Genomic DNA, 144,179 nt, shown 5'->3' with positions numbered 1-144,179 from the left:
AGATTTGTATTTCCAGTCGAGTGAATAAACTGCCCCGAGCATCTTTCAGCTGTCCCAGCTGGTGCTGCTTGTCAATAGGCACTAACGGCTCCTTTTTCAATTACAGATCAAAAGAGGACACTCTTTATTGTGAGTGAAATGTGCAGTAGCCTAATATTGACTTATTTTGAGTAAATGTGTGTGGATTGTGTCCATTTATTCTTTTACATTTCATATATATTAATCCTCATAGTGCTATGCGTCTCTTCGTCTCTACTACAATGATGGAACAAGGTGATGCTCCCGCTGTTGTTTTACATCGACACATATTCACTCACACAAACAACGACACACCCACGCCGACAGACCGGCTGAGTGGATCGTTGAGGGAAAGTGCACAGAGAGAGGAATGATATGATATGTGGCTGAGAGATGGCAGGTTACAGCAGGAGGGAGGGAGGGATGCACTGACAGTGGACTGCAATGAGAGAAGAAAGAATAGGAGAATTGTGAGGGAAGGAATAAAGGAATGGAGGAAAAAGACAAAGGATAATAGAGTAGATTGCAAGGATATTAAAGTGCATGTTAAGACACAAAGAGTAAGGGATGAGAAGGGCAGATGAGCTGTTGTGCTTGAAAGAAGAAGAACAGGGAAATGAGTCAACTGGCCTCCGCTCTATTTACATCCATCTTTCTAAGAACAAGACAAGTTCAGGGGAAGATAAGAGATAAACATATTCAAATAAAGAGCATGAGAAACTAAGAAGTGCAGAAAACAAGTCATTCAGTGTTTGCCTAAAGCACAGTAAGTGGAGAAATCTGAGGAAAATAAAGCATCGAAGTAAAGGAAAGCCATTAGTCAGAGGTGTGTGTACATTTGAGCGGTCTATAAAATGCACCGCAGCGATGGATGAGTGGAGCAAGGCGAAGGAAAGCAGGCTGAAATGCAGTGATTGAACAGCAAAGCCACAATTCTCTTTGATTATTCTGAGCTTTAGCCAGGAAAGATGTACGAGGTCGATTCAGCTGTCAGTCAGGGTTTATAAACATCTGGGAAATGAACTGTTTTGAAACGGTTTCTACGCGAGACAGATTCTAGTCGAGTAGAGTTTTTGATGTTTTTCAGAGCGGCTCCATGTAATGTTTGTGTTTATCACACATGCACCAGGACAGTTGGGCCCAAGAGTGATGCAATACTCAGTCCTGCCAAAGTTAAGCCAGGTTTAATCTTTCTTATCCGTGTGTGTATAAAGGTCTTCTTGCACCACATTGTTGATCAGTTCTTGACATTTTAATCACATGTTCCATATGTCCGACATCAACGCAGAAAGCGAAGCACACAGAACCACATAATGCCACAGCGATGGTGGATTATCTGCTATTCTACCATCGATGACACGTTCATTGCTAATTCTTTTATTATTGCTTTGTGTACGTTCCTGCGGCGAGTGACGCTGCAGTGAGCACACCTGAGAGCTGGGAATAGGACTGCTGAATGTGGTACTTGTTGGCAGAAACCCAGGTCACCACGATGTAATGTGTGTACATTTGAAGCATGAGTCACTGTGAGAGAAAAAGCCCCAAAGTGTGTGACTCAGGGGGCTGCTGAGGTGTTTGTTCATGCTGGTGTGGCTCCACGATGCTGCTTTCTGCTATTGGTCACGGATCGGATTGTAATTAATTTGGATTTGAGATCAGATGCTGTCAGTTCAATCTTGGCAGTAAAATTGATCAAAAGAATTTGATCTTTTTAAATGAAAGCTGAATCATAATTTGTGAACTGCTTCATCAATCAATAGCAAAACTAACATAGGAAGAGATCACACACACACACACACACAATCTGACACACAATGGAATACCATGATGGCTGCCCACAACCAGCCATGTTTTCCTCTTCAATACACCTCACTGCACATGACAGAGCAGAGCACACATGAGGCACATTAACCTCTCTCCATCTCACACACACACACGCACACACACACAAACACACGCACACACGCTATACAGTTCTCCTCAGGGAAACACCAGCTGTGGCATGCAGAGTATGGAATTACCATGGCAATGGGATCGCTAGGTGTGGCATTGCTGAGTCGACAGTAAGGGGAGTGGGATGTGTGTGTGTGTGTGTGTGTGTGTGTGCGTCTTATTTTATGTGTAGTAGTGTGGCATCTGGTGTTTATTGTGGATAATAGTTTTATTTAACCCTTGTGTTGCCTTCGGGTCAATATGACCCGATTCAATGTTTAACCCTCCTGTTACCTTTATATTTACTAACATATTTTACCCGTGAGGTCAATATGACCCCAGCTATTAAAATCTCCAGAAAATTATTAGAATTAATATTGTTTTCCAAGTTTAAGTGTGAGGTACTTTATGTTTGTTTGTTGACTCCCAAAAGAACACCGACATTAAACATTGAATCGGGTCAAATTGACCCGAAGGCGACAGGAGGGTTAAATATTGAATCGGGTCAAAATGAACCTAAGGCAACACAAGGGTTAATGAACATCTATCCATCCCCTCATTACTGCACCATCCATTTTACAAACGGACATCTGCAGTCAAGCCCTGTGGAGCCAAACTTTCCTCGTCTCTTCCTGCCTCTTGCACATTTCAATGCTGTAGTTGTAAGTAAGTAAATGGGAAGGTTTTCTCGTGTTTCTAAAAGCTGTTCTAAAAAATATTCACTTTCTGCAAAACGTGGATATGTTGAATGTTGATATCTTCACTTTCAGGCCGAGCAAATGATGTATCGAGCGACCGTTAAAGTTGGGTGTCATAACAACGCATATAAGACGCAAGAAAGTGCACAGACACGGGGTGGAAGGAGTGGTGGGGCGGTCAAACAAACACTCGTGTCCCTTAGTAAATGTTCACTATACATCAGAAAGTCCATTAATGATGTTGGTTTTACATTAAAGTTACATTAGAGAACCAAGATGTTTTTTCTTACCTTAAGCAAGTAGTTTTTAGTGTGTTTTCAAGCGTGAAATCAGGCTTGCATATTTCAGAAAGATCGACATTCAACTTCTCTGTGCTTTGCAGACACGTAAAAAAAATGCCAACTTTGACTTTTTCCATGTTTTCCAAGGTGGGTGACACATTGCTGCATACTCCGGGAAAATCTAAGATAATTAAGCAGAAAAACTGATCAAATTTGAAATTCAAGACTTTAAATCTTAGGTATGCATAACTAAATATAAGCAACATCCAATTAAAAACATCTTCAGAGACTGTTCATTCGGAATTAAACATAAAAAAACTCAACAGCTGTCTCCAAATTTGTATTAATTGTTGCTGAATCCGAATTGATTCTCAGCACACAATGACTCTTTTTTAAACCAGTGAGAAATAATAAGTCATCTACTGTCCTCGGGTGAACTTGTGCAAATAGAAATGTGCATGCGTTAAATTGTTTATGCAATTACACCAACACAACGTGTGCTGCTACACTGCTGTGTCATTAGCAGAAGTATTAAACTAATTCTAATTGAATCAGGTTTCGGCAAGCTATCTAATTTCATGCAGAGAAACTTCTAATTGAATCTGTCTAATCTCTAATGTGTGGTACTCTGAGTGACATCAGCGCCTCAATCAGTCTTAACAAGTTATCAGTACCGTCTCGGTTTTCACTTTTGTCTTAGAGCGTGTGTGTATTTGGGGGGAAAAGGCTTGTTTGTGCCTGTGTGGACGCTTTGGGGAAATGGATGTTTACTCCCCATCTCTCTGTGTGTGTGTGTGTGTGTGTGTGTGTGTGTGACAGAGAAAACATGGGTCAGGAGGCGAGGGAGAAACGTGCAGTTTGGAGTCCTACTTAACAGTCAAACATCATTAAAATGTTCTGTGTGTGCATCAGAATGTCATGTGTGTTCATATCTGTGTGTGTATGTGTTTCTCAGTCTGTTCACATTTGCAGGGATGTAAAAGTTGTTTTTTCTTCTCTTTTAACATTTCTGTGACATGTATTTTTTTCTGTTTTCTGTCTCATTGTCGCCGACAGCGCTGTCATGAAAACGTTTTTTCCTTCTTCATAAAATGAGGCAGAAAAGATGAAATTAAATTCACAGGAGTGACTATTGCGGATACAAGCATGATAATGATGTTGATAATACTCTAAATGAAACACGCAGCACAGACACATCGAGGGAGGACATTCAGCCTCCTTTTGTCGGCAAGATGACATACACACTGATACATAAAGTACTCTCAGTAATGGTCTTTTCATCAAAGTGCTTATAGATGTTGCTCAGCAGGTTGATTAGAGAGCGGGAGGGAAATGGAGAAAGGAAATGCTCCAGTAGGTCTTTGAGCCGTAAACAAAAAGCATCAAAAGAAGTGAATCAGAGAGGAGGAGGAATTAGAATATGAATGCAGAGTCAGACACAGAGAGGGAAGCGATGGGCTTGCATAAATGTATTCAAGGACATTTTTTACAACTCGTGTTTTATCGTCATAGTTGTTACAGTCATTCATACCAACTTTATTGACGATAGACACAATGGGAGGTCGTAGCTTCCTAACTGTGATCAATAAAGCATCACAAATGGTCCGATGTGTTTTGATGTAGCCTGCGTTGGACACGTCCACAGTTCAACTCTATGACTTGTAACCAGGGAAGAGAGATTTAAGGGTTGTTGCCGAGCTGAGCTAAGAGACTGAGATGAACCAGAAGCTGTGACACAGTGCTGGAGGATCCTAACCAACATCTCCCCACCACCCTCTTCTCAAACAAGTCTTCTTACTGTCCAGCCACCATCATTCAAATGAGAAAATGGAGTTGATCAAAATGTTGATATGGTCATCAAGGTCACTTTCAATTGTCAGTACAATTACGCTTTTAATGAGCAGACAAGACTAAATGGGGGACTTTCTTTTCCCTGGGGCGGTGTCTCTCAGGCTACTTGGAGGCATCTGCCCTGTCCTCTGATGAGTGGAGGTTGAACCTGCAGAGGACTATAGGTACTATAAATACCTCAGAGTCCTTGGCACATTTTGGAGTAAAGACTGTGTTCTATGTTGTATCGCCCTCAATATTTTCCAAAAAGAGATGCTATATTTTTTTAGTCAATAATGAGGCAGTAAAGGACAGTACCTATTTTGGAATCGGGTATCAACAATGATGTCGGAACATAGTGTAGGAATTAGTGTTATTCCATATTTTCCTTTTCTGAAATTATGCATTTGTCACTGTCCTTTCTATAAATGAAGTTAATAGGTGGAGGGAAGGGAGGAGATAACCTGGGAGAACATAGGAAAAGGAGAAAAAAAACAAAGCTCTGATGGCAAAAGTGTAAATGTTGAGCAGATTGAGAGGGACGTTTTGAGAAGGAGAGGAAACCCCGCGGTGAAGAGTTCTCTATAAAGTCAAAGTAGGATACTTTCTTTGGTCAATTGTTTATGTGTCTTTCCATGATGATATGAAACTAAAAAAAAGTTTTAACTCCAACAAAAATCCCAGGGTAATAGGTCAATATCATTGACAACTATTTAATAGGATTCAGACGTGTTACACTGCAGTTGCTCAGGTCAACTTCAGAATGTACCCATCATTAGCTCCGATTCAATGCCAATCCCACATTGCTAAGAAGAAGAAAAACAGGGTACATATGAAAGGTTTAATGTTCCCAGCGCACCCTCTAATGCTCGTATCATTTTACATGTGCGTTAATATTATACCCGTGTGAACCAGTGTGAATGTAACGGGGGAAATCAGGCTGGAGGGCACAGAGGGATTATAACAGAGTGTGTGTGTGTGTGTGTCTGTGATCCAAGGGTCTTTATGCAGTAATCCTGGTCTCTATCTCTCCAAAAGAGAGGGGATACATGAGTTGAAAGGGGCAAGAGGATCAGAAAGCAGATCAAGAAATTGCAGAGTTCTTCGAGAATTGGACCTCTAACCTTTGTGTGTGTGCGCTTATGACCAGCAACTGCCCCCACCTCTAACTCCAAATCCAGCCCCCCCACACACACACACACACACACACACACACACTATCGCTCGGGCGTTACCATAACAATGAGGTTAGAGGCTAGCCCGCGAGCTGAAAAGAGAAAGAAGAGGCATTCTGACGTGAGCTTAGATCTAAGTGCTGCAGTCTGTTGAAAAGGCATTCCTCTCCTTTGTTGGAGCTTCTTCTGTTGGAATGTGATCCTCTCTTTCACTTTGCATCCATGCTGGTAAATGAGACTCCGTTGTTCTTCTCCCCTGCAGGTTTTTATACATGTCAGCAATTGCATTTTATTTAATTTCTATGTGTAATATATGTATAAATATGTGCATACATTTAGAATGTCTCCCCATTATCATCTCTTTAATTTCTTTTATTTTTAAGTCTGAGTTTTTTTCTGACTGATCTTTAGTGATAGCAGTGTTAATGTTCACCCTGGGAGGGCGTGGCCAAGTCCTGCAACAAAATCGTCTCATTGGCTCACTGAGTGTCACGGCGCTATTAGAGTGGACCCAAAAGCACGACTCAGACAGGAGTAACAAAGAATACTGTCTTTGGTTGGAAACAGGCTGGGTCAAAACCGGGAGATCAGTCGAAGAAGCAAACAAGTCCAAAAAGGGGCAGGGCAGAGAATCAGAGGTCAGGGCAGGCAGGAAGGGTCAGAACAGGCAGGTCAGGAATATACTCTAATAACGCTGGAGAACTTGGCACGAAAACACAAGACAATCTGGCAGAGGACAAGTGGAAGTGAGGGAGCTAAATAGTGAGGGACTAATGAGGGGATGGGCTGCAGGTGAGAAGGGCATGAGGACCAGGTGAAGGGAATGAGGGACTAACGAGGTGATCAGAGGCAGGTGAGGAGTTGGATTGACGAGATGGTGTGACAGGATGAAAACAACTATTACAAAAAGGAAGGCGTGGAGCTAAACTGTTACAGTGAGGAAGAGAGGCTCAAGTGCATGTTGGTGCAAATTAGACAATGGATCACACTGTGTTACCCCCATAGCCTATTCCCTGACCCGCTCCCATCCATTCAATCTCTGCAGCACACGACCATCATAAAGAACGCACCAGAGCCGGTCTTTACATTCACAGCACTCTTTTCTCTGCTTAACTCAAATAAAGCTCCATCCATTTATAGTGCCACCCATGTAGAACACACACATGTGCAGCTACCCCTACATGGATGGATGGACACCCATACACATCCTGCATGTGCATGCACGCACACACACACACACACACACACACACATACACACCAACCAATCACTTTTCCTCTCTTAGGAAAGTCCTGCATCAGCTGCTAAACTGCCTCAACTCTCTCATCTGCTAGTCGGCTACCTGTCTCCCTGCGTACTGTACCTGCCTCTGTCGACATTAATGAGTGTGTGTCTGTCTGAATGTGCGATGGCTTGTCAACTAAAAACAGAAACTGTAGTAATAAAAGCACTGAGATGGCGTAGTTAGTGTAGTCGATAATAGTAGGAGTAGTATTTGCACCAATATTGGTTTAGTATTAAGAGATCTATAGCAGTTGAAGTCTTACAAGTCATATAAGTATTTGTTATTAGTATTAAAATTAAAATAAGCAGACATTGTAGCGGTAGTGTGAGTAGAATTACTGATGGTAGTATTGGTACTTGTAGTATTGAATATTATGAGTATTGGTAGAAATCATGAGCATTTATTATTAGTAGTGGTATGGTACACACTCAGTGGAGTTACTGCTCCAATCTGGTGGAAGACTCTTCTTCACACACTAAGGCAAACTAACTGTGATACAGTATGTTGCTATTGCAACCAAGGACTAAGCGAAGTGATGGTATCGGAGTTGCATTAAACCGAGCTATTGTAATTACAACAGTAATATCATACTGGTCTTTGTAGATGTCTCCCATTGGACCCTTTGTGTCATCCCCTTTTCCACACATGACTCCTGAATATCATTTTATTCTTTATTCTCACCTTTTCTGTACTCTCTCAGCTCTCCTTCATATCCGTGTGTCTGCTATTGCAGCACAAAAGGATGCATATTAATATTACATTTAGACGGATTTAAATCGATGGCTACTGCTGTGTGTATGTGTTTGTGCGTGTGTGCATTGGAGGCATACTTTCAATTTCCCTCATATGTTCGAATACAATGAAGTTGATGTTTCTTTTCTGTGTCCTTGTCAAATCACGCTTCCCGGTCCTAGATTGTCAATCCATTTTTCTCCCCTCTTTCAATGTGTCCCCACTTATGTCGGCCTATTGCATGAACCGTATCATAAATAGAGCCCCTCTGACATTTCAATTTTCCCCATAACCCTTCGTATACACACACACACACACAAACACATCATATATATATATATATACACACACACACACAATTATCCACACCAAGTTCATTTTTGAGCATCAGTTCAGTGGCTGGCCTCCCCTGGGTTTCCAGGGAGACGAGGAAAAGCAATAACGGCACACTTGACCCCCCCCCTGCACTTTTATCGGCCTCTTCACGCATACACACACGTACACTCACACCCTTCATATCTAATCTGGGAGAAAGTGAGCCCCCATGGCGGTATTCCTCGATCTTCCTCTGAGGGTGGGAGAAGAGAGGATGAAGAGAAGGGGAGAGGAGGAAGTTAATCATTTCATCCTGCAGTGACCTGGAGACCACACAATCGATTGTTTGGCTCTTGTCGTCCCCTCATGTCACACACACTCTCATGTGGGAAGTTGGAAACACTCGACACACACTCACCCACACAGATCATCAGAGTTTCAATGTATTTGCCTCTGTGTCACACACATTTGGCAAAATTCAAACTGAAACTTTATAATTTCGATGAGCGGAGAGAGGATGACAAACTGAGAGAGGAAGATCAATGTACGGCAGGAGGGAAAAGAGAGAGGAGAGAAAATAGTCAAACAACTTTGAGCCAGGGAGAGTGAGACAATCAAAATATTAGGAGGAATAACAGGGTAGCCGTGGCGACAAGGCTGTTTACGGTTTATTTTGGTCCCCAGTCTCATTTCTCCTCATATTGGCCGAGTTGAAATGATTTCCTTTCACTGTTTATTCCTGTGTGGGTTTCTGTTTGTTTCCTTGTGAGGTTGTTTGTGTGAGTTTTGTGTTTGCGTGTCCCCTGTTTGCCTCATCTAAGATCATCTTTGGGAACCCAATCTTTCCACAATCATCCGTTGTTATGGCGTTGTCACGTTACATCAGGGTCCCAGTGTGGGATTTCATGCTTTTCTTTCCAAACCCACTCAAATAATTCAATCACGTACAATCTTCAAACATTTTATTGCAATGCATGTATTCGTTTGTTATTGTGCATAGTTTGTTTGTGAATTCAACCAATGCTGGTCTCAATATCACCTAAGAAGCTCAAATGCTTGTTGTCATTATCTCTTACACACTTAGCTTGAAGATTAGTTGTATTTTATTAATTAAAGAAAAATTCGGTAAGACATTTATTTTCATGTTTTACAACAGAGATTTCACCTAAGTGCCTTTCTTTGTGAAAACAGAAATATGAAGCTTTAAAATGGGAAATCTAATCCGTTTTTTGGTTTCTAATAATGCCAGACATACACATACACACACACACATACACAGTGTGTATTTGGCATTATAATAAGCCATCAAAAGCTAGGTCTCCACTGTACATGAGAACAATAAGAGTATAATCATGACAATTTCAGCCTCTTTGTAATCAGGTCATGGTCGATTGGATTGGTGTGTGTGTGTGTGTGTGTGTGTGTGTGTGTGCTTGAGTGTGTGGTCGTACACAGTGTTGCTCTCCTGCCAGGTTGCCTTCTGTAACAAAAGTGTGTATTTGTGTGTTTTTTTGTGTCTAAAAGCCGTACACCCGTGTTGCAATATTATACCTGATTTATATTTATTTACAACTTTATGCATCGTAAATGATATATCCTGTTGGTATACATATATGTATTTGCTACAAGTCTCTCTTCCTAAGATCCTGATCTATATGGGATGTACCTGAATAAATAAGTTTATTGAGACTGATCGTGGTCATTTACACATGAATACACTACAATACTTGTGAAGAGTCCGTTCTGTAAAACTCATTCCCACTAATGTCGTGTTGTCCTGTGTTTGTTCCACGCAGTTCTCCAAGGAGAAGTACCTGCTGGAGTCTCCTCCTGAGAAACTTCGTAAGGAGTTGGAGGAGGAGCTGAAACTGAGTGCTGCTGACATCAGGAGCCATGGCTGGTACCATGGACACATACCCAGAGAGGTAAACACACACTGAAGCACACTGTGGAGACTTCGCACGCACAGCAGAGAACAATGGAATGAGCCTTGAGTCCTCAATGGATGCTGGAGAACAGATGGGTATACAGATACTCCATCCAAGGTCATAAAGCCTAAAGGTAATGCACGTCCTGTGCACAATAAGGCCCAGCACATGAATAGCCCACGCACACATGCAGGCAGGCATATCCCCTATGGCTATACAGGACTGTCTCAGAAAATTAGAATATTGTGATAAAGTTCTTTATTTTCTGTAATGCAATTAAAAAAACAAAAATGTCATGCATTCTGGATTCATTGCAAATCAACTGAAATATTGCAAGCCTTTTATTCTTTTAATATTGCTGATTATGGCTTACAGCTTAAGAAAACTCTAAAATCATATCTCATAAAATTTTAATATTTCCTCAGACCAAGTTAAAAAAAAGATTTATAACAGCTGAGTGTTTGTCAAGGCTCAGGAAACCCTTGCAGGTGTTTCGAGTTAATTAGACAATTCAAGTGATTTGTTTAATACCCTACTAGTATACTTTTTCATGATATTCTAATATTTAGAGATAGGATATTTGAGTTTTCTTAAGCTGTAAGCCATAATCAGCAATAAATCAGAATAAAAGGCTTGCAATATTTCAGTTGATTTGTAATGAATCCAGAATGCATGACATTTTTGTTTTTTTAATTGCATTACAGAAAATAAAGAACTTCATCACAATATTCTAATTTTCTGAGACAGTCCTGTATACATATTTATATATATATATATATGTATGTATGTATGACATGCATACATACAGGCTAAACTTATATTATACTAAATAACCATAACTTAAGCCTTTTCAAACCTTTAGTTGTCAAGAAATCATTAAGATTCAAGTTAAATGTCATGTCTCATTCTCTTAGTCCCTGTGGCAGTGTAATACATGATGAATGAAGATGTTATGATGCTGTGGTTTTGATTTCCACCATTTCACGATATATTTCAAAAAGACATAAGATAAAAGTACAAACACAATAGGATTTATGTGCGGGTTGATGTGCCTGTCAAAGAATAGTATTAGTGAGTGATTACTTGGCCACAGTCTCTGGCATTGAATGCAGAGTTTAAATGTGTTACACATAAAATGACACTGATTACAGAATCCCATCATCTGTCACAGCTCAGTAGAAATTGCTTCAGCGTTCAGAAGAAGGGGAAACTCTGCCAAACTGACAGCTGTGTGTGTCGCTGATGTACGCTGTAGAGTGTCACAGCTGGTGACCTGAGACACGGATACACACAACAGACCTGCACAAACATGCACACACACACACACACACACATGGCATGCACATGCGTACGGTACTCGTTCATAGCCGCCGCCTCTGTCTCTTGATCAACCTCTGCTTTCCGTCTCTCATACACACACACTCAAATCAGCCATCTATGAGTCTTTCCTCTTTTTAATTTACATAAAATATTCATTCATTCATGGTTTACCCCCGTGGAAACTTGGGGAAACCCTGAGCCCTCCGGTTACCAAAACAATACTTAGTGATCAAACTTCACACACGTGCTGTCCATCCAGTCCATCCTTCCTACTGGTTTTCTTCCTTCTGTTTGTTCTTCTTCCTTTTAAAGGGAAGACTTCCTGTATCTGCACAAGGCATTAAGTGTATATGGAGACCAATGTGGCATTCCATTCAAGCGTCTTTGAGTATTTTGAAAAGCGCTATAGAAATGTAATGTATTATTATTATTATTATTACTATTATTATTCCTTTTGTATTTTTTTTATATATATTTTTGTTCCAAATGAATTGATAGTGTAAAGCTTGAAGGCAGTGAGTTATCAGATAATCTTTTAAAAATTGACTAAAACCCTTCACAACATAATTATGTTGAGTTATGGTCAATATATAAGTCTCCTGTGCTCGGTTGGAGCTCGTGTTGTTTGTATATACTGCCTCCTGCTGGTGTCTGATGCACTGTTTACCTTGTGCTGTGCTGCATTGCATATGTGTTGCCTTGCTGTGTAAAGTGAATTTAACATGTCGCACCTTCAGCCTTCATCACTCGTCTCTATGCAGGTCGTTTTAAAGGCAGCACTACTCGGTTTGAAATATGTTTCTCTTTTTCTACATGACTACATGTCAATCAATTCTGATTAATAATTGAGATCTTTTCTAACGGACACTATATCTTTTTTTGGTGTCGACAAGATCTAGCTACAGCCCGAAGCTGCTGCGTTTACAATGAATGGGAGCGTGCATGTTTTGTCAATGCATTCAAAGTAACTTAGATTTTATATTTGACAATGGTGCCGAACTCTATTTAAAATGTATCCTCTGAAAGTCATCCCAGCCAACGTCCCTGGTATTTCATCCATCATTGCCAAATCAAACTGCATAGCGCAGATATTTTGGCAGGGAGGGAGATAGTTGTGTTTGTTCAGAGAAACGACAGTCCTAGGGCATTGTTATAAATAATCATGATTCTATTAATTCAATTATTTAACAATTGTGTCAGAAACAAAATATTCACACACATGCTCAGTGGGTCAGGTTGGCTTCCAGATCTTTAAGATTAGAGCCAGTGTTGTTTTACTAACTTTCAATCCTATACATGTTCTTTCTCTGTCTAGGTGTCAGAGAGCCTGGTTGTCCGTAATGGAGACTGCCTTGTGCGTGACTCTCTGACCAGCGTGGGCGACTTCGTACTGACCTGTCGATGGGACAATGAGGTGCTGCACTTCAAGATCAGCAAAGTCCTGGTCAAATCCAACGAGACCAAGGTGTGTATTTAAGATCTGTTTCAGAACTCAACTTTTCATAACAACTTGATGCCTTTTACGTTATGTACCTAAATGTAACGACTTCGTTAGCGTTATTATTTACACCTGTGTTTGGCCAGTCAAGATACATCCTTCATTTGAAGAGGCCTACTTTCTCTCCTGGCCCGTAACGATGGAAGTCGTTAGAGGCCAATGAGGTGCAGGTGTGCCTCGTTGACCCGCTGTTCCTCTCTTGCTTCTCTGTCTGCCTCCTAATCTCAATTCCCAGCCTGCTCCCTGATTTATGTTTCATTTTATCACGCACAAAGCAGGTGTTAGATGCTGCTGCAATGTGCAGACTGGTCTAAAGCATAGCGTTTAACAGGAACGGGAGAATTTTGTGCTCCATTCTTAAAGAACTCCTGAGTGTAGGCTACCTGTCCAGAGTGATTTTGGGAGAAGAGAAAATACCAAAATCAGAACAAAACTAGAATGGGCACTCGGTAGAGCGCATACCTTCGCATATCACAAGATTGGTCGTTGAATTATGAACATGTTGGCATTAGTTGCATGCCAATTGGATAAAAATTGACCGTGCTATGGTAAAAAGAAGATTTTGACCTTTTCATGACCTTGACCTTGACCTCTGACCCGATCGATCCCAAAGTCTAATCAAATGGTCCCCAGATAATAACCAATCATCCCACCAAATTTCATGCGATTCAAGAAGATGTTGAACTTTTTCATAACCTTGACATTGACCTTTGAGCCGATCAATTCTAAAATCTAATCAAATGGTCCCCGGATAATAACCAATAATCCCACCAAATTTCATGCGATTCGGTTTACAACTTTTTTTGTTACGCGAAAAACACGCATACAAATAAATAAATAAATAAATAAATACACTGCGATCAAAACATAACCTTCCGCATTTTCAATGCGAAGGTAACAAACCAAAAAAGATATTGTATTACATTCTGTTATCTCTTCCTCCTCAGGTGCAGTACGTGTTGGAGTCCGACAGCTTCGACTCGGTCCAGGAGCTTGTGCGGTTTTATATCGGCCAGCGCAAACCGGTCTCCCAGTCCAGCGGGGTCCACATCTACTGTCCGGTGAGCAGGACGCTCCCTCTGCGCTACCTGGAGGCCACCTTCGCTCTGGCCATCAGCAAGCAAAGCTCCGCCTACTCGCCATCCAGTCAGAGGGGAGCGCATATCAAGAGACGGAGCGTCACCATGACGGATGGGCTGACGACGGAGAAGATGATACCTCACAGGTGAGCCGGGGCAGCGCGGGTGGTGCTTTTTATTGGCAGCGCTGCAACAGCTAAACAGACCATTATTAAAACCCTGGCAGTTCTTTTTTTTGCAGTTTTTCATGATATATTTTATTCTTGCTTTATGTTACATATATGATCAGTGACTCCGACAGTCCCAGTCCAGTTAGGACACCAATGGCACCACCAGAACCAAAGCCGGAACCTGTGCCCATCTGCAGGTTGTCTGAGTGTATATGTGTGACACTAGTGTTGTGTTTGAGCACTAAACTAGTACACTTCCCTCTCACATTCCTTTACGTCCCCTCACTTCACAAATACTGTTAGCACCTCCCTCAGTGATGAGCATCAAGTCCTCCGAGTCCTCACAGCGAAGTAGCAAAATGACTTGTTCACTTGACCACTTCTGCCCTGGATTCACTCAAGTTTCAAACGGAACAAGACTTTTTGAAACCTGGATCTACAAAGAAGGAGCAGACAGATATGTGTGCACAGTGGAGGTAAACGTTCGCCTCATTGGGAGTATTAAAGAATGGAACAAAACCAATCCTAATGATGCACTGGGCTATAGAAGGCAAATGTATGTAAAACATATATATTTGTCTATGATTGCTGAAAATATTTGTCAGTGTTAATGCACTCAAAAAAGTAATTATGCACATTAACTGCAACTTTAACGGATTAGTAGAGTATTAAAATGCTTCTTTATAATGAAGCTACACTGTTACATTCTCTGCTCCTGCTTTAAGGTCCTAAAATGTTTAGATCCCTGAATAACCCATGCGTGTGTCATGGAGTAGAATATTTGTCTTCACGGTTGCACCAACTGAAATGTCTCTCACTTCTCTCACCCTAATTAGCCTTTTCATCTGTATTGACATCCTTCCTGTCATCTGAAACTAATAATTGTGACACCCTGAACTGCACTGCTTTGTGAGGTACCCTTCAGTGCCTTGACGGATGTTAAATCCATACCCAAAGGTTTTTTGTAATCCTAAAAATGCCGATGTGTGCAGCCCGTCGACAATCCACCACCATAAAGACGCAATGCGGAACTGTGCGATGAGCATGGACCAGATTCAGGAGTATCGCTGCCCTTTGTCACCTGTTGGGGAAACCCCACTTTCCCCTGCATATAGTGCGAGTAAGTACCAGAGACACACAGACACAAGGCGACCAAAATAAAAGCTCTCTCACTCACATTCACAAACAAAGTCTCCATGAGAGATAGTGAGACTCTTCTCTCTCTCTTCAGTCACCAGGCAGAGAGCCCACTCAAGCGGGCGGGCCCTGGCTGTCGTCCCCCCCTCCCCCCAGATGCGTCGTTCCAGCGACCCCCAGCTCAGCCCCTCAGCCGGTAACAACCCTCCAGAGCATCCCGCGCACGCCTCTCACTCGGCGCACTCCACGCCCGCCCATCATCCCGGCTACCAATCGCATTCCTCAGAAACGGCAGGGAGCTACTGTGACCTCGGACCTTGCCCCGCCGGGCCCGCCGGGCCCCCTAAACCCCCGACCAAGAGCTACGTGGAGCGTTTGCGAGTGGAAGAAGGGAGGGGCGACGGAGCGAGGGCGGAGGGAAATGGGATGTTCAGCGCCCCACAGGTGGAGACGGCGTCCTCGTTCAGACCCTCCAGGTACACGTCCACACAGCTCGATATGCACAGCCGTATAGTTATGATGTTGCGAACAACGGCACACAGCAGCTGAGTATATTCTATGGACTTTGCTTTACTAAGACGGAGGGAGTCACTACTGCGTGGACCGTTCTGGTTTTATTCGTCTTTGTTCTCTGATAGTCCAGCTGCTGAGGCTTCACGCACATATATATACTTGTCATGTCCATTGGAAGAAGAGAACGTACAGAAATATGGCCTTCCTATGTATCGGGAAGCTTTATGGCTGGACTTTGGGCTCAGTCAGATTGATGATGGGTAGAAAAGACTTTCACTGCTGAAGGGAGCTGAAAATAAATGGTGGAGCACACACAGTGAGAGCTCATCACGACAGCAGGGTTCATTTAAATCGGTGTGTTCAAGGGTTAACATAACCGCTGACATTTTGCCATTGAGGAGAAAATTAGTGGAGGATCAGTGATCAGAGACTGGAAAAAAATACTTGAGTAAGCAACTGCTAATCCTGTGGGAAATAGCCTGAGGGCAGAGTTTGTGCTGTGGTCAGAGACGCTGTGTTTCATTGGGCTTACGGTGCCATGGGAGGACACAGCAGACCAGGCTTGTCCCAGGGAAATGGTCAGGTACGCTGACGGCAACGGACCAGGCAGCAGCTCTAGCACACGGGTCCCCTGTGAAACGTTGGCGCATGAGGATTAGTGGCACGAGTGAGGAAATTGGTAGTAACGGCAATTTATGATTGAGGCACCAGTGTGTGTCTGTGGCACAGTGTCGCTAATGTTTGAACAAGTGTGGAGTGTCATTGAGTTAAATATAAACTGTGTATTTGGTGTGGCTTGCTGATGAGTCCAGAGGCCTCACATATCCATGTAACTTTGTTCTTATTGCGACACGATGAACTTAAATTCATAACTCTCCCGCCGCATAAGCCGGCCCGTTTACAAAAGCAGCATGTTGAGACATGTTGATCTTAACCACACTCTTCTCTTGCAGGTACGAGTCTCGCCTCATGCCGGCTGAGAATAAGCCTCTGGAGATGTCGGTGCTGAAGAGAGTCAAAGAGCTGCTGGCTGAGGTGGACGCAAGGACCGCGGCGAAACACATCACCATGGCGGACTGCACGGTACGCACAAACACACGTGGACATGGGTGCAGTTGACATGCAAGCACACAGGCGTACACATGCATACAACAGTGTGCATTCACAGGTATGCATACAGGCACACATGGATTTAAGAACACAAACATATGAACACACTATTGCTGCACAGCCACACACACACACATACAACTAATCGTTTATTTGTTGTACTCTTGGACAGGTGGCTAGAATATTAGGTGTAACCTCAGAGACGCAAAGGATGATGGGCGTGTCCTCAGGGTTGGAGTTACTGACACTACCACATGGACACCAGCTAAGACTTGACCTACTGGAGAGGTACACACACGCTTTGTTTTCTCCCTGTTCTTTTATACATCACTCACTAACTCCTTCATTAATTCATCTATTGATTCGCTGCACTCTTCTGTTCTTCCCCTCCATCTCCTCTCTTCTCGTTGCTCCTCGCTCTCATCTTTTAACACACGACTGTCTGCCACGATGCCAATTTCCAGAGGGGCTTTCAAAATGGGCTTTTGACTCGCCACCCTCCGCTTCCCCATCAGCAGCAGCAGCAGTAATGAACTTGTATTGATGCATTTTATTGAACAGCACGTTGTTCTTTTCTCAGGTTCTACACCATGTCTATCATGATGGCGGTGGACCTGCTCGGTTGCACGGGAAGCACAGAGGAGAGGGCGGCGCTGCTCCACAAGACCATCCAATTGGCAGCAGAGTTGAAAAGCAACCTGGGCAACATGTTTGGCTTTGCTGCAGTGATGAGAGCCCTTGAGCTGCCACAGGTGAGATACACAGATCCAAAACAGGTACAACTCACCAATAATTTGCTGAACAAATGTTTGCATTAAAACATGTTGTTTTGTCATACTTTTCCACAGATTTCCCGGCTGGAGCAGACGTGGGTGACTTTACGCCAGAGACACACAGAGGGAGCTATTCTATATGAGAAGAAGCTAAAACCTTTCATGAAGAATATGAACGATGGGAAAGGTGAGACCCGAGTTTAAATGGTTGGCATGTCTTTGCACGTTTTATTCGAAAATGTGCAAAAAGTGTATATTTATTTACAATTCTCAACTGACAACTCTCCTGTGATCACAGAGTCAAATGCCCTCTCCAGCACCTCTGTTCCCCACATCATCCCCGTCTTGTCCTTATTGGAGCGGGGCATGACGGCTGGGGAGGTGCTGGAGCCCTGGGAGAGTGCCGAAGTGGGAGTAGATGTGGTCATGTACCACCTAGAGGCGGCTCGTACCATCGCACATCACGGGGGGATCTACAGAGCCAACACGGAGACCAAACTGCAGGGTAACATTCTATATAATGTTATACCCAATACTTAAGTTTATGAACAAATAACCAAATACGTGCAAAACTAATAACATTTCCCGGAAACGTTAGCTGTGTTGTGTATAATGCTAACCAACAAATGTTCGCACGCTACTGCTTACATCCTAAACGATAAACAATGTAGACATTATAGCAACAGCATGTTAGCGTTGTCATTGTGACCATGGTGGCATGCTGATGCTAGTATTTAACGTTCAGCTTCAAAGAAGTGCCAGCACGGCTTCTTCTGTTTGGTTTACCCCCATTAATACTGTCAACCGTGTTAATTCGTTCACACTTTAACAAACCAATTTCTCTGGCATTGTGTTCCATCTAGTGTTGTAAACGCATTGCTGTTGATAATGATGAGTGTTCAGCGTTACTGATTTGATGTAAGGATTATGTGTGGTTACTATGTTAACTCTACCTCCCCAATGATTCTCAGTTTGAGGCTATTACTGCTTTATTGAACAGTGTGTCAATAGTTATCTGCTCACATCTGTTTCCTGTTATATCTCGCTATCGATCAGCTTGACCTCAGTCTGCTCCCCTCGTCAATATTTCTCTGAGCTGGAGTTAAGAAGCTTACTTCATACAGTTGTCAAAACAGGTTCAGCTTATGTTCCAATAACATTTCAACCTCATCTCGTGGTCTTCATCAACAAGTGGAACTGGCTCCAGATGTCATCCCTTGATCTTGAGTGGGCATAAAATAGTAGATGGTCACATACCAGGGGAACAAATGCTGATGAAGTTTCACTTGATATGGTAGAAAAACTAGTATGCCAACATATACATTTCGATTATTTTGTGCACTATTTAGTTCATCCATCCATCCATTCTCATCCGCTTAATCCGGGGTCGCTTAATTATGTTACCTAATTTATTTTTTCCTTCAATTGGGACTTGGTTCAATTATATTTTAAGGTGCATTTTGAATTGTTCTTATTTTCAGATGAAATGTTTTAGTTTCTTTTTGTTACAGTATTATTGAAATGCTTATAATATGTCACATTTGAGTGCTTTTAATACAAATGTCAGAATAGTTTTATCTATTATTAATGGAAGAACAGACATCAGACATAAAATGTATATATTTTTTCATAATCTTGTTGTATTTATGATCCAATATTGGTTTTTCATGAACTGTTTTTGTTCTCTGTTGATTTAAAAAAACAAATGCAATGTCATCGACAAAGAGTGACTCCCACTCCTCTCCTCTCCAGGATTCCAGGAGCGAGCAGAAATACACGAGATCTTCCAGACAGAGTTTCAGATGCGTCTCCTGTGGGGCAGCCGCGGCTCCGAGGGCAGCCAATCGGAGCGCTACGAGAAGTTCGACAAAGTTCTCACCGCTCTCTCACACAAGCTTGAGCCTCCTGTGCGCCACAGCGAGCTATAGCACCTGCCCCAACAACCGACATCTCCACAGACAGCCCCATCTGCACACACCACTCATTGTGGTACGCTCTTGTTTTGCATCGTAAAAGATGATGTGGAAGAGTCCACCGTGGACACTGGGGGGGGGGGGGGGGGGGGGATGAAGAGGCAGCTAACGGATCATAATCAGAGTGTAACAGAAAAGGGGGTCTCACTTATAACACGTGTTACGCTCAATGTGTACTTCTCTTTCGGTTCCTTCCTTTGGACTTCCTCAAGCAAAGTGGAAAAGAAGATGGGGGAGGAGGGTGACCCGCTCCTCTGCATGGTACAAACAGTAACATGTGTACGGTGGCCCTCGAGGGCCACACAGAGCTGCAGAGTTTGGCTTTGCTCCAATAAAACGGACTCTTGTTTCGAACAACTGCTGTCACACACTGTAACAGGAATGCTAACAATAACTTGCATAGCTCATATAGATTGTTTTGTCTCTGAGTGAGTGTGTGTCTGTGTGTATGTTTGTTTACATTCCTTCATTTTTGTATGTCATTCATGTTTCATGTATGTTTTTTTTTTGGTCTTATTTATTTGTTTTGATCAAAGGGATATCTAAACATCATGGATGTTGCTTCAACAAACTCCTGATAATCTGCTAGAGCTTATTCTGAAGGAACTATATGCATCAAGCCTTATTAAATATGTATCAAGCTGTCCCTTTGAGTCACATTAAAAATGTCAGAAATTAAACATTTGCAGAAGTAATGCAGCAACTTCAATATGAGGGCTTTGCAAGTTGTTAATGTGAAGAGGACAAAGCGACTTCCCTCTGTTGCACCTGTGTGACTAATACATTTTATATTGTGTTTCCAGTGCACATAATCTAGCTCAAAGCGGCACAAAGAGACAGAAGAAAAGTGGGATGTACACTCTTTACATTTTGTTTAAGCAACTTGGTATTAAAACATATGTTTCAGTTTAAGTCTCAGAAATAACTGATATGGCTGGTGCATGCAGCTACACATGTTATACAAAGTAAAATATTGCTCTAAACTACTAATTCAAATATCAAGGTGTCAAACTTGAGAAATATACAGATGATAATAACAGTGAAGATCTTTCAGGTCTGTAAAATAATCCAACCAGATGGATAAATCTGTGATTTTTTTTTCCAGTTTCAAAGCCAATACATAGACCACACCCCTGCTGACGGGAATGTCTTTTGATTGTATGTTTTGAGTTTGTCTTTCAGCAATGGAGCTAATCCTTTTATTGCTCTTGGGTTTTGTTATGGATGACCGCTCAGTGTTAAATCGTGCCTGTATTCACAGCATGTGGGCCTGAGAGGGCTGCAGCCGACTCTGAGCTGTTCGATCATTGCAACCCAGGGCTGAGACCCCTGAGGTACAGACACCCATTCACACACTTCACTTGTTGTCTCCCATATCACCTATTATTTAAAATGTATATCCTTTGTTCTCTCTGATGATATGAACCAAAGTCATATCAGATATCAATCGATCAGAATGAATTAAAAGAATACCCTTCTGCCTGATAGTTGCATATCAGAGATTCTTAACTGGGTGTTTGATTGTCCTGCTTTCGAGTCTGAGCCTGTGGATCATGAGGTGAGGAGCCATGTGCCAGTTCCCACTGGTCCAACAGGGGGCGATCTTTAATTATCAAAACACTGAATCATTAATTGTAATACAATAATAACAGGAGGAAATATATACAAAAAACACATGTATTGTGTGTTTTGAGACCAATGTTTGATACCAATATAATTAGATATGAAATCTGCAGGTTTAGGTTGGATATCTGATAACACGGATGATGAAAAGATGTTGATGTGATGTGTTTTTATTTGTCCTGATGAATGCTGTACAGGAATGCTCCGACCGTGTATGGATACTCCTGTTTTTTTCTAACAGGACTGCTTGAGTTGAACGTGAAAAGCAAAAGAAACAAGAAATGTTTCAGGACTGATCTCACGATTTGATTTGATTTTTTTCCGAACTGTACAAAGCAATTCACTGTTTTTCAAATAAAATGATTGCTTGTGTGAAGGAGTTTTGTTTTGTTCAGAAAAAAAGAATAGTTTTGGTATCAATTTGTATAATTATCTTATACGTATCTCATAATCATAAAATCCCATGAAAACCAACATTAAGTGAAGCCTTTAAAGTCTGGTATTCCTTATATCTCTGTGACGTAGACCTCAGTTATATATATATATATATATATCCTTGTTAAGGATTACAATATTTCCAATAAAGATACGTGGCAACAATTAGGTTAGAATGGATGCTATAAAAGGCTCTAGCTTTGCTTGCAATGCACAAAGGTAACCAATAGGGGACACCATTTCACTATCAAACCCAAGTTGACCCTTCTTGCACAGTTACACCGAGAGCCAACTGCTCTCTGCAGCTATGCACATCCTGGTTCTTGGTCCAGTTGAGGTGGCTGAGTCCTGCTCAGATAGACAACAACATACGTGTTAGTCCTCTATTGTCTTGGATCACGCCCCCTCCTGGGCCCTTCCACTCCCCTATTAGTGTTCTTGTTCTTATACATTGAAATATGCAATGTATCTCATGTTTCACTGAAAAAGCGCTGCGAAGCATCACACATTGTTTAGCAGACAGACCCTGGTGATGGCAGTGGGAGGGAGACAAAGACAGATGGACACTGTGTGTGTGTGTGTGTGTGTGTGTGTGTGTGTGTGTGTGTGTGTTTTTGTAAACGTGTGTGATTTTTGTAAACGTGTGTATGTGTGCCACAACACAGATGTTGCAGGAATACTGCTCCTGCTCTTGCTGCTTACTCCATCCATAAAGGAGGAGGCAGTAGTGCGGCCTAGCAGCTGCTCTACTGAGGGGTGGGGAGCGGGTGGGGGGTGGACCTGCTTATTTCAGGTGAAAGATTTCCTGGGAAAAACACAAAGTACAATTACTGCATACAGGACATTAACAAAGCTATAATGTAAAACAGAAAGTACTAAAAAATCGAACAGTAGGATGCCACATAATCTGCTACAATGGAAAATGATCATTCGCTCTGCTCTTTGTCTCCCCTTTCCATACAGTTCCATAGGCGTAACATGTTATGGATGTAATCTCTAAGAGGATTCTCTCTGCTTGGTATCATGGTACATGTTAATTTCAGCTCTTTATGTTCATTATTGTAACCAAGATCTCCCTGGCCCGCCAGCCAGCCAACCAACCAGCCAGCCAACCGTCATCAATTCACCCCTAATCTCTCCCCCCAGTCCTTTTATAGCTAATCCATTGTGTGGGTCATTGTCATCTGATCATGTGTGACCCTGGCTGCTCTATAGCTGGTGCCTGGCAGCGTACCATTGACTTTTGACGTTCATCTGTAGGAAGATATGGACCGTTTCTTAATATCAAGAAAATATCCCAAATCACATCCAACTTTGAATTCAAGACGCTGAGATGAAGATGGCCAAAGTGTGGTCCGATATGGAGACAGCCAACAAAAAACCTGTAAAAACAATGTTTGTCATGCCAGAGTTTGGCTCCTTCACATAATTTAATACTGGTCTGATTAAAAATAAGCGAATACAAATGGTTGGACCTCATGAATCAGGAAGTGAATCATGTTTTTAAGAGAAATTGTAATTGAATGTGCATATGAATCATTGGATGATAGGGCCACATCCTTCTAACAGGCATGTAACAGTTTAGCTCCACGCCTTCCTTTTTGTAATAGTTGTTTTCATCCTGTCACACCATCTCATCAATCCAACTCCCCTCACCTGCCTCTGATCACTCCCTCGTTAGTCCCTCATTCCCTTCACCTGGTCCTCATGCCCTTCTCACCTGCAGCCCATCCCCTCATTAGTCCCTCACTATTTAGCTCCCTCACTTCCACTTGTCCTCTGCCAGATTGTCTTGTGTTTTCGTGCCAAGTTCTCCAGTGTTATTAGAGTATATTCCTGACCTGCCTGCCCTGACCTCTGATTCTCTGCCCTGCCCCTTTTTGGACTTGTTTGCTTCTTCGACTGATCTCCCGGTTTTGACCCAGCCTGTTTCCAACCAAAGACAGTATTCTTTGTTACTCCTGTCTGAGTCGTGCTTTTGGGTCCACTCTAATAGCGCCGTGACACAGCAGACATGAGCATGTCTGCAACGGTTAAGTTAAGAGATGTTTCCCATCATATTTAGTTGAATTTAACATATTGAAATTCCTCTGGATTTAAAATCCTAATAAAACTAATCAAAGTAAACAAAAACTGCAAATATTTGCGTATACTATTTTATTCACTACATACTGTCAGAGTATAAAAGAAGCACTGCATACTATCCACAGCTGTATGTGCCCCTCATGGCAGCGCAGCCAATGTGATGTGACTCCCAGTGATGGTGTGATCATTCCTGAATAGCTCATGAAATGTACAGCCATAACACTTCCACTCACACCCCACCTTCTGCCTCTTTGTCCCCCTCCTGACTGTATGCCCCTCATCCCAGGACGAGAGGCTGCAGCCAATAGCACTCATCATGTCTTCATCATCTTACAAAACTTCCACTGCGGCCTCCAGCATCAGAGGACGCCCTTGTTTTCCTGGTCGCCTCCCCACCATCGCCTCATTCCTCCCTCACCCCTCCCAGGCCCCAGGTCGATCTGTCTATCTGCCCCTGCACTGACTCCTCATTAACACATGAATGAGGCAAGGGAAGGGCCTGCGAAGCCTTGGACGCCAACAGAAGGCAGCAGATTTGCAATTCAAACCTCTGACCGACCCCCTCCCACCCCCACCTTGTCCTCCCGGCCCTGTATACTGGGGACTGGAACTGTCACCAGTATGATTGAGGATGCATGTAAGGAGGGAGAGAGGGAGAGAGACAGATGTGCATTCACACACTCATGCCAGGCCTCTGCACACTTTCATATTGACATACACAATGCAAATACATGCAGACATGCACAAGGCATATGAGAGAGAGAGATACTAATGACTTTTCAATATAAGGATTTTCTAAATTAACAGTAAGTTCAAGGAAATACCAGTTAATAAATCAGTTACACAGAATCAGTTACAGAGATGCTTACTGTTCCCAGAGTGCAAACTAAACATAGAGAAGCAGTATTTAGTTACTGTGCCCCCCCCCCCCAAACGGGAACAAACATCCAGATAATATTAGAATTGTATTTGACCATCTTTAGATTCAGATTCAAACCTGATATGTTCTGCACTGCCTTTGACTGATCCTTAAATACTCATCATGAACCATATTGTTCTCCTATCCTGTATGCATATCTCTCTCCTTAACGTTTTAATGTCCTTTAAACAAGTTGTTATGCATAATGTAAAGCAAATTGAATATTCTTTGTGTGTGAAATCTGCCATACAAAAATACGTGCCTTCCTTAGGGATAAAGGAGTTTGATACATTTTTACAATTTTGAATTCTGGAGTTCAAAGAAGCAAAACTTAAGATGTGTTCAGAAAAAAACCAAGTTGCAGAAATGTTCAAGTTAAACAAAAAATTGTATAATGTAAAGTGTAGAGATGTAAATACTGTAAATAAAAAGAAAGAAACCATTGTATTATCTTTCATTCTGAATCATTACATATAAATCAAAAACCTCTGAAAGCATACTTTAGCAATACTGTCCTTAATTATGGGCACGCAAAAAAAGAAAGGTGGAAAATTAAATGAAATAATATTATTAACTAAAATAATATTGATTCTAAAATTATGATTGCGTTCAGATTTTTTCTTTTTCTTTTTTAAAACAGAAAATGTTCCATACCAGGGTACAAAATAAATAACTTAATACAACGTATCCTCAGAAAACAAAATCTTATGCAAAACGTCACGTCCGGTTTACCCACTCCACCACTTCCTGCATGTGCCGACAATATGGCAGCGCCCATAGCGATTCACCTGGAGTTTAGGTAGGCGACTATACAGCTCCTAATGATAATATAGAAAGCAGTGTTGTTGTTCCGTGAGCAGCGCTGTATCAACCTTTGTATTAACCTATTATTTACCTTTGTATTAGCTCGTGTGCGAATCGTCCGCCTCCGCGTAGCTACTGAAACAAGACCTGATCTCGATGTGACAGCTAAGTTAGCTCCCTGCTAGTTTTGAGTTTGTTGATGAAATATCCCCCATCGTGGAGTCGCGTTATTTCTTTACATTGACAGAAATAAAGAGACGTGTTGCAGATCAGCCAGATGTGCAGAAGTCTGAGTTTCAAAACATGCCAGGAGTTTCTGAACGCAACCAATGAGCTGCAAAACAAAAGGAAGACCAGCACCAGTCAACATGTAGATCTGAGCCTCAAGACTCTGGGTTTGATGTGTGCTTCACTGCTGTGATCATTGCCTTTCTTTAGACTTCTCAATAAAACAATACATATGACAGATCATCATCAGTATATGTGTGGAGATAAGTAACGTCCATTTTCATGCTATATGTCATTTAAAAATATAAATCAATATTGTAATTTATATTTATTCTTAAACTTTATTGTACAGGTCTCATAGCACCTTGTTATTACCGAGAACATAACTCAAAATAATAATTCATAGAAAGGTCTTTTAAAAAGCCTGTGAACCACAGGTCAGAGGACTATGTGGCAATATCTAATAACAAGCATAACATGTAATGAATGTGCGAATATAGTTTTCAATAATAAATTACTTTTTTCTTGGGTTTAAGTGCATCTGTCAGTTTTTTTTAGTTGTTAAGATTATAAGCCGTTTGTCAAGAAATACTAAAATGACAACAAACAAAAAAGATTTCATAACGTTGACTTTATTTTCCCTCATATGTTCTTCCCAGAAAGGCTTCTGGACAAATGTGTGACATGTGTGATTTGCAAAAACCCCAAACAAATCATGCACACTGTTTACAGAGCTTTGAATGAAAGTGTTAACTAACTTCAAACAATTGACTCAATATGGTTACAATCACGAGACAAATGTGTCTGTTCGAGTGAACTAAATACCTGACCAGTCAAAGTCGTCATCACAGTGATGCAAAACCCAATCAAAATACAACATTGTCATAAAACTGACATGCTCAATGATTTGCAAAGTTAACATGAGCTGCTGTTGCAGTGTGACGGTCAACATTCAGAGAAATAACACGAAGAAATATCACTTCCTCATAATGACCTGAGACTTGACTTGGACCTGCCCCAAAAGAGTTACTTTATACAAAAGCTTTCTCTTGCCAAACTGCCCCAGTCTCAGACTACTAGAAACCAGGGATCAATAAATGTAATCCTGCTACCTGTCTGATCACTTCAATTGATGTTCTCTAACTCAAAGGTGTTTTAGGCCTTTATTCAACGGCAACCACATTTTTATTTTATTTCCAGTACTCAGCCTTGCAGATCTCATGACATGTTTGTCCTGTCTTTTGTGGAAGTATTTAAACACCACATAAACAAACACTAATTGGCCTATTTTGCTTTGTTGTTGTGTAGTGGTGGAGCGGAGCTGCTTTTTAATGGTGTGAAGGAACATCATGTGACTCTTCCTAGCCAATCCGAACCTTGTGAGTATCACCTGTCTGTTCATGTCCGAGTTAGAGCCGCAATGTGAAACAGTGACATTTTCAATGTGCCTTTCTTTCAAATAGATGTGGGGTACGAGTGACTGTAGTGAGCCAATGTCAGGTAGCTGCATCTCAAGAAGAGAACTGTTACTAATGAGGGTTTTTGGTCAGAGTTGCCCCTTAAAGGTTATGTCCACACTGTCTTATTAGTAATGTTCTAACAGTTTAATTATTGCGATGTGGTCAACTAACCATCAATTCACCAGCTAATGAATCCATGTTTTTTGGTGCATTTGTATGTGATGAGGATGTTCAATTAACTACATTTTAATTGAGTTCTGAGGGTTCAGTGTGATGAACTACACATCAGGTTCATCAAGCTGAGTGACATGTGAAATGAATAGAAGCCGTGTTCGGTGGTCATTTAAAGATAGTTCCCGTACAAATGCAAACATAGTGTCTTGATGACACTTAATACGTTTAACATTTTGAAATGTAGCCTTAATTTAGCCAGGAAGAGAGGGAACCAATGAGAGAAATATGTGTTTTTGGTGCTGATGTTACCACAACAACAATATGACAAAAGTTGACTGTGTGTGTGTGTGTGTGTTCAGAATTTCAACTTCAAAGGAGCACAGACATTTTGACATAACCTTTCCTGGACGTATTGTCTCATTATGATCTTAAGTCTGAACTGGTTGTGTGTCTGGCAGGTTTGCTGATCCTGATAATGTCCCTCCAAAGTGTGTGTGTGTGTGTGTGTGTCTGTGTGTCTGTGTGTGTTAGTACAGAAGGGGTGAAGGCAGATATAATTGGTTCTGAATCCTCCGTATTTCTCTTTGACCCCAGCCGGTGATTGATGACCCTCAACTAAAAGACCCCTCCCCCACACACACATGCACATACTCTCTCTCTCTCTCTCACACACACACACACACACACACACACACACCAAAACCCTGTGGTCTCAGGATCACCCAGCTTTTGCCCCTCACATCAGCAGAAAGATGGATCGCTCCCCCCCCCCCCCCCCCTCAAATGACAGTCATAATCGCACAAAGACAGAGAAGCAAAAGGAGAAGAAAAGGGGGGAAACTGCATGCACAAAAGAAAAGCGACCACGGTTTTTGAATCGGCGTCAAAATGGCGCCCTTTCCCTCCCCTCCCTGCGTGTCGCCTCTCTCTCCACGCAGCGCAGCTATCCCAAGATGCTTCGGGAGCCTGTGACGCAGTTTCCCTCTCTTGTCTTTTTGTTCCCTCGTTTTCTCTGCCGCTCTACCTGAACCGCAAAGCACTTTCAAAAAAGCTTCACCTCTCAGTGGCTCCGTGCCATTGTTCTCGTTCTTGTTATTCTCTTGACTCTTTATTTCTTCACGTTGTCTTCCATTTTTAGAACAGCCCTTTTCCTTCTGGATGACGTGGCTTGGTTGCCCTGTGTGTAACCTTTTACCAGAAAGCCAATAAAAGGGCAGCGGCTGATGACTATTTCTGTTATAAAACAGCTGTCTGAATTATTATTGATCTGTGTATTGAGCTAAGACAACCTATTTATTTTCTATGTGCAACTTTGTACATATTTGCCTCTGTGTGTGTGTGTGTCGAGGGAGGAAAATACAAATAAAGGCTAAAGATGGAAAGAGGAGAGAAGGTTTTACGAGAGAATGAGAGCGAGAGAGGGTGTGCGAGAGAGAGAGAGCAAATGATAAAGTAAACGGGTGAGAGGAGCGAATAAGGGGTAATGGTGGAGAAAAATTACCAATGGTTAAAAGGCAGAGAGGGAGCAAAAAAAGTCGCCACAAAGAAGGAGTTATGACTGCTGTCGTGATTAGTTCTGTTTTCAATATCCACCGGCGGCTCCGCTGTGTGCGCCTGGCAGCGAGAAGGAGTCCTTTTCTATACGGAGGCCTGGAACCGTAGAAAACTATCACCATCATTATACTACTGAGCTGGCCGACAGCACAGCGATTAACCTGAGCACCAGTCACACACACACACACACACACACACCACATATCATCTTCACAGTGAGCTGCCCTCATCAGTGACCAGGCAGGTGCCGCTATAAATATATTGGTTACAAGCTAAATGCTGCAAGTAGACCTTTTGATATTTATGATGTAACTTTGTGAAATGCGTTTTTACGTCTTGTTAGTTTGTGTGTGTTGGATGTGTGTTTTATAGCTCCTCTCAGTATCATTTCACAACCTGAAACCCCAGATACGGTATTTAGCTGGATTTCAGGCACCAGAAAGCCTCAGTAATGTTAGATAGGCTCACAATAGATGCCTCGATGCTCTATAATAATTTATTGAAACCAAAAAATGGGCTATACCTGTGAACATCTTTTTTTTCTGCATGTATTTAATGTAAAGCTGCTGTGGTCTCTGCACAGCTGAACTCCTGAGTCCCTGTGTGACTCCGATCAGAGGACTGTCGTCCTCCTGCCCTCTGCTCCATCTGCTGCTGCGGCCGTGCTCGCTTTATTTTCCTCCCTTGTAATGTATTTGCTCTCTCTCTCTCTCTCTCTCTCTTTCTTTCTCTCTCTCGTTTATTTATCTCTCCTCGTATGTTTCCTAACCTCTCCTCTGTTCTTTCGTTCCTTTGAAACTGGTCAAGGAGGCCGATACTGTTAATTGTGATGGTGTGTCTGTGTGTGTGTGTATGTGTGTGTGTGTGTGTGTGTGTGTGTGTGTGTGTGTGTGTGATATGGCTACCAGAAAGTGCACTGCTGCTCTCAAGTGTTATGGCGAGGCGTCGTGCTCTTGTGCGTTATCAGACAGCTGTGATCACACACTCACACAGCACACTTAAGAACAGGAAATGATCACGGAAAAATATGAGATGTATGTGTTTTATTGCATTTGACATTGTGCGTGTTTGTGTCTATAATATTGCGCAGTTTCCTTACAAAGCATATGTATTGAAGGAAACACACCTTGCACTAATACACACACTCAGAAGCTCTCAGACCACCTTGAGTCTTGATGTGAACAACAGCCATAACTCTAATATATTCATTGTTAGTAGTTTTGTGGGGATTTATCCTAAAACCTCTCATTGTTGTCGCCTTTGTGGCGTTCTGTCAGTCGGTCTGGGTGAGGCTCAGCCTATTGTTGGGACGAGGTCAATCTGATTGTTCGAGAGGTCAGACTCATAGAAAAATCCAGCTCAGCGAGAAGCAGTGCATTTCATGTTCAAATCCAAGAAAGAAAAAATATTATTCTGATATTGGATTTTCTGATTATTGTGGATGTCCTGCGTTGAAAAAACCGTAACTACAAGTGTGACGCTACAGAGAAATATTATTGCATTTATATTATATATTTATTATATAAGTTGCTTTTCTTTTTATTTATTTTTTGAGGTTTTAACCTTTTGAAAATGTCGAGCTGTAGATGTTTTCTGATTTCTAATCTATTCAGCCGTTTCTCGATTTAAACACAAAAATCATTCATTTAATTTCGTTCCAGCCAAGGTGAACAATGTCGCTCTTGGCCATCGACATCAGTCAACCATCCCCCCATTTCCACTACCCCCCCCCCCCACACACACACACACACCCCCCATACACATACACTCATAAATATACATGCACACAGACGCACACACACACACACATACACACAGCCTCGTCCCGCCTGGTACTTCTGTCGCGTCACATCGACCAGGGGGCTGGAACCGTGCACCTTGACCCATGACCCCTGACCTCCGTTGTCTGCCTGTGTATGGGCTTTGTGTGTGTGTGTTTTTCAGGGGACGTGAAGCAGCTGCTGGTCTGGATCCAACGGAACCTGCTGAAGGAACGGCCCGAGCTCTTTGTCCAGGGAGACTCTGTGTGAGTGTGTGTGTGTGTGTGTATGTGTATGTGTAGGTGTGTGTGTGTGTGTCTGCACTCGACACACACTTGGATCTGTGTACAACAATATGACCTTAAAGGATATGATCATCCTGCCACTGGAGCAACAATATTTCCTGCCAAATGTGACTGTAATATTTGATCAGAATCGCTCTATAAGAACATGTGAGACGATGAAAGTGAAGCTGAAGCAGATCGAGGAGCTTCGTGAAGCGTCTTTTAAATGCTGAAAGAAAAACACTGTCTAGCCTTCAGGCTGTGGGTTTCAGTAAGATGATTACCTGTGTGTTTGTGTGTGTGTGTGTGTGTGTGTGTGTGTGTGTGTGTGTGTGTGTGTGAGCAAGCTTTTGTGCGTGTGTGTGTGTGTCCAGGGCTCATAGCAGCCTTATAGGACAGGCTGACTTTTACAGCTGCCTTTGTGCTGCACTATTTATAGCACCACCTAACCAATGAATGGAGAAAGAGCTGGCCTACCTATGAACCGAATATATTTGATGCGTGTGTGTATTTAATGTTGAAAGCACACACTGCTGTGGAGCAAACCGTCATCAAGATGTTTCTTTCATTATCTTCAAAAAAACGAATATATGGGTGCCGTGTGTGATTAATTCAGGATATTTATGTTTGTGTTTAGTTCTTGTGTTCCCGCTCCAAGCCGACCTGTCTCCGTGCGTCTCAGGTTCCTCTCACGTTGCCCTTCCTCGCCCACGTCATAGAGCTCCAAGGTGGATGGAGAGAAGCATATTTGAACTGCTTCAGGCATTTTCTCACTGCCCACAATTCCTCTGTGGCATTGAGAAATTAAATAAAATCAACTTATGTTCAGAAGACTGCACCCATAGGTGTTTGTTGTTACCCTCTCCCCGTGCCCCCAATATCCTCCTCTGAAGGGTGGGGATTGTTTTAGGCTTCATCCGTTTGTTATTTTTGGACCTCCATTAATTATCAGTGACAGTTTGTTCCCCCCACGATCTCTCTACTATTTCAGTCCGCCACTTATGTATGCTTTATTTTATGTTTTTAAGAGAGAGATCCTTATATTCAGCCTTTGTTAACTAGAAAGCTATTTTCAGAGTTTGTGATTGATAGTAGAATGCTTTATGCATATTTAAAGATCAAAGCAGTTTCATGAGAATAACCCCAACATGCTTGTTTATGATCTTATATGATCTGTAACCTGGACATAATGCATGCATGCAGTCACAGATACTGTTAGATGTTTTATCTTAAATATACTAGTGTTCAAAACGCCTGACTATTTTCTCTGGGCTACATTTTGCTATAAAAAAAATAATAAGACTAAAAAATGTACGAGTTACTGTAAGGTCTATTCAGAAATTATCTTTTACTATTTTGTATTACTTTGCTTATGACTGTTATTCACTGTTCTTCTGTGACGCAACGCACCACCCGGACAATGTTGACTTCAGTGTAATATTTAGTACAAATGTAATAATACTTATTTATTTTGTGCCGTGCCCAATAAATAGAGGGGTCTCTTTCTCTTTCGTTTAACATCATTTAAATCTTCATAGTAGTGCGTCTTTCATTCATCCAGTTATATTTCAAAAAGACTCTAATTTGTTTTTATTGGATGCAGGATGCAGATTTCTTTTTTTTTCTCTCTGATTCACATGGACATTGTGTTTTTAATTTTTTTAAATGTGCATCTGTGGAGGCATTCTACTCTACCGGTCTATATTTTGTCTGACTCAAAACGGTGTGTGTTTTCCCACAGGAGACCTGGGATACTGGTGCTTATCAATGATGCAGACTGGGAGCTAATGGTGAGTGTGTGTGTGTGTGTGTGTGTGTGTGTGTGTGTGTGTGTGTGTGTGTGTGTGTGTGTGTGTGTGTGTGTGTGTGTGTGTGTGTGTGTGTGTGTGTGTGTGTGTGTGTGTGTGTGTGTGTGTGTGTGTGTGTGTGTGTGTGTCAAATGTCTGGAGAGCATGTATTCATGCAGAGTATCACTAGATCCCTAACATTTCATTCAGGACTGTTTGTGGGCAGGTTAGCCTCCCTGATACCAAGATTGCTCATTTTCTCTGAGTCAATGTTTCATGTAACGTGAAAGCAGCTGCAGGACAGGTTTGTCCTTGGGGTCTCATATGTGAACACATATTTACATGCACACACAGAGCGAACGCTTCAATTTGAATCCATTGATTCAATTACAGGACGCAACACCGGATGTAAATGAAATGAAAAGTGTGTCATTGATTGGACCCCAGTGGGAGCACAGGAGTAATATGCACATTTGCATTAGTAAAGACAGACATTCCTCCTTTGACTTGGAGAGACGTTTGAATATTGAATGCTTTGTGTGTTCTGTGCACCTCAGGGGGAGCTGGACTACCACCTACAAGACCAGGACAACGTTGTGTTTATTTCTACTCTTCATGGAGGATAGCAAATAAATGAGGAGTACACAGTCCCATGTCCTTCTCTGTAACAGCCTTTTCTCCACATATTCTGCACTCTTCACTGCCCGCCCCCCCCCCCCCCCCACACACACACACACACACATACACACATCTCAACAACACACCACCCTATTGGTGGCTGTGGACGTGTCAGCCTGCACTGTGAGGTCTAACTGGGATCGATGTTTGGTCCACAGGAATAAGTGAAAATTCAGAGATGATTACGATGAAAAATGGGAATTTTGCTTTTTGAAATCAAACTGCACGGGGTTAAAGGTCAGCATATGAAGCTCTGGTTACTCGCCAACTAACAGGTGTATGTGTAAACACCTGCATGTTGGTGTTTAAACTTCATCTCCCTGCTTCTCCAATTCCATGATGACCATGACATCCAGAAAGACTGTATCTTAAGGTCTCCAATGACCTCCAGGAATATATGATAAAACGTTACACTTTGCTTAAACAATTATCATTTCTAAGCAGTATAGAAACATTTCACAACATTTTTATAAGGAAATTGGTATTTTTTTCATTTGTCAACTTTGATCATTTCTCCTATGATTTTTTGTATCTGTTTTACAATAAAAACATGTATTTATACACTAAAGGCACGTTGTGGATGCTTCACGTGTGGTTACAGCCAAATAGTTAATGAACAAAAAGGTTCTTCCAATGTTTACAAATACATTATTGTGTGTTATACAATGTTTATATAAAGCTTAGAAATGCTAATCACAGGGGTTAAAATAATGTAACCAACGAGTGTTGTTTTGGTTTTATTTGGAACGATGTGATTTAGGTTTTCTTAATATATGCTTTATTCTTCTAATTCTTTATATTTTTTCTCACAAAATAAAATAAAAAGATTAGAATATTTTTTTAAAGAAATTTAGTCCTGACTTCTGTAATTGTTTAAAAAAAATATATGTATTCTTTACTTCAAATAACTTAATATTTCCAGTAAGCACATATGTGAAATACACATTACTTATACAATACATACAATTAAGTCTTTTATTCATTTCATTGCAATACTTAATATTTGTTATAGTGAATTTCTACCGCTGTTGAGTGCTGTCTATGTTATGATTATTATTCTCTTGTATAGTTATTATTTTACAACTCCTCCAAATCACATCACGTGTTTTGCTCTGAATGAACTTCTCTGACTGAAAGATGCTCAGCCCCCTGTGCCGCCCGCAGAGGCCTGAAGCACAACGTGTTTCTGAATTAGGATTTTACATCACCCTTCGATTATTAGTGCTGGAGCTGATATCTGATCGATTGAGGCCGAGTTTGTGTGAGATGTGACCGTCCTGCAGCCCCTCAGCCGGACCATGCCAGAGAGAGAGAGAGTGTGTGTGTTTGCGTGCGTGCGTGTGTGTGTGTGTGTGTGTGTGTGTGTGTGTGTGTGTGTGTGTGTGTGTGTGTGTGCGTGTGTGTGTGTGTGTGTGTGGGCGGTGGGTGGGGTGTGAACGACAGGACCACTGCGGGAGGTCGAGGTCTAGCCCCCGGGCTGCCCTCCCCTGAACGCCCGGGGCGACCTAAAGCCTTTTCTCGGCTGTGGAGTCCGATTTGCGACGGGAACGCGGCCGATAAAGGGCGGCAGAAAGGAAATGCTAATGAGGCTGCGAGGGGGCGAGAGAGAGGAGAAAGTGTAGCACTGTGTCAGCTAGTGCAGGCTGGGAGACTAAGAGAGTGTGTGTGTGGGGGGGATGTGTCTAAAGATGTCTCTAAAGTTGTGTATGACTTGGTGCCTCTTATGTCACCGTGTTAAATTGTTGGAACAAATATTAACAACATCAAAGTTGGACTATTGGATTTTAAATCTTTCAAACATTTTATTTTATTGTATCTAATAATGCGTGTATAAATAATAACATGATACACTAGCTTGGCCATGTGAATCAGGTTTATTCCCACTCAGTTTACATTATTTAATGCAGGTTTGGACTATTACCGTTTACAGTGCACTTCCTGCTCTGGTCGCGCGCACAGTGGCGATGGGCCGCTGCTGGTGGTGAGGGTCGCCCTGGCCTCAGCACAGGTCATAAACATGCATCATAACGACTCTGAGAAGCTCGCGTTCCAACAGTGGGAATAAAAAGGCCCTGTAATAAACAGCCATAGTAAACATTAGTGAATAGCCATTACAAATAAACTGCTATAATAGCATTGATTTTGTAGATTTTTTTTCTAGCATGCTGACAGGGTAAAGTATTACCCTGTTACGTATTAAAGAAGAAGAAAAAAGATATGTATATATAGCCCTAATTTTTTTACTTATTTTGATGAAAGCAACTGTTGCCATGTCTCCATCGTGTTTTGCACCCTAGGTTTCCTGCTGACATCCAAGGCATGTAAAATGAAGAAAACAGTGTAGTTAGAAATATACAACTCAAACAGCTGTCCGATTAAATGAGATGTATTTCAGCATCTCGTCACAATCAAAATGTAAAGAGACTCAGCTTCTTTTTTTACCACTAACATTGCTTATTATTTATCAATAAAAATAAGCTCTTTCTTTGTAAAAATACATTAATGGTATGCAGTTGCTTTGCACGTATAAAAGCATGTGCACGAATGTTTGCTTCAAATAAAAAACTAAAGTGAATAAATGAAGTAATTTTTAATTAACGAGCATCAGTAGAGTCCATGTCACACAGAGGCATTTCTGCAAGAGCAAACCTGTATGATCCCCTCAAATTAAGACGTTATAGCCTTTAATGTTCAACAACATTAAACACACACACACACACACACACACACACGTTGCCTGTATGTTCTGCTGTTTTTAATTAAATGTTGAGCCTTAAAAAAAGGGTTTTAAAATATATTTGAAATAAGAATATATATTTCGGTGTAATATAGTATATTTAATAATGTCTTTAAATTATTCGTTAAAAACTTCAATATATATATTTATCTATATTCATAGGTTTAAATCTTCAATCATTTGTCGTTTGGAAATGAATAATTCTAATTAATTTTTAAGCAGTACAAATGGGGAAATAAAGAAAAGAATAAACCATTTCAAGAACAAGATGAAGGCATCGAATAGGTGTCCCACGTGATATATCAGTGACGCTGTTTGGCTCCAGAGATTTGAGCGTCAGTCATCGTGCCTCTTGTGTTCTTCTTCTTACAGCACTCTAACCTACACGTATGTAGTAGCCTACAATAATGCCTGTTACTTCCCTTCAGAAACACGAAATGTGTTTATATATCTGGTTAGCATGCACTTGCTTTGCCTAATAGGCTCCAAACATGCTCTTTATATATTAATACATTGTGGCATTTTCAAAGAAACTATATTTTTCGATCCAAAGTATTATTTTGACATTTCTTTATATTTAATATGCCTAGTTCATTTATTTTTATTCTCCTCGGTTCTGACCAGTTTTTTTGTTGCTCATCTCACGTGCGTCTCCGCTGCATGCAGGCCTCACTCCTCCAGCCTCACTCCTCCAGCACTCAACTCCAGCTGCTTTCCACTATTTGCCAAACACAGCCGATACATCGATGCTTCCAGTCGATATTTGCCATTTAAAACAAACACTCTTGATTAGATCTTCGACAAAGTGTAAATACCAATCGGGCCAACCACCGCGCGCATCTCGACAAACACATTACACGAGGCAGAATAAGGTTTCCTCCACTTTATTGGCCCAGTCCCGCGCCTGTGTCCTCCAGAACACACACGTGGTTGGTATCTTACCTGAAATGAGACAGTTACAAAACAACCCGAGACTAAAGAGCGCGCCGAGCCTCCTTTGTGCTTCGCAGGCCGCCGACATTCTGGATGTGGCGTTTGGCCAAAGCCAGCATGATGAATGTGAGTCTGCAGCAACAGATGTCCATACACAATTCTTGCGGTTGAATTTGAGTTTACTCAAGAATTGCGTTTGGACAATCAGCCGCTAAAGACTCTGCCAAAGATTAAAAAGACGAAATGAAACAATTTGATTATTTAAATCACAAGTGTGCTCGGGTAGTTATTATTATGCAGGCCCATGCAGGCTGCACCTGCCACGGCGGCCTAAATGATGCCCTTTGACAGCATTGGCTGCGACTGACACTAAAACCGGTTTTCTCTCCCTGTCTCTCTCCAGGATATGGGAGTTGCAGCACTGTGCATTGTTTGTGACATCCCTGCTGCCCAGCATTGCCTCGAGAAAGAAATCTCACTGTGCATGTCCACCTCTGAGCTGTTTCAGCAGAAAAATAAACCTTTAGGATCTTTTTTTTGCAATCAAAAACATTTCCTGATCCCATCTGAAAGAAAGTGCATGCTTTTTTGTGTGCATTTGTTTGATAATGCTAAAAAGGCACAAGCACTGTGTTACTTTTTTCTACTGCTGTTTGAAACCATCCTATGTCATACCGTCCCTTATAGTGCCCGTGTCTTTACACTGGCTGCTAGTTGTAAAGTTAACCCCAAGTCTGTCCACATCTCTGGGCCCTTAAGATGGCTGAATTGCCATTGCATCGATAAAGTAAAACGTCATCTCCTTTGATTCACCAGAGGATCGCACTTTTAAAGTGCCTCAAAGAAGGCGAAACAAAAGAGAGGAATCAAACAGCTGAAGTGGACTTCATTTCAATTTAAAGTCCGGTGTGAAAACGCAATTTCTGCACCTGTGTAGTCATGGATTGACGGAAAGAATGTTCAGCTCTGGAGCTTCAAGATGCACAATGGCTTTCCACGAATGTTACGTTTAAAAAAAGATCCCCTCCTATTTGAAGGGAGGCACCTGGAGCGTTTACGTTCTTCCTGTTGGTGTTTTCTAGTGATGGATGAAATCGAAATTCAAAAATTCAAAAAGAACCCCTTAGTTCCCGTTGGTGCGTCCTTTGGTTCAGCTCCCACGACGGTGCGTTCTCTCCGTGCCAAAGCCCCCCCCCAGCGAGCCGCGGCGGACGGAGTCGGTGCCGGTAAAAAGAGGCTGAGCGGCGGGCTTCGTACACTCCGGTCAGACGCTGCTTCCTTCCTCCCATCCTTCCTGTCCGGGTCTCTCGGACTGACTGAGTGGCGGACTGGCTTGATGCCTCTCTGCCCTCCTGGCTTTTTCTTTACCCGCCTCCAACAATAACCGCTGCGGCCGCGACGCGGAGAGGAGTGGAGAAGCTCCTCGCTTGGTACTGAATTTGAATAACACCACGGGGTGATACATGTCCATTGTACTGCTTAAGTAATGAATCTCCGCTGTCCTCTATGTCACACACACGCACACGCGCACACACACGCACACACACCCAGCAGCTGCGACGAGGGACCAGCAGCCCCTCTTAAAGAAACAACAGCCCTATTTTCTACCCAAAAAGAGATTACAATCCCGACACTGTTAACTCTCTGACCGCACTGCATGACGTTTAGTGTTTGTCTTGTGCCCCCCTCTCTTGTGTGAGCAAACTAGTGCAACGCTGTAACCAGGCACGGGGACATAAAGCGGTGCCTTCAGCGCCATGTGCAGCCATTCTGCTGCAGAAAGGGCAGCCGGACTGGAGGCCTGTGAGGCGAGTGTTGTCCGGAGTGACACAAAATGACTCGATTATATGATGCTCATGTAACGGACGATTGAAGGGGCTGCAAGAGGCCACATTACGCATCTGTATGTATACAGTATATCTTTATTTAAGTTCTAAGATGTAATAAAAAAACAAAAAGCGCACAACTGCATTGGTTGTTTTGTGTCGCTGCATTGCACAAGACTCCACTATATACACTCCTATTATGTTGCACGTGTGCAGGTGTCCTTTTATTTATTTTAAAACGCCAAAGGTTACACATTTTGGCCATCGGGCGGACCACCGTGAACACTGTGACAAATGGGATCTCTTTAAGTATTATGTATTTTTTACAAGTATGAAAACAAAATAAACGAAAGAGTTATCTGTTTATACAAATAGACATGTAGGCATTTTAACAGACCTGTAGGCATTTTAAGCACTGTGAAACATGTTCATGCGTAAAACGGTTTATATATAGGAGGATGCCTCAAGAGGTGAGAGGTGTCGGGCTCGTGTCTCTGTCTCCCATCCTCATGGGGTGCATATCAGCAGTTTTGAATGCTGCGTTTGCTCTGCAGCTTTTTGATGCTTATCGCGACCTCCCCCCCCCCCATCTCTCTCTCTCTCTCTCCGTGTCTAATAAATCATCCTGTCTGATCCCACCCTGGGCGCAGGGGATCCTCCTCTTTAAAGCTCAATCCGTTTTTTCTCTCCCCTTTTCATCCTTCTGAAGAAGCCGAGTTAACCTCTCCTGATCCACAGGGCCAGAGCCCCTCTCAGCCCCGGCCCGCCTCTCATTCAATCAGCCGGTCACTCATTCATTGCTCTTTTTTTTGAGTGGTGAAAAGCAAACCCCTCCATCTCCAATCCCCTCTCTCCCTCTTTTTGCCTTTTCATGCCGGGGATCTTCCAGAGGCGGGAAACCCAGTAACAAGTCAAGAGGGTCCCCTTTCACTCTCACCTTGACATCCACACTTTATGGATCAAATGGGTTTGAACACTCTCAGTTCTACTGTGTTCCAGCACCGCAGTGCAAAGATGCATTTTAGTTCCCCTTGTTTTGACTATAAACCTACTTTTAAGATCACAAAGACACCAGCAATGGTTTATTTTGTCATTTGGATCTAAGAATGTTGCATGTGTGGAAAGAACTCAACAGCTCAACAAGTGATGCATTGAGATGTATTTTTAACCACTGGAGAAAGCATTTTGTGCCTTCAACATGTTGTTCCTTTAGTTCTCTAAAGCTGTGTGTAAATAAATAAATACAATTAATTTAATCAAGGATGAAAGGCAACACGGATAAATTGAAACACTTTCAACTCCAGCTGTTGATTTAAATCCTTTTAGCTCAGTAGCTTTCATGTTGGCTGTTAGTCTTGGTGGTGTAGGGGTGTGTGTGTGTACACACAGTAACAGTAGGGGACCGCTGCACTCCACGCAGGGGCCACTGTGCCTCCCTCCATTCACAAATCAATGTTTAACCCGCTGGCTAAAAGGCCTGGCAGGGGAGAGGGAGGCCCAGTCGGTGGGGCGGGCTATGAAACCATCCCGTCAAGCGAAGGAGAGCAGAGAGGACAAAGGGAACAGGGGAATCCTCAAAATAAACCTCCTCTGGTGAAGGCATCTCCTCCCTGCTGCTAGGGCACAGCTATAGAGGAAGACGAGCAGACGAGAGAGGTTAGAGAGAGGGAATGTCAAGGACATGTATTTAGGGAAGCAGGTTTTGGGGCAAGCTATAGGACATGGAGTCAAATGGACAAAGGGGTCAATTTGTCTCAGTGGTCAAACACGAGGCCATCCATCTGTACCCTACTGTATTCTCTGAAAAGATTGTTATGAGAGCAGCACGACACTGATTTCATTCAGCAGCCATGATAAAAGTGGTTAGTTTGTACTGGCACCTTGCAAAAGTAATGTAAGAGGTAAATGAGCCAGGCAGCGAATTCAGGAAGCCAATGACAGAGAGACGGAGACATATTAAAACGGCCATGAGACTCATCTAAACATGCACTTCTTTTTGCACATACGTTTTTTCTACTATTTATTTATTTATTTTACTATTTTCCATGGCATCTGACAGGAGATTCCTTCACTGTTTTGTTTGGGGGATCAAAAATCTGACCTTGTGACCTTTGCAAACATCAAATATATATGATGCCAAGGTATTTCTTGCCATGAAAAAAAGTGAATTTGTCAGAGATCAGAATGAGTTTGTTGTGACGCTGATGAAAAGCTGGTTTGTAAAATAGATCTTGACAAATCACCAAGTGGCATTATAGCTGATATTAAAAGATTAAAAGGACATTCTCATATAAATGTACAACTGCTTCTCTGGACTCTGACCAGTACACACTGCTGCTTCTCCTCTGCCTCCTCACACACACACACACACACACACACACACTCCTTCCCCCCAAGCATGTCGCTGCCTAAACATCCCCCAGAATTCTTTGACAGTGTCTGCGCTGTTGCTTGGCAACGAAGCGACGGACAGCGTCATCCAGGGAGTAACAGAGAAGATGAGAAGCAGAGAAGTCTCCACTAATCTCACCGTTACTTTGGAGAGATCACAGGGCTCGAGAGTGTTCACAAATATCCGGTCATTTGTTATTGTATGTCTAAGAGATACAAAGGGGAACCTGCCTTCAACTAAATGTGCAATGTTGAGATTTCCCAGAGGTTTTTTTAAAGTTAAAAAAGCTGAAATTCCTGAATCATGTCTCAGCATCGAAATCTCTAAATTGACTGGAACCAGCATTGTAAAGGGAAAAGACGAGCTGAAGAGAACGTCCACACATCTCCTCAGAGATTATGTTTCTGTTCACAACCTACGTCACATCAGACTGCAAGGCTCCTCGTCATCATCATCGTCTGCGGAGCCAATGGGCAGGTGTTTCATTTGACACAATGTGCATATGTATATATATATATATATAAACAATTTTAATTTAGAGGCTATATATATTACATAATGTACATATATTTATATATACATACAATATTGTTGATATGTGACGTATTCATGGCCGAAGATACTTCGACTCATAATCGTATTATTTCTGGCATCGCCAGAGCATTCAGTCTGAACATCAGATGCTGACTCAGGGTTCTGTACATACTTTGTGTGCACGGGTCTTTTTTTTAATATACCTGATGTTTATTGCCGTTTGACTCAAATCATGATGTCTTCTGGAAGGTTCAGTATTTGTGGTTTAAACAACTTTTTGTTGAATAAAAATACACAAAATCACACTGACTAGTCTTGAATCTTAAAAATTTAAAAGCTTTGGCACAGAAACAGTAGAATGTATTATGAACATGTGGTGCAATCAAAAAATCCAAATCCAGATTTGATTTTATGGATACAGCCATGACATTTTTAGGACATAATATTAGTTCTAAAGTGTTTGGACATTAATGAACCAACAGAAAAAAACTGTGTTTATTGTGTTTAAAAAAAGATGAACCAATTAGTGAACTGGCAAAGAACATTTATTGATAAAAATGTAGATAATCACTCATCTAATTCATTCTTCTTCTTCTCAAATGTAAAGACCTACTGCGTTCTCTTGGTTTTATATCTTTATAAACACCACTGGGTTTTGGAGATATGGAGTATTTAAAAAGCGAGAATCAAAAGCATCTTTAGTCACCATATGATTGGAGATAAAACACATGACTCCATAAATTGTGGAAATGTCCTGACATACTTAAGTTGACATGGAAGTAGGAGAACAGACAGAGGGAGGAGGCATCTGTAGCTGCTGAGTAAGAGGGTGTGTGTCACGGCTCAGGCCCTGAGTGACAGGTATTGACCCGCCCAGCCAAAAGACGTCTCTGTGGGAACGCTATTGATTATTGCCACGGCAATAAAGGTCCCGGAAGCTTGTGAGAATGTCACGACTCTCTGCTGCCTATAGCTGCCGCTGGTCCCGACTCACCAACACAGAAGCGCACATCCTACCCTGCAGCCATGACTCGGTCTCTCATCTCCTGCCTGACCAAAGAGAGATTGGTCGTCTCTACATTTGTGGGCACACATGCACAAGTAGCTCCAAAAAAACACATTTACTCACTTAAATTCAGTAGAATCACGGAGAGAGTTTTTGTTTATTTAGCTTGAATTTTTTAGATATTTGTCATTTAAATTTCTGCTGCCGCTCCAGTAGAATGGAGGTGAATGGACGTTTAGTTATAATATATATTGATATTTTACAAATTACATTAATAAAGAAAATTCAGCGGCAACCTGTCTTTCCAGAATCATTGTCCATGCTCCTCGTGATAATTAGAAAAACATGTGTTTTTTCTCTCTTTTACTTCGCTATTTCGTCACAGCAAGAGCTCTGGATTATCCAGGATGGATGGAGAAGTGTCCCCGAAGACACTTTTCCCAATTCTATTCACCTCTATTGTATTTCAGGGTTTGATATTTCAAAACCTCCACAAATAAAACCAAAACTGAATACGATGAGAGACAAGTGAGAAAAAACGTTTTGTTGTTGTAATGATCCATTTCAGACATGCATAAGCCTCAATATCTGCCGTTTATCCTCTTTCCTTTTTTATCCCAGTCTCGTTTCTGCAATCTGGTCAAAAGAATTAAGATTTCCCTTTTCTCCCTCCCCCCCACACACAAACGCCATCTCCACCCTTGACATCGCAGTGAAAAGTTAGTGCACCCAAGGTTGAACTTTCCCAGATCTGCCTCCGCAACTGACGCTGGGAAAGTGCCCCTGTCATACGCATGTGTGTGCGTGTGTTTGTGTGTGAGCGTGGCAACACTTGGGGTGTCATGAATAGGAGAGATTTGACCCTCAACCCCGCTGACCTGTCCACAAAAACAAGCCCTTTAACCCAACCCCACTATTGTCAGCCATGACTGCCTTCCTTTATTTAGAGAGCCCACCAAAGGAGTCAAAATTCATTATATACCACTTTGCTTATCATTTTCCAGCCACGTTTATATCTTTATGCCTCTCCCCGTTTCTTCACCGTTCTTGCCATCAGGCTCACTCTCTTTCTCCTCCTCCTTTGGCTTGTTTTCACAGTCGACTTAATCTTCTGATCCTGAGTTTTCACTTGAGTGCTGAGCTGAGCATTAGTACTACATTATTTGCATACTTAAATTGATTACAGAATTAGCCTTACTCAATTATAAGCTACAAATGTACCACTGGGCCACTTTAAAATATTATTTTACTTGAAAATAGTTTTTGTATTTTCCCCATAGCTTTTCCAATATATATTCTTAGAAAAGCATTATTCTTCTGACACAAGTTGTATTGGGTGCATATGCAGACACTTGTAATGTGATTGTACATTGTTGGACATTGTTTCTATAATGTAGATTGTTTTAATTTCTAACCCCTAACGTATGTCATTTACTAAAAGAGTGATGTGGCACCTTAAAATAATTTGTGACAATATTCTCTCTAAACTAAAATTATTCAAACTCTCTGGATGTCACCTGGGATGGACTGGGTTCACATTTTTCTTTTGAAAACATTCTCAACCACAACTGTTGAAGGAGTTTTTCCAAAGGGGTCACAGGGGGGCCTCTAGGGGTCATTGGGGAGGTTCAAGGTGGTCCGCTGCAGCAAAACCTGTTGCCTTGTGTGCAGGAGATGCAAGCGCATACCAGGTATGACCTCATAGACTATTAAATAAGAGAATCTGTTGACCTTTGACAGACAACCAGTGGCTAATCATTTCAGTGAGTGATGGAAGCTATGTCCAACTGTTCATCTCTGGGTGGCATGTTCCTTTCCTGTTGGCCTTGTTCCATCAGTAAGTGATCCAACACACATAAATATGTTTGAACCCTCTGGACTCACCTGTTTGAAACTGACCCTTTTCTCAATGACACATTACAAGTTGTATTTAAAATGTTGAGGGACCTCTTGAAATACCAGAAACGTTCCGATGTTGTTGTGAAGAACTGCTCCACTGCTTCACGGATATGTCCCCCTCCAAGCTCAGTTTGGAGTCCAATCATTGTAGTTTATAACGCTGTATCGACCCTGTAGTAGAGGTGAACTCCTGCCTTCTTTTTCTTCGGAGCAGGTGGCCAAATCTTATGCAATGCACCTTTGAGTTCAAGCAGCACCACACTCTATAAACAGTATTTTTAAGAAAATGAACTTGAAGCATCACATTTCGTTGTTTTAAAGAATACAACTTGTATATTATTACAAGGGTGCATCTAATTTCAACCACTTTATACTGCATGTACTTTAACTTGCAACAATGCATCATATAGATTGATGTGTACAAAAATACTACTTATTGCTTCCTAATAAGGCAGTGAGGCAGTATAAAAAAACACTTGCGTAAATTACTTTTAACTCCAGACAGACTGTCGTAGTATTTGAGAAAATGCAATTAGTTACATTCCCCCATTAGCCAAAGAAACCCATAAGATCTGACCTCAGTCACACAGTGACACTCAGCCAGAGTAATGGACCTTCTATCGGATCAAACCCTCCCTCTGCTGGCCAATCCCTGACACTGCAGCCAATAGTACCACAACCAGAAATATGTATTTACTTGATGATGTTCATCAACTTTATCGAACATCTCTCTTACCAACTGTAACACATACAATTAAATGGCCATGCATAATGTGCAGGCTATATACATGTATAGAACAACACTGCCTCTAAATGTGTACAAGTTATCTGTTAAATCACATGAATGCAAACAATGTAACGAAAAGAGCTGCAGTCGGTTGAGAACAAGTCACGGCATATATTATCTCTTAAAATTCTTATTATAACTGCATTTGTTTCATTATTTGACACACGAATGAATCACTAAGACAAACGGATGGGAAAGTGTCTGACTGGATGTGAATAGTTTCTAGTTCATCAGCGTCTCCGGAGATTTAAGAAGAAACTCAACTTGGCCTTGGAGCATCACGGTCACACTTTTATTGTGCTACAGATCTGAAGTGGAAGTCGTAATGTCGGCGCGTTTGGATATGATCTTGGAAAAAGCGAACAAGCTTGTACACTAAGTCTTGGGGAGAGAGAGAGAGAGGGGGGGGGGTTAGGAAAACCCTCTTTTCTTTTTCTTGGACTGCTGACGCGTCCACCGGCGACGTGCTGCGCTGGAACACCGGAGCGGCTCTCGCCATGTTACTGCGCTTCCTCTCGGTCGGGGCCTTGGTCTTCCTCGCCGAGGGCTACTTTTCGGAGGAGATGTTCCCGGAGGAGTCGAAGATGCAACATCCGACGGTGGTTATCGCTATCTTAGCCAGAAACAGCGCGCACTCGCTGCCCTATTACCTCGGGGCTCTGGAGAGACTCAACTACCCCAAAGACCGCGTCTCCGTGTGGTGGGTTCTGCTGCATGCACCGGGGCGGCCCGGAGAGCCGCCCTCGCGTTCCCCGGCCGTAGCCGCCGTTCAGCCGCGTTAGTTCATCGGCTCTTCGGGTAGTTCGGGAGAGCCGCGTCCCGTCCCCTCCTCCCTCTGCGCCTTTCACTCCCCGCTCTCACTTCCCACTGTGGGAAGTCTCTGAACAGCTTCTTGAACCCTTTCTCTCATTTTAATGAAAATATGACGAATATCAGCTCATAAAGCTCATAAAGTGAACTGTCCTCCAAGGGGTTCAGCCGTAACACCCTCTGTGGAATACTTCAATGTAGTTTATGTGTCGCAAAGTGACTCTTATTCATTTAAAACCCATTCTGCTCGTACAGGTATAGTTTGATTTGATGAAACTGGATCTAATAAGAGAGATTATCTGTTGATTGGTGCATATTGATCATCATATGACACACGATATGGCCATGTACTAGCGTTACATGTGTGGTTTGTACTTTGTATAGTTGTATTGTGTTCACAGCAGTGTGTGTGTGTGTGCAGAATATTGTAGTATTCTTTACACACTATAAATACATCTGTATGGGTCATTTTATAACTCAATATCTTAATAAACAACATTTTCTAGAAATAAATTGAAAAGTTGTTCATAGCAAGACATGTGTATATGTTTTTCGCTTATCCAGCAAATTACTTACCTGACCGATCATAATACTTCTCGGTGATGCAAAAATCCTGTAACCATTAATGCAACAGAGACATTCTGCTGATTGATTAACATTATAGAATGTCATACCTAGAGATACTGATGGCTTCTCTTTTACAAAACAAATTCAAAGAGAGTGTCAATAAAAGGGAAACGAGATCCAAAGCATATTCAATATAAATATCAAAATGCAATAACATTGTAACTGTCGGCTGTTCCACCGGATCAAGAATGTGCTTCAAAATGTACGAGAAAAAGAAAACCGCGACTCAATCAAAGAGATGAGACAAGTTATTATTTATACATCTTTAAGGTGCGTCGGGATTTATTAAACCTGCTTTTGAACCCCATCAGCTCTTCAGTCTCACAACCTGCTTTCTCTGTGCTCTTCAGGGCGGCCACGGACCACAACACAGATAACACCACCGCCATACTGAAAGAGTGGCTAACCTACATGCAGAAGTTCTACCACGATGTAGAGTGGAGACCAATGGACCAGCCCACGTAAGTCCAACGACAGGAATGTGTCGTACTATCTTCACAGAAGGGATCTGGGTACACGCGAACATCCTGTCCTGATCCCGTCGGCCACGTCTACGCCGATCTCACTGTCCGAAGCAACATGAACTAACCTCTGTTGTGCAACTATTAGCCGAAGTGGATCCACTGTGTTGCCTCAAGATAACACACCTTTCCACTTTGCATAATAAGGAATGAGGCAGCACGCCTCTGCTTGTCTTTACGCCTCGACTGTGTGGACAGCTGCCTGAGCTGATGAGGCCGTTAGTGGAAATGTGTGCATGCCAATCATACAGTCTGACTGTTAATGACTGTGAATAGGCAGAGACAGTGGTAATCATGTCTTGAAATTGCAGCCTAATTCATATCGTAGTAAATTATGAGATATGAGAAAATGCCAAATCAGTACAATAATATACTTCAATGTCCTTCTCACTACTCTCTGTTTTAGGTCCTACGTAGGAGAGTCGGGTCCGAAGCATTGGCCCAATAGCAGATATGAGTACGTGATGAAGCTGAAGCAGGCAGCGCTCGACTTTGCCAGGAAACGCTGGGCCGATTACATCCTGGTACATAATAAGATGCATTTTCTTGTGGCAGCGGTTTAAGATTCAAATCAACTCCACCCCTTGAGATTTGTTCCCTCATTGCTGCCGTTGTTTCATCCAAGAAGAAGTGTCTCCTGTTCCAGAGATCATGACTCATCTCTTTCCCCATCATCTCTCCCGCTCTCCTCTGCTTTTATGTTTCAGTACGCCGACACAGACAATATCCTCACCAACCCGGAAACCCTCAACCTGATGATGGCAGAGAACAAGTCAGCCGTCGCTCCCATGCTGGACTCTCAGGGAGCGTACTCCAACTACTGGTGCGGTATCACCCCACAGGTGAGTGTGGACGTGATGGCGATCGATCATAACAAAAGAAAGGCCCTCTTTGTATCACGATCCCTGGTATCTGACACCATCGCTCTCTTTGAAGGGATATTACCGGCGGACAGCAGAGTACTTCCCCACCCGCCATCGCCACAGACTGGGCTGCTACCCCGTGCCCATGATCCACTCCACCATGCTGCTGGATTTAAGGAAGGAAGGCATGACGAAACTGGCCTTCTTCCCGCCTCACACGGACTACTCGTGGCCCTACGATGACATCATCGTGTTCTCCTTCTCGTGCCGGGCTGCAGGTTGGTTGGCGCTGGTTTGTGGTTATGTTTTGATGTACGATATAGGGGAATCTTAGATGGTCCAAAATGAAGGTCTCATCACTGACATCATGTCTTGATTTATTGATCTGTAATGCCACGCAGAGGTACAGATGTATCTGTGTAACAAGGAGCGCTACGGCTACCTGAACGTCCCGGCCAAGCCTCAACAAACCTTGGAAGATGACCGCCTTAACTTTGTCCACGTCCATCTTGAGTCCATGAGTAAGAGCAGATTGTATTCACTATGAATATTAATAAAGGGAATACAAGTCAATGAAATGCATACAGTATGTTGTGTTGGTTCAGCTTTGTTATGTTACATTGTTCTCTTAATATCTTCTCTAACAGTTGATGGTCCTCCAATGCGCCCCTCACGATACGTCTATATGTTCCCCAAACAGAGAGACCTCATGGGCTTCAATGAGGTAAGAGACACCTCATTGTTTTTGTTCTGTTAGGAGCAGCCATGTTTTAGGGACATATTATTATAATATATAAATTTGATGTATTTATTTAATTTATATTGCGTTAGTTTCAGCATCTGGGGAAAAGGCATTACACGTTATTTGCTTAACTTTTGAGTCCAAAATAATTATGACAAGGCACATTTTCCAGGGTAAATACTGAGATTGTGAAAGCACATTCTTTAGTCCTTTTAGACTTCTTTCATCACTCAGAGTAATAATGAAGAATGGTATAACATAAATACATTTAGTTTATTACAGACTTGTCTAAAAAAGTCAGGGATTATCCGTTTTCATTTCAGTAATGATATGCAGCCAACAGAGGTAAATAACTAATTGTCCACCTCTCCTCAGATATATCTGATTAATCTGCGACGGCGTACGGACCGGAGAGACCGGATGCTGTTCTCTCTGAATGAGCTTGAGATTGACGTCAAGGTGGTAGACGCCGTGGATGGAAAGTGAGTACACTGTCAGGGGAACACTGAATACACTAAAACCACTCAACTGGCCCATATGGAGAGAGAGAAATCCATATCGAACAGGAGATACTGAAATAAAATGACGATTGGAGAATGGTTGGTGAAAAGAAAAGACCTTTCCTTCCAGAAATGTACTGTTACATCAACACGTGGTTTTGTTAAATCTGTAGCAGTAGGTTGTGTGAATGTCCTCTTTATTATGGCCATTCCGTTATCTGTGCAAGGTTACAAGGTATTTCTCCTTAATCTGAGGTTTCATTGACCTGGTCCAGTTTCCTGCCACCCTTTTTCCACTTACTCTTGCCCTCTTGCCTTCATGGGAATATAATGACTATAATACCTATATATTGTATGTCTGCGTGTGTGTGTGTGTGTGTGTGTGTGTGTGCAGTGCACTGAACAGCACTGACATTAAGATCCTGGGTGTGGACCTGCTGCCAGGCTACTATGACCCGTTCTCTGGACGCACTCTCACCAAAGGAGAGGTGGGCTGCTTCCTCAGCCACTACTTCATCTGGAAGGAGGTGAGAAAAAACACACACACACATTATACATGGACGTCTTTATTGGTATGACTAACAGTGAGAACAATAAAGGTAATATAATCAAGAGGATGAATGATGGCATTCTGATTGAGAGTTAGGAGAAGGATTTTTCTTTGGACCTGTCTAACAAATACAAAGCCATCCAAATATATATATATATATATTTATTGCATTCACTTTTAAGTATAGATCAATTCAAAATAAATGAAAAGGGTAATTTGAAGACTGAAACTCAAAGAACTATTTTGTAATTGTGTCTTTGCTATTATAAATATGAATGGGGTTTTCCAACATGGGAACACAGTGTACTCCATATATGGCCTATACTGTACTTGTATGTTGCTTTTTAGTATTCTGACCACTCAAAGCGCTTTAACAATACATGTCATCATTCACCCACTCACACACTGATGCTAGGGGTTGCCATGCAAGGGGGTTTCTAACCTCCATACAACATTCACACACCAGAGACGCGGCTACAGGAGCAGCTTCTACACGAGCTTTTGAAACCAATGTTTTTCCAGACGGTGGACTTGCAGATGAACATGACGCTGGTCCTTGAAGACGACATTCGTTTCCAGGCCAACTTCAAGCGACGAGTCCTCAGACTGATGGAGGAGGTGAAGCAGGTGGAGCTGGACTGGGACATCATGTAAGAGGGACACGTTTTAATTATTCACACAGTTTTTGTTTAGGCGGGGATGGCTGAGGTTTGGGTTGAGTCCGTACTGTTTGCTCAAAGGTATGTTGTGTGTGTGTGTGTGTGTGTGTGTGTGAGTGTATGTGGAGGAATGGGCTCGGAGCGTCCAGGAATGCATTGCACATTACTTATTTGTGTGTTTGTGATCGAAACAAATGTTTTCAATTGAAATCACTCTAAAATGATGACATAAAACTTCAGAGACAATGAAGGCATTTTGAAACTATCAGCAGGAAGATAGGAAATATACTAGCTTTGTGTGTATCTGTTTGTGTCTATTTGTGTTTGCGTGACTTTCTGAAAATGATGAGACACACATGCAGAACACATGCTGCAAAAAACAGACTTCCAGAATGATGGCAACAAAGCAGCATTGCAGCAGATGTCTGGACTCGGATGATTTAGACGTTGCCTCATTTCTTTTTTTGTTCTCCATCCTTGTTCCTCTCTCTTTTTTTTTCTCACCGTGGCTTAACGGTGCTGCAGATACTTTGGCAGGAAGCAGGTGAATCCTGGAAAGGAGGAGGCGGTGGAGGACGTTCACAACTTGGTGATGGCCGACTACTCGTTTTGGACTCTGTCCTACGCCATCTCCCTGCAGGGAGCCCAGAAACTGCTCGACGCTGAGCCGCTGTCCAAGATGCTTCCGGTTGATGAATTCCTCCCCATCATGTATGACAAACATCCCAAGTATGTATGATGGCAGCACTGAATACACCTTAATAACCCGCACCTCACACTTTTCTTGTTTTGATCTGGAGGAACAATGTTGGGGAAATTATTTAGTTGCTGTTGTTTTGCATCTGTCTTTTTCTCATTCAGCGACTTATGATAACTCTTGTTTTTCATCCCTCTCCAACCTCCCGCCAGAACTATACATCTAAAACTGACTTCATAGTTGCCACAAACATTATTCCCATAGATGCTTAAATTTGCTATACATGCTCGATATATTTTTGTGGAGGTCGTAGATTAAAGAAGTATCGGGACGTCTGTGGTTTCTCTGTAAAAAGTCAGTTTGAGCCACACTTTCTATTCTTTCTATTCGGTTTAAAAGTGTTGAGCTGAGTTAGAGCACCACATTTCAAAGGGGTCTTCGAGCTTTGCAAACTGTCTTTCTCCTTATGATGGGCAGGTTTCATGGCAGCATGTCTTCCTGACAATGAATGCCACTTTTTTTAGACAGCGTAGTTGCCGATACTCTTTAACAGCCAGAGGGGATACAGATGTGTCTTTGGCAGACTTGTGCTCAGCTTAGTTTAGCCACGCTGCCGGTCTGGCTTGAAGTCGATCCAATACTGTGATCCCGACTGAAATATCTCAAATTAGGATGAGGATTGATGAAATGATGAGGATGAATCGCAATTACTTTTTTCCTCTAGCAAGGTTCACATTTGAGTTTTTAATGAAATGTCTCGACAACTGGGCCTATTGGATGGATCGCTATAAACTGGTACCGACATTCGGGAAGAAATAACTCTAATAGCCGCTTAACCTGTAACCTATAAGCGCCATCAAAATGTTAGTTGCTTCAATACTTTCCATCAAAATCTTATATTTGCAAATCTAATTTGATCAGCCTCAGCTGGACTTTGTGTTTATTGCCGATTTAGCAAATGTTTCCATACGCACATCTGAAACTAAGTGCTAGCATGGTTAACATTCTACCTGCTAAACATTCGAATATTACCATTGTCATCATGACATGTTAGCATTCCAATGTTAGCATTTTACTCCAAGCACCACTTTACCAAAGTGCAGCCTCACTGAGTTGCTGGCATGGCTGAGGACTCTACTTTACTTTATTTTATTCATGTTGGCTTCACATGTCATTAAACAGCAGCTCCTCTCACCAGTCAAATATTTTCTCAATAGGCTTCTTTCTTTATAAAATATACACTTCACCTCATTGAATCTCTTTTTTAAAATTAATTGTTGTATTCCTTGTCTGCACCTCTTTGCAGCCCTGACCCCATTTCTAACCCTAATCTCCATCAAATGACTGTTCTCATCGTCCCACAGTTCTGATCTAGCAGACTAACTGATGCACATGTGGGGCAGCGACTGTTAGAGATGAAATGCACCTTGGACTGAAGGGCCTGCACACCAGAAGGCTTGGCAGTGTCCGTGTGCTCCATCATGTGTGGAAAACTGGCTTATAGCCAGCCCACTTTCTCTTTTCTCTCTCTCACCTCTGTGATTCTAATTCGATATGCTTGACTAGTCCGCAAAGAATGCACAGCGACCTCACACCACACACCGGCCCTGCTGTCGCCCTCCATGCTAAGAGCAACTGAACTGTCTCTGTCTCCACCTCTTGTCAAATCAGTGAATTCTAAATAAATCACAAAATAACAGCTCTATGGATTGACAATGAACATTTGCAGTAATATTAGTATTGCACGAATATTATATCTCTGATGCAATATTTATATTCTGTTTTTGTGACTCGATATGTATTAAAATCTCAAAAAAACCAGTCAAATCCATATAATCTGTCACATCGTTTCTCTCTTTGCAGTGAGGACTACAAGTCCCATTTCCCCAACAGAAATGTACGCGCCTTCAGTACACGCCCCCTTGTGGTCCAGCCGTGTCACTACGCCGGCGATCCCCAGTGGGTGAGCGACACAGAGACGTCGACTCTGTGGGACGATGACGCTGTCCGCACCGATTGGAGGGGTTCCCACAAGAACCTGAAAGGGGCGCCGCCGTCCGACATGCTGTCAGCTGCCTACAAGGATGAACTTTAGTGCACAACAGACGTGGCTGTGGAGAACCTGCAGGTCAAAAGGCCTCAAGGTCAGAGAGACAGATGCTGAGGAGAGAAAGTGTTCCCAGACTTTATTTTCGGCCCACTCTGTGTCACGCCACTGACATGCTGAGTGTCAGTTATACTGGACATGTTCAAGCATGTCAGCAAGAGTCTGGCTAAGAGGATACGTTGGGTGGAAAGCCTCAGAAGGGGCAGTGTTATAGGCTTTTTGTAAAGAAATGTATTTTAGTACTTGTACAGATGTCAGTCCACCCTCAGACACTTCTTTTCTTTAATTCAGTCATTTCTTTCATTATGAAAGTGTATACTGTTTATCAGACTTTTTTAAATGTTATGTATGCCTGTGTTGGATTGTGTGCTAGTCATGATTGCATGTTTATAATGTTAATTTGACATCATTTAAAAGGAGAGTGAAGAGGTGACTTTACAGTTGTTGAGGCTCCAGTAGCTGCTTTGTTCACAACGCTTGGCAAGTCTGGACACAAGTCTGCTTTTGTTATTGATATTATATCTTATTTCCCCCTTTGTTGGTATATCTGTCTGCCTATCCATTTCTCCATTTGTGCATGTTTTCCATCAAGAGCAACGCTTGTATTCAACTCAAAGCTAAACAGATCCTGATTTCAAGCTGATATACCTCATGGTTTCTGTATAAGACTGTTTCAGTGGTACCAGATTATATTAACGAAATGTTTTGTTAGTGAAACAAACGCATTGGATGTTTACATTTGAGTGTTTATATATATATATATATATAATCATCTGATATATTTTAATAATAATAATGATGTACACTTTTATTTTACGTGTCTTTAAAACCAGTAAACATGATCAAATACTTGAAAATTCCTTCATATTATTTAATTTAAATCGACAGTGATCAGAAACAAAATGCAGGTTCCAGTTGATAGTCTATGTTCTCAGCATTATAACAATTATTTGTCAGTTTACACATGTTTTATCATTTATTGTGATTACATTAGAACACATTTTTAAAAATAAATCTTTGGAAATAGTTGCATAAAACCAATCATGCATGTTAAGATGGGATCTCCTGGTGTCTGCTTTTGCTGAGTGATACTACTTTTTTGGGGACAACCAGCTGCTTTGCAGTGCTAAACTTTATGTGAGTTAATCTATTAAAACTCAGCCTTCAATAACCTTCACTGGGATCCTTAAGTGGTGGAATGTTTGGACTAGCAGTGCAAGTACCTGATGATGTCATTCTGCCTTGTGGGTTTAAATGATGATGATCATTTACTAAACGTGTTAGATTCGTTAGCGTTTGGCAATCATTTATAATGGTCAGATTTTTATATATATGTTTTCTATTATACATGTATCTTTTCCTTAATGTCTTAATTTATTTACTGCGTGTTTCTTGATACAACTGATGCATGAGTCACATGACATGATGCAAAACAAGCAAACTGCAATCTCTTTTCTAAAACAATATTTTTTGTGTTTGTGTCCTAAAGCAATACATTTGTATTCAGATATTATAAAACATGTTATTACAATTGTACAGCAGACTTTTCTGACGAAAATATTGTTTGTCATTGTGGTTGTGAGTTTTGTATTAGTTAATAAACCCAACTTTCTGTGGACAAAAGTATCTAAATATATGGTCATTAAAAAATACCTCTAGTTACTTCCAGGTGTTGCATTGACACAAATCCACCACAAGATGGTTCGGTTTTTCATTTTGTTGTAAGAATGTACCTAAATGGAAACAACAAAAGGGGTGACCACTTGCAGTTATTGCTTTATTCATACGCTTTCATAATGGTGACAATCATTTTCCAAATATTTAAGCAGTTCAGGACCATTGCTGTCTGTTCTGTAACAGTAAATATTTACTTTCAAGTAATTTGAAGAGTTCTGTGTTTTCCTATTTATTTACATATTTTTATATACACACAAACTTGGCACAGACAAAAGGCTGCATGTAAGTACACACACATTTACCCCGACACATACAGCTGTGCTACATAAATACATTTTACTTATGTAATATAGAATCATCTGGTGTACCTGGCCTTAAATCCCTCTGGAACATCATGTCATAGATCAGAATGAATGCAATGTCGATAAAGATCGGTCACAACATACATGAGATATTGCTTACTGGTTGCATGTGTGTGTGTGTGTGAGTATTTGAACATGCCATGCTGCACCTATTTGCTAGTTTGGAACCTATAAAGAAGACAAGATCAAAGGTTGGTGTAGACAGCCAGAACACTCACACACACGCACACACACATACACACACACACACACACAAACACAACCCCCCCCCCCCCCACACACACACACACACAGATAAAACAGAACGATTGGCCTCAGCTCTTAGTTTCAGCTCTCCTGCTCCAGGCTGTATGAACAGGAGAGAACCTCCTCTCACAGGAGGGAACACAGACTCAGCGCCTTATTGGCTGCTGGCTTGGTTGTTGGGCAATCACGAGGTCAACTTGACAGGCAGAGCATTGCATGTGGCTCAGTGCTACGGGTATATGGTTTCATAATGTTCATTTTCTTAGACAGCGAGGGTCGTTTTTTTTTGTCTCACCCTTTATTCCTAGATTACGACAACCATGTGTTCAATGTCTCACACATATTAACTCTTCATATGTTTAATGAAGATTTTATGTTCCACTCCTGCTTTGTTTGGTCTCTAAGGCCTCTCAACAACAGCTGCTACTTTGACATCCCCCAACACACAGTTTATATAATTGAATCTAAATAAAAACTAACAACTTAAACTTCTTGCTGTTCTTCTATGGCGTTATCTTTGTGCTGTACATCCCCATAAAGGATTTATTTTCTTGTCTCGTGTAAATATAATTAACTTGGATATAACACCAGAAATAGACGTATTTTCATAGCCCTCCATTGAGCTTCGCTACTGGTTTACCCGATCTGTAAAATAGCAGAACAACCATCTGCTCCCTTTTGAGGTCAGTAACTCAGATCAGGGGCCAGCTGGGCATGCATTTAGAGAGCTGAGCACGTGCTGATGGATTTGGAGTTACATCCACATAACTATTACTATTTTGTTCGTGCTTTGTCTTCTAATGGGCTTCCCTATGGGTAAACATGAGGAGAAGGCTGTTAGGGTTCCATGCATTCAGCAACTCAGACCCAACTGCTGACTGGTTAAAAAGAAGTGAAGTGGCCAGGTCACTGTGCAATGCAAGGTTCACCTGGGGGGCCCTGAGCCTGACCATACGCCTAATGTAACCAGCTGGTATGAATCTGACCTGAATGGCTCGCCCAAAGACGTTGCACCAAGTTAGTTATGCGGCTGAGCAGCACGTCATATAGCACAGACACACACTTTTCCACATATATTTTAAAACAAATCGGAATAAATCTGAATCTGGTCTGCATCTGGTAGTGATGGATCTAGAAGGATGTTACTATTTCTGTGACTGCTTGTATATTATTCTTTGAAGGCTGCTGGAACCTGACTTGACCCGCAGCTTTTCGTCCTTCCCACAGTACCTTGGCGTCATCATTATTGACATGTGAATCTGTGTGGTTGTCTGATGGCGCTCTTCTGGTTTCTGGTTGTGATTTGGGTTTATTGTTTTGAATAGGGCGGGCTTGAAGTTGTGATTGGGCAAGAAACTGTCAATCTCATGTGGCAACACCGCCCCCTGTGGCTGCCGCCTGGTCTCATCCACACGCGCGAGGCGAGTTCACTTGGAGCAAGTCTCACTTTGACAGCTGCTGGACCGCAGTGCACTACCACACTGTAACACGCGGGTTGTCTCCGATATAAACAAGTACTCGCCCATTTATTTTTCGTTTCTCCAATCCCGTATTTCTGCAAACATTTTTTTGTTTTCTTCACCTTTTCTTTTTTTTAAATCTTGCATCGAGCGTGCTTTTTTCCCGGGACAGCGGGTGAAAGGCGGAACCGAGTGTAAGTGTGCACGTGGAGACGGAACCGATGTTATGCAACACCGTTTCTGCACGGTGTAACCTGCTGGGTTTCGTAGCCTCGTTTATGATGTCGCGTTACAACCTGCGTCCACTCAGGCTGCTGTTATGTTTTTAGGACGTGGCTTTACAGGCGAATGCGTGCTGTCTGTCCAGTGGGTTACGTTATGTTCCGTTACCGTGCTGACATGGTCCTGCTACCGCGTCTGTAAACATGGAGAGTGCACTGGAAACTGAGGCCGAGACACACCAGCAGCAAACCTCTGCACCCGAGCAGCAGCAGCCCGCTGCCAATGAGTTCAACTCCTCCTCGCCGTCATATTGGCGGCCCGTATACTGCATTTAGTTTGAAGTACAGCAATAGCCACTGATGAATAAGCACTTGTGTGTAAACTGATTTAATCCAAAGTAACTATTAAGCAAATGTCACCCTAAACCGGATAGGTTACTGGTATTTTTGATTGAGAAATGTGAAGACGGGTTTAGTTCGGACGAGACGAGTCAAGGCACAACAAAAACACATAGAAGATACATCATTCTTAGTTATAGCATTAGTGTTGTGGCTGTCATGCTCCCAAGTATGTATCTCAGTTTTGTAATGTTATGAATGCAGATATTTACTGTATTAAACATTGATCTTGTTCAAGTTGTAGTGTAATTTTCTTGTAAATAACTTTGAACAGAGGTGTATTACACACCACTTTACTGTGGCCTTGGATATTTTGCATGAATGCAGTCCACATAGTTTCTGCAGCATTACTCTGCGTCTTTGTGTCCTCTGACTGATCACAGGGGCCATGGCCTTCCTCGGGCATGCAGTTCGCCGTGTGGTGTCGGCAGTGCGGCCTCCTTTCTCTCCCTTGTGCCGGACAACCGCTCGGTCCTACAGCTCGGAGCCCATCAAGGAAAAAAGTGTTCCCTACGAGAAGACGCTCCAACAAAAGGATGGAGCCTCCTCTGGACCCACGAAACCCTTACCCAGGTTGGCTTAGTGGGCGGATGGTGTTAACTGTGTTGTGTGCACTCAAAGCCACCGTTGACTTCCAGTAGCCTTTTCATTTTAAGACCAGCTTCTGTTTAAATTTATACAACACAGTGAGATGGTTTGGCAGAAAGAATAAACACACACCTGGGTAAGTTGAGAGTTTGTGTGATGGATCAATACATTATGGCTCGAATTATATAATCCCCAATAAAACAGTTGTTTCTGCTCTGCTTTTTTTGGTAACTCAACAAGAAGAGTTTATAACTTTACCTTTATGTAACTTAAATCACTTTTGTTTTTTGACTTAACCTAAATTAATGTAGCTGGTTTGAGTTTTATGTGGCATCGCCCTTATCCCACTCTGAACGCCATGCTCTCAGCTCACCTGTGGTGGTCTGCTACCTGCCTCAGATCAGCGGATGTGGTGGTGATCGGAGGAGGCAGTCTGGGCTGTCACACCGTCTACCAGCTGGCTAAAATGGGCATGACCAACGTAGTTCTGCTGGAGAGAGACCGCTTGACTTCTGGCACCACCTGGCACACCGCAGGTAACACACCGTATGGAACATGGAGGATGAGGAGGACTTTTAGGTGCAGTAGTGCAGTTTCAGTTTAAACCAGCTATCCTTACTTGTTTCTCTGCACTGCCTACGGTATCTGTTGTGCATATCTCCTGTGCTTTAAGTCTTGATAAGGTCTCCGTGGATAACATGCTCACAGTTGTATTTTGTATGTGGACCAGCACACTGAACATGCCTTATTTGTTGATCTGCCATTGTGTGTGCGTTCACTAGGCCTGCTGTGGCAGCTCCGTCCGAGTGATGTTGAGGTCGAGCTCTTGGCCATCACCAGGAATATCGTCAGCAAAGACCTGGAGGAGGAGACGGGTCTCCATACGGGCTGGATTCAGAACGGAGGACTCTTCATTGCCTCCAACAAGCAGAGGCTGGACGAGTACAAGCGCCTCATGTCGGTGAGAATCAAGATCGTTTCATGTGATGAATTGCAATTTAACTTCATGAAGTGTCACATTGGGAACCAAACTATATTCTCATAGAAATAAAAGTGCAATTTACTTTTTCCACATAATTCATTAAAAGTACTGTTGCAGTGTTAACTAATGTCTCGTGGATCAAACGTGGGCCCAAGCAATGTAATTATGATCAAATAGTCTAAATGGATCCGCTCAGAAAATATAAAATAATACATATTTTTTGTAAAATTCCGACACATTTATGTGACAAGCAACAAGCTGTAAATCTCAGCAATGTGGCACAAAAGAAATCCTTGGTTCCGAAATCAGTTTGTAAGTAAGAGATGCAAATGATCACTGGCCAACTGCATGCACACTAAAGCTCAACGATAAACAGGCTGCTACAGAGTATGTAAAGAATGTTATATTCAACTGTGATTGCTTCAAGTTAAACGTCCAAAAGTCTGTCTGTCAGTCAGTTAGAGGGCTCATAAATAATAGTATTATTATATATTATATATTATTATTATTGAGATAATGACCAGAAACTTGATTTGTGCGCACACCCCATCCTCCTAGTAAATTAGCAGTTTTTAAGAATTGCATTTAAAAGGGTTGAAACCTATTTACAGCTACTCTTCGGGCTTTAAAAAGAAGAGTCAATATTACACTGCACTTCCACTCTGGACTTTGACACTGAAGGGTGATCTCTGAAGCGGGCGCTTCTGTCCGTCTGAAGGTTGGAAGGCCCTCTGCGAGCCCAATCGCCTCCACAGGCTGAGAAGACGTCCTTGTGGCTGTTACTTAACTGCTCCGTCATACAGTGTGCTTCAACTGTTGTGCAAAGTGTTCTTGTTTGACGTAGAATAAAGGTGACGCAACAACAACGATCTCTCCTCTTTTCTAGCTGGGTAAAGTTTATGGTATCGAGTCCCATGTCCTGTCACCCGGGGAGACCAAAGACCTGTATCCTCTGATGAACGTTGATGATCTGTATGGAACCCTGTATGTACCAAAAGATGGCACCATGGACCCAGCAGGCACCTGCACCACCCTCACCAGAGCTGCCACCGCCAGGGGAGCCAAGGTAATGAGCGCCTGTCTGCCGACGAGTGGTTTTCCTCCTGGACCAGCAGTATACATAATATTTTGTTTTTATTCATGGACACGATGCTGTGTGTCTGTATGTCGCTTGATCGATTATATATCACACACACACACATACATATACACTACCGTTCAAAAGTTTGGGATCACTTAGAAATGACTTTATTTTTCAAAGAAAAGCACTGTTTTTTCAATAAAGATAACATTAAATTAATCAGAAATACACTCTCTACATTGTTAATGTGGTAAATGACTATTCTAGGTGGAAGTGTCTGGTTTCTAATGAAATATCTCCATAGGTGTATAGAGGCCCTTTTACATCAACTATCACTCCAGTGTTCTAATGGTACATTGTGTTTGCTAATCGCCTTAGAAGACTAATGTCTGATTAGAAAACCCTTGCAATTATGTTAGCACAGCTGAAAACAGTTATGCTGGTGATATAAGCTATACAACTGGCCTTCCTTTGAGCTTGAAGTTTGTAGAACAAAATTAATATTTCAAATATTAATCATTATTTCTAACCTTGTCAATGTCTTGACTATATTTTATATTCATTTGATAAATAAAAGTGTGATTTTTCATGGAAGACACGAAATTGTCTGGGTGATCCCAAACTTTTGAACGGTAGTGTATATATATATATATATAATATCATTTACAATTAAATAAGTCCTCTCGCTAACAGCATCTAGACCACTTCTAATAACCTTTTCTCTATCAGACTACTGTAACTTCCTGTTTCCTGCCATTAGCGCAGCGGCTAGGTGTATGTGTACTTGTATGTGTATGCATGTTGCTCCTAAATGGGAAGCACTTATGAGACGCATCATATACTGTAATACAGTGGATGTACATTGCAGTCAAGTCAACCAAATACAAATCTTATTTTGTATTGCCTTTTTAGAACCTCAGGATGATTTTTGGGCCTCACATCGACGAAGTGTGATGAACAATTTAATATTTGTCTTACTGTGTAGTCTTTATCTTTGATGAATTGAATATGAATGGGATTATGAAGTATGATAAAAGGAGAGTGCTTGAGTCAGTAGACTGAACCTTGCTGGAGAACATCAGGTCTTTTTAAACTTCAGTGAGCAGAGACAAGGGCTCTTATAATATCACATTGGATATACAGCTTGTCAGGGTGGAGCAGATCCTATACATTATGTTTTAAAGTGTGTCTTTTATTCAGGTGATCGAGAACTGCCCTGTGACCGGTATCCAAGTGCGGACAGATGACTTTGGTGTGAAAAGGGTGAAAGCTGTGGAGACCCGTCATGGGACCATCGACACGCCTTGTGTGGTGAACTGTGCAGGTGAGACTCAGACAAGAGCAGCGAATTAACCTGAAATGGATTTTGGTTTTATTTGACACAGGATGAGGCATTCTGGGTGTAACTCAGGTGATATTTGGAGTTTAGAGTAGTGAAACGTGAAGAAAAATGTACAGTTGTATAGGTGTTTTCTTCCAAGATGTTATATAACCACATGTAAAGGTGGCATGATTATAATATTTGTGTCCCTGTGTGTTACATGCAGGTGCGTGGGCCACCAAGCTGGGGGAAATGGCTGGAGTCACGGTCCCCCTTGTTGCCATGCATCACGCCTATGTGGTGACAGAGAGGATTGAAGGCATACAGGTAGGACCTCCACGTGTCTTACCTGAACAGCCTCACTGTGGTTCATGTTACTCAACAAATACAATACAATCTCATTAACATGTTTTCTTTAACGTTATGGTTACTCATATATGTTATAGTATCATATGCTTTTTATTCTACGCGAATTGTCAAATACATTTTTCAGACAACACAAAACAACTTATTACCTTTCAGAACTCTGAATCCTGATTTTATCTCTGATAAAACAATGCCATTATTACCGTGTGACAATTATTGTAAGATGCCACATTTAGGATTATAAGGAAGGCTTAAAGCTTACAATACATAATACATGTTTAATGCACTATCCACACATCCTCATACAAAGTACGACTATAGCTTATATGTTGGATTCTGCTCATTGAACTCCCTGTGGAGACAGAAATTCCTTTATTTGTCTGTATTAAGTCTATATGACCTGCAGGGGGCACTGTGACACCTCATATCTCCACCCCTAATCGTCCAGAATGTTATTAGTGAAGTGTGTGTGCTTATTTGTGTAAGATAGAAAGGGAGATTTATTTATTTGTATAATGCCGATTGTGTGTGTGTGTGTGTGTGTGTGTGTGTATTCGGGAGGCCTCGGCGAGTCCTCGGTATGCAGATTCAAAACATGTCTGACACGGCTTGTGTAAACTTTACCACTGATTGTGAAGTATGTGTGTGTGTGTTTTTGTGTGTGTGTGTGTGTGTGTGCTTTAGTCAGTGTACACATGCATAACTAGGCTCAGCCTCTAGAGGCCTGTGGTTTTAGGGCGCTGTCAGAGCTTCTCTGTGTTATGTAGTTTAAGAGCAGCTTAACCAGCATAACTGCGACATCATGTCCACAGACATCAGCCCACACGAGCAGAATGACACAGTCGGAGGCCGCCGAGAAATCTGTTCCCACCAGGGTGTGCAACTTGTCAGGTCAAACGTCTCATGCTGACCACACGTCTGCGTGTGAATACATGTGTTTCTGCCCTCCGCTGCTGTGGTGGGTTTGCTGATAACTGGTGCGCGTGGTTTTATCTGCCAGTGGATTGGAGTCCAGTGCTGACCACATGGGGTTTGACTGTATTCACTAAAGAAGCGAGAGGAAAGGCGCAGTGTGGCTGCTATTATGTTATTATATGTAGCGTGCTGTTTCTAAATGTCAGCCTGTTCACTGGTATTTTTGGTTTCCTACCGACGGAGCCAATTGACTTTGGAATGAAAAGCACTCTAGACTGAATCCATCCAAAGGACTCGTTCGTGACTATTCGTGAGACACGACAATAATATTTACTCGGGTCCAAGGGGATGAATGTGTTTCGGACAGAAGATCTCATGGCGTGCCAGTAGCTGCCCTATGGTTTGTTAAGGCATGTCTTGGTATGCCACTAGAGCTGTAAAGACTTGAGTGGTTGTTATGTCCTGTATTATTCACGCTGTAGATTGAGGCTCTTATGATTCATCTTTCTCGTTTATAAATATGAATCTGCCCATCATTTTGCCACTGAAACGCAATTTGTTTGGACTAATTCATGTTTTTATTTTTCCACTTTAATCTTCACTCGTTGCAGAACATGCCGAATGTCAGAGACCATGATGCATCAGTGTACCTGCGCCTCCAAGGTGACGCCCTGTCTGTGGGGGGTTATGAACCGAACCCCATCTTCTGGGATGAGGTAAGCTTGAATATCATCTGTTCAACAGTTATTACCTACAGGCCCTGAACCTTACGTAGTGACTGATGATGTGAGTATGATGACATACAATCATATATTTCAATTGAGAACTATATACAGTTTGTACAGTGTGCTACATTGTTGTACAGCGTGGTACATTGTTGTACATTTCTATCAGTATTCATTACGTAGCTTATCATTATGCCCCAGAGTGCCAGCTCCTCAGCAGGAGTCAAATCTGGAGTCTTAGGTCCTCCCCCATCTTGACCATATCGGCCCTCCTTTTTTTTGCTAAAATATGAAGGATGTGACACTGACAAGCTGCTCAATACATCACGGCACATATTGTATGGAGTCACCATTCTGAATAATGTGTTTGTGCTTAGTTTGTACTTGCTCCCACGTCCTCTTGAAGGCTGGGTTGCAACTACATGGGGATTGAAAGCACTAATGATGATATGAGTGTTATAAGTACACCATAGCATTTAATTATTGTAGAACATCATTAAGGTGGACTCATGATAAGAATAGAGAGAATCACACACATTTTCTTTTCACTGCTTCAATTGATGCAATTTCTGATTATGAATATTACATACATATACTGATCCGCACATACACAGATTTACACACACCTATTCAAACTCCTAGTTCTATCTGGTAATCTACACATACATGCATATACAAATGTATAGTACATAATACAAAAGCGCATACAGTACATATATCATCATAAGTATTTATTAATTTGTATCAATTGGGATTGTTTTTATCTACTTATTCTGAAAGGCGGTGTCATCAGCATGGCTCTGTCCAAAGGTAAAAATGAATGACTACCTAATTGTTAAAAGCTGATTTATTAACACAATCTATCTCATTTGTTTTACTCGTACATGAAGAGAAAAGCAACAGTGACGATTAATGGTTTATAGGGGGAGTTGTGTGCCAACACCAGAGTGGTGTCGTCAGTCCTCTCATCCAACTGAAGACAAGAAAACAAATACGTGTATTTCCCAAAATGTCCAACTTTTCTTTTGCTATTAAAATAAATATAAAAATAGGCTTAGAAAAAATGAATGCCACATTGCAAGTCCTGCAACAAAGTTGGTATACTGATTTATAAATATAAATTAATTCACTAGTGAAATTTACATTTGAAAAGTCATGTAAATCTGAGCATAACATAAAGATTAATGAGCATAGCATATGCTCCAAATGCAATAAACCCATTGATTTTAACAACCTAACAGCAGCTCTTTTAGCAGCACCAAAAATGTATGTATGTTACATTATATGGTATTGTTATCGCCGCTACAGGTGAAATTTCTTTTTTATGGAATATAACAACTAAAGCATTTTTTTGTAACACAAAAGGATGTGAAGATGAGGAAACATTATAAAACAAGTTTTTTGGCATGTATAATAGGGAATCATGCAGGCTGTTCTTTCGGGCTCAGACAGACTATTTAAAAGGGCGGTTGACTTTGGAGAATAATCTTTATAAAAGCTTTTAAATCGACAGGTGGTCTTGGCCTTAATGGATGCGTACTTTCTCTCAAGGTGAGCTTTTTAGAGCAGCGAGTTAACGAGGCTGGCGGTTTGGTGGCAGGCATCTCGGCTCTTGTTCCTGTGCTGGTGTTCCACACTAAAACATTTCACTGCTCATGGGTTCCTGTTTGATTGATTTGTTCTTTAAATCTGTGCTCTGACAATCCAATGCAATCCTGGACACATACCATGAACAAGTAAAGATGGCTCTGCTCAACCTGTTCATGTTTAAGAATGAGCCTTAAATACAAAATAAAATACATTTACAAAAGATACCTCAGCTTTGAATAAAAGTTATCAAGCAGGGCTTTTTCAGGACATTGATAATATTGACCATGACTTTCCGTCTGGCCGCCTGCCTGTCTACAAACCGCTCAGTGGTTTTTACATTTGAGAGGATTTCTTTGTGCAGAAGCAGCTTCTTTTGTTCTCGCTCTGCAGCTGAGTGTTGCTTTGATGTCTTGAGGCGAATGGAGGAAGAAAGAGGAGATACAAAGAGGACAATTAGCAGGGAGACGGAGAGAATAGAGGATGCCCACTGAGTGGAGATGAGCAGGATCGATGGCTCGGGAGGGATTAAGAGAAGTGTGGCGTCTCGGACAAAGAGCACCTCAGATCCTCTGGGTCGAGTCTCAGTGCTGAGTAATAATGCAGAAACTCTTTGTTCACATGGAAGGAGCTACTGTCAGCGTGCACATCCCTGTGACATTAAAGTCTTAATCCAAACTCATTGTAAGCCATAGGAAGTCTTTTCTCCCTCAGAAAGTCTGTCTAGCTTAAAGACCCACTTATATTGAACATATTAGACCGTATGATGTCGCCGTTATCCAGCGCGATATGTCTCCAATAAAGTAAGACACTGACTACTTTCCTGAATTTCACCATGGTGGAGCCGAGATGGAGAGGTTCAAGTGGAGGGGTGACCAGATCAATACCAGGATATAGGGAGAAATGTCAGACTGATAAAATCTCATAGAGCACAAGTGATTGGGCTGGACTCAGGCCAGTCAGGTTAGTGTAGGAGAGGAGCAGTTTACGTCATGGCGATCGGCACTGAACGGTAGGAGGGAGACGCAGATGGGAGCAAATTAAAACTTGGACAGAGAACTGAGAGAGATTTGACAGATGTTGATTCCCCGCTGAGAAAGATGCAACAGATGTTTGTGCTGCAGTGAGTGTGACTTATACACACAGCCGGCGGTCTACAGTCACACGTGGACGGTGTTGAGGAAGGAAAGGGATAAAGAGCACATAAGTGCAATGATTCTGACTTTAAGGTGGTGCAACAACATTGAACATCCAACTGAAGTGGTGTGGATTCATTCTGTGGGAAATATGAATGCAGCAGAGTATATTTGTTTTTTATATCAAAAGTGTATCAAATAAAAATGTGAGAGCTGTCGCTCAAACTGAGCGGGCAGAGCGTTTTCCCTCACGGGTTGTCAGAGACTAAATAAGGATCTGAAGATAGTGAATATTGGACTAACATTGATTAGGTGATCATAAACATTCAAAATGAATGAACTGTTTTGAAAGGTTTTTCATATAATTGTGTTGAAAACACACAAAAGTACTACACAAACACTGTAGTCTAACTTGTATTTATTGTTGTCATTTCCTCCCAACTGTTCTTTGTCACTATGGAGTATGTGCTCTTTGCAACAGCACTTCTTTGTGAACAGGTTTTTTCATCAATATGCATTATTTACTTGAAAAGCAAAATCTATTGGAAAACCTGGATATTTTTGTGTTAAAGTATGTAAAATCGGAAATCAATTATCCCTAAAAGCATCCCAACATGAGCAGCTGCTTTTGAAAAATGACACTTGTGTTTTGCCGATATTAGAGAAAATACACTTACTCTGAGTTTTATTTCCCAGGTGTCTGACAATTTTGCCTTTAGCCTGTTTGACCTGGACTGGGATATATTCACGCAACACATTGAGGGAGCCATCAACAGAATTCCTGCTCTGGAGCAGACTGGCATCAAGTCCACTGTCTGTGGACCAGGTACTATCTCTCTCTCACTCTCACACTCTCACACTCTCACACTCACACACACACACACACACACACACCAACACACCATTTCCACAGAGGTGGACATTTTTCTGAAAATCCTGCATGCTTTTCTTGCAAATTGCCGAGGTAGTTTGATTAGCTCAATATCACGTTGTCGAAGTGGTTGAGTGAGCCGGTCTGTGCAACCTGAAGTTACAGTATTGAATTAGATTTGTCATCATCATAGTAATAATAATAATAATAATAACTTTATTTATATAGCACCTTTAAAAACAAAGTTTACAAAGTGCTCAACAGAGAGTCATGGTAAAACAAATGGAATAGTGAGATACAAATATAAAATAAAAAATAAAAAAATTAAATAAAAAACAGACTAACTAAATTAGGGGAACTAAAGAACTGCATAAAAGGACGACATCACTTAAAAGCTGTTCTTTAAAAATGGGTTTTAAGAAGTGATTTAAAAGAAGTGACTGATTCTGCGAGCCTTATCCCCTCCAGTAGGTCGTTCCAAAGTCGAGGGGCTCTAACGGCAAAAGCACGGCCACCCTTTGTTCAAGCCTCGACTTTGGAATGGCCAGAAGGCCCGCCGGAGGATCTAAGGCTGTGTGCTGGCTCATAAGGAGCTAACATGTCAATGATGTAGCCTGGGGCCCGACCAAGGCGTGCTTTAAAAGTGATCAGTAAAATCTTAAAATCAATTCTAAAATGAACAGGGAGCCAGTGGACAGAGGCCAGGAATGGATAATGGGATGCCGTCTGTTAAAACCAGTCAGAAGCCGAGCTTCTGCATTCTGGACTTGTTGGAGGCAGGAGATGGATTTTTGATTTATGCCGGAAAGGAGGGAGTTGCAGTAGTCCAGTCTCGAGAAAATTAGTGCATGAATAACTGTTTCCAGGTCTGACCGTGACAGTATAGGTTTAATTTTTAAAATGATTTGTAATTGAAAGAAGCAGGACTGGACAATTATTTATTTTCTATTCAATTGCGGGTCAAACATTACACCCAGATTTCTGACAACTGGTTTTAATTAGGCAGCCAGGGGACCAAGTTCACTCTCGATGAGACCGGTGTTTTTGTTTGGGTAGCTGAATAATATGACTTCTGATTTACAGTTATTGAGTTGAAGAAAATGGTGTGCCAACCAGCACTTAACACCAGAGAGACAATTTAAGACAGCAGCTATAGGCTTTCTGGTTCACCAGGTCTCAGCGGAAGGTATATCTGTGTGTCGTCTGCATAGCAATGAAAAGATACGGTGTGGCGCTGGAGGATTTGACCAAGTGGAAGCATGTAGATGGAAAATAAAAGTAGACCTACAATTTAATCTGGTGGTACACCACAGGTAATATGAGTAGTGGAAGACGAGTGATTACCTATGGTGACTGAGTAAGATCTTTCTAAAAGGTACGAGAAAAACCATCAAAGTGCAGTGTCCTTGATGCCAACCCAGGTTTTTGAGGCGATCGATTAAAATGGCTTGATCAGCTCAGATGGCGCGGCTGTGTCCAGACGCCGTCGAGATAGCTCCGCGGAGATTGTGCGCTCTTTTAGTTTTTGTGTTTATTTTTAATGGTTTCTTTGCCACAAACACATCGGCACTAACAGCATACGACCACAGCACACTTTTGGACATAAACTTTTGCGCAAAACAAGGGTTTTTGTCCACTTTTTCCATCGATCCAGCGTGGCCGGCAGAGATCGTACGAGCGAACCACATCAACAACAGTGGAGCCGCTACTACGGGAGACGACGAAACATCGAGGGAAACGGGCGAATTCGGAACAGACTGAGAGTTCAAGCCCACCGCCCACCTCTGCCCAGCATCCTTCTTGCTAACGCCCAGTCTCTGGAAAATAAGATGGATGATGTTAGGGCAAGGATCAGATTCCAACGGGACATGAGGGACTGTAATATCTTTTGTCTGACGGAAACATGGCTGACCCGCTGGTGCCGGATCGAGTCATATGCCCAACCGAGTCCTTCTCTGTTTTCCGTGCAGACAGAACGGAAGAGTCTGGTAAATCTAAGGGTGGAGGTTTGCTTCATGACTAACAACATGTGGTGCACCCCAAGAACATTAAGACTCTTTCTCGTTCCTGCTCGCGAACCTGGAACATCTGACGATCTCATGCCGCCCATTCTACCTTCCCGGAGTTCAGCTCGGTCATCACCACAGCCGTCTACATACCACCACAAGCGGACACCGACGTAGCACTATCGGACCTACATGATGTGTTATGTCGGCATCAGAACAAGTATCCCGACGGCTGTGGTGGTGGCTGGGACTTTAATAGGCTAACCTAAAAAGTCATGCCGAACTTTCACCAGCACATTACGTGTGCTACCAGAGGAAAGAACGTTGGACCACTGCTATACGCCATTCAAGAGAGGCTACAAGGCTGTCTCTCTCCTCCGCTCGAAAATCAGACCATGCCGCCATTTTTCTGCTTCCGGGTACCGCAAAAGATCGCGCGGAAGCGGTAGTGACGAGGAACGTGAAGCGGTGGTCTGACCAATCAGAGGCTGAGCTACAGGACGCTCTGCGTGTCGCCGACTGGGACATGATCCAATCCAGTTCCAGTGACGCCAGCGAGTTTGCGAAGTAGCAATGAGCCTCATAGCAACGCTTAACGGACACCATCGCCCCACGGTAAAAGTTAGGGTCTTTCCAACCAAAAGCCGTGGGTTGATAGATCCATCCGTGAAGCTGTGAACGCCTGCATTGCTGCCTATAACTCCGTCTTGTATCCGCAACATGGACGAGTACAAGGCAGCGGTCTATGGACTGAGGAGGCGGTGAAGGAAGCCAAAGGAGGTACCGAGACAGAGTGGAATCACAGATGGAGCAGCGCGACACCAGGCGCCTATGGCAGGGGCTACGGACTATCACAGACTACCAGAGCAGACCGCGCTATGGTGAGTGCCGACGCATCCCTAGCGGACGACCTGAACTCATTTTATGCACGGTTTGAGGCTAGCAACAACAGCGCTTAGCTCGCCGCTAACAACAACACCGTTAGCGTAGCCGAGGTGAGTTCTACCGCTGGGGATGAACACACACTCTCTGTGACCGAGCACAGTGTGAGGAGGGCTCTGTTGAGGGTGAACACCAGGAAAGCTGCAGGTCCAGATGGCATATCTGGGCGAGTACTGAAGACCTGTGCTAACCAGCTAGCTCCAGTGTTCACCACAATATTCAACCTCTCCTGGCTGAGTCCGTGGTCCCGCCTGCTTCAAGAGATCCACTATTGTCCCTGTGCCCAAGAATGCTTCTCCAGCATGTATGAATGACTACCGACCGTGGCCCTCACCTCGGTGGTCATGAAATGCTGAGAGGCTGATAAAGGACTACATCTGCGCCTTCCTCCTTCCTCCATGGACCCGCTGCAGTTTGCTTATCGCCCAAACAGATCCACAGATGATGCTGTCTCCCAGGTACTGCACCACACTCTCTCATCTGGACAGCCAGAAGGGGCTATGTGAGACTGCTGTTCATTGATTATAGTTCAGCTTTCAACACCATAGTCCCTCCAGACTGGCCGGCAAGCTGATTGAGCTGGGACTGAACACCCCCTGTGTGCTTGGATCCTGGACTTCCTGACCGCCAGGCCACAGGTGGTCAGGGTGGGCAGACATCCAAATCCCTCACCCTGAACACAGGATCCCCAGGGTTGCGCCCTCAGCCCCTACTGTACTCCCTGTACACACATGACTGTGTGGCCAGGTTCAGCTCCAACACCATCATCAAGTTTATGGATGACACAGTGGTGGTGGGCCTGATCTCCGACAACGCGAGAAGGCCTACCTGGAGGAAGTTGCTGATCTGTCACTCTGGTGCCAGGACAACAGCCTCCTCATGAATGTCACCAAAACTAAGGAGCTGATTGTGGACTTTAGGAGGGTACAACAACAGAGGACGTACTCACCACTGGGATTTAACGGGACTACTGTGGAGAGGGTGAGCGGCTATAAATACCTGGGAGTCCACATCACCGAGGATCTGACATGGTCAACAAACACAGACACTCTGGTGAGAAAGGCAAGGCAGCGCCTCTACCACCTCAGGCAGCTGAGGAAATTTAAAGTTTCCCAGAGGATCCTTCAGTCCTTCTACTCTGGAGCTGTAGAGAGCGTCCTGACAGGAAGCATCACAGCCTGGTTTGGCAACTGCTCCGCTCAGGACAGGAAGGCTCTGCAGAGAGTAGTGCTCGGCTGAACGCACTATTGGAACTACACTCCCCACCCTGCAGGACTTGTACACCAGGAGGTGCAGAACCAGAGCCGGCAGGATCATGAAGGATCCTCACCACCCTAACAACAGACTGTTTCAGCTGCTGCGGTCAGGCAGACGCCCGTAGTCACGCTGCAAGAACAGAGAGACTGAGACGGAGTTTCTTTCCTCAGGCCATCAGGACTGTGAACTCCGACCTCACCAGGACCCCCACATAGACCCACACAACTGCCCCTCTTAGGCACACACACACACACACACACACACACACACACACACACACACACACACACACACATGTAAATATTGTGTTGTTTTTTATTGTAAATAGTGTGTACTTGTTGCCCTTGCACATTCCTGCTGAGCATTGCCACTTTCATTTCACTGCACACCCTGTGTGTGTATGTGACAAATAAAACATCTTGAATCTTGAATCTTGATCAAGCTTCGGTGTCTTTAAAAACGGTTGTACGATTTATAATTAATAAAATACTGGGCCACACAGTGCCAATAACCATAGTGTGATGCAGCTGTTTGCAGAGAAAGAAGTTACAACTGAAACATACAGTTACACAAAGCTGGAGAGGCTGGTCTTGGCCACCTCCGCCGCAGGTGAAATCATCGTTGGACCCTCTGCAATTTGCTTACCAGCCTCATGTGGGAGTGGGCGACGCCATCATCTACCTGCTGCAACGAGCTCAGTCGCACCTGGATGGAACCGTGTCTCTGTGAGAGTCACTTTGACTTCTCCAGTGCATTTAACACCATCCAGCCACTGCTGCTGAGTGAGAAGCTGGGTGTGGCAGTGTGGACGCGGCCCACCATCTCCTGGATCACTGACTACCTCACAGGCAGACCACAGTTTGTCAGAATGGGCCGTAGCTGTCTGGAACGGTGGTCAGTGATGTTGAGCCCCACAGGAACTGTTCTGTCTTCCTTCCTCTTCACCCTGTACACCAGTGACTTCCAGTACAACACGGAGTCATGCCATCTGCAGAAGTACTCTGATGACTCTGCAGTGGTCGGGTGTATTAGGGATGGACGGGAGGAGGAGTACAGGGCAGTGGTGAGCGACTTTGTAAAGTGGGCCGATGAGAACCACCTGCGGCTGAACGTGGCCAAGACCAGAGAGATGGTGGTGGACTTCAGGAGGAAGGCGACTGCTCCTACACCTCTGAGTGTCCTGGGAGTGGACGTGGACATGGTGGAGGAGTACAAGTACCTGGGCGTCTCCATCGACAGCCGACTGAACTGGAAGGCCAACATCAACGCTGTGTACAAGAAGGGGATGAGTCGACTCTTTTTCCTGAGAAAGCTTCGATCCTTCAACGTGTGCAGCAAGATGCTGGAGTTATTCTACCAGTCGGTTGTGGCCAGTGTGCTGCACTTTGCCATTGTCTGCTGGGGAGCAGCATCGAGCCGGTGACACCAGCCGTCTTAACAAACTGGTTAGGAAGGCTGGCTCCATCATCGGCTGCCAGCTGGAGCACCTGGAACAGGTGGTGGAGAGGAGGACGTTGAAGAAACTGGTGTCCATATTGGACAACCCGGACCACCCTCTCCACCACCTCCTACAGGGACAGAGGAGTACTTTCTCCAGACGTCTCCTCACGCTCCGCTGCCACAAGGAGAGATACAGGAGAACATTCCTGCCGACGGCTATGAGGCTCTACAACAGTTCACCTCTTGCCAGATCACCCTAACCCTTCTTATATTTTGTGTTTTTTTTTATTTTTTATTCTTGTGTTGCTGCTACTGACTCGACAAATTTCCCCTTGGGGATTAATAAAGTATATATCTATCTATCTATCTATCTAATATCTTTTGTCTGACGGAAACATGGCTGACCCCGCTGGTGCCGGATCGAGTCATATGCCCAACCGAGTCCTTCTCTGTTTTCCGTGCAGACAGAACGGAAGAGTCTGGTAAATCTAAGGGTGGAGGGGTTTGCTTCATGACTAACAACAAGTGGTGCGACCCCAAGAACATTAAGACTCTTTCTCGTTCCCTGCTCACGAACCTGGAACATCTGACGATCTCATGCCGTCCATTCTACCTTCCCGGAGTTCAGCTCGGTCATCACCACAGCTCGTCTACATACCACCACAAGCGGACACCGACGTAGCACTATCGGACCTACATGATGTGTTATGTCGGCATCAGAACAAGTATCCCGACGGCTGTGGTGGTGGCTGGGGACTTTAATAGGGCTAACCTAAAAAGTCATGCCGAACTTTCACCAGCACATTACGTGGTGCTACCAGAGGAAAGAACGTTGGACCACTGCTATACGCCATTCAAGAGAGGCTACAAGGCTGTCTCTCCCTCCGCTCGAAAATCAGACCATGCCGCCATTTTTCTGCTTCCGGGTACCGCAAAAGATCGCTGGAAGCGGTAGTGACGAGGAACGTGAAGCGGTGGTCTGACCAATCAGAGGCTGAGCTACAGGACGCTCTGCGTCGCCGACTGGGACATGATCCAATCCAGTTCCAGTGACGCCAGCGAGTTTATGGAAGTAGCAATGAGCCTCATAGCAACGCTTAACGGACACCATCGTCCCCACGGTAAAAGTTAGGGTCTTTCCAACCAAAAGCCGTGGGTTGATAGATCCATCCGTGAAGCTGTGAACGCCTGCATTGCTGCCTATAACTCCGGTCTTGTATCCGCAACATGGACGAGTACAAGGCAGCGGTCTATGGACTGAGGAGGCGGTGAAGGAAGCCAAAAGGAGGTACCGAGACAGAGTGGAATCACAGATGGAGCAGCGACACCAGGCGCCTATGGCAGGGGCTACGGACTATCACAGACTACCAGAGCAGACCCCGCTATGGTGAGTGCCGACGCATCCCTAGCGGACGACCTGAACTCATTTTATGCACGGTTTGAGGCTAGCAACAACAGCTAGCTCGCCGCTAACAACAACACCGTTAGCGTAGCCGAGGTGAGTTCTACCGCTGGGGATGAACACACACTCTGTGACCGAGCACAGTGTGAGGAGGGCTCTGTTGAGGGTGAACACCAGGAAAGCTGCAGGTCCAGATGGCATATCTGGGCGAGTACTGAAGACCTGTGCTAACCAGCTAGCTCCAGTGTTCACCACAATATTCAACCTCTCCCTGGCTGAGTCCGTGGTCCCCGCCTGCTTCAAGAGATCCACTATTGTCCCTGTGCCCAAGAATGCTTCTCCAGCATGTATGAATGACTACCGAGCGGTGGCCCTCACCTCGGTGGTCATGAAATGCTTTGAGAGGCTGATAAAGGACTACATCTGCGCCTTCCTCCCTTCCTCCATGGACCCGCTGCAGTTTGCTTATCGCCCAAACAGATCCACAGATGATGCTGTCTCCCAGGTACTGCACACCACACTCTCTCATCTGGACAGCCAGAAGGGGGCCTATGTGAGACTGCTGTTCATTGATTATAGTTCAGCTTTCAACACCATAGTCCCTCCAGACTGGCCGGCAAGCTGATTGAGCTGGGACTGAACACCCCTGTGTGCTTGGATCCTGGACTTCCTGACCGCCAGGCCACAGGTGGTCAGGGTGGGCAGACACCTCCAGCACCCTCACCCTGAACACAGGATCCCCCCAGGGTTGCGTCCTCAGCCCCCTACTGTACTCCCTGTACACACATGACTGTGTGGCCAGGTTCAGCTCCAACACCATCATCAAGTTTGTGGATGACACAGTGGTGGTGGGCCTGATCTCCGACAACGACGAGAAGGCCTACCTGGAGGAAGTTGCTGATCTGTCACTCTGGTGCCAGGACAACAGCCTCATCATGAATGTCACCAAAACTAAGGAGCTGATTGTGGACTTTAGGAGGGTACAACAACAGAGGACGTACTCACCACTGGGGATTAACGGGACTACTGTGGAGAGGGTGAGCGGGTATAAATACCTGGGAGTCCACATCACCGAGGATCTGACATGGTCAACAAACACAGACACTCTGGTGAGAAAGGCAAGGCAGCTCTACCACCTCAGGCAGCTGAGGAAATTTAAAGTTTCCCAGAGGATCCTTCAGTCCTTCTACTCTGGAGCTGTAGAGAGCGCCCTGACAGGAAGCATCACAGCCTGGTTTGGCAACTGCTCCGCTCAGGACAGGAAGGTTTGCAGAGAGTAGTGCGTCGCTGAACGCACTATTGAACCACACTCCCACCCTGCAGGACTTGTACACCAGGAGGTGCAGAACCAGAGCCGGCAGGATCATGAAGGATCCTCACCACCCCAACAACAGACTGTTTCAGCTGCTGCGGTCAGGCAGGCGCCTCCGTAGTCACGCTGCAAGAACAGAGAGACTGAGACGGAGTTTCTTTCCTCAGGCCATCAGGACTGTGAACTCCGACCTCACCAGGACCCCCACATAGACCCACACAACTGCCCCTCTTAGGCACACACACACACACACACACACACACACACACACACACACACACACACACACTTACTGTAAATATTGTGTTGTTTTTATTGTAAATAGTGTGTACTTGTTGCCCTTGCACATTCCTGCTGAGCATTGCCACTTTCATTTCACTGCACACCCTGTGTGTGTATGTGACAAATAAAACATCTTGAATCTTGAATCTTGAATCAACAGTATGGAAAAGCTGCACTAAGGTCTTAAAGAATTAAAACTGCGCCCCCTGTCTGCTGCTAAAAGAAGGTCATGCGTTACCTTGAGGAGGGCAGTTTCTGGACTGTGAAGTGCACTAAAACCTGACTGAAATTTCTCAAATAAGTTATTCTGATTCATAAAAATTAAAAGTTGTGTTGAAACCACTTTTTCTAAAACTTTTGATAAAAAAGGAAGTTTTGAAATTGGCCTAAAATTGGAAACAACAGATTGATCAAGCTTCGGTGTCTTTAAAAACGGTTGTACGATTTATAATTAATAAAATACTGGGCCACACAGTGCCAATAACCATAGTGTGATGCAGCTGTTTGCAGAGAAAGAAGTTACAACTGAAACATACAGTTACACAAATATAAACAGATATACTTGCACCTGAATGACCAGAGAAAGATGGAAAACAGAGAACCTGAGAAGGAGATGTGGGAAAGACAGAAATACTCTTCGGCCTTCTGTTGAGACTAACCATTAAGGAATAGCCCAAAGAGCAGCGTCAACACATTGCTAACAACTATTTATAGCTTGCACAGTAAAGACTTGTGAGAAATTGAAAAAATGAACAAATCCTCTTTTACACAAAGTAAAAGGCTTGAATGGGAATATGGTGTCACCTCTGTGGTAAGTCTGTGTGTGTTACTCTCCTTGACAAAGTTTCTCTCGCTGTCTGTTCTCAGAATCATTCACAGCTGACCACAAGCCACTGATGGGAGAAGCCCCGGAGGTCAGAGGTTTCTTCCTGGGCTGTGGCTTCAACAGTGCTGGTAGGTGCTGCAGAGACAGAAAGATTGAAAGAAAACAAACAAACAGGGGGGAGTTTTTTTCAAAAAGAAGAGGGAGGGAGATAAATGGGGCATAAGGATGACATCTCACATGAGTGTAAAGACATCTCCGGCCAGAGCATCAAGGTCCTAAACAAATGCTCCATGTCACTCACAGTGGTATGCTTTAATACTTTGTGGTGTGGAGCTTTCCTTTGGGGGAAACATGACATGGGAAGGTCGACGCAATCCTTCACACACGGCAACAAAAGCAGGAAGAAAACGAGCAAGGAGAAATGGCCAAAGAGTGTTTTACCCAGTTTACCCAGTCCTCGCCAATCTGTGGACACTCTCAAACACATGAATAAAGAAGAACTTTATCCATACAGGATGAGAACACACACACAACCCAAGTCACTCCATCACGTCACTCAGAGATGTGCTTACCTTTTGACATTAGACAGGCAGAAAAATGAGCGTCTCAGCCATCTGGAGCGAGGGAGCGTAAAGGGTAAAGTAATCACCATCGGCTTTAACAAAAAGCTTTTTTTCTGCATAAGAGCTAAAGACCACAGGGTCGAGCTCTAAAGTTGTTAAGACAAGTGTTTCAACACTAATAAAAACACCTACACACACACACCTACCTTCTCTGCTGTTTTCTGCTTCAGAAGTGTAGTTTTTCTATGTTGGATGTGAACTGCTGATTGATCCTTGATTCTCTCTTGCTCTCTTATTCCCCAACCACTTATCCACGAGAAACTCGCTCTGTCCATCAGTCTGTTTGGAGGTGAGTCAGCCGTATTGGTTGGACCTGTATTGCTTATGGTTTTAAACTGTGCTGTATATATTATTTATATTTTTTTAAGGACACAAGCCAATTATATGCCGGTTCCAGTGCATCAGATGTGAAGGCTTCCTGGCTCTCTCTGTTGTGTACCAAGTTAATATGTTCGAGTGGAAGTCAGACAAAACAAGCAATTGAGGATTACACCGTGGGCTTTTGGAAATTGTCATGGAAATGTTTCACTATTTTTGGTCAGTCGTAGTCTAAAAATAATATGTAAAAAGCATGTTTTTTGTATGTAACAATCCTCTCTGAGTGGAGGTGGATGACATATCGAGTCCTCTCGTTTGGATTCGTCATGCTCATTGAAATGGGCCTAGCTAACAGTGATCTGGTTATTAAGGATTTCCCACCAGCCATGCTCGGTAAGGATATTCCAAATGCCTGACAAACACGCACACTTGAACTCAGCATGCACACACCCAAACAAAACAGTCTCACTTTGATCAAAGCAGGAGCTCGGCAATGTCTTTTCCTCCTGCTGTCCTCTTTTCCCTTCTCTTTCTTCCCCCTGGCGCTTCGTCCCTCTGGCACGGGAAAAGTCCTCTGTCATTTTCACTCCATCACACAAAAACGCATGCGCACACACATGAACTCACACAGCTCATTTGGCTCAGGGCAGGGCAAGAGAAGTGGGTGATTCAGAAACCACAGATTCACATAAAAAAATATCCATCACTGAGTATTCGTTAACTTTTTGACCCTTCCGTAGTTTTGTTTGACTTCCTAGAGTGCATTCTGGTTTCCAAGAAATCGGTAACTTTGCTTATTTGTAGAAGTTATATTTGATACCTAGCAACCATAAGTTACTTTTTCTTTGTGTCAAAACCATCATGATGAACTTTGAGGGCATTTATTCATTTTGATTATGATTCTTTAATTGCTTTTTAGCTTCTGCACCTCTTATCAATATCACCATGTTGCTGATAATCATACAACTGAGCACCTTTATTGGTATTATGGTTGTATTTATTAACATCGAGATACATTGTGTAATTATTCTTTTGCAGTTTTTAGAATAAGAGAATCAACATTATGCATTATTAGATCTAGCTATCTCTGGCAGATGTATTCAAGCAAAGTTTATGCTTTCAACACATTCTATAAAATGGGGCCCATGTTTGGATATATCTCTCCCAGAAGCTACTCTCATTAAATCTCAACTCAATTTAGAAAGAGCTAAGAGTTACTTCCTTGACGCAGTGTTAAACCGAGAGAGTTTTCACTGATTTCCACTGCAGAAGAATTATCCTTGAGGCCAGCAGTGTTGTTAATGCTGTAGTGCAATTTATGTACAACTTTGAGTTTTCACTGCTGTGACCGAGACATCTTTGTCTTTTGCCCTGCACAACAAATATGCTTACAAGGCTACTAAGGTAGAGAAGGATGAATATAATGATGAATGTGTTCTCCCTCTTTAGAGCATTTTTTTATTCACTCGTGGCATCACTCCAAATGTCAAAATAATGGGACGCTATTTAAAAATATTTGAGAGCAAATACAGGAGGAGAGAGGACTGGGAGTGACATATAATTACATACAGGAATACATGTTTACGTACCATAAACAAACAGTAATGGAGCGAGATACCGGTGGAGGGGAAGTGGAGGAGGAAGTACAATGGCAGAGAGGAGGGATGATGAGATGAGTGGAAGCACGAGCATAAGGGTTCACACGCAGATACTCGCTCACCATCAGTGTAGTTATCTCTGGGGACATTCATCAGTGCCACCTCAGCTTGTTGGTTGTCTCCACACAGTGTTGGGAGAACTCCATCACCCCCCACCATCCTCCTCCCTCTGTCTCTCTAACCCCGCTCCCATCCATCCACCCATTCCGCCATCCAAACATCCATCCAGGCTTGGCCCAGAGTGACCGTCTGCAGATGAGTGAAGCGATGACAGATAAAGGGAGAAGCTCCGCTGTGAGAGATGGAGAAGGAGGGATGCAAGGACACACTGATCATGCTGCTGCATATTGATGTTGTGTGTGTGTGTGTGTCTGTGTATACACGCACACAACATGCACATGATGCATGCAAATTACCAGCAACTCGACACAAGAAGGGGGTTGCTAAAAGGGAGCAGCTCATTAACCCAGCGGTTTTGGGACCAGATGGATACAACATTGAATTGCCAGTGTTGTTTGTTGGTCGAGATGAAAAACAAAAAAACCAAGCTGCAGCCCCTAGGTTCAGCTGATGAGGTCAGATTGCTCAGGGGCAGCTGTAAGCAAGGGTCAAAGGATGGAGCAAAGGTCGAAACAATCCTCTGTAGGTCATATGACATATAAGACTAACTTAACTAATGAGACAAAGTCCAGAGAGAGAGAAAGAGAGAGAGCGAATGAACGAGGAAGTGAGAGAAAGCGCGAACAAGAGAGCCGTAATCATTGGTCATTTGTCTGTAATCTTTCTCTTTTGTCTGAGATTTCATCGACTTCATGATTATTCACATACGGATTCATGGATGATGAAAGTAATTGTTCGTTGCAGCCCTAAACCAAAACCAAAACTTCTTCAATCAGAAACTCAAGAATAATAGATGGAAGCAGCAAATATAACCTCTTTGCTGGATTCCCTTGTGCACACGTCTTCAGTGATGACCCCGGGGTCAGAGGGTGTTTCTCGGATCTTTAATTATCAAACACCCTCACCCTGGTGACCCAGTTGGGGGTGATCAGCCCCCGACACCAGGTGGCACCCTGCTGCACAGATTACCCTTCTGGATCCACAGCATGCACAAGGCCTTTTCAGCACCCTGAATCTCATCCTGGCCCAGTTCTTCTCCTTCGGTCCTGCCCGCCCCAGTGCCCACCAAGATGCTGTCGACAGCTTCCTCTGTCTGCCGCTTCCTTCTGGTCTTTACAATGATTCCTGCCGAGGCAACTTCAACCTCCCCGGCTCGACTTGTTGCCTACTTGTTTCAGCATTAGTTAACATGTGAAGGTTGAGATGCTTTTCACAACGGGTTCTCTCTGTGTGTGTGTGTGTGTGTGTGTGTGTGTGTGTGTTTTTGTTTGTGTTTGTCAGGCATGATGCTGGGAGGTGGTTGTGGTAGAGAGCTGGCCCACTGGATCATAAATGGCCGCCCTGAAAAGGATATGTATGGTTACGACATCAGGTACATCAATGCACACTAAGACTGTCTACAAGCCTACAGAGCTGACACTTTAAAGTATTTTAATGAGCTTTCATAGGTATCCTTTCAGTTCAATTTCTGTTCATTTTTATTTTAAAAAGACAGCAGGAACCAGAATAATGAGTCCGAATGATTGTGACGTTTAATGAGCGTTAATCTTTTGAAATTCCTCTCAGGCGTTTCCATAACTCGCTGACAAGCAACGCCAGCTGGCTCCGAGAGAGGAGCCATGAGGCGTATGCTAAAAACTACTCTGTGGTGTTTCCCTTTGATGAGCCGCTGGCCAGCCGGAACATGAGGAAGGACCCGTTTCATCAGGTAGAGTTCAAGGAAACAACCCGGTGTGCGGCCGTCTTGTCGGAGTTAGTCGCCCTCCTTTCAACTGTCGTTTGATGAGTCACCGTAGGTTTAATAGCAAAGACACTCCTCTTACATCTAACAGCTATTACTTTAAAAATTATAACAAAAATAGGAATAAAAAGAACAATGAATACATTTTAAAATATTTTTTGCTAAGAAAACCGAAAATACACACACTAACTCCACAAAGGCTATTCTCTTGTTATTGTGTCTCGCCCCATTATGTTGAATGAAGGTTGTTCCTCTATTTTACACACAAACGCAGTGTTTCTGTCAAATGATTTATCAAATGAAAGCAACAATATCCCATCCCGTCGCCTCTCCCTACGATGTTATGAAACCATATTCATCTTTTTCCTCGTTCTGATAAACATTTGTTAAGAGAGACGCGTACGTGAACCGATTCGGTCGCCTCGGGTGGGAGACGGAAAGAAAAGTCACGCCGCAGTCTTCTCGTGTAGGGAAAACGGGGGAGGAGAGGAGCGGGGAGGGGGGGAACGAGACGGGAGAGGAGAGATGGAGAGGAGGGGGGGGGGAAAGGTTTGAGGTGCGAGCCGGCTCACACCGGGTACTTTATTGAGGGAAATAATCGTGCTCTAAGGACAGACGTGTAGCAAACTGTCGTAAAAGCACGTCGGCGACGCCCAGGCGCAGCGCATCACCGCGCGCTGCTAACCTGTCGCACTGGAGAGGACGCGGGTCCACGGGTCACGATGCCCGGCCTCTCTTCTGACGACCGCCCCGGTCACGGTATCCTCGCCTTTAGCTCGAGGGGAAGGAAACTCGGCGGGCGAAGACCGAGTTAAGGGGGAGAGGAGGCGGAGATCAGTAACTCCCTCTATATGATTCTGCGATCGTTCGGGCCTGATGAATGACGCGTGCACATAGACAGTGGTAGCTGTTAGTCTCGGCAGGCGGCACCCCGGATGATGTCGGAACGATCTCTGCGGAGAGAAATGCTGGGTATTCAATTATCTAGTCCCCTCCCAACCCGCCGAGGTTACAAGGCTCAGAGCGGCTGGCGGGACACTTATTAATATTCTTATTCTTAGGACAACCTCCGCGACGAGGACTCAAGTGTTACGAGTCCCTCTCTTGGTCCAGGAACCAACCACGGCTCGGCCGAGAGACGGAGGTCTACCAGCTGCAGCGATATCTCTCTTCAGTACAAAATGTCAGTGGAGAGTGTGAGGGCTCAGAATGGTCCCTGGGGGACTGAGGTCAGTAGGGGTAGCCGTGCAGACTCACCTCGGAGGCTGCGGGTCCGCCTCGGGTCTCCGCCTTCCGTCTCCTCGGATGGGTCGACAGGTGAAGAAATAGGTCTCACAAACAAAGTAGGTCCACAAACCGAATGTAAAGTTTAAGACTGCAAGGCAGCCAAGTATTTTATTCAAAAAAAGAAAGAAGAAAGAAACAAAGTACAATTACAAGTCAGTTCCCTCACGGAAGCCTGACGCTAAAACACAACCACTAAAAACTCTTTTTTTTCCCTGACCTCTCAAAAAACTCCTTTTTCCTTTTCCCTGTTCGTCACCTTTATACCCTCGGCTCCTCCCACTTTTACCGGATATCCGTCCCTCTTTGGGGTGCTGATGGGGGGTTCATCCCCCCCCCCCCTCTCTCTTCCTGAGAGGTTCTGGAGAGACTCTCTGTCCCACATCAAAGAGGGGGACTGTTGTCTCGGCTGGTTTAGATGAGCTCGGTCACCTCGGTGACCTGTCTCCGGGTGTCTCCTCTTATCTCTCAGGCACTTAGGGTACCCTCTTTATGATGCTTTCAGACCTGGTGAGACTTCCCGTGGGCAGTGACACAGAACACACTCTAACCGGGGGTCAGTATACAGAACAGATGGGAGACATAGGTTACATTATCATATCAAAGACCATTGATCTACAGGCAGGTTAACACACATGAATTCAGGTTTGTGTTTATTCACTCCGCAATACATCCTCCTGGGCCCATATGGTGCGGATATGGGCTCCGAACACACAATCAACCAGGTCTTCATTTGAATATCACCAGAGGTGCAATGTTTACCTCTGGTGTCGGCGTGGGGCCCCTGAGTGAGTTCAGACAGAGGGTCACCGGTTGTAAACGCCAAAGATGACCACTCAGGACCCGTGTTCTGTCACACCTGGCCCTCTGCTTATCGTCCCAGCGATGGCCTCGACGCTTTCATTTGACCTTACAGCCACTCTCCCTGTCGGCCGGCCTGATGGATGCCTTGTTGCTTTCCTGTTGTTGTAGTCTAATGGAACTGGGGTCCCCTTTGATCTGTTTTATTACTCCATTCCGCATTCGCTTTTCCCGGCCTGGTCTACGGATCCTCGTGCTAATCCCAGAAAAATTCGCATTTATTTGTCCCACTTCTAACACATTAAGCATAACCTTGGCTCTGTTGAATCACTCTGTTAGGTAAGCAAGGCTTCTACTTTTTGTGAAAACGTGTAGGCAGCGTTGTGTATCTCTCAGGATTTAGACAGCTGGAGACATTTGGCTTGAGCAAAGCTGGGGGGCAACTTTCTGGACCTGTATCGACGAGGTTTCCTGACACGGATGAAACCAGTTGACCTCTTAAAGCCACAGGGTCGTCTTTGCTGCCATAGAACCAAACCAGTCATCTTTGATCACTTGCTGTATTTGTTGAGGTTGTATGACTCTCGTTTGTCTCCTTAAGCCTTTCATTCCACTCCTTTTTCAGTTTGTTTCCCCATGCATCTACCCACGGCCGTCACTCGTATGTCTCTCATCTTCTCTCTTTTTTTTGACATCCTGCCCACAGATTCCTCTCCTATTCATACGTAATGTCTCCCTCTCCCTCTCTCTCTCCTCGTCACTGTCTTTGTTCTCATTCCAATCGGTACGTTGTGTGAGAGCGAAAAAGAGGCGTCGCTGTTTTTTCTTCACCTTTTGGGAACTGCAGCATCTGGTTGGATAATTGATACAGCATATATCAACATGTAAACGACCCCCAGGTTGTGCATGAATGTGCGCAGCACGTCATTGACCCGAGTTCACTTCAGCTGCTAATGCGAAAAATCTGATTAATGTTGCAAACGGGGACGAAGAAGAACTGCGCGGATGCTTCCGTGTCTATTGGACATGTTTGCCAAGCTTGTCCTGAAGTACTGGTGATCTGCAAGGATATATCATCTGTCCATCTCGGTCAGTACTCTCGGTGTGTTTACAGACCGTCTTCCCCTCGCTCTCCCCTTACGTCTTCTCTGCTCAAATAGCTGATTCAGGCCCAGGCGTACTGGAGCTCGTGTAACTTATCCCCAGCAGCTACATTTATTAATGCGGTCCTTGTCAACTTGACTATAAATGATACACTTAGCTTCGGTAGCGTGGTCTCGGATGTCTTTCAGCTGCTTGGTCTCGGGTGTCTTTCAGCTTCCCTTCTCTCCTTCGCCCGGCACAAACTGTAAATGGGCCTGGCCCACCATATTTTATGCATTAATGACCCACTCAGGCTCGCTTTCCTGTTCCAGACTTCATTTACCTTTTAACTGTGGCAATTTCTACCCTCGCTCACGCATGCAGGCATTCTTTCACAACAGATTACTGTTACACAGATTGCATTAGCAATGTTGTCGATGCGTTTTGTAGATCATGCATGCTACTGCTTACTTACAGCTTGTTTTTATTTGGCTTCCCTGACACCTTTTATGCATTATTAACCCGATTTCCCGAAGGGCTTTTTAAAGACGTTGTACAGCATGAGCAAATACTTAAGGGGATGGTAACTTTTTTTATGTTTCTTTTCAGTTAGAAGCTTGTGTCTCCATACGATAAAAAAAAAGTTACATTGTGTTTTGCATTTATTACTATCTGATTTATTATTGTATATTGGAAGAAAAACCTTTACTTCTAATGCAAATATCGCTTCAAGCTCTTTAGTACACCGAGGATTTCTAAAGAGAATGTCAAAGCACCGCAACATTTCTTTCTAAGGACCACACGCCGGCTGAGGGCCGTAAATGCCACTATCTGCATCTACTCTCAAGGAGAGCATTTTTATCACATTCGCCCTGCTGATAAGCAAATACTGGTACACTGGCTGGACTGCCTGTTGTTGGCAAAAACGTAATCTTTTATCTAATGTAAAACATATGACACTTCAAAGGCTGAATAGATTGGGTCAGCATGCAGCCGTGGAACATTCCCTGTCCGGTTGTACAACACCGCACCATAAAGACTAAAGTCCTCAATGTTACACTGTAATTTCCATAACACGTGTATGTTATCTTCAGGATAATTATGGTACCACATTTTATGTTAGTCGGCTACAGTAAAGGGCACTGAAAAGACACAAATAACTGCTTTCAGGTCGACGGACAGTAGCTCGGAGGAGACCACGGTCCCTGTGAGACTGCGTTGGTCCCATCCTCGGCTGCAAGCCCATTAGACCCCTGCTAATGACTCATCGAGGGCCATCACCTAGCAACTAGCCTTCCTACTGATGGAGAGCATCAGATACATGGAGGCTGTTGGCAGATCAAATAAGGAAAAAAACAGTCTAATTATTATTTTAAAAATGAGATTTTGTTCACCTTAATGTTCCGAATCAAAATGCTATGTATTACGCTAAGAGGTGGTTAAGGTCTTTGACTAGCTGTCATTGTGCAAGTAATGAGTCTGTCTGCTGCTTTTAGGAGGCAATACAAGATTATTTCAGAGTACAAACAGGCCGTCGCTGACACTGCAGCTCACATGTTTTCTCCACCTCGGTAGCACGGGTGTTAAATATAGCTCGTGTGGGAAGTTCTGGCAAGAGACAGCTAGCTGCCTGCTAGGAGGAGAACCGAGCAGCACATACCTACTAACTGTGGGTGACTGTCGGGTTTAACAAGGACGATGCCGAGTGCTGAAATAACTGTATTTGCAATAGTTTTTTCTAAAATAGTGTTTGACCATCACTTCACAAATTGTTGTCCATCATGTCGTATTGTGCCCGTCTGTGATGAAGAAGGGGTTTGCCTTGAGTGATAAAACTGCAAAGATTTTGTATCTGCTTGTGTAAATACGGAACTGTTTGTGAGCAAGTTCCCCCGGTCCAACTTCATAGGCTCATGTCAGCGTTGTAGCTGTAGCTTCTTCTGCTTTTATTTCTGCCTAAAAACAGCAGTTAGAATGAGCACGACTCAGCGACTCTGATTGCTGCGGCAATTGATGTGAGCAATTATGTCGATGTGAAGAGTGAATTCGCTGACTATTTGATAAGATGTATGACTGCAATTCTGTGAATATATGGTTTACATTTTTATTTTGAAACAACCCAATTTCCCAACTTTGGCCAAGGTTTCGTGCAATGACTCGAAGTTAATCGCTAAATAGTAAACATTCTGCGCTGTGTATCTCTGTACTGGGTTGACCTGTGTGTGTTTGTGTGTGTGTGTGTGTGTCTGTCTGTGTGTGTGTGTGTGTGTCTGTGTGTGTCTGTGTGTGTCTTAGGTGCTGACGGAGCAGGGCTGTGTGTTCCAGGAGAGACATGGCTGGGAAAGACCGGGCTGGTTCAACAAAGACGGGCCCGCTCCTGTGAGACTCTACAAACATAAACTGTACACACGCATGTGCACGCTAATGATCTATTTACAACCACATATTGACAATAGGCACTTTATAGGAAAGATGTAAACAATCGAGATGCACATTTTTCCACAAGGCTTGCTGTTAGAAAAGACTGATAATAAGGCACGACATTGACACAGCATCTGGCCCAAATTATTTGTTGTCTGCACATGGAAATCATATTGATCAATGAGTCTCTAACTATTTGTTTGTCTTTATTTTTGCAAAGCTTATAGACTATGATTACTACGGGGCTTATGACATCAAGAAGAATGTGAACTACAAATACAAAGAATTGCTGGGAAAAGAGTACACGTTTGGCTTCCCTCCACATCATGACGTGGTAAGATCCCAAGCGTAAACGTGTGTGTGTGTGTGTGTGTGTGTCTGAGAATCATGTGTGTTATTTCGCAGAACAATGTAATTTAATCAAATTCAGCTTCCTGTTTTGTCAAAGTCTTTGTGCCCAGAAACCCCTCAGGGTTGCCAGATGAATGTGAACTCTCTGAAGGCCCCCCTGTGGCTGAAGGGAAATGACAGTCATGAACAATGCAGTGTTGAGGGAACTGTTAGTGAAGTTTATAGTGCATCATGATAAACTAACTCTACCGATCTGGATGTCAGAATCTAGTTTTCCCTTTTATTTTTACAGTGCTAAATGTCTGCTTCACGGATCTGCATCCAAATATTTAATAAATGTCATGTTTGTCAACGAGATAGAGACTTATTACCTCAGGCACGTCTGGAGGAAATGTCTTAATATGAAGTGATTCAATTTGTTGGTCCACGGTCAAGTATTCATATGATAATTATGTCAATTTCACACAAATGTCTAGAAGGATGAGATGGTGATGAATGATGAAGCGGCAACATTTAGAAGCAAACTGCAACTTACAGGCTGACGTTCTATTTGTTTGATTGCAGATAAAGAGTGAGTGTCTCTCGTGTCGACATGGCGTGGTGGTGTTTGACATGTCCTACTTTGGAAAGTTCTATCTCACTGGACCAGATGCCAAGAAGGCGGCTGATTGGCTGTTCACTGCTGATGTCAACAAGAAGCCAGGTCAGTCTGCTGCAGAGAGCACGCACAGACAAACATGCGCACACACACACACACACACACACACACACACACACACACACACACACACACACACACACACACACGCACGCTCAGACAGATGGGCTAGAAGATTGACAGAATGAAGAGGGTCGACCCATGGTTAGGGAGACAAGGTGCCAACACAGGAGCAAAACAGACCACTCATAGTAAATACCAGTTTATGGTCTCTGAAAATATTTTTCTGGGACTTTTCAAAATCTACAAACTGACAGCTGTGCCTGCTTATCAAAGGTGATTCCAAAATGTTGACTTTCATTGTATATCAAAATGATCAATAACATCATTATCATCGAATAGCATCATATGTGTCAAGATTTCAAGCAAAATGAAAGATATATCATGAATATAAATAGAGATAATATAAATAAATGAAAAATGCAACAGTAAATTGCTGGAATAACCCGTCATAATGGCAAAAGACAACTTTTGTGCCGAGTCTTCATTTCCCAGGAGATCACCTGATGGCAGATGGAAATGCAAACTGAAAAGAAGGCTTATAGGAAACCAAGCAAAACATAATGTGTCGTTATTATATGACCTTTATATTTACATCACAGGGATAAGTTAAAACAAAAAAAACAATGTATCTTTTGATATTTTAAGCTTTCACAGCTGCTGTTTATTTTCTGCAGCCTATGTCTTTTGTGTGCTAACATCTACTTACTCGTGATTATCCTCCACTAAGTATGACAACCAGATCTCACCCCACCTACGGAGGTGCTCAAAAGCTTTTTTGACATCTTAGATGACGCATCGTGTGGCCTGGCTTGCGGCCTCCTTGCCGCTCACTCTCTCCTCGGTGCACCCAGTTCTCACTTGCAGCACGAACAGCCGTCGCACTCGCCCCGAGAAAATCTATTATCTCAGCAGGCCGACCCGGGCGTCGCTGACACATCGACACACAGTTTTCGTTACCACCAGTGACAGAATGATGAAACTGTAACAATCAATTGTTGAAATGAGAGATGACTGGGGAACGGCCATGGTTTAGCTATCAGCAACTTTGACCAACGGATTAGGGGGATTGTTTTTCTCCTGTAATTAGATGAACACTTTATTCACTGGGAAACTATGTTGATGATATTCTCATAATGAATATGTTTTGCTGAGTGATGGGGTTTGTATTTCAGTCGTAACTATTTTACAAATATGGCAGAGATTTATTGTTTCCTCTTAAAGGCAAGTTGTGAAAGAAGTGCACTTGAGTTTACTTAAAGCTGTCCATTGTTATTCACATGCAGGGGCGGGGGGTGGGATAATAACACATAACACGTACAAATAAAGAATCATTTACAAATCGAAGATTTACCTCAAATTTGATATTTTCCTTTGCCATTGTTTCAAGACACTGCACCCTCTAAATTGGCCTATAAAGTCACCCGTTGGTTGTGTGTGTGTGTGTGTGTGTGTGTGTTCCAGGCTCCACTGTGTATACCTGCATGCTGAATAAAGGAGGAGGGACTGAGGCCGACCTGACAGTGAGCCGACTGGAGCCTGGTGCTGCCAACCTGCCGCTGGCACCGCAGTCCAACGGTGAGGAAGAAGAGTGTGTTGTTTTCATATCTGTCTGCTATACTGATCGATTGCTCCCTCGGTTATTCAATTACTCTCTCTATCATTCCATCACGCTCATGTTTTTGTCATTTTAACTGTTGTATTGTGTCTATCTGTCATTGTGTCGCATCTTATTGTTTTGTTTACTGTTCTTTTTATTGTCCTTTCTCCCAGTATCTGTATGTATGTTGTATTCACTATTATATTCTCCAACCCATCACTCTATCTTCTCTTCATATTCTAGCGATCTCTTTTATGTGCTGTTTTGTCTGTCGTTGTACTTTATGTTTGCGATCAGTAATTGGATGTTGTTTCACTGTCAAAGTTTCTTGACGTACTCCCCCGTAATCACGGCTTCCTTCTTTCTCGCTTCCCGCCCTCGCTCCAGGTGATGTGTACTACCTGGCCATCGGAGGCGGTGTAGCGGAACACAACTGGAACCACATCAGAACAACTCTTCAGGACCAAGGCTTCCACTGCGAGCTGACAGACCACTCTGAGGACATGGGGATGATCAGCATCCAGGGACCCAAGAGGTGGGGAAAGAAAAGAAGGAGGAAGAGGGGAAAGAGGGCTACGATTAAACGGAGATATTGTTGTGATTTAGAAATCCAGATGAGAAAAAAGGGCAAAAGGAGTGAGTGAGGGCAGTGAAGAGGAAAAACAGAAGGAGGGAACTCTAAAATGTGTTATGATTCACCTCCTGGAGACAAGAGGTGGGGGAACTGAAAAGACGAGCAGTGCGATCAATAAGAGGAGAGCGGGTAAAGACTTGGCCTGAGGCATAAGAGGTGAAAGAATACAGAGACAGAGCTTGATTGAAAACAGGAGAAAGTAGCCGAAAGGTTCGAGGGTAATTCTGCAGTTAAACGTGGCCCTTGGCTGTCTCACGAAGCTGTGAACCCTGCAAAGTAAATTAAAATCTATTTTTCAACGTGGTGAGTGATGATGATAAAGATTTCTCTGAGCAGTTGCGCTCTCCGTCTCACAAACAGTTTACACCTTGGGTTATTGTTATCAAACCTGAGTCATGGAGGGACCTGTTAAAGACGTCCATTAGGATCCTAAATGACACATGATTCCAAATGCACTTATAGTTTTGCGTTCGGTCATTTTCTGGCCATGCTAGCATGGCGGCTCTTTAGATGGCAAAGTCTGCCAGTCTCCATACAGCAAATACTGTATCCATGGTCCCCAGGGGGATGGATTGGAACAACTTTGCTTGATTACCCATTCAATTGTCCAATTCTTTGGTTTATAACCTGTACAACTAATGACATTCCAATTGGGTTCAGCTGTGCTTGGGTATTTTGTGAAAATGTCTGTAATAACTGTATAATTACAGTAGGATTAATACAATATTATTTGAGGACAAGTAAGACCTCACAATAGAGACTGGTGATCATATTTGAGGCTCCTCAACTGTAAACTCTGCTCATTCTGAATGCTCAACATGACATTAGTAACTAGAATGGGCACTCGGTAGAGCGCATACCTTCGCATATCACAAGATTGGGCATTGAATTATGAACATTTTGGCATTAGTTGCATGCCAATTGGACAAAAATGTATCGTGCTATGGTAAAAAAAGAGTTTGACCTTTCCATGACCTTGACCTTGACCTTTGACCCGATTGATCCCAAAATCTAATCAAATGGTCCCCGGATAATAACCAATCATCCCACCAAATTTCAGGCGATTCAAGAACATTTTGACCTGTTCATGACCTTGACCTTTGACCCGATCGATCCCAAAATCTAGTCAACTGGTCCCCGGATAATAAACAATGATCCCACCAAATTTCATGCGATTCGGTTCAATACTTTTTGAGTTCTGCGAAAGATTTTGACCTGTTCATGACCTTTGACCTTTGACTTTTGACCCGATCGATCCCAAAATCTAATCAACTGGTCCCCGGATAATAAACAATCATCCCACCAAATTTCATGCGATTCGGTTCAATACTTTTTGAGATTTGCGAATAACACGCATACAAATAAATAAATAAATAAATACACGGCGATCAAAACATAACCTTCCGGCATTTTCAATGCGAAGGTAATTAAAGGTAATCCTATAGAATCATATCTCTCCACCTGCAGCACCTGCCACGATGACTCCCCAGTGTAAACACGGCAGTGATGACCTTCAAATGCACAATGTCAAAAACTCTTTTACCATTTGCAGATGTTAGATCCCTGCTGTTGGGCTCGTGCTGTTCTCCCTTTAGTTTCTGTTTTTTGGAGCCTTGGTGATTTCTGAACATCTCACACTATTCCAGTTTGACCTCTCGTCCATCAGAACCTTCATCCATTGATTTCTTCATCCTAGGATGAGAACTTGTGTATAGTACAGAGGAATGGTACTGCACATTCGGACATGGGATGTAGTCCAAGCTTGTCACTCCTCTCGCTTCCTACAGTTTTCCGTGTGTTCTTCAGTCTGAGAGTAAGGCGGGCCACCTTTTACCTCTTCCTGATCTCGTTCTCTGAACTCCTCAGCTGTCTTTTCTTTCCCTTGAACCTTCCCTCCTCCCCAGCTCACCGCCCTGCATCTTTGTTCTTCCCTCTTACCCGCAGCGGGGTTAGGCCACTCTGTTCTCTGTGTGGGCTGCGTCGATTTCTTCTCCGTGAGACTCTTTTCTCATCTTCTGTTCTTTCTTTTCTCTCAGTCCTCAGGTCTCTGTAGATCTTATTCAGTTCTCTCTTGAAGTCTGATTCTGTTCCTCTCGCTCTCATTGCTTACGTCAAACCAGAAATCAGTGCGTGAATTGTCTCTTTTCTACTAATTCTACTGTGGCTTTTGTTCACTTTGTCGTGAGTATCGGAGAGCAACAGAAACAATGACGGGACCGCGTGCTCAGCTGATCGCTGTGCAGGCCGGCTTCTGCCTGGAGAAAGACCTGTGATCCGCTGGAGCTACGGAGGAGGGCTCGCGGTTGCAGATCGCGTCTCAAGCGGAGGCCTAAACCCAGGAGATACAAACCCTCGGTACCGTCGATCATAACGGGAACGGAGGTCTTTGGCGAATAAGACGGATGAGCTCGCGCTGGTAATGTAGGAGAGGATCTTCCATGAGAGCAGTCTCTTGTGATTCACTGAGACGTAGCTGCACACGGACTATCCGGATCACAGCGCCTTTGCCCGCTTCAGGACTGTTCGGCTGACAGAGACGCCACACAGAGCGGTAAGAAGAGGGGGCGGATCGCTGTTTATGTGAATGAACGGTGGTGCCATCCGGACCATGTGTGCGTGAAGGAGCGCTTCTGAACATTGAACTGTTGGCCGTGGGGATGCGCCTGTACTATTTGCCGAGAGAGTTCACGTCCGCCATTTTGGTTGTCGTACGTGCCGCCATCAGCTGACGCTGAGGAAGCTGTGGACACCATCCACTCCACTGTGTCTGCTCTGCTGAATCATCAGCCTGGAGCATTCATGGCTATCACTGGTGACTTTAACCACACCACATTGGAAAAAGCTCTGCCAACCTTCCATCAATACATAGACTGCCCAACAAGGAACAATAAAACTCTGGACTTGCTGTATGCTAATACTAAGGATGCATACAGCGCCACTGCCCTTCCCTCGGCAGGTCTGATCATGACCTGGTCCGCTGACACCCAGGTATGTTCCTCTGGTGAAGAGGCTGCCGGTGACCACCAGGACTGTGAGGAGGTGGTCTCTGGAGGCTAACGACGCCTACAGGACTGCTTCGAGTCAACGGACTGGGATGTGCTGTGTGGACCGCACGGGAGGACATCAACAGTATGACCGACTGCATCACGGAATACATCAAGTTCTGTGAACACACCACCATCCCATCACGGACTGTGCGCTGCTTCCCCAACAACAAGCCCTGGATCACCAGGGACCTGAAGGCGCCTGACAACATGTAGAAAGCTGCTTTCAGGTCTGGAGACAGGGATGAGCTGCGGGAAGCCCAGCGCAACCTCAAGGTGAACCTCAGGGACGGCAAGGACTCCTACAGGAGGAACCTGGAGGCCAAACTCCAGCTGAACAACACAAGTCAGGTCTGGTCTGGCATGAAGCAGATATCTGGCTTCAAGGTGGAGGGAGACAGCCAGGGGCTCCCTGGAGAGGGCCAACGAGCTGAACTGTTTTTTCAATAGGTTCAGTTCACAGCCCTCCCCCCTCCCCTCCCCACATCACACCCCCCAAACACCTCCTCCCTCTGTCCCCCTGCTGAGCTGCACATCCACCGAGCCCTCAATAACAATGGGCTCCTCCACCTCCCTCTCTCTGTGACGACCGACCAGGTGAGAAGACAGCTGGAGAAACTACACCAGCGCAGAGCTGAAGGTCCTGATGGCATCAGCCCCAGGGTCCTAAAGACCTGCGCCACCCAGCTGTCTGGTGTCCTGCAGCGCCTCTTCAACCTCAGCCTGAGGCTGGGGGAAGTCCCGGTGCTGTGGAAGACGTCATGCCTGGTCCCTGTCCCAAAGAAGTCAGCACCATCTGGCCTCAACGACTACCGACCGTCGCCTCACCTCCCATGTGATGAAGGTGCTGGAGTGGCTGGTCTTGGCCCACGTCCGGCCGCAGGTGAAATCATCGTTGGACCCTCTGCAATCTGCTTACCAGCCTCATGTGGGAGTGGACGACGCCATCATCTACCTGCTGCAACGAGCTCAGTCGCACCTGGATGGAACCGGTGTCTCTGTGAGAGTCACTTTCTTTGACTTCTCCAGTGCATTTAACACCATCCAGCCACTGCTGCTGAGTGAGAAGCTGCGTGTGGCCGTGTGGACGCCCCACCATCTCCTGGATCACTGACTACCTCACAGGCAGACCACAGTTTGTCAGAATGGGCCGTGTGCTGTCTGGAACGGTGGTCAGTGATGTTGGAGCCCACAGGGAACTGTTCTGTCTCCCTTCCTTCACCCTGTACACCAGTGACTTCCAGTACAACACCGAGTCATGCCATCTGCAGAAGTACTCTGATGATTCTGCAGTGGTCGGGTGTATTAGGGATGGACGGGAGGAGGAGTACAGGGCAGTGGTGAGTGACTTTGTAAAGTGGGCCGATGAGAACCACCTGCGGCTGAACGTGGCCAAGACCAGAGAGATGGTGGTGGACTTCAGGAGGAAGGCGACAGCTCCTACACCTCTGAGTGTCCTGGGAGTGGACGTGGACATGGTGGAGGAGTACAAGTACCTGCTCCATCGACAGCCGACTGAACTGGAAGGCCAACATCAACGCTGTGTACAAGAAGGGATGAGTCGACTCTTTTTCCTGAGGAAGCTTCGATCCTTCAACGTGTGCAGCAAGATGCTGGAGTTATTCTACCAGTCGGTTGTGGCCAGTGTACTGCACTTTGCCATTGTCTGCTGGGGAGCAGCATCGAGCCGTGACACCAGCCGCCTTAACAAACTGGTTAGGAAGGCTGGCTCCATCATCGGCTGCCAGCTGGAGCACCTGGAACAGGTGGTGGAGAGGAGGACGTTGAAGAAACTGGTGTCCATATTGGACAACCCGAACCACCCTCTCCACCACCTCCTACAGGGACAGAGGAGTACTTTCTCCAGACGTCTCCTCACGCTCCGCTGCCACAAGGAGAGATACAGGAGAACATTCCTGCCGACGGCTATGAGGCTCTACAACAGTTCACCTCTTGCCAGATCACCCTAACCCTTCTTATATTTTGTGTTTTGGTTTTTTATTCTTGTGTGTTGCTGCTACTGACTCGACAAATTTCCCCTTGGGGATTAATAAAGTATATATCTATCTATCTATCTATCTATCTTACGTCAAACCAGAAATCAGTGCGTCACTAGCAGCAGTAGATGTGTATATGTATGTATGTATATATATATATATATATATATGTTTTGTTTTTTACTGCTATATATATATTTATATATATTTATACATGTATGTATATATTTATATATATGTATGTATATATTTATATATATATACATATTTATATATATATGTGTATATATATATTGTGTTTGTATGTGTTTCATTATTAATACACACATATTTTACTGCTGTATATATATATATATATATATAGACATATTTATATTGTGTATGTGTTTCAATATTAATACACATGTGCATAAAAGGAAGTTGATTATGGAGCTCATTGAGTTTTCCTGAGCATCCAAAGCGCATTCAGCTTGTGAGTGTTTGTATTTACATGAGTGGATGTTTCCTTGTGTGCGTGTCAAGATTAGCATCTCGATTGCCTCCCTCTGCACAGTGGCGTAATGATTCTCACTTCCTTTTTGATTGTTTTTGCCACATATGAGGGATTGTAGAAAATTGTCTCCAATGTTTGGGGTTTGTTTCCTTATGAAGCAAAAATCATTCGTCTCCCAAAGATTCTCCAGAGAGGAGGGAGTCTCTAGCTTTGGCAGCGCTCTCCAAAGGGTGAAACTGTTTGCTTGATGGTTTGCTTTGTAATTATAAACCTTATTTATAATATATGAAATTATGTGATATCCTGTAAGAGAGCGCTGTGTATGTCTGCATCCTCTGAGCCACAGCTGAGAGGCACAGTTAAGTGGCAAGACAGAGACACAAATTGGTGGTTGCAAGTCTTTCTTCCACAACACACACACACACACATACACACACACACACACACATACACAGAGCAATTCAGTGATTATATATAGCTCATTGGCCTTGCTCTTGGTCTTGGGAGTTCAGTGAACAACGCAATGCTTCAGTCCAGAAACTTGAGGACAGCCTGAAGAAAACATTAGCCTGTGCATCATTCCAGCAGATGCAGGAAATAATATAATAAATATATGTTCTCTTCATGTATGACTACATCCTCATACATATCTTTCTATATCCAACGATGACCACATTGATTGCTTTTTAGAACAAATAAAAAAAGGGACACTCACTCTGATGCACACACATGTACAGCTCACACAAATGTAACCTGAACCTCTTCCCCAAATATCTTGCTTCCTATCACACTGTTGGAAACAGATCTCCCAGAAAAGGCCTCTGCCTGCCCACTCACACACACACAAGCAAGGGAAGCTAAACTTAGTACATTTTTTCGGTTGACTCATTTTTATGTAATATTGATTTTTAGTGCGCGCTTGGTTTGTGGGAGGAGAGTTGGTACAAATATAACGAGTACTCTTGTAGTTTTCCTAAAATATTTAAGATATCAAAATAAAATAAAAAAAGATCATTTGAATATTAAAAGGCACACAGAATAAGTATTGTTCAACTCACTGTGTGCACAGGTGTAAACTCAAAGTATATTGATCAATGGAGCACCACTGCTTCTGTGTTTTCTCCTCATGTGCAGCCGAGAGGTGCTGCAGGAGGTGTTGGACACAGACCTGAGCAACGACGCGTTCGCCTTCTCTACCCACAAAGTTGTCAACGCAGCAGGGCATCAGGTGAAAAGACACACACACACACACACACGCATGCACACAAACACAGTGCCTCAACTTTTTCTACAATAATTGGATGAGCTTCCAAATAAGCCTGTCTGTGCTAGATGAATAAAACAAATACTCTTAATTTAATAATACTGGAGTGAAACTGTTTTGATTCAGTCAATGTGTGTGTGTGTGTGTGTGTGTGTGAGAGGACAGATGGCATGTTTCAGACGTCCTTGTGACTTCCTTAGATATCACAAATGTCCTCACCTTTTATTTTTCTCAACTCCTTTCAACCTTCTACGTCTTTCTGCTTCCTCCCCTGAGGTCTAAACTCAAAAGGTTTTCCACTGTTGTTTAGGGGAAATCATTTATATATACTTGAGCAATACGTTTCATATAGTTTTCAAACAACAATGCTGTAAGGCGATGGCGCCTCAGTTTGACCTCCACACTGTTCCTGGCCTCGGATCAAAAGGAGCATGTTGTACCGGCTCATGCAGCGACACATATGTCCACTCACACTCGCTCTGTCTTCGTCGCTGGTGCATGAATTATGCATGAATTATGCAACACTCCGGTGATTGCAGTGAGCATCTTCTCACAGTTCTGCAGAGGTGTTTGCATGTGAGTGGGTTTTGTGTGTGTGTGTGTGTGTACTTTGTTTGTGCTGCGTTCCAGCTGGTTGCTGGCCTCGTCTGGGTGACATTTTAATGGCTGCACTGCTGTGAGAACAGAGCTCTCTCTCTCTGCCCTCTGCTCCCCTCATAGCTCATTAGACTCTCTCTCTCTCTCTCTCTCTCTCTCTCTCTCTCTTCCCAACTCGCCAGTTGAAAGGAGTGCGCTGACATGCGTGTTCGGTCATGTGAATTCATGTTTATATGCATTTCTGTACTTGTGCTCTGCGGGGCCGTGTTTGGTGCTTGCCTGGTGACCGTGTGAGTGGCGGCGTGCATGAGGCCCGCCTGTGTTTCTGTGTGTTTAAGACTGCCGCCTGTGTAGCTGGTGTGTGTGTGTGTGTGTGTGTGTGTGTGTGTGTGTGTGTGTGTGTGTGTGTGTGTGTGTGTGTGTGTGTGTGTGTGTGTGTGTGTGTGTGTGTGTGTGTGTGTGTGCGCTGAATGAGTGTGGGCCGACTGCCCTCCACGGAGTTTCGTGCTGTACATATGGGCCCAGGGTGATCCCTGGCTGGCCAGATGGCCTGGCTTTCACAGCACCCACTGGGGAACTATTGGAGAGAGTTTTCCCTCCTCTTTTTTAAATTATTTTTTTGACTTCCTTTCACATCTTCTCACTCGCTTCCTTTCCTTTTTGGTTTTCTTCTTCATTGTGTATACTATTTTGCATCCAGAGCATTCTGGTATTTTTTAACATGGGTGTTATTACCTTCCCATTGAAAATGCCGGAAGGTTATGTTTTGATCGCCGTGTATTTATTTATTTATTTATTTGTATGCGTGTTATTCGCAAAACTCAAAAAGTATTGAACCGAATCGCATGAAATTTGGTGGGATGATTGTTTATTATCCGGGGACCAGTTGATTAGATTTTGGGATCGATCGGGTCAAAGGTCAAGGTCAAAGGTCATGAACAGGTCAAAATCTTTTGCAGAACTCAAAAAGTATTGAACCGAATCGCATGAAATTTGGTGGGATGATTGTTTATTATCCGGGGACCAGTTGATTAGATTTTGGGATCGATCGGGTCAAAGGTCAAGGTCAAAGGTCATGAACAGGTCAAATCTTCTTGAATCACATGGAATTTGGTGGGATGATTGTTTATTATCCGGGGACCATTTGATTAGATTTTGGGATCAATCGGGTCAAAGGTCAAGGTCATGGAAAGGTCCAAAAAAATTACCATAGCACGATACATTTTTGTCCAATTGGCATGCAACTAATGCCAAAATGTTCATAATTCAATGCCCAATCTTGTGATATGCGAAGGTATGCGCTCTACCGAGTGCCCGTTCTAGTTCTCATTATGTTTTTATTGCGACCACAATGGCCTAACAGATAGAAAGATTGTTGACAGAAATCATAAAACTGTTATCTTTTTGTCTGATTAATGAAATCTAAAAACGTAATGGTGTCCCTGTAGCTGTTGTTGTAAACTGCAGAGCATAATTTTGGCTGTCAGCCATATTAATGTGCACGCATTAGAGTTTCTATACATTGAGGCAGTCGTCGGCCTTTGATTGAACTTGTGTCCACCCTAGAGCTGTAGCAGCAAACACAGAGAGCTAGTTTGCTTCTGCAAGTTTCAGAATTGGAAAAACAAAATGTCAGGATACTCTCTGTGCGCTTCTCATCGATGCCCACTATACAATAGACACATTCCTATTACTGGTAATCGTTCCTCAGACGTTTTGGGTTTACTTGCAGTTTGAAAAACACTTTTTTTTCGAAGATGTCTATTAAATTGAGTTTCTTGGAAACTGTGCCCCATTAAACTCTGTTTTACTGGACTTTCTAAAATCTCTACAATAGAAGTTTTCGAGTCCAAGGTTTTCATGCCCAATATTCATAATGGATGTAATTATGAGAATAACACCCACGTTGGTAAATACCTTCTGATCCATCGTCTCCTTTCCTACCTTCAGTATGCCTGCATTCTCTTATTCATCATCCATTACATTTCACCTCTTCTTTCCTCTCAGTCTCTATCTACCTCCCTGCACTCTCTCTATTCTGTTTCTCTTTCACCTCACTCCCTCCTTTTTGTCCTCTGTCATTTTCACCTCTTAACCCCCATCAATCTCTTTCAGGATTTAAAGACTTGGGGACATTGATGTCTCAAAGGAGATTACAGTTCCCCTGCTTCCCTCTTTGTGTGTCTGATCTTATCACTGCGTCTTTCCTTTTCCAATTCTGCCGTTTTGTTTTTTTGCTCTTCAGCGGCAGCAGCATTAGAATGCATAACGAGCACCGCATATCCGGTCCTTAACGATGGTGTGTGTGTGTGTGTGTGTGTGTGTGTGTGTGACAGAGCACAAGCAGAGACACGGCAGCTTGGGCCTCTACATGCCTCTCTCCATCACTCTCACCCTCCGCTCTCTCTCGTCCAGGTGCGAGCTATGCGTCTGTCATTTGTCGGAGAGCTCGGCTGGGAGCTGCACATTCCCAAAGACTCTTGCCTCCCAGTCTACCATGCTGTCATGGCTGCCGGTGCAAAGCACGGCATCATCAACTCGGGTTACAGGGCCATCGACTCACTCAGCATAGAGAAAGGTAAGTTATAAAAAGAGGCCATACTGAAGCTAACAGCCCGTGAGGTGCAGCTCATGTAGAGCTGTCTTTTCCTGCTAAGCTGAAGTATTTTCTCTTTCTCTCGCCCTGTGATCAGGGTACAGACATTGGCACGCCGACCTTCGCCCAGATGACACTCCCTTGGAGTCGGGGCTGGGCTTCACCTGCAAACTGAAGAGCTCGATCCCCTTCCAGGGCCGTGAGCGGCTGGAGAAACAGAAGGAGGAGGGGCTGAGGAGGCGCATCGTCTGCTTCACCATTGAAGAGTCAGTAAAGCCTGAGATTATCTGATAGTCAGAATTACATGAATGAAAGAGCAGAAAATTGTGATGTGAAATGTAATTACAAAAATGTAATGAAGCTTCCTGTAGAGGAGCCACTTCGACATCTTACACAAATTAATAAGAAGGAACTATAATACAAAATAATGTAGACAGTGGTCTTACTTGGAGAACAGAATCCTTAATGTTTATGCTTTTACCAAATGTGTGGTGAGAAAATGTAATGCTGATTATGACGTGCAGCCACAGATATGCTGATCAAGAAGCAGTTTAATGGAACATTATTTAACTTCCTGGCTGTCTGTTTCTTTTTAGACATTTTACACGCTAGATTTAAAGTTAATACATTCTTTTTAAATGCAAGTCTGAACTTTAAAAAAAAGAACTGTCTTTTTTTATTAGATCTTTTTCAAACCACATTTTAAATATTTCACTTGGTTTAGATTATGAGATGCAGAAACATTAACTCGTTGTGTGGTTATTATTAATGTTTAATTTTCAAATGGGGGGATAACATCTTGGAGTGAGTTGAGTAAAGTCTACAGCAATCTGCCATCAAGAGAACATTGCTTTCTTTTTTTTTATCAAATCTTTTTTATTGGATTTTTGACAGACATCACAATAACGATACAGTAGGTATACAACGTAGATGGTCTGTAGGAGAATTGCATAGTTACCCCATCCATCCCACCCTCCCCCCACCCTCACCCCTATGGTCACAAAAACAAAACAAAAAAACAAAAAACAAAAACATAACAAACAAAAAAGACATATCAAACAAGCGAAAAAGAAAGGGAATTAAATAAAAAGGGGTCAAAATTACATGAAATAAAAATACGGGTACTTCTTCATATTAATAGTCAATAAGAGTAAACAGAGAAAGCAAATAGAGTAATGATCAGTGTATTAAGGAGACAAGGAAAAGGGAATTGAAAAGTCTCTCCCTCCCACCAGATCTCATTCACACCTCATCAGCATCAGGGTTAATCGTAAGATCATTAATTAGCAGTAGTAAGGGAGTCCAGGTCTTGTGGAAGAGTGTCAGGGATCCTTGTAGTGAAAATCTTATCTTTTCGAGATTAATACACTGTAATAGGTCCTGTATCCACCTGTCATGTGTGGGTGGAGAGACATGCTTCCATTTAAGGAGAATGGCGCCTGGCCAGCAGGGTTGTGAAGGCGATGACCCGCTGGGTCGTGGTGGGCATGTTCTGTGTTGGGGGGACGCCGAATAAGGCAGTTAGAGGGTTAAGGGGTATGGGTGTGTTAAGGGCCTGTTCAAGGGTATTGAAAATACTAGACCAGAAGGCCTTCAGGCTGGGGCATGACCAAAACATATGTGTGTGATTGGCAGGAGACTGCTTGCATCTGTTACAGGCATCGCCTCTAAGAGGGAATATTCTGGCTAGTTTAGCATTGGTAAAGTGAGCCCTGTGTAGCACCTTGCACTGCATTAGACCGTGCCTAGCACAGATAGATGAGGTTTGCACCAAATGAAGAATGTCCCTCCACTTAATGTCAGATATGTCTACACCCAGCTCACCCTCCCAAGACTCTTTTACAGATGTAGTAGAGGCTAGGTCCAAGGAGGCAAGTTTCCATAGATAGTAGATACCAGCCTTTTTTGGTCGCAATCAAGGATGAGAAACTGGTCAATTCCTGATTCAGGGGGGCGGTTGGGGAAATGGGGGAACTGCTTTTGAGCAAAATGCCTAATTTGGAAGAAGCGGAAAAGATGACTGTTTGGCAGGTGATACTTGGCTGACAGGGATGAAAAGTCAGAAAAAACCCCATCTTTGTAAAGATTGTTGATTGTGACAAGCCGCTGGCAGCCCACATTTGGAAGGTGGGGTCCGAGCAGGATGGAAAAAATAAGTGATTATTTAATATCGGAGCTTGGATTGAGGCTCTGTGTAAGCCGTGTTGTCTTCTGAATTGAAGCCAAATCTTAATGGTACTGGTAACAATTGGGTTGGCTGAAATTTTGTGCGCCATTATGGGAAGTTGGGAGCATATCACAGAGTGTAAGGAGCTAGAAGAAGAGGAGATCTCCATGTGAACCCATGGTGGGCTGGGGTTAGGAATCTTTTGGACAGTCCAGTAAAGGAGTCGGATAATGTTAGAGGCCCAGTAGTAGTGGCGAAAGTTCGAGTGCCAAACCACCCTCCGACTTGGGGAGCTGAAGAATAGATCTTTTAAGACGGGCGGGTTTGCCATCCCAAATGAACGCATTTAGTTGGCTGTCAAGACTGGTGAAAAAGGATTTATTGATGCAAATTGGGATATGTTGGAAGAGATATAAGAATTTCGGCAGAATTACCATTTTAATAAGATTGACACGGCCAGCAAGGGATATGGGAAGTGAAGACCACCTAGATAGGTCCGCTTTGCATTTAGCTAAGAGTGTTTGAAAGTTTTTGGGAAAAAGATCTTTAAAGGAGCTAGTGATGGACACCCCAAGTATCTGAAGCCGTCTGAAGCAATATTAAAAGGGAAAGTGGTTGGGGGGAGTGTCTTCGCCAGTTGGTTCACAAAAAATAGTTCACTCTTATGGAGATTTAATTTGTAGCCTGATAAATGACCAAACTGCTCAAGGATTGACAATATAGGAGGGAGAGAGGAGGCAGGATTGGAGACGTATAGGAGAAGGTCATCCGCGTAAAGGGAAAGTTTGTGAACTGTACCATAGCGAGTGATGCCCTCAAACCCATTGTGGCCTCTAAGCCATATAGCTAGAGGCTCGATGGATAAATTAAACAACAGGGGAGAAAGCGGGCAGCCCTGACGTGTTCCACGTTGGAGATGGAAGGAAGACGATTGAATGCCATTTGTGTTTACTGATGCAGAAGGGGAGGCGTATAAAAGCTTAATCCAGGAAATAAATTTTGAGTCAAAGCCGAATTTTTCTAAAATGAGGAACAGGTAGCTCCACTCCACCCTATCAAAAGCTTTTTCCGCATCGAGTGAAACTATGACTTCGGGGACATCGGACGAAGGCGAGAAAATAACATTAAGTAGCCTCCTAGTATTAAAGAAAGAGTGTCTCCCTATCATAAAGCCTGTTTGGTCTAGCGGAACTATAGAAGGTATCACGAGCTGGAGGCGGAGGGACAAAATCTTAGCCAGTATTTTACAATCGACATTTAGGAGGGAGATTGGTCTATAGCTGCCGCAAAGAGTAGGATCTTTATCCTTCTTCAATAGTAGAGATGGAAGCCATGGACAGGGTTTGAGGCAATTTGCCTTCTTTAAGGGAGTCGTTATACATCCTTGTAAGAATTGGGGCCAAAAGAGACGAATATGCCTTATAAAACTCGACTGTAAAGCCATCCAGACCAGGGGATTTCCATTTTGCATAGATTTGATGGCTTCCTGTATCTCTAAAGTGGAGATGGGGTCCCCCATTCCGCCTGCGTTAACTACATCAATTTGGGGGAAAGTTAAGGAGTCAAGAGGATTTGGGTTTATTGTGCCAATTGTGGGGCATTCAGAAGTGTACAAATTATTATAAAATTCGAAGAAAGACTTGTTTATTTCAATCGGATCTGATACTAAATTGCCTTCGGGCGACTTTACTTTGAGGATTAATCTGGGCGTTAACTGCCCGAGCCTGTTGAGCCAGAAGCCTCCCGCCTTGTCCCTTGTTCAAAAAGCGCTGCTTAGTTTGCCTCAGTTGTCTCTCGACTACACTCGTCATTAAAAGGTCATGTTCCAAATGTAATAATATGCGTTTTGTATATAAGGTCGGTGAGGGGGAGGAGGAATACGTTTCATCTAATCGGAGAAGTTCTTCCAAAATTACCGACAGCCGGACCCTTTCATCCTTTCTTAGTTTGGAAACATACGATATAACCTGCCCACGAACATAGGCTTTGAGGGCCTCCCACACTGTTCCACAACTTACGTCAGCAGTGTCATTAATTTCAATATATAAACGAATCTGCGAATCAACAAAGCTCCTAAACTTGTCATCTGACAGCAGGTGGGAACTGAACCTCCAAACCTTGGTGGGAGTGACACTAAGAGGGAAGTGGATGTCAATTGATACAGGAGCGTGGTCTGAAGTAACTATTGGGTGGTATTGACAAGCGCTGGCAAGGTGTAGCAAGCTATCGTCCAGCAGAAAAAAATCTATTCGCGAAAATGTGTGGTGGACGTGTGAGAAAAAAGAGAAAGCTTTACTTTGAGGGTTTTTAAATCTCCAAGGGTCTGAGATTCCTAATTGTGATGCATAATTTGAGACTGCGTTGGCAGATTTTGAGAGAGTGCCAGGCTTAAGGGATGACCTGTCGAGATTCACATCTTGAATCAAGTTAAAATCTCCACCCATGATTATGCGGTGATTATCTGCGTTCGGGATTTTAGCAAAAAGGTTCATGAAGAATTGGTCATCATCAAAGTTGGGCGCATAAACGGAAACCAAAATGACAGGCATGCCCTGCAAAACACCTGAAACTATGACGTAGCGGCCATGATTGTCAAGAATAGTATTTGTTGGTACGAACATCACACTCTTGTGAATAACGATGGCCGCACCCCTGGCTTTACCAGAGAAATTTGAGTGGAAGTAGTGGCCCATCCACGCCCGCTTGTTGCGAAGGGTATCAGATGTTTTAAGATGTGTTTCTTGTAAAAATATAATGTCCCCTTTAAGGTGTTGCAGTTGAGTCAAGACCTTACCAATTTTAATAGCTTTATTCATTCCTCTGGTGTTCCAGGAGATCAGACGCACACTTCTGCCAGCAGTCGTCATACTGTTAGTCATATGGAAAGTCTAATGAAGGAGGTCTGAAGCCGTTGTGCTTCCTGAGGGCTGAGGAGAGAAGAGAAGTGGTGGGGGGGAAGAAGAAGACCGGGGAAGGGGGAAAAAACAGTACAACAAAACAAAAACAACAAAACAAAAAAACAAAAAAACAAGCGAGGGAAAAAAACAGTAGACAAACCATAAACAAAACAAAACAAAACCCATGAACCCAAATGTGACCATACCTGGAGCATCCCAAGTACAAATACAAACCTAGACTGAGCGCTATGGCTCGAAGCTCTACGACAGAACTTATCTTCCGGGGTCCCATTCCCTATTCTTCAAGTGAAAGCGATGTTATCGGAGTGGGCACATTCTGTTTATTCCTGACAGTCACGATAAGTGTGAATGTGGGAAGTTGTGTACGCGTCTGTATCTACCAGAGCATTGTGTGTGCAGGAGGGAGGACGTCTGGCGTGTTGGGAGTTGAAGTCAACAGACGTACATGTTGCTGTGCATAAAAACATATTCCATTAAATATGCTCTGGGTTCAAGTCCAACTTGTATGAGTTGATTTAGTGTGTGTGAAAGACACGGGGCTGTTGTTGACGCGCTCCCTTCTCTCTTCTTCTACCAGGAAAGTACCGATGTTCGGTCTGGAGGCCATTTTCCGTAACGGCACTCCTGTTGGTCAGCTGCGGCGCTCTGACTACGGCTTCTTTGTGGACAAAACGATTGGATATGGATACATCCGCAACCCTGATGGAGGAGTGGTAAAGGCCTTACACACACAACACTTATTCATTCACACTGCATTCCGCTCATTAAACTTTTGATGGCTCTGTGTTGAGTGCATGCTGTCGCTTTTCTGCCCAATTCTTCATAAATTAAAAACATGTTTTACCAGAATGGTGAGATAATACCACTTGTCTACATCCCCTCCCCCATGTGTTGAGTATAAATGTGCATTAAGATGAAGTATTGCACAAGCATGATGACAATATTTTGGAAATATCTCCTTTTTAACAATTTCAGGAATCAATAATAGTTTCATATTTTCTTATATTTGCTTTGGTACACCATACCTCTCAAATGTCTTGGTTGTGAGAATTAATACATCGACTTAACTAGAAAAACAATGTACTGTATTTGTTTTTTTTTCAAGAATGTAAGTTGGTAGGTGCATCAGTCTCTTTTTTTAAAGTATTATGATAGCCTCAGGCTGTCGGTCATTGCCCACCACTGACTTTACAGAGAATAATATGTTTTATTAGCCAGCATACAGTTTCTTGTGTTTCTCTCTCTATAATAATAATACAGACACACACAGAACAACAGATGGAGCATCAAAATATTGGTTGAAGAAAAATCCCTCTGATATGAGTTTTGAGATCCATATCTGAGTGTGTGTGCTCAACCTACACATGTGTGCGATAACGTGTGTGTCCGTGTGCACATATCCATCCCCGAGTCGTGACCATCAATGCAAAACAAAGCGGGTTGACCCTTGGCTTTGTCGAGCACTTCCATCTGGAGATGCACTCACTAAAACGTGAACACATGCGCTCTCACACAAACGCAGACAGACAAGTCTGAGGGATCTCGTCTCCTGTCACTCAGTCTGACAGAGCCCATCACCTCCAATCACATCACTGGCTTCAGCACAAGTCTGTGTGAGAAGTGTCTCTCCTCAAAAGATGTACGTGCAGAAAGCAACACTGTGTCTGCACTCCTGTGCTGGCCTCCACCCTCACCTCCCTCTCCTGTGTTGTCAGATCAGGGGGAGGAAGAGGAGGGGAATTCAAGTAATTAAAACATGTTCTTTGGAAATGTAAACAACGTTGTCACCATCTGATGATAAAACGGCAACTCCTCCTATGATATTGCTCTGTTAGCTGGAACTGCAGGCGAGATAACGATTAATTGTATATGACGTACAAGACGAGTCACCAAAATGATTATGTTTTACAGGAAGAGAAAAGAGGTATTTGGCATTCATCAATTGATAAATAAACATTTAACATTAGCACATCGGATCTAAACTTTGAAAATGTATTTTAAGTTCAGCTGGCTTCATCTGAAGCTTGGCTGCTGACGTAATAATGCAATAAAACAAACTATTGACCTAAAGTTGGTGAAGATGCCAGTGCTTAGTGTGAATAACACACTGATTTAATTGAGTTGCATGAATTGGGTTTAGATATACTGTAGAGTCACTTTAGAAACATGGTGTAATTTAGTATTTTAATATAATGCAGTTAGAGCGACTAGGGATGCTTTTAAGAATCTGAGATTAAGAGGATTTTGAGGGAGCACTAAATCCAGCCTGTAAATTATGTATCCTTTGGATGTTTGATGTTGTAACGAGCCAGCATGTGTAATATGTGTCCATTCAAACTGAGACGCTTCAAACTACTTCCTTTAACGTGGAAGTAGTGAAATCCAAAGGGGGGGGGGGGGGGGTGTGTGTGTGTGTGTGTGTGTGTGTGTGTGTGTGTGTGAAAGAGGGAGGAGGGAGTCAGTCGCTGAAAATGAGCTCTCTGGGTTACGAGGGCGCTGACATTGACTCACGAGTGAATGGATTGCTCTCGGCGTTCTCTAACTCCTGCGCCATTCTCTTCTGCCAGCTACGAACGCCGGGAAATTGTCCGTTCTGGAGTGCTCCGGCAGCTGGGAGCACTTATTGTCACAAAGAGTGTGGATTAATCGGTCATCTCGTTTTCGCCCTCTGTTTTAATCTTCATCGTCTCCTCATCCCCCACAATGTAAATTCCCTCTCCTTCTCCCCTCATCATCCTCTGATCCATCTCTTCTTTTTCCCCGTCAGGTGAGTGCCGATTTCATAAGGAGCGGCGACTTTACCCTGGAGAGGATGGGAGTGCTGTACAAGGCCAAGGCCCACCTCAAATCTCCGTTTGACCCTGAGAATAAACGTATCAAGGGCATCTATGCTTGAGAAGGACGGCGCACGAGAAAACAGAAGAAAACACACTGGTCAGAGAATGAAGCTGAGAGAGGTTTCGCAACTGTGATTTTTGTACTTGCAGATGCAGTGTTTTTACACTTAACATGCTGGACTCTGTCACTGCTATGCATCTTGAATGTGATAATTTGTTTAAAGATGATCTGAATGTAATATAACTGGAGGAGAAGAGATGGAACAGATGGTCTGAAATCTGAATCAAGATATAAAAGGGGCTGATCTGAATCTGGTATGAATGTTTTGTTATTCAACATCACATTTTTAAACCCCCTCTGGGTTTGAGAGTGACGCTGTTCGCCTGTGAGTAGCACGAGTATGAAGACAAATTCATTCCTATTATCTCCAGTAGTAAACTGGAGCAGAAGCGTTCGTAGTCCAGCTAAGCCTGTGCCTTTCCTGGACTGACCACATGAAAAATCTTTATTTTTAAAACAAAAATTAACAATAGCTGCTCCTTTCAAACAGTCAAATTCAGAATGTTTAAGTTAAATACTTTAGGATGACAACAGTTGCAGATAAATACCTTAAATTCAGCAGGTTTTTTATTAGGCTATAGGCTAGTCATACTTAGTTTGTCCTCAGTGCAGTATATTGTATTATGATGCAGTGCTTTAATAGAACTTTTTAAATGTGTGCTATGATGCCATTGTTCGGTTTAGGCAGACAGTGTTTCTCAGAGTTGGGGAGAGAGAGGGAGGAAAGAAAGCACCCTGAGGCTCAGACTACCAGACGGAGACAAAACACTGCTGGAGAAATTACAGGGAAAGACGAGTTATCGGAAAAGCAGCCGTTATAGATGAGACCCTGTTATTTCTGCTCCGTGCCCCATGTTGCTGTGCTCCGCGGCAATAAGCTGCTGTTGATGCCGTTCGCACACTCACTTCTCTGTGTTGTTATTATAACAGATGTGTTTTTGTTTGATAAGACGAGTCTACAAATTCAGGCTTTATAGGAGCTCTAATTGTGTTGTATTGCCGTTAAATCGAACTCAACAGTTTCGTAAACTAAGTCTCGCTCCCAACTCGTCAAATACTGACGCTTGGTCAGGATGGATGTGTCAAGCAAACATCGGACTTTCAGCCTGACGAAACCAGGAACCGTAACCCAACCCAGTGTTCAGGTCCTGTGCAAAAGGAGTTTGGAGTGAGGCCGTGTTGGATTCCTCCCAGAAGGAGGATAGGAGATGCCCCTGCGGCCAGTCGTCAGCCCTGGTCGTAGGAGAGTGACAGCGCCCCTAAATCCAGTAGGGCTTCTGCATCCTGGTCCCTATTCTGACTGGAAGTGTTAGCCATGGCGCCCTCATGGGCCCAGAAGGTTGTCAGGTAGCTGCCGGCCTTCTGTTGTGGATCTGAGGAGCCCAACGTCAGCATCAGGACATCATTGACTGGACAATTCCGATGCGGCTCTTCTCCAAGGCTCCAATTACCCTTGTCATCTCTTGTCCAGTCTGCTTCCCAGTGCAGGGACTATATGCTCCTCTAATCACCTGATAGTCCATGTCTTAAATGCAGGTATGATGGTGATGAAAGATGTTCTTTTTACAGCAACAAAGTTCAGGCCAAACCAAAACCAAAGTTCATCACACACACTGTGAACAGCAGCCAACACGGTGTGTGTTGAAGCGTTTGTCTGTCTGGCTACTTGCTGTGTTGCTCCACGCTCAGCACAACATTGTTGCTAATGTGGAATGATTGTTTGATTCAGCCCAGAAGGCCATTAATCATTGAAATGCTTAATAATAAGATGTATCTGGGAAATGTGAAGCAGACTAATAAAACACTATCACTGCTGGTTCTCTTCCGCAATACAGGACTGTCTCAGAAAATTAGAATATTGTGATAAAGTTCTTTATTTTCTGTAATGCAATTTAAAAAAACAAAAATGTCATGCATTCTGGATTCATTACAAATCAACTGAAATATTGCAAGCCTTTTATTCTTTTAATATTGCTGATTATGGCTTACAGCTTAAGAAAACTCTAAAATCCTATCTCATAAAATTTGAATATTTCCTCAGACCAAGTAAAAAAAAGATTTATAACAGCTGAGTGTTTGTCAAGGCTCAGGAAACCCTTGCAGGTGTTTCGAGTTAATTAGACAATTCAAGTGATTTGTTTAATACCCTACTAGTATACTTTTTCATGATATTCTAATATTTAGAGATAGGATATTTGAGTTTTCTTAAGCTGTAAGCCATAATCAGCAATATTAAAAGAATAAAAGGCTTGCAATATTTCAGTTGATTTGTAATGAATCCAGAATGCATGACTTTTGTTTCTTTAATTGCATTACAGAAAATAAAGAACTTCATCACAATATTCTAATTTTCTGAGACAGTCCTGTATGTCCAATGGTATTTTTCACAGAATGTTTCTTCCTTCCAATATTGCACAGGTCCTGATTATGGAAAGCAGGTGAAGTTGATTTCTCAATGTGAAACGTCTTCAGAGTTGCTGTTCAAATAACGAAAATGACCATTACAATTGGAAACGTAATGGTAGACCCCACTCGGCTAAGCTGTCCTAAGCAATTTTGCATATTAATAAATTCCTTTTTAACTGCCAACATGTTTTGTGACATTTATTTTACAACGCACAATAATAATTCAGACACACACAGGGGTATATAGCATAAAAGAAAAGGAACATTACCATTTTAAACTAATAGTGATAAATGAAGTCATTTAATTTCTTTATTTTATGCGAAAGTAGCCAAATAAAATAATGTACCTTTTAAATGACGCGGCAGAAGTTAACACGTTTGTCCCAGGCAACAATTAATTAGTAACACTTTTATTTGTTAACCAAATGCCAATCCCAATTATTAAATCAATGTCCCATGCTTTGAAATGAGACATATAAATTAGATTATCATTTGAGTCTACGAATAATACGACAGATGCTGTATCATTACAGCAGGTGTCTGAAAACCCAAAAGAGGATATTTTCTATCCCCAAACACTGAGAAAGCAGCGATAAATTCTATAAACTCAGACGGAGCCTCTTTAACTTCGCTATAGGGCCCCTCCCCCGCTCAGACGGCAGGTGTGAGGGGTTGGCTGGTGGGATGTGCTCCTCCCTCACAAGGGTAGCGAGGCTTTTCAAGGATGGAGGTCACCACCGGTACGGGTTGTTCATCCCACTCTCCCTGGAGGAAACACATGTATGACATTGGTGACGTTGGGCAGGAAACAGGTCGTACCCTTGATATTAGACTACAATGTGTATTAGATAACTGCACAGTTGTGATTGAACAATATATCGAACTTGTCGTCGAAGGAATCCACTCAAAGCCATTTCCTTTTGTTTTTAATTGTATTTTTTATGGCACAAGCTGTAAGATTGTGAAAAGGCTGCTTCAACCCCCTTTCACAAGGTCCAGTTAAATATTGCAAAGTGAAATTACCAATTGCAGTTCAGTGTTTTGAAACTTTATCTGTCAATTACTTTCTGCTCTCGATATAATTGCTGACCCTCTCATTCAGTGAAAGTATAAACAGGTGGTCATTATCATGATGTCCTCCGAGCATTGGGTGATTGGACGCTGTCACATGATGGGAGGAAAGGTATAGCACTTAAAGGTGGTGTGCTTGTGCGTCTATAGCTATATCTAAACTTATGAGAGATAACTAGTAAATCTCAAATGTATTGCTTTGTATGTTTTTGCTGATTTTTTAATGCTGTCTCGCTCACCCTATGTTTGAGCATGCGGTGGGCAGAGAGGATGGAGGGCCGGCCACGTGTCTGCTGCAGGAGGCTGAGAGGCTGTGGCTCTCCATTGTTGTTTTCATTGTTGCCTTTTTTGTTATCCTACTGTTTTGCAGAAGCTCCTGTCTCTAGTTGGGGCATTGCTTGTCATTCCTTGTAAACGCTAACACCGAGAGCCTGACGATAACCTTGGCTGCTGAATTACTTTACGATTATTTACGCATGATGCTTCACCCAAAATATCTTGAAAGCAGTCTTTCAACTGCCTTCCTGTCGTGGCACCATTAATGGAACACCAACCCTGTACCACAAAAATTACATTCCCCCAGAACTAAAACATAATTTGCAGTTACGTTTCACCGAAACGTATTTCTCTCCAGAAAATACGTTTTCTGGAGAGTTTGTATTTGACGTATTACAAATACGTCTCTAATCAACGTATCTTTGCCGTTTGTTGTCTCGCTTTTCTACAATGCTACTTGTGTTGTAAATTCAAATGAATGCTCCTGACAGCAGCCGTGTATGAAGAGATCAAGCAGTGTGCGTCCTTTCATGAGCCTCAACCTGATGTTTTAAATTAGCTGCTGGTTTCCAAACCCGCTTACTTTATGTTGCGCTACATGTTGCACCAAGGAGGAATCTTTTATCTGGCAAATTATTTTTGATCAAGGCATATATTATATAAATTTTTTGTTTTGTTTTATTTGAATTATTAAGTTTAGAACAAATGGAGTGTGTTTATAAGACAAGTTAATGAGCTGTCCGTGCAACTGATGCCAGTTTGGCTTTGAGCTGGTTTCACTGGTCTCTCATGTGTGTGATTGGGGACTTACAGGAAAGAGGCGTGCACTCGACTGGTTGCAGTGCATGGAGATGGGGGCAGTGTTATAAAGGGAGTCCAGAACTTCTTCAGTGAACGTGTCCCACTGGAGCTGAGAATACTGCTCTGTCACACCAACGTCCCCACACACACACTGGTCCTTACCGTGGAACCTGGAGGGAAGAGCAAGAGGGAGGGTGAAAGATGGCCGATAAAAGTCGGAGGCGGAGGGAGACTGGGAAAGATAATAAACAATAAATGAAAGCAGTCTGAATTGGCATTAGGAGAACACGGTTTCACTTTAAAGGACAAAGCATGTGGTTTTTGAGATCAAAAGGAGTAATCGCATCTCTGGTTCCGGGAGTGAATGGCAGAGGGGGAAGGGGTGCATGCTGAAACAAAAACCAATGGCTTAGTCACCGATGCAAAATGAAAACGGAATGAAGGACGAGGAGAACAAGCAAAAGGGAGAGAGAGAGAGAGAGCTTGCTGGGTTGTGCGTGTGCTACCTGTTAATGAAGTTAAAGTATTTCTGCAGGTGCTCTGGGTCAACGTGGCTCTTGCAGAGCTCCAGCTTAGTTCGAGGGTAGTAGTGAATGTAGTTGACACACATTTCATCCATGATGCTAAAACCTCCCTGAGGACACAGGAGATGTGGATGGAGGTAGAGGGAGGTGCCCCATGTTGCTGTGCTCCGCGGCAATAAGCTGCTGTTGATGCCGTTCGCACACTCACTTCTCTGTGTTGTTATTATAACAGATGTGTTTTTGTTTGATAAGACGAGTCTACAAATTCAGGCTTTATAGGAGCTCTAATTGTGTTGTATTGCCGTTAAATCGAACTCAACAGTTTCGTAAACTAAGTCTCGCTCCCAACTCGTCAAATACTGACGCTTGGTCAGGATGGATGTGTCAAGCAAACATCGGACTTTCAGCCTGACGAAACCAGGAACCGTAACCCAACCCAGTGTTCAGGTCCTGTGCAAAAGGAGTTTGGAGTGAGGCCGTGTTGGATTCCTCCCAGAAGGAGGATAGGAGATGCCCCTGCGGCCAGTCGTCAGCCCTGGTCGTAGGAGAGTGACAGCGCTCCCTAAATCCAGTAGGGCTTCTGCATCCTGGTCCCCTATTCTGACTGGAAGTGTTGGGGCCATGGCGCCCTCATGGGCCCAGAAGGTTGTCAGGTAGCTGCCGGCCTTCTGTTGTGGATCTGAGGAGCCCAACGTCAGCATCAGGACATCATTGACTGGACAATTCCGATGCGGCTCTTCTCCTAAGGCTCCAATTACCCTTGTCATCTCTTGTCCAGTCTGCTTCCCAGTGCAGGGACTATATGCTCCCTCTAATCACCTGATAGTCCATGTCTTAAATGCAGGTATGATGGTGATGAAAGATGTTCTTTTTACAGCAACAAAGTTCAGGCCAAACCAAAACCAAAGTTCATCACACACACTGTGAACAGCAGCCAACACGGTGTGTGTTGAAGCGTTTGTCTGTCTGGCTACTTGCTGTGTTGCTCCACGCTCAGCACAACATTGTTGCTAATGTGGAATGATTGTTTGATTCAGCCCAGAAGGCCATTAATCATTGAAATGCTTAATAATAAGATGTATCTGGGAAATGTGAAGCAGACTAATAAAACACTATCACTGCTGGTTCTCTTCCATAATACAGGACTGTCTCAGAAAATTAGAATATTGTGATAAAGTTCTTTATTTTCTGTAATGCAATTTAAAAAACAAAAATGTCATGCATTCTGGATTCATTACAAATCAACTGAAATATTGCAAGCCTTTTATTCTTTTAATATTGCTGATTATGGCTTACAGCTTAAGAAAACTCTAAAATCCTATCTCATAAAATTTGAATATTTCCTCAGACCAAGTTAAAAAAAGATTTATAACAGCTGAGTGTTTGTCAAGGCTCAGGAAACCCTTGCAGGTGTTTGAGTTAATTAGACAATTCAAGTGATTTGTTTAATACCCTACTAGTATACTTTTTCATGATATTCTAATATTTAGAGATAGGATATTTGAGTTTTCTTAAGCTGTAAGCCATAATCAGCAATATTAAAAGAATAAAAGGCTTGCAATATTTCAGTTGATTTGTAATGAATCCAGAATGCATGACATTTTTGTTTCTTTAATTGCATTACAGAAAATAAAGAACTTCATCACAATATTCTAATTTTCTGAGACAGTCCTGTATGTCCAATGGTATTTTTCACAGAATGTTTCTTCCTTCCAATATTGCACAGGTCCTGATTATGGAAAGCAGGTGAAGTTGATTTCTCAATGTGAAACGTCTTCAGAGTTGCTGTTCAAATAACGAAAATGACCATTACAATTGGAAACGTAATGGTAGACCCCACTCGGCTAAGCTGTCCTAAGCAATTTTGCATATTAATAAATTCCTTTTTAACTGCCAACATGTTTTGTGACATTTATTTTACAACGCACAATAATAATTCAGACACACACAGGGGTATATAGCATAAAAGAAAAGGAACATTACCATTTTAAACTAATAGTGATAAATGAAGTCATTTAATTTCTTTATTTTATGCGAAAGTAGCCAAATAAAATAATGTACCTTTTTAAATGACGCGGCAGAAGTTAACACGTTTGTCCCAGGCAACAATTAATTAGTAACACTTTTATTTGTTAACCAAATGCCAATCCCAATTATTAAATCAATGTCCCATGCTTTGAAATGAGACATATAAATTAGATTATCATTTGAGTCTACGAATAATACGACAGATGCTGTATCATTACAGCAGGTGTCTGAAAACCCAAAAGAGGATATTTTCTATCCCCAAACACTGAGAAAGCAGCGATAAATTCTATAAACTCAGACGGAGCCTCTTTAACTTCGCTATAGGGCCCCTCCCCCGCTCAGACGGCAGGTGTGAGGGGTTGGCTGGTGGGATGTGCTCCTCCCTCACAAGGGTAGCGAGGCTTTTCAAGGATGGAGGTCACCACCTGCAGGTTGTTCATCCCACTCTCCCTGGAGGAAACACATGTATGACATTGGTGACGTTGGGCAGGAAACAGGTCGTACCCTTGATATTAGACTACAATGTGTATTAGATAACTGCACAGTTGTGATTGAACAATATATCGAACTTGTCGTCGAAGGAATCCACTCAAAGCCATTTCCTTTTGTTTTTAATTGTATTTTTTATGGCACAAGCTGTAAGATTGTGAAAAGGCTGCTTCAACCCCCTTTCACAAGGTCCAGTTAAATATTGCAAAGTGAAATTACCAATTGCAGTTCAGTGTTTTGAAACTTTATCTGTCAATTACTTTCTGCTCTCGATATAATTGCTGACCCTCTCATTCAGTGAAAGTAAAAACAGGTGGTCATTATCATGATGTCCTCCGAGCATTGGGTGATTGGACGCTGTCACATGATGGGAAGAAAGGTATAGCACTTAAAGGTGGTGTGCTTGTGCGTCTATAGCTATATCTAAACTTATGAGAGATAACTAGTAAATCTCAAATGTATTGCTTTGTATGTTTTTGCTGATTTTTTAATGCTGTCTCGCTCACCCTATGTTTGAGCATGCGGTGGGCAGAGAGGATGGAGGGCCGGCCACGTGTCTGCTGCAGGAGGCTGAGAGGCTGTGGCTCTCCATTGTTGTTTTCATTGTTGCCTTTTTTGTTATCCTACTGTTTTGCAGAAGCTCCTGTCTCTAGTTGGGGCATTGCTTGTCATTCCTTGTAAACGCTAACACTGAGAGCCTGACGATAACCTTGGCTGCTGAATTACTTTACGATTATTTACGCATGATGGCTTCACCCAAAATATCTTGGAAGCAGTCTTTCAACTGCCTTCCTGTCGTGGCACCATTAATGGAACACCAACCCTGTACCACAAAAATTACATTCCCCCAGAATTGAAACATAATTTGCAGTTACGTTTCACCGAAACGTATTTCTCTCCAGAAAATACGTTTTCTGGAGAGTTTGTATTTGACGTATTACAAATACGTCTCCAATCAACGTATCTTTGTCGTTTGTTGTCTCGCTTTTCTACAATGCTACTTGTGTTGTAAATTCAAATGAATACTCCTGACAGCAGCCGTGTATGAAGAGATCAAGCAGTGTGCGTCCTTTCATGAGCCTCAACCTGATGTTTTAAATTAGCTGCTGGTTTCCAAACCCGCTTACTTTATGTTGCGCTACATGTTGCACCAAGGAGGAATCTTTTTATCTGGCAAATTATTTTTGATCAAGGCATATATAAATTTTTTGTTTGTTTTATTTGAATTATTAAGTTTAGAACAAATGGAGTGTGTTTATAAGACAAGTTAATGAGCTGTCCGTGCAACTGATGCCAGTTTGGCTTTGAGCTGGTTTCACTGGTCTCTCATGTGTGTGATTGGGGACTTACAGGAAAGAGGCGTGCACTCGACTGGTTGCAGTGCATGGAGATGGGGGCAGTGTTATAAAGGGAGTCCAGAACTTCTTCAGTGAACGTGTCCCACTGGAGCTGAGAATACTGCTCCGTCACACCAACGTCCCCACACACACACTGGTCCTTACCGTGGAACCTGGAGGGAAGAGCAAGAGGGAGGGTGAAAGATGGCCGATAAAAGTAGGAGGCGGAGGGAGACTGGGAAAGATAATAAACAATAAATGAAAGCAGTCTGAATTGGCATTAGGAGAACACAGTTTCACTTTAAAGGACAAAGCATGTGGTTTTTGAGATCAAAAGGAGTAATCGCATCTCTGGTTTCGGGAGTGAAGGGCAGAGGGGGAAGGGGTGCATGCTGAAACAAAAACCAATGGCTTAGTCACCGATGCAAAATGAAAACGGAATGAAGGACGAGGAGAACAAGCAAAAGGGAGAGAGAGAGAGAGAGCTTGCTGGGTTGTGCGTGTGCTACCTGTTAATGAAGTTAAAGTATTTCTGCAGGTGCTCTGGGTCAACGTGGCTCTTGCAGAGCTCCAGCTTAGTTCGAGGGTAGTAGTGAATGTAGTTGACACACATTTCATCCATGATGCTAAAACCTCCCTGAGGACACAGGAGATGTGGATGGAGGTAGAGGGAGGTGGAGAAATATAGTACAAAGAGCATATGTAGGTATTAGAGAGGAGGAGATGCAAGGATTACGAGAATGAAGGAAATATGAAGGAGAAAGGTTAAAGAAGGCAACACTCGAGAGGATTCTGTTGCTGTTGGCGGTGTTCAATGTGAATTTACCACTGTAGGCGTGCTCCTATCTTCTGTGTTATAAGTACACTTTGTTATGAGGACATCCCCCTGCAGGATTAAGCACACACAGCGGTTCACCATATGGCATGTTTAAAAAGATCACTGAGGATAATTTAAGGTTACTGACAGGAGATGTGTAATTTAAGAGAGCTAGCGGCCAGTTATTTTATTTATTTTGTTTTGCTGTGTGGAGCTCAGCTGCTCTTCTGTCTCCTGAGAACTTTCTATCACAGCACAGATTTCACAGCCTGTCCCTATTTCCACTCCAGTTAAGCACCTTATACAGCGGCGAGGTATTCTAATTCAATACTTTAAATGCAGTGGGAGAAAAAAAAAAAGTACATCTGGGGCACTACCGCTCAGACGTAGTTGGCTGAGCTCGCAGAATAGTAATTTCCCATTCTTGTCTGAATGTAATATCTTTACACACACAGCGGAAAACTAAAACATAGACCAGTCACTGCTTTGTCAAATACAGGCGTAGAGATCAACTTTATACTTACAGGTAACACATTCGCCATTTTCCTTAGAACTCGGATCGTCTGGAAGAAAGATGACCAAAATCAAACTCAGGACATTAAAATGAAAACCACCCAACATTTAATTTGGGGATTCTAGTTGTTGAACACTAAACCTAAAAGTTAGGCTGTGATGTGATTAGAATAATGCATATGATCTGTCTGAGTGTGTTGAATCAAATAGTGCTTTGTTTTAGTTTTTCCAAAGTCATAATAAAGTTCCTTCTTACCACTGGGCACATTTTTACAATTTTACCTTACTAGCATCTTAAGTTTAGGCTTAATTTGACAATTTGGGATTTATTTATATATTTACACGGCAAGATGAAACACTGTTTGCTTTTGATGATTTCCTTAGAGGCAGCTTTCACAGTTATTAAGCGTGTGTGCGTGTGTGCGTGTGTGTGTGTGTGTGTGTCTGTGTGTGTGCGTGCGTGTGTCTAAAGGTCTATTAGCTTTGCAGCAAATGGTTTGATAAAGTCTTCGTCTGCCTATAATGAGGCTGCATGAGTTGGAACAACACCACCACACAGGTACACTCAGATTAGTCTAACATCAACAGCAGCTGGAGATTTTATCAGGCGGTCTAGCAGATGTCCTTCTCTGCCCTGTGTGTGTGTGTGTGTGTGTGCTCCAGGATAGTGTGCATTAAAAAAACACATCAGATGTTGTCTGCTGCCTCTTAACAATGTTAATGTTGTTTGTCAGTTCTGATGTTGAGTTGCTCTTTTCTTTTATTCATTATGTCATGCTGCTGCCCTGTGGATGAAGAATATAGTGTGCTGTACCTTATGAGGCCTGCTGGAATTGTGACCGATCGTACAAGCAAATACCGGTACATTGCACAAGAGCTCCAATAAAAGCTCACGTTATTGTCTATTTACTAAGTAACAACTTTTAAAAACTACTACGACTGTAATAGTGTCTTACTTAACTCCATAGAACGGCAGGGTTTCAACATATTTTCAAAAAATTGCCGACATAATGACCCATTCAGCATTTGCTTGTTTTCCTAATACCTATATGGGTCACCTGCTGTGAAAATGAACAACACATTATAAGCCTTTATTGTAATGAGGTGGCAGCTTTTTATTTTAAAAGGTGCAGTAGAATCAGAGGATAATCTCCGTCCCAGTGGCACACGGCTCAGTGTGATATGAAGTGAAGCTCGTTTTGATCCAATCTAATAAAGTGTGAGATACAACTCACAGAGGTAGATCTCTGCTCCGAGTTCCTCCGGGTAAACTCACCTGGTAATGAGCACTGAAGTGCTGGTCCTCCTGTACCACCTCCAGCTCTCGGCCTCCCCTCACCAGAACTGTCCTCACCCCACGCCCCGCCAGGTGGGTGTGCAGCTGGGATGCAAATACATGGATTCCTCCTGGAGGAAAAGCCTTGATAGACCAACAGACAGACAAAGAAACAGATGTTTTAAGGATCGAGCTCCAACCAAGGTGTGTGTCCTTTAGGGACCAACAACTGAAGAAATGTGGCAGGCCAGCTGGAATATTTTTTTTTTTATACATACAATCTGGGTACACTTGGAGGTGCAATATCCATTAAGGTAGAAGTTGTGTTGTTTGGGTGGGATAGCCATGATGGGAGTATAAACAAGACCCAGCTCCATGATCCCTGCATCGTACCGCCTCAGACTCTGGGTGAAATGTAACCGTATCCCCGATGAGTCCCGACGGCCTGCGTGAAGAATATCATGGAATATTCAAATAAGCAACAAACAACTGGTTCACATGTCGATCATATTAAAAGATGCATGATCGGAAAATACCTAAAGCACGAAAGAAGTCAAGAGAATTACGAGATAGTTCTGTAGGAGTTATGCCTATTGTAAAGTCAGATCAGGGTAACAAAGGCAAAGTCTGTGCCGACTTATACGGGCGAGATCAAAAAGTCTGATCATTTTTTAATGAATCGCTCTGTTCAAAATAAACCCAGCAAACATCGGGAGAGGTACAGAGAATCCTGCTGCTGTGGGCATGTGTTACTGCATGTGCTCAAGTTCAAGTGTGTGTAAAATGTGTGTGTATGTACCAGATATGAGGAGAGGGTTGTGGTAATGGACCTCCAGACGAAGGAACCTGGAGGAACCTGGTCCACCCAGAGGCAGCCCTGCATCAGGAGGATAGTAGAAAGCCTACACACACACACACACACACACACACACATACACATGCACACACACACAAAATGTTCCTTATGTGCTTAAGTCAAAATAGAGATGCATATCCTTTATTCCAGTATTTTAAAATAGAGGAAGACGGTGTATTAGATAAAGGAACCAAACTATTTCACAGGCGGGGACTTAAATGTCCTAAAAAAATAACAACAAAAAATTAAATCAAGGATGGAGCTGAAATGAACTTTTTTTTAGCTCAATCCTTGATGAAGGCAGACGTTGTTATAGGATGACATCGAGAAGTCACCCAGATGCATAATTATGTGAAATATGTGCCAATTAGGTGTTGCATGCATGTGTGTATCTGCCCTCTCTGGAGTCTTGACAGGTGTTCCTCAAACGTCCAGATGAGAACGTTTTGAATTCACCCACCCATGTCTTAAGGTTAATTATAGGCTTCCACTCCAAACCACCAGTGTGATCCCAGTCAAAGTGGGTACACCCAAAGAATCACTCGTATCAGTCTTATTCATCTTCTTGCTCACTCGGCAGAGATGATAGATGCCTCTGTAGCTCCACTACTGTGGTTCTCTAAACTGTTTGGTGATGACTGCTAAAAATAGCGGCAATCCCACTTACAAACTCACAACCACCCACAGGATCTAAAATTGTGACGGGAACAGATTGAGAGATAGAAAGAGATTTTAAAGTAATTGTGATAGAGAAAACTGATTATTAACAACACAATCAGTCAAGCCTTCAAAGCATCTGTTCCTTATCGAGAGCGTTGTTGAGGAATCTGTGAGTTGGCTCAAACTGGCTCCTTTATTTATTTGCAGATAATGATTGTTGCTGGTTAGACTTGTGAGGTATATTTTCTTTTTCATCCTCTTTGGTCCTTGGTTTCTGAGTTGTTCTGCTTACTGTGGCAAAAACTACATGTTGACTCCCTGCTGGCCCCATGGGCCTCAAACCGCCATGCTTTTATGAAGGAAACTTGATTTAATCTTGCTTCATCGTCAGTATCTTCACCTATTTCACACCATCTTCATCCACTTCTGCTCATGGACAAAGTTTGTAATGGAGGAGAGAATTGTTTCATTTAATCTTGTTTAATGTCATAACGGTAACATTCACAGAGACTCGCAGTCGCCACTCCACAAGAATCTCGTTTTCTCTTGTGCTGTCTTCTCTCTCCGCATTCTGACCCTGTTGTATATTATTGTTTCCCTCTTCTTTCAAACTTCCTCTTTGTCCCTTGTTTTGTGTTTTTGCGAGGCCGCGTTTTCCTTCTGATGCGGTGCCGTGTGAGAATGGACAACACTATTAAGAGGGAATGAAAGAGGCCTGAATATTTCCCACCTAATCTTGTCTTCACAGCTCACAGAAGGCATCCTGCTTGTTTTTGTTTGGCTAGCAGATGATCCAATCAGAGAGGGGCCAGGCTGGCCGTGATACTGTGGGGAGCGGAGCAGAGAAATATGATGACATGCTCACTGTTCCCTGTCCTCTTTGCTTTATGTGACCAGCAGGCTGCTTGCTTGGTCAGCCGGCTGGTTGGTAGCCGTGGTGATTTAATGCCTGATAGACGACTGGCTGAAGAAACGGGTGCCAACTTCTTTTTCCCCCCCTTGTAGCTGGTTAATGAGCAAACTGATTGTTTTGGCCACTTGGGGGCAGCTGAATAAACCCTAACTCAACATTGACATATTACCTTAGAACACTGTTAGCACTTAGCAGTGGCCGACCCAGACACAGACTAACTTTAGCATTCATTTGGAGTCATGTTTCGGGCCAGCTGATGACTGCAAGTCCACTATTCACTCTCCTTGTAACTTTGTTTTGTTCTCCACCAACTCATGAGAGAAATCTCGGTCTCTTTAGCTGCTAAATGCAAGCAAGCTGCTTGTCGTTTTATCCACTGTTAATATAAAGTAACTTTAGATATATTGCTGTGTCAACGAATACAGAAATCAGCCTGTAAAACACTCATGGACATGACCTCATTATCCTCAAACAAACAAATCGCAATGTATTCATGTGTGCATTGGAATGTATGTGTGTATCGTTCCGCGTACTCATTTGTGAGTCTAATTTATTTGTAAATCCTTCTGTGTTCATTTGTAAATCGAATATATTTGTGAATTGTTCTGTGCGCATTTGTGAATCTTTGTTTTTGCATTTGTGAGTCTCTCTAAACTACCAAAGCTCTCTCTAAACTACCAATGTACAGATATTTGTGGCTTCCACTCGTGTTTGTCGAGTGTCCATGCCCACCGGTTTGTGAGTATTTGGTTCTGGGTTTAGTATAGTGTACTTTCCACAGACAGACTGTCTCTGAGCTCTTAATAGACTTGTGCTGCGTGTGGGATTATCTTTACAAGGCTTTCTGCTTGCTGTTCTCGGCTCGGATATTACTTCTGTGGGAGTTTCTGTTTATCTCTCATAATAGATACGAGGACACGACCAAAACTCATTCCAACTCTTTTTCAATTAGACACTCTGTGTATTAAAAACTTTTCGATAGATGTGTTTTTTCTGCTTTTTCAAAGGGTGTTTGTGTGGGTTGGTTGTTGCATCTTCAGGGTTAGGATTTGGCTTTATTTGCATCATAAAAGTTCTATTCAGGTAGGTGGTTAGAATATGCTTTTAGCACTTTCGTTTTTGTTTTAGGGAACTGAACATATACTGTCGTCAGTGGTAGGTGCCCTGAAGGATAGAAGTAAAGAGATGTGGAGGAGTGTGTGTGTGTGTGTGTGTGTGTGTGTGTGTGTGTGTGTATATATGTGTGTGTGTCTGTTTTCCATCATACCTCAGCACCCATAGCCCATGCAGCGAGCACATGGCGGCAGAAGTTGAGCTTGTCCGGCTTCATCTTGTCATCACAGGAGCCGCTGTACTCTGGAACATCGCGTGTTTCCGGAGAACATTCGAACACTTCCATGTGATGCACGATGGCCTCGTTACCTGGAGTTATCAGTGACTCATACTGACAGGAACAGAGAGAGAGAGAGAGAGAGAGAGAGGGAAAAGTGAGAAACGTGTTCTTCAATACCGCTACCTCAGACAATATTCTTTTTTTCATCAAATGTATTATATGCCACATACTGTGCAATTGCTTTCATATCTTATCATATTTTCAGTTTTCATACTGGAATTTTTTCAGATTTCTAAGAGGAAACATTATATGATGTTTGTTGTGTTTATACAATTTCTTAGATTTATATTTCTAACCATGACAAGGACCCTTTTGTTCAGTTAGGCCCAGCAGCTAAACAAGGAGCAATAATAAAAAGCCTCTGCACCGCGTCCATCCTAAACACCCACAATTCAATGTTAAGTGTTTCCATTTGTAGAGGCTTTTATCAGCTACCATAATAATGTGGTTCTTTGGCATGTTTTCAGGCAGCGCCTGTATGAAGCACCAGTAGGTGGTCTCTTGATTTGGGATGACAACGTTTGGCGCCACAACGTCCAGCGTCTGCACGTCTGGAGGCAGGGTGGGTGATGGCGTGTCGGGGCGCAGCATCAGCACCCGCTGAAGTCCTGTGTGGATCTGGGACAGGTTCAGCTTATCCAGTGAGGCAAGTGGTTCCTCCAGTAACCCATAGAAGACGTGCACAGTTCCCTCCTGAGCAGTCACAAAATAATCAGAAAAGAAAGCATGTTCGATGGCTGCAAAACGGAGCACAAATGAACAGCCTCGAATGGCAAGCGGAGAACGTTTCATTATGTTGTCATGGTGATGACCATTTGTTTCTGTGTCTGCCACTTAGAGGTCTGATGCGCTACCATGGAAACCATGATCATTTTAATGAATGTTTCAGTGTAAAAGTGTGCTGATCAGTCTGTGTCCTCATCAGAAACCATGAGCTCTCTATGATGATCGCTCTTGTTGCAGAAGTGGACACATCACAAACCGCAGACACACACCCTCCTATACACACACACGTACACGCTGTTGTTATGTTACACAAATGTGCACTTAAATGCCATCTTTCACACCTTCCTAACTATCAAGTTAATTTAATTCAGGATGGGCAGACATCCTTTTGGCTTGAGGCCATGCAACATAAATAAGTCATTTTTTGGGGGGAATCTTTTTTTAATAACTGCAAACTCAAGATTCTACAAAAATAGTGGACGCAAAAGAGAAACAGAGACATAACCAAATGCCTCTATGAAGTGTGCATTAGACACATCGTCCCTGACATGTGCACAGACGGACTCAGTGTGGAAAGAAAGACGTGACACACCTCTATGAGGTAGTCCCTGGGATCACAGGTACTGAACGGCCTCTTGAAAAGCAGGTAGAATCCGTCAGTTTTGTGTTTGGCATCCATCAACTCGTAGTCTTGTTGGCTGTCCAAAGAAACGTGACCCTCATCGTCGCTCCATGCATCCTGAAGGAGAAGACTCATATTATTAATTTGACAAATTAAACCTGTAGATACAATAACCACCAGAGAGGAAACAACAAGACATGAGAGAATGTTGAAATGGGTCAATCACATTTAGACTAGAACATACATCATCTTTTCTTAAGGTTTTGAGGTCTTTTCCATTTTAACAGAGGAGTGGAGGGGGTAATTGGGCCCATTTCAGGGGAGCTTTGTGTCCATGCAAACCAGGTGGGAGGGTAGACTAAAGAAAAAGGTCAACTAAAATTATATTGCAGAGAAATATCCAGTGGTTGAATTTAGCTGACATTTTTTTTACGGATAAAGTTTTTTGAGACGCGAAATAAAGTTATTTTTCTTGCCAAATCGGTGTCATTAACAAGAGGAGGGGTCATGTTGCTATTGTTTGTTAGTTTTAAGGTTAACTCTATTATTTATACTATTTGAAATTTTTCAAAGAAATCAGTGAAACGGTGGCGGTTCGTGCTGTGAACCTTCCAGCTGTACAGAACACACGTCTCTGCCAGGAGGCTTTGCACCAGCTCAGTCTTTCTGCTTCTGTTATTTTTCTCACATTCATATCTGTCTAGAATAGCACCTGAGATCGCTGTATTTCTGTCACCCTTTCGGCCCCTCTTATGCAACCGTTCCACACAAACTGCACGAGATTTTAAAGACAACGATTTTGAAAATAAATACAAAATATATAGCAATCTGAAAATAATTTGTGCAGTTTACAGTGTGTGTTTTGTGTGCCACTACAGAATACACGAGCTACGACATGCGGATGACGGACAGACGGACTCATATCTTTGCCTTTTCTTTAAGCCTTGAATTGGTCATGTTTATGTATAAATGGGTGTTTTGTTTACAGTTAGGTTCAGGTCAAGATTGGAGAGGGCAGTTAGCTCTGCTTTTGGTGTAGTTTGGCTTTTTCTGATGTAAGTTGGAGTCCTTAAGAAAAAAACATGTTCGGTAAAGAATAGTCTGTCTTAAAATACGACTCGCATTCCCATATGTACAGTATATGTATTCCTCATTCAGATGAAATATTACACATATCACATCTTAAATATGTACAAAATATGATGGACAAAATCTGCTGTTGTTGGTTTTTATTCCGTAGAGAATACTTGCTTGCTGAGCTTTGGCGGAAGGCTAATAACACAAAGAGGAAATGATGTTTCTGTAACTTTGTAAGATATTTAATTGATTTGTCAAACTCAGACTGCTGAAGCCTCGTATTGACTTCCACTGAACTTAAGGATTCACTTTTACACAGAATGAGGATCCCCATCACTTACGTTATGAATGGATTTCTTCATGGCCAGTCGAGAGAGAAGGAGCAATTACCTTTTGCTTATAACAGTTTCAGGTGTACATATGAGTATGTAAGTATTGTTTGCATACTGACTTAAACATATTCAAACGTATCCTTATTTAGGTCCTGATGGGGACTCAAATGAGAAATCCTGAGGGTGTCCAGAAAATATAAACTACAAATTATCACGTCTCTTATTTTGCTGTCAACTAATTGGTATCACTAAACATACATCATATACCTATAAATGCGCATCAAGACAAGAAACGTCATCTGTCTTCATATCTCTGGTATGATACTGAGACTTAGTCTTAAAATTCAAATCTCCTTTTGACATTTGACAAAAGGGATTTTAGAAGTCAACAAAAAAAACACTAGGAATAAACAACGTAAACAAAGACTGGGAATTGATCATCGAAACAGAGACACTACTAGAGACAGAAATAAATACAACAAACCAACAGGAGACAAGAGGAAGACTGGCACAATATACAGGGGGAAAACACAGGTGTACGGCATGAGACAATCAGGGAGACAGAGGAGTGTCTGAGGGCAGGTGAAGGGAATGAACCAATCAAGACAGAAGAGACACAGAGGAGACACAGAGGAGAAACAGAGGAGACACAGAGGAGACACAGAACAGGGCATTACACTCCTCCCTTATGCACCTACAATGCAGAGTTCTTGTTTTTATTATTAAAATTCCTTAAAAAAATGTTTACCTAACACTTATTATAAAGCACAAAACTAAAACTAAACCATGTATTCATATAAAAAAGAATCCCTTGAATATTACATTGTAGAGCGTTAACCTTAAAGGTAGTTCACGATGCGACTGGAGGTCTAGGTCAGCACTATTTTAGTAACAACAACATATGGAATTAATGTGCTCGCATAAAAGGATGGACTGGATTCATGAGGCACAAGTATATGTCCCCCCCCCCCCTTCCTAAAATAAAAAATACAACTTCACATTTTATTGGAGTTTTCTGTTTGTTTAAAATAATAAAATAAAAATGCTTATTTTTATTCCATCGATGATGACAGCCAGAGGAGAAGCAAATATGTCATTATCCTAAACAAGTAATATTAGCTTTAGAAGATTAATGTTAAACATTCTACAAAGGGTTAATAGATGGTCTTCATAAATTACAAACACAGGATAAATCTGCAGCCACCAACACTGGGACTTGATGTCACCTCTTTACATATGTTGTATCCATTGAATCCTTTTGTTGGGTTTACATTAGACTCTTTCTCAATTCATATTGCAGTCAAAGTAAATGTAGATCTATTTAGTGAATTAACGTTCTTTACTGTGATCAATGAAAGTAAGTGATATGTAATATTATTGTAATATTTTAGCGGTTAAAGTAGAACAAGTTGGACATAAAAAGCAGTCAACGCATTTCGCTTATGACCTGAAATTAAATCTGGCTTCCATTCTGCAACAACACCGGCGTGTCGTTGAGTCCAGAATCAGAATCAGAACGGTTTATTGCCAAGTGCGTTACACATTCAAGGAATGTGGCTAGGTGAATAGTGCATATACACGGTGCAATACGATAAGACACAATTTAAAAAAGAGAAAATATAATGAACAAATAACAGTATGTTTAAAAACAAATATATTATTAAAGTGGCATGTGTATACGAATGCCACTTCCAGTGTGTAACAGTGAAAAGTTAGTTATGTGAATTATAAAGACACCAAGAGCTGGTTTCTGAACGTGCATCATGAATTCACCAACCAAGTATGTTACAGTCTCAGTTCTTATGTCAATAATACGACACTGATCAAATAGAGCAGATCAGAGGTTTTGAAGGAAAAATAAAATGATACTGGATCATTTTTAGCTGCAATTAGTATTCACCCTGGCTTTTGCTTCTCATTACTCTTTCCATATAAACCTTTAGACAAAATGCTTGTGAAAAAGAAGTTAAATGGGGTTTTCATGGCAATATTAATTGTTTTTCCCGAAAAAAAATGTTCAGGGGAAAGAATTCTTATATCTGTTAAAGTCTAGTGTGTGGCGAAATGAAAATGAGACCTTCTGCACATCTTAATTATCACAGGATTTAATTTTGATATGCTAATAATTGCTACAGATTCCCCAAAGAACTGCAGCTATTAGTGCAGATTGAGTGATTTCCAATTAGCAGGGGCCGATAACATCCTTTGTGACTATGTGATCATGAAGCAAGCCGTCCGCCGGCTCCTCGCGCAAAAACACCAATCTCACGCCTCTGGGGCCACAGACAGAGGAGGGAAACCTCCATTGCTCAAGGACTTTCATGTAATCCCGCTGCATTTATGAATTTGACAAGTGAGTGAGCAAGAAAGTAAAACTATTTTATTGTACACCTTGTGTAGAAAACCACTTGATATCCACACCTTTTTAGAGACAAGACTAATGTCAATCTCAGGTTTTTATTTTTTATTTTACTCCCCAAATTCTTTTAAATGCAATAATTTGGAAGACAGATTATACAAATAAAACACATTCCTGCTTACCCCAAAGTAGCTATGAGCTCCAGAGTCCCAGAGCACCACCAGGTCAGCGTTGGTCAGCTCCCCGCGGTCGGACATCCCCAGGACCACGCCATGTTTGATGTCTGCCACCCTCAGCTCCATGTACACCTCCTGGTCGGCGTAGCTGATGTTCCAGGCCAGCTGGAGATCCCCTCGTGGGTCAAGGGGCACGCGGAAGGGCATGGGGAGAGGTGGGAGAGGGCTGCGGGTGCTTAATTTAAGGCCGGACACTTCGAGAGCATTGGTGGGCGCCTGATACGAAGCCACCAAGATGACCATGAGAGCAGCCAGGGCTGTGAAGTACATGATGGTGATGTCCTGAAGGCGCAGGTTCTTATCGCAGATTCTCATATCCTAAATGAAGGATCCCAATCAGTGTGGTCGCAAATTGTTTCACTTCTGTTTTGTCTCTTCAGCCAGAGTTTAACAACAATGTCCTCAGCCCTGGAGTTACAATGCCATAGTTGTATGGTAGATTAAACTCTCAAACACTCACTGGTTTTGTTTCGTCTTTTCGGCTCTGCTCTCCTTTCTGGCCACAGTGTACTCACGAGCTCCCTCGCAGTGGTCAGGTGAGGTTGGTTATTCTTTTCTTCTCATGTTTTCCATCCTCCCGCTGCCCTTGTTTTCTGACAAGTTTGACCTTCGTTTGAGTTTCACTAATCTTTCCAGTCTTTAGGTTTCTCTGTTTTCAAGCACTTGTGGGAATTGTCTCTTTCTTCTGAGCAACTGCTGTCTCTCTTGGTCTCATCCCCCTCCCAGGTTTTTAAGAGACTCCTCCCTTGTGAGTTTCCTGTTTTTATCCACTCTAATAGTATTACATTTGTTGAGGAAAATTGGATTGTATCCTTTAAGCCCCGGGCTCAACCATGATTCTGCACATCTGCCCGCCCCTAATTGATCCTAATTCAACCATGGACATTATCAACGACAATCTGCTTACTCTAACTACACTTTATTGCTCGCTCTATCTCTGTTTTTTTTGCTTTAGTAAGCAGATATCATATATTTTCTTTCAACATTTCCTGACAAAAAGTATTTAAAACACTATAACCTTCAACTTGCTTGTTGGGTAATTTCATTCAAAGTGTATTCAGGGGGCAGCAAGCACTTGGAGGTGAAAACAAGGCATTGATGCATGAGGCCCTTTCCTGATGCCACCGCCTCAGGCTGCAGAAGACCTAATCAAAGTGTCAATTATGGGTTTCAAACGCGAGAGGGAAACATTCGAGATTGGTTTAAAAGGTCAGAAAAAGCCCTTGTAGAAAAATGTGTGCTTGCTGATACTCTTTGGCCCGTCCCCACCTTCACCACATTTGAAAATCCCTCCAGCATAAAAAGATTAGGAAATAGAAGCTTGACATTGCAGAACATCTGGATTTACAGAAAACAACACACCGTCAACAGAGACAACAAGAACCGTAGCAAATCTGAATTACGTCAAGTTCAAAATGAGGAAATGCATTTTTAATAAAGTCATTTAAAATAAATAACACATATAAAAACACATACTTTTTTTTTAAAGATAATGGAAACCAACATTAAGAGTTACAAAAAGGGTGTATTGATAGAAATCTTCATATACAGTCTGATTATATGTATATATTTGTTTGTATATGGTACACTTCACAAAAGCAATGCAGTCCAACGCGCTGCAGCCTTTAAAAGGCCTTGTTCACACACAGGACATGGCACTGTAAAATAAAATCAATGATGGCTGTTTTCCATCTAGCTGCTTCAGTTTCAGGATCCACGGTGTTGCGCATGTTGCCTCAATGTCACACTCTCATGACTCACTGGGACCCTTGAATCAACCACAGCTGTTGGTGATGTTGTTAGTAACACCTGCTTTTACTACTACGACGAGCCAAATGTCTGCAGGGAAAAGGTCCTATTCTAAGTGATGTCACTGGTTCATGTTTCCCTCCCCTTACAGGTTCTATAAACCGGATTCAGAGCATTAATGTAGTAGCCAACAACTATTTGCTATGTAAAGATTGAGTGGAGTAATGTCTACCTCACCAGAGAATGAAGTCGCTCTCCCTCTGTGTGTGTGTAATCTGAGCTTCTCGGTGCTTTGTCTACATACCCAGCTATGAGCCGCCGGCTCAGCCGTCGCCATGTTGAGAGCCGAATGGAGGATTATAATAAATATGCTCTGATATCCGTTTTGAGCACCTTTTAAAGGATTGCTGTCAATTGGTGAAGTATTTACTTGGAATGGGAACTTAAAGAAAGTAAGAAGACATCAAGCACAAATAACTAGCAATCAATGCAAATAATTTCTAAGAAGAGGTTTAAAGGAAGACGGTTATTTGAGTCATGGAGACGTTCTGTAGCCTTCACGTTACGGGTTAACGGTTAAAACATGTGTTTAACTAGAATGGGCACTCGGTAGAGCGCATACCTTCGCATATCACAAGATTGGGCATTGAATTATGAACATTTTGGCATTAGTTGCATGCCAATTGGATCAAAATTGACCGTGCTATGGTAAAAAGAAGATTTTGACCTTTTCATGACCTTGACCCTGACCTTTGACCCGATCGATCCCAAAGTCTAATCAAATGGTCCCCGGATAATAACCAATCATCCCACCAAATTTCATGCGATTCGGTTTACAACTTTTTTTGTTACGCGAATAACACGCATACAAATAAATAAATAAATAAATACACGGCGATCAAAACATTACCTTCCGCATTTTCAATGCGAAGGTAATGATTCTCTAAAGAGCAACTGACCTGTAGTGGTTCAACTTCTCTCCTTGCTGCATGGATGTACAGGTGTACCCCAGTGACATCCCTGTTGGGTGTGGTTACAGAGGCTGCAAAGGACCATGCTGACCCCACCCAAGTGAAACAGGCTTTCAGCCACAGAGGGCAGTGAAGCTCTGCGTACAGGATGGATGGATGGACCGTTTGCAGGAGATGCAAACTCATTTGTACATCTGTTTTCATGCCATGAGGGGCTGATTCAATACATTTCAAGTTCCAGGGAAAGCTCATCATCAAATGTGTTGGAGAACATTTTGTACATGACGTCAAACCATTTAATCCATTTTCCGTAAAGGAAAAGGTTTGGATCCAAACAGAAAGCGGAGCGAGCAGAACAGAGAGGCAGAGACTGGTTAATGTAATAAAGGCTGTTAGCCCCTGAGGCAAGATGTGTGTCTCTGGCCTTCACGTGAGGCTCAATAATGTTCTCTTTCTCTTTGTGTCTTTCTGTTTCGTGACATCTTTTACGCCACAGCACTTCTAGTTTTCTACCAGTCTGTCTCTCCTCTGTCGCACTGCTGTCTGCTAGTGACGATCACCTTCGCTAACCGTCTTCCTGTCATGTAATTTCTTTTAGATACACACTTACCTGTCTGCCGCCGCGACTGACGTGTCAGCAAACATAAATGTCCTAAAGTCAGCTGTGATCTGGAGGGAATGATGGAGAAAGAGTGGGACAAAATGGGGGATGGCTGGGGAAGAACAGATTTAGGGAGCGAATAATGGTCCTTTGTGTAATCGTGTGTGTGTGTTTATGCAAAAAGCCTTGGGGTCTATCTGACATTATCCTGCCAAGGATTATTCAGATATTGCTCCCCAAAACTTCCCATCATGCTTTGCTTTCAGTTGAGGAGAAGCTGATCCACGTACAAACACAAAAACACACAAAGAAATGCCACAAATAATTGTGATTCTATGCAACAACTGATCTGTAGTTTATGCACATAATTGTATGTTTTATTTTATTGCATTTCATTTAGTCTTATCGCATTACAAGTTTAATACAAATCAATACTAGTCAATAGTCCTGCAACATGTTCATCGTCTCAAAAACTGCATCAGAGAGATATTGTGTTGATTTAGCTCGATGGTCATTTTAGTGTAAGTTCTTTTCGATACATTTATAGAATTTAATTTATTATCAGGTTTGCTTAGGAGTGCAACAAAATGACTTCACAGTTACGCCTTTTACAAAGACACACCAGGAACTACAACGAAATAATCAGGAGAATTTTTTGAACAACAATTCAAACAAGCTTTCACAAAAAGCATTGAAAGGAGGCTCAAGAGCTGTAACCCATTATATTTGCAGTAATTCAACTAAACAAAACTTTATTTTTAAATGTGGGCCTTGTGACCTAGTAAACAATATTAAAACTGGATTTTTATACAGGACCTATATCGAGTTCAATGCCTCATTGTTGGGTGAAAACACAGAATCTGCATTAGATGAAGCTTATATAACATTTCTGAACAGCAGACATTGTGGCCTAGTGGCAATTACAGGTTAATACCAAATACTCAAATGTAGTGTAACAGACCCATAATAAGTCATCATAAAGTTTGCAAGTTACACAGCAATATCTTTCCAAAGTTTGCTATAAGTAGCTAATGTTAGTTCTTATAATAAAGACCAAGTATACAACCTGAATATATTGAACTGAGCAACAGTCTGTTTTTTTGCTTATAAATACAACTTTTATATGACACAATAAATGTAGTAGTTTCACTTTAAGCGGTGCACATTCCTGACAAGTTTTCGAAACACCAAAAAAGATGTATATTGATTGAGTTAACCTGGGACATTCGCGACCTCTAGAGGTCAGGGGCCCAAGGCAGACGGCCACATCTCCTGTTTGGTAAACCAGCGCGTTGCAGCGGTTGATGTTATTGGGCATTGCTGTTCATTGATAACACACACACACACACACACACACACACACACACACACACACACACACACACACACACACACACACACACACACACACACACAGACAGACAGACAGACAGAGAGAAAAGGAGAGAGGAATGGATAAAAGCAGAGTTCCCATCAACATGACACATCCAACCATCTCATTCTCTCTCGACATAAATATTTTATTGCAGCACCCTCTCAAAGTGCACTAATCTCCACTTCTGTGAGTTTGAATAATGAATGCAATAAAAACTCACACTGCTATACTCTTGACGTTGCCTCAAACTGCCCCCTCGTCTGATCTGAATAAGATAGGTGATCCGTTGAACGGGTGGATTGTGTAATAGAGGAGACGATGAGTGAAGAGATGAAGAAAGATGGATGAAGAGAAACTAGTGAAAAAGTATCCTTGCAGGGACAACTGTGTCCGATGTGATAATGGAATTTAATGGACGTTTCGTTCCAGACCGATGGACAGTTTGTTTTTCCACCTTGGGCAGAGGACAGATGTACTATCTTAATTATATTCTTAGAGTTGGCTGTCATATATGCATATACCTTGGGTGATTCACTGTTTCAACTGGAAGTGGGAAGCTTAATGAATCTTCTCGGAAAGCAAGGAGGACATGAGTGTCTGTGTGACGACCCATGGTTGTACATTTGCAGAGTGTGTCTGAGGAACGTCATCCTTATGACCCTTTTTTTGGTTTATTTCTCCAGACTTGCGATGATGACCTTTTGACACAGTGATATTTGATGTGATGAAAATGTCTCGCCAGGTCCCCCGAACTAAAATTCCAGCCGCACTCAAAGCCATCGAGTCAAACGCACACAGCCCACGGACCCCCCACCCCCCTGTCTCCTCTCTCTTCTAGCACCACCATGGCACTCTGAGCCTGTGACTAACGCGCCATCTCTCGCGGCTGCACACTCCAGGCTGCCTTCACTCACTAAAGAGCCACCTCTGAATTCAAAGCGCACGAGACTCGTCCTCGCGCAGCTCGGCGGAAATCAAGCAAATATACAACAGCCGTGCGTGAAATATACCGGATAGCCTTTTATTCTCTACGACCAGCAAACTGCGGACACTTTATCGCCCGAGAGCGACTGCATGGCCGGCTTGTTATTCGCAAAACATGGGTCGCAAAGAGAGAAACGCGCTGGCGGCGGGGAGGATATAGAGAAATAGATTGATAGAAAGGAGCGAAACGGAAGAAGAAGATAACAAACAAAAGTCGCGCGTCCAATGGTGGCGGAACACGGAGCAGCAGCACAGCAAATATCTGACCTCGACCTCCTCCGACGGGGGGAAACTGGTTGTTTGAAATGAAGATGTCGAGATGTTCTATCTTCCCGTCTCCTCCTCCAACACACATGCTGCTGAGGCTGATGATGATGTTTGCGTAGGAGTGTTTTATTTTGCGGGCAGCGTTGCTGAACCAGTCGCTGCTGGTCAAACAACTCCAGACAAGCGGTGGATGGAGCTGCGTGTGGCCGGCACATCTCTCCTCAGATATTGTTGTCGGAGCCGTATTCTCGTCCCTGGGGTATTTTCCAGTGTTTTTTCTGCAGAGTCTGGAATTGGACAAAGGATGGTTGGCATGCGAATAACAAGAATGTGTCTGGAAAAGTAGTCTGGCAACAACGAATACGAGTATTTTGCAAAGGACGCATATGATATTTCGTCTTTTTTTGTTTTGATGAACAACTCAAGAGGATCAGGCACTGCTTGGATCATTTGGACTCAAGTCAGCTCCATCTCTACTTCCACAGCTGCTTCGGTGTTTTGCTGATTACGTTGCTGACACCGGGGCTTTTTTTGTGGTCGCGATTGCTCTCGTTATTCAGTGACTGACACAAACTACAACCAGCAGAGGTCAGGACCTGAGCTCTGAGGAGCCACCACTACCCTAAATGTGACCCGGTGAATTCCACTTATCTCTGGAGGTAAGAGTCTTCCCTTTTTCAGAAATAACCTTTTGTCTTCTGATCCATTCATTCACCCTTTTGCTGTTGTTACGGATACATCTGCTTGTTGAGTCATGCATACAATTGAGAAGTTGGCTGTTATACTTGTTAGACAATTGTTGAGAGAGTGAAAGACAGACAGACAGACAGACATACAGGTAGACAGACAGACACACAGACATAGAGATAGACAGACAGACAGGTAGACAGACAGACACATAGACATACAGGGAGACAGACAGACACACAGACATAGAGACAGACAGACAGGCAGACAGACAAGAAACAAAGTGCATCATGAGTTCCTTGTTTCAGCACCATGGACAGATCCACACTTGTCTTCCAGCAGGATGTGAGGCTTTTATTAATACATTATTTCACCCAAAACATTTAGAATTCATTGATGTACAGAGTGTGTTTCTAGAGGCTTGAATTAAATAGTGGCTATGCAACCAGCTGTAGGTATACAGACGGGTGCAGAGAGGGATGAGAAGGAGAGGATACAGGGAGAGGTTCAGAGCTTCGTATGGCAGCCTCGCTGGCCTGCCTGGCTTGCCACATGCTGACAGAACAGCATGGCTCATGAGCCACAGCTACTGTCACCAACTGTTAGCCATGGCCACATCCAAACCGTTCGCTCCAGATCAATTTAGGCAGGATGGAAATTTGTGTAGAGCAGCGGCCGTAAAACATGAGAAAACATTCCACTGATTAGGTTGAAATTAGAAAAATATTTCCGGATGCAACGTACCATACTGCGTGTTTTGGAAACGCGTTAAACTTGGTGGATGAAAGAATTCTCTGTTCAGTGAACCATCAAGTCGCTCGGATGATGAACTTGTCATTTTTTACGTATTAAAAGGGGAGTAGAAAACAGAGAGAGCAGGACATTGGGCTACAAATTAACTTGCACAAACCACCTGATGATAACTCCTGACCTCGGTAGTTCATGTGTCATAAGCATAATGGTGAATATAAGTTGTTATAGTGAAAGGATGGACATTAAGATATTTTAAGAGCATTTGCTGAGATTGAGTGTTTTACTCATACTGCCCAGATTGGAAAGTGATTTCCTTGAAAAAGTCATAACAATGTTGTATTCTCGTTCTTAGGATATCCTAAATTACTAATAATGTTTTACTACAAACGTCAAGCAGCATATACCTTCTTGTGAGAAGAGCAAAAGTCCTCTGTGCTGTTTCAGAGCAAAGTTCAGTCCCAGCTGAGGCTCCATTGTGGAGGTAGAATATGCATTATCCTCTACTGTGCTGTGCTGAGCACACGTGATTTGGAATAATATATTCTCACATGTGGATTGTTGTGTCTGTTTCCCTTAGCTAATCTCCCTGCATTCAATGCATTCACTGGAAAGTTTGAAATGAAATCTTACCAGATGTCCAAATGATTATCATTACATACATCTGTGTGACACATTCAAGAAGAAACCAGAATAGATGAGCAGAGAACAACAACGCAGATGCTTCCACGCAGGGCTCAAAGGGTCACTGAAGGCACGGATATGCTGGGAAACATGACTAAATACTTCACTGTCACCAGATCTCAATGCTCTCCACCACCACCATCAAAACACCAAGTGGAAGATATATATTTTGGCAGAATGGAGTTCATCCCTCCATTATAGTTCGAGAAGGGCTCTGGAGGCTCGTTGTGTGCCAACACCTTAGATGGTTAATGTTGGTCTTTCCTTTAATTTCCCGGGGGCACAGAGGGCTGAAGGTTGCACATTTACTCAGATTGATAACAGGGAGTCCTCTGCTGTGTGGCTGTTCACTGAGCTACAAAGAGTTATGTGGCTATGGCAGTGCTGTTATTTGTCTAAGTCATGGCCAGGTTGTTGTCTTTATTGTAGCATCACCATTTTAAACACTCCATTTCAGAGCATAGCATTTTATATCGTTTAAAACAGTATGGCTTAGGGAATAACCACTGGGACTTCATTTATGTTGTGGGCTTCAAAGAACATGAATTCACACGCAATCACATATCATGCTTTTAAAGGGCCGACAATAATGACAGACGAGACAGGACTTGTGTTCCCATGGCGACTTCCTCTGTGACCCTCGAAATAACCTTGGCCCCCTGGGAGATCAGTCATACTCCTACGTACACACACACACACACATACACACACACACATACGATCTCAAGTGCCCATTGGAGCGTGACGATGAGTGACTGTGTGTTTCTTTTCTGTTTGCTGCTGCCTCTGTCATGACAGCAGGAGGGAGACGAGGAGGAGACAGACAGAGAGTGCGAGGGAGTTGAAGGACAGGCAGATGAGTAGGATGGAAAAAATAAAATGTCAAAGACAGATGGGTGATGAAAAAAGATTAGAAAAGGTGTAAGGAGAAGAATGCATGTACAATAGGGAGGGAGGGAAGGCGAAGAGGTGCAGCTTTCAACACGGCCACCGAAGAGTGAATGTAATTACAGCGGTAACATATCCACTTCTTTTTTCTCTGTGCATTTAAAGTGCGCTCACGTCAGCCTAATTACCTTTAAAATGCACAACTGGGAAAGGGAGTCATGATAGCTCCGCCGTGGTCGAGATAAAGAGGAGATGGGAGACGCGGAGTGGATGGACTGAGACTGGGGGAAGGGAATACGGCTGCTCACTGATCATGTTAAACAGTCACCGCCCGTCTCTCCTCCCCTCCCTCTCGGCAACATGCTCCACTCTCCCCCTCGCAGCTCCACCCTGACATGCTCACACATTACGCTCACGCACAGATGGGTTCCCACGCACACAACAGAACCAAGGCACGCCTGCCTGGCGTGAGCCCGGGCCGCTGGTCGGCTGCCCTCGTCCCAATGAGCGATTGTAAAAAAAAAAAAAAAAACTGAAGCTCAGTGCAAAGAGTAGAATGGAGGTGTGGGAAGACAAACAGGAAGAAAAGCTGTGAGGCCTTCCCTTCTTGTACGTCATCCATGGCAGCTTCATTATCGTATGTTTCTGTGGCTTCTCATGTGTTGTAAATATTGACATTCATTAGTGTTTTCTTTTCCTAAGATGGGCCTTATTTCCATAGTCATGTCCATCATTCCCTCACGGTTACAACATCTTACTCAGCAACTTAATTGCTGAGATTCGGAAAACGAATGACACACGAGACACACTTTACAATTAAGCTAAGCCAATAAGCAGTCAGAGCATCAACAAATCCGAGTTCATTCCATTTTTTGGGATGAATTAGTTTGAACAGCAGTGAAAACACGTGAAATTATTATAGACACTCATTTCTCTGAGAAGAGTAATCATTTAAAGAGGGACTTCTCTTTGAGCTTCTAAATATGTAATACAATATGGTGAAACTGGGGATTTCCTTATCCATCTGTTGTTGTGCTCCCAGATCTCATATTGGCTAAAATGTTGTCAAATGTTGAAATACTATTAGGAATGGTGGTTAAGGCCAATGGCCCAACTGGCTTGTCTGTCTCTAAAGGCAAACGGCACACTGCTCAGACTGAGTTTACAATTTGCCTTTTGTCTGTTTATAGTATAACCTACAATATGCAGTAGTCTTCAAATGAGCCGATCTTGGATTGGATTGGATTCAATCTATTGTCATTGCACAGAGTACAGGTACAGATGCAACGACACGTATTCTCTGCATTTAACCCATCCTTAGTTATTCAGGAGCAGTGGGCTGCAGTGATGCGCCCGGGATCGCTTCTCATTACAAACTTTATAGCCCGAACCTTCACGCGTTCATGATGGGTTCAGCTGTATAATGTTAAAGCGTTGACATGGTCCCTTTGGAAAGTGATGAAGCGATACGTATAATTCAAGAACGAGCAAGCTCAGCAAGGTCGTGACTTACTCTGCCAGAAGCGTCGATGCCAACAGAAATGCACGAGAGGAGAGATTCTCATTCATAAATTCCTCTTTTTCCAATGTGTGCCGTATCTTATTATGCATCTCTGCATCTTGCATGACTGCATTGTGCTCCTTTTTTTTCATCAGCTTGGAGATTAGCATACAGTGAGTGAGCGGGGAAAAGTTGCATTGAGTACAATACGGCCATCATTTGTAAGCGTAATCCACCCACTCGAGACACAGAAAAGGCAGCGGTTAAATGTCAGTCTGTAATAGCCCTGTCGCCATAGTAACTGAAGACCTGTTCGTACTCTTAAACACACTTCCTCTGGTACACTGACCATTAGCACTCACACCCAAGCAAACATCAGCTTCGAGCTTTAAAATGATTCCCGTCAACCATCTTCACATTTCATCAAGGACTTCATCTTTAGTTTCTCTGAGGTGCCGTCGCTGCCTTTCTTTCTTCTCCTTTCTCCTTTCTTTCAGCATCTTCTCTTGCGTTGACATTTGTTTCCCCTGTTAACTCCTATTATCATTATTATTTATCTCTCTCTGACTTTCTCTGGCAGAGGTTTGGTAAAAAGCGTTACACACAATAAAGTCTTGGGAAAGGTCAGAAGAAGCCAACATTCACTCCTGGTCGTAAACAGGATGTGGCAAACAGCATTACATTACCGCCACCGTCGTTCCTAAACACATTTGTTGTTTTTTGCATTGCCACTGGAGACTTTCGTAAAGGTAAAAGTAAACATTGTAGTCATTGGAACAAACAACAAATGTTGTTGTTTTTTCCGGCAAAGAAAGTCTTTGTGCGATCAGTCACACAACTGATCATCTGCAGTGCGTGTGCACCTCTATCTGTGGGTATAATGCTCCAGCTGTGTGATTGTTGCATCAGATACGTAGTAAAGTCTGACTCTGCGTAGACGCTTGTGAGTTGTGCGACGTCTGGTAAATACCGTGTTTGCCCGACACACTCCGCTTTAAATATGCAAAGTGATGCACAGCGGGATCCATCGCGATCTGACTCGGCTTATGAGTGGCTCTGACGTCCAAAGTGGTGTTTGGAACAGGGGGCCTGCCTGTGCTCCCGAAGGCGGCGTACATCAGCTGGACAGACAGAGAGCGTGAGCGGAGGAGAACAGAGAGGGAGACAAAGACAGCAAAGGAAATGAGAAGAGATGCTAAACAGACAGAGAAAGGGCACAGGGAAAGATAAAAGAGAGAGAGAGAGGCTGCGGAATGCCAGAGCACGGAAAAGATGTCAAGAAGTATGTCACTGGCAAGTTGCCAAGAAGGTTGTCTTTTCTGAGTTGACTGGCTACAAACTTTGAGAAACTAAGGAGTGTGTCTCCGTTTTTTCATGTGAATTACTGGATGAGAACTCTAAAAGAAATCCGAGATGTGCCCGAAGCAAACCGACAGCTGCAAACGCTCGGTCACATTCATCGAGTGTCTTCAGATAACGGAAAGGCACCGAGTCATGCAACCAAGGACATTCAGTGCAATTGTTTTCTCATGAAGCATTCTACCTTAGTTTGATTCACTTTGCTGCGAAGCCAAAACTATTTTTTTTTTAAACGTTGTGATTTCTCCAAACAGCTGTTTGTTTATGTCAACATGGCTTTACGCCTCATGTGCCTTCATGTCATGCATGTCAATTTGGTAGCTTCTCTGAGACCCATTTAAAAACAAATTTTCACCAGTCGTCCCACGAAGCCAACCGGTTCTACCCAGAGCTAAATCGATGTGTGCCACGCTGCTGCTGAGGGAGCGTAGGCTCATCTCACATTTAAATAATCCCATCGTCCAGTGTCAGGGAGCAAATGTAGTTTAATGGTGTCCTGTCTAATTCAGAAAGACGAAAGGGAATTAAATATGTTTCAGGGCAGTGTATCAGCAGACCATATAGCTTGAGGAAAGGTGTGTGTGTGTCGCTGCATATATGATGACACTTCTGAGAGTTCTGATAACATATGAACCAGTCGTAGGGGCTGACTCAGCACGGTCTCATGGTTGGTGTGTTTCACACCACGAGGCCCTGATGGAGCTCTGAGTGTCACAACAGAGCGTCTCCTGTGTCACGGCGCTCTCTCAGGCGGACACTGGACTGACACTGAACTCAGACACCAGAAGTGAACCAGCTGCTCCTGTTATGATCCTGTTCGGTTCGAATAACTAATGCACACCAAGCACAAACCGAAGCGTTGCCATGGGTGAGGGGAACGTGCTGAGATTGTGCGTGCTTTATTGTTTATTATTTAATATGAAAGAACAAAACGGTGCAGAGAGTTTGAATAAATATCTCTCGACAGACTTATATTCTGTCGTAAACGGCTCTGAAACCTGCTGTCGAGTTGTAGCTCTGCTCTTGTCGTTCATATTTATGTGGCGCTAAGCAGAAACAGCAACGACTGTCCATGCCATTAGAGGGAAGTTGTGTGTGTGTGGGGAGGGGGGGGGGGGTGTTGGAATAAATGTGCTCTGAAGCATCAGATATTACTTCTCTGCTCACCTGAAAATGACACTGACTCACCCATATCTCGACTTGCATGTTAAATCTATACTGTCCATGTGTCTTCTTTTATGCGGCGTGTTGATGACAATTGTTGCTTCATCCCCATGTGCATCTACGGCCTCGATGCACCACGTATGCATTGTTTTACATCGCAGCTGACCTGGCTGTATTTGCCGGGAGTCCAACACTTGTGACACGATGATCAGTGGCTGACTCTTGAGTTGGCAGCAGTCAGTGTGATACGGTATACTATACACTAGGATTCTCATTTGAAGTTATTAAACTTGCTCATTCCATCTGGACATATTTAAATATTAAGGTCTTCACTGTAGTCACTGTGAAAGCCTTTTGAAACCCTTGAACATCCCTCCTAAAGTCCTCCTATTTCCATGACCAAAGCTAAAGTGTGCGGAGGACACCTTTTTACTGCTTGCATCACTCAGTTTCGAGGCTAAGAACTGATGTTCAATCCATCAGCTGTGAAGTTCAAAGAACGGTTATATCTCTGAGCCGACTTCGGCTCCTGCTGGTGCCAAGATTATAGCCTGTCACACACAGACTTGTGGTATTATTTGCACAGCAGAGGGTAGAACACGGCATGGCAGAGGGGAGGAGCAGGAAGTGCAATGGTATACTGACAAAATGTGATTAGACGCAATTATTTTAAGATGATTTGAAAGTAAAAGCTCATTTTCTTCAACCATTTTGTCAAAAGATTATATACCCACAGACTGATGGATCGATAGATGACATCCTTTTCAAGTATTCTTTTGTTATATTTTCATCTACAGTTTAAAATTTGACAGTTCGAAGTGAAAGAGGCATTGTCCCTATTTAAAAGTGCAGCAAATGGGGACGTGTGTCTGCTGCTCCATTGCATTACTCAGCCCCATCTCCTCTTTCACACTGGCATCATGAGCGCCTTTATCTGAGCACTGAAGCTACTCACGAGAGCTTCCTCGTAACTTGATTTTCTCCAGGAGCCGATAAATGGGAAACAATCCATCTGCCATTACATTTCTGTATTGAATAGTGAAGCTGACGACTTCCGCCACGGACGGGAGTAAATACAGGTGACCGTTGTAGTAGATCTCATACCGATTGTGCATCCTAAATCCCTCTTACATTATAGTGGAAAGAGACGTAAAGCTAAGAGGGAGAAGAGGGCAGAATAAAGGACACTGTGACTTTGAGAGAAGTGACTTGCAGAGGTTCTTCACGAGAATATTTTAGTTGGAACACTTTTTGTTTTGCCTGCTTTATTATTTCTTGGTAACTTCAGAATTTTACTCTGGAAAACTGAGACAACACCTAAAGTTGCATTGTTGGGCAATTCTGGGTGTGATGAATTTTTGGAAAGGCTTAATTTTCGACAGTTTTACAATATCAAATGAATTGGGACTCCATATGGTGGGGGGGGGTAACATACACAATGTTGTGGACAAGGAAGCTCACGCTCCGTTGGTTCTAGTGCACGCATATCACGTTTAAAGTTACATCAGCATGCAACTTGAACCGGAAGAGCAACGAAGCAAGGTCATTCAGATGGATGCGGGACATTTAGTGAGCTGTGTCATTAAATGAAGAGACCCCCAGGTCACCATTTATTTCTTTTCAAATGTCCTTGTGGTGCTATACTCATACTAGCCAATAGCCATTTTTATGATGTATCATCCACAGAGGGGCACTAATGACAGAAACATTTCCCGGGTAATGAAAGGGATAAACCTACTCCTTGTTTCCGATCATGGCTACAAGAGAAACGTGGTTCTTGTGTGTTCTTCATCCACAACCCCAAACTCTCTCGGCCTTTGGGATTTCCCGGATACCTGATTTAAGGTCAGAGTTGGGGGTGAGCTAATCTTGTCAGTGCTTTTCAGTGGAGGAAGGAGGAAGGAGTTGAGTGCAGGGACACAAAGAAACGGGTGCAACGGAATTGTTTTGTACGCCTTGTGAAATGTTCTCCTGGAACTGGTTGAGCCAGGAGCCTGAGAGGGAACGTC

The 144,179-nt window shown here is 43.0% G+C and overlaps 6 protein-coding genes across 8 annotated transcripts in view; 5 read left to right on the top strand and 1 right to left on the bottom strand.

Moving 5' to 3' along the window:
* Positions 1 to 8,495: 8,495 nt before the first annotated feature.
* sh2d3ca (SH2 domain containing 3Ca) lies at positions 8,496 to 21,766 on the top strand. Its single transcript, XM_056433182.1, has 13 exons — positions 8,496 to 8,525; positions 10,063 to 10,191; positions 12,830 to 12,979; positions 13,960 to 14,237; positions 14,381 to 14,458; positions 15,254 to 15,381; positions 15,493 to 15,874; positions 16,865 to 16,994; positions 17,194 to 17,309; positions 17,602 to 17,773; positions 17,870 to 17,981; positions 18,093 to 18,299; positions 19,547 to 21,766. Exons 1-13 carry the CDS (start codon positions 8,496 to 8,498, stop codon positions 19,720 to 19,722), a joined length of 2,088 nt encoding a protein of 695 aa, XP_056289157.1. The 3' UTR covers positions 19,723 to 21,766.
* A 3,809-nt stretch (positions 21,767 to 25,575) lies between these two features.
* Positions 25,576 to 34,126, top strand: urm1 (ubiquitin related modifier 1). 2 transcript variants are annotated; one of them, XR_008833977.1, is made up of 5 exons: positions 25,576 to 25,628; positions 27,170 to 27,240; positions 30,994 to 31,081; positions 32,835 to 32,883; positions 33,438 to 33,530. XR_008833977.1 is itself a non-coding variant. In XM_056433325.1 (5 exons), exons 1-5 carry the CDS (start codon positions 25,594 to 25,596, stop codon positions 33,504 to 33,506), a joined length of 306 nt encoding a protein of 101 aa, XP_056289300.1. In that variant the 5' UTR covers positions 25,576 to 25,593; the 3' UTR covers positions 33,507 to 34,126. The 2 variants fall into 2 exon arrangements, 1 of the variants encoding a protein (XP_056289300.1); XM_056433325.1 differs by having other exon boundaries at positions 30,994 to 31,075; positions 33,438 to 34,126.
* Positions 34,127 to 46,123: 11,997 nt separating this feature from the next.
* cercam (cerebral endothelial cell adhesion molecule) lies at positions 46,124 to 55,783 on the top strand. The gene is made up of 12 exons (XM_056433258.1): positions 46,124 to 46,372; positions 47,460 to 47,570; positions 48,037 to 48,154; positions 48,338 to 48,472; positions 48,567 to 48,771; positions 48,895 to 49,014; positions 49,141 to 49,217; positions 49,611 to 49,717; positions 50,130 to 50,262; positions 50,808 to 50,935; positions 51,470 to 51,673; positions 53,505 to 55,783. Exons 1-12 carry the CDS (start codon positions 46,170 to 46,172, stop codon positions 53,734 to 53,736), a joined length of 1,773 nt encoding a protein of 590 aa, XP_056289233.1. The 5' UTR covers positions 46,124 to 46,169; the 3' UTR covers positions 53,737 to 55,783.
* Positions 55,784 to 57,485: 1,702 nt separating this feature from the next.
* On the top strand, positions 57,486 to 108,728 carry sardh (sarcosine dehydrogenase). Of its 2 annotated transcripts, none has more exons than XM_056432298.1 (22): positions 57,486 to 57,687; positions 58,497 to 58,686; positions 59,101 to 59,237; positions 59,484 to 59,662; positions 60,570 to 60,749; positions 61,965 to 62,088; positions 62,312 to 62,412; positions 63,978 to 64,082; positions 67,511 to 67,640; positions 77,194 to 77,280; positions 81,153 to 81,243; positions 81,438 to 81,579; positions 87,076 to 87,159; positions 87,422 to 87,535; positions 88,117 to 88,255; positions 89,735 to 89,848; positions 90,258 to 90,405; positions 97,173 to 97,266; positions 100,315 to 100,477; positions 100,593 to 100,761; positions 106,158 to 106,293; positions 108,348 to 108,728. In XM_056432298.1, the coding sequence occupies exons 2-22, from the start codon at positions 58,502 to 58,504 to the stop codon at positions 108,474 to 108,476; spliced, it is 2,751 nt and encodes a 916-aa protein (XP_056288273.1). In that variant the 5' UTR covers positions 57,486 to 57,687; positions 58,497 to 58,501; the 3' UTR covers positions 108,477 to 108,728. The 2 variants fall into 2 exon arrangements, with proteins under 2 accessions (XP_056288273.1, XP_056288272.1); XM_056432297.1 differs by having other exon boundaries at positions 57,600 to 57,687; positions 57,823 to 58,686.
* A 2,556-nt stretch (positions 108,729 to 111,284) lies between these two features.
* On the bottom strand, positions 111,285 to 129,505 carry dbh (dopamine beta-hydroxylase (dopamine beta-monooxygenase)). Its single transcript, XM_056433343.1, has 12 exons — positions 129,137 to 129,505; positions 125,157 to 125,303; positions 124,274 to 124,531; positions 123,713 to 123,889; positions 120,816 to 120,918; positions 120,295 to 120,461; positions 120,017 to 120,160; positions 118,752 to 118,790; positions 118,237 to 118,296; positions 117,920 to 118,047; positions 117,424 to 117,583; positions 111,285 to 111,649 (listed from the first exon to the last, which is right to left on the bottom strand). The coding sequence occupies exons 1-12, from the start codon at positions 129,503 to 129,505 to the stop codon at positions 111,536 to 111,538; spliced, it is 1,866 nt and encodes a 621-aa protein (XP_056289318.1). The 3' UTR covers positions 111,285 to 111,535.
* A 6,102-nt stretch (positions 129,506 to 135,607) lies between these two features.
* The window catches only part of fam163ba (family with sequence similarity 163 member B, genome duplicate a), a 19,855-nt gene continuing 11,283 nt past the window's right edge, over positions 135,608 to 144,179 (top strand). The window contains exon 1 of the mRNA XM_056432718.1: positions 135,608 to 135,796. The gene's annotated coding sequence lies outside the window, so the exon portion shown is untranslated. The remainder of the gene's footprint in view (positions 135,797 to 144,179) is intronic.

This window comes from Pseudoliparis swirei, chromosome 15 (assembly GCF_029220125.1).
Source record: "Pseudoliparis swirei isolate HS2019 ecotype Mariana Trench chromosome 15, NWPU_hadal_v1, whole genome shotgun sequence".
NCBI classification, from domain to species: domain Eukaryota; kingdom Metazoa; phylum Chordata; class Actinopteri; order Perciformes; family Liparidae; genus Pseudoliparis; species Pseudoliparis swirei.
The sequence above is the reverse complement of the archived record's forward strand: the minus strand, read 5'-3'. Positions and strand labels throughout refer to the sequence as shown.

Excerpts from the sequence above, each read along its gene's own strand:
- sh2d3ca (XM_056433182.1), top strand. The coding sequence starts at position 8,496 with ATGGCGGTATTCCTCGATCTTCCTCTGAGG. Across the intron at positions 8,526-10,062 it reads TCCTCGATCTTCCTCTGAGG|TTCTCCAAGGAGAAGTACCT; the intron begins GTGGGAGAAGAG and ends TGTTCCACGCAG. Across the intron at positions 15,382-15,492 it reads TTCCCCTGCATATAGTGCGA|TCACCAGGCAGAGAGCCCAC; the intron begins GTAAGTACCAGA and ends CTCTCTCTTCAG.
- urm1 (XM_056433325.1), top strand. The coding sequence starts at position 25,594 with ATGGCAGCGCCCATAGCGATTCACCTGGAGTTTAG. Across the intron at positions 27,241-30,993 it reads TCCTAGCCAATCCGAACCTT|GGGACGTGAAGCAGCTGCTG; the intron begins GTGAGTATCACC and ends TGTGTTTTTCAG. Across the intron at positions 32,884-33,437 it reads ATGCAGACTGGGAGCTAATG|GGGGAGCTGGACTACCACCT; the intron begins GTGAGTGTGTGT and ends TGTGCACCTCAG.
- cercam (XM_056433258.1), top strand. The coding sequence starts at position 46,170 with ATGTTACTGCGCTTCCTCTCGGTCGGGGCCTTGGTCTTCCTCGCCGAG. Across the intron at positions 46,373-47,459 it reads AAAGACCGCGTCTCCGTGTG|GGCGGCCACGGACCACAACA; the intron begins GTGGGTTCTGCT and ends TGTGCTCTTCAG. Across the intron at positions 51,674-53,504 it reads ATGTATGACAAACATCCCAA|TGAGGACTACAAGTCCCATT; the intron begins GTATGTATGATG and ends CTCTCTTTGCAG.
- sardh (XM_056432298.1), top strand. The coding sequence starts at position 58,502 with ATGGCCTTCCTCGGGCATGCAGTTCGCCGTGTGGTGTCGGCAGTGCGG. Across the intron at positions 67,641-77,193 it reads GTCCACTGTCTGTGGACCAG|AATCATTCACAGCTGACCAC; the intron begins GTACTATCTCTC and ends GTCTGTTCTCAG. Across the intron at positions 88,256-89,734 it reads TGATGTCAACAAGAAGCCAG|GCTCCACTGTGTATACCTGC; the intron begins GTCAGTCTGCTG and ends TGTGTGTTCCAG.
- dbh (XM_056433343.1), bottom strand. The coding sequence starts at position 129,505 with ATGAGAATCTGCGATAAGAACCTGCGCCTTCAGGACATCACCATCATG. Across the intron at positions 125,304-129,136 it reads GAGCTCATAGCTACTTTGGG|GATGCATGGAGCGACGATGA; the intron begins GTAAGCAGGAAT and ends CTTCTCCTTCAG. Across the intron at positions 117,584-117,919 it reads TACTTTAACTTCATTAACAG|GTTCCACGGTAAGGACCAGT; the intron begins GTAGCACACGCA and ends TCTTCCCTCCAG.